Source organism: Ranitomeya imitator, chromosome 2, assembly GCF_032444005.1.
Source record: "Ranitomeya imitator isolate aRanImi1 chromosome 2, aRanImi1.pri, whole genome shotgun sequence".
NCBI classification, from domain to species: Eukaryota; Metazoa; Chordata; class Amphibia; order Anura; family Dendrobatidae; genus Ranitomeya; species Ranitomeya imitator.
In genome coordinates this window covers 515,048,045-515,192,223 of record NC_091283.1, presented here as the reverse complement: position 1 = coordinate 515,192,223, position 144,179 = coordinate 515,048,045, and the positions used below count along the sequence as shown (strand labels likewise).

The 144,179-nt window shown below is 44.4% G+C and overlaps 4 protein-coding genes across 5 annotated transcripts; 2 read left to right on the top strand and 2 right to left on the bottom strand.

Annotated features, from left to right (window-relative positions):
* Positions 1-23,185: 23,185 nt before the first annotated feature.
* Positions 23,186-41,974, bottom strand: SNX11 (sorting nexin 11). Its single transcript, XM_069751741.1, has 6 exons — positions 41,690-41,974; positions 38,350-38,409; positions 35,693-35,779; positions 27,862-27,962; positions 27,468-27,566; positions 23,186-24,599 (listed from the first exon to the last, which is right to left on the bottom strand). The coding sequence occupies exons 2-6, from the start codon at positions 38,374-38,376 to the stop codon at positions 24,416-24,418; spliced, it is 498 nt and encodes a 165-aa protein (XP_069607842.1). The 5' UTR covers positions 38,377-38,409; positions 41,690-41,974; the 3' UTR covers positions 23,186-24,415.
* Positions 41,975-42,015: 41 nt separating this feature from the next.
* On the top strand, positions 42,016-48,955 carry CBX1 (chromobox 1). Its single transcript, XM_069751740.1, has 5 exons — positions 42,016-42,220; positions 44,777-44,943; positions 45,834-45,999; positions 47,784-47,878; positions 47,986-48,955. The coding sequence occupies exons 2-5, from the start codon at positions 44,834-44,836 to the stop codon at positions 48,128-48,130; spliced, it is 516 nt and encodes a 171-aa protein (XP_069607841.1). The 5' UTR covers positions 42,016-42,220; positions 44,777-44,833; the 3' UTR covers positions 48,131-48,955.
* Positions 48,956-68,173: 19,218 nt separating this feature from the next.
* On the bottom strand, positions 68,174-84,643 carry NFE2L1 (NFE2 like bZIP transcription factor 1). Of its 2 annotated transcripts, none has more exons than XM_069751739.1 (6): positions 84,526-84,643; positions 81,814-82,381; positions 74,526-74,717; positions 73,864-73,923; positions 73,624-73,782; positions 68,174-70,383 (listed from the first exon to the last, which is right to left on the bottom strand). In XM_069751739.1, the coding sequence occupies exons 2-6, from the start codon at positions 82,309-82,311 to the stop codon at positions 69,130-69,132; spliced, it is 2,163 nt and encodes a 720-aa protein (XP_069607840.1). In that variant the 5' UTR covers positions 82,312-82,381; positions 84,526-84,643; the 3' UTR covers positions 68,174-69,129. The 2 variants fall into 2 exon arrangements, with proteins under 2 accessions (XP_069607840.1, XP_069607839.1); XM_069751738.1 differs by lacking the exon at positions 84,526-84,643 and adding an exon at positions 82,884-82,905.
* Positions 84,644-85,246: 603 nt separating this feature from the next.
* On the top strand, positions 85,247-134,406 carry COPZ2 (COPI coat complex subunit zeta 2). The gene is made up of 8 exons (XM_069751737.1): positions 85,247-85,339; positions 93,479-93,547; positions 94,804-94,885; positions 105,062-105,153; positions 122,312-122,367; positions 126,534-126,611; positions 132,252-132,303; positions 133,563-134,406. The coding sequence occupies exons 1-8, from the start codon at positions 85,301-85,303 to the stop codon at positions 133,656-133,658; spliced, it is 564 nt and encodes a 187-aa protein (XP_069607838.1). The 5' UTR covers positions 85,247-85,300; the 3' UTR covers positions 133,659-134,406.
* The last annotated feature ends 9,773 nt before the right edge of the window (positions 134,407-144,179 follow it).

Here is a 144,179-nt window from a genome sequence, read left to right as displayed (position 1 = left end):
GGCTCCAGGGCGTGCAGTGTCGGGGAGAAATTCCTTCCTCCTTTCCTGATTACAATACTACCTCCCTCCCATGCACGCCAGTTATGGCCCCAGAATCCTGTGCCTGCGCCCTGCACTTCCTCTGAAATACATACCTCATCCTTCCTTCCATGGGCACTATATTCAGGGATCTTCTGCACAGGCGCCAGGGAGTCACTGTGACCTCCGGTGTGCACGCCGATAAGGTGCTCTCCCCACTTCCTCTCTGCACAGTCATTGCTAGGAACCATGTGTACGTAGCGATGACTATGTAGGGAGGAAGTGGGGAGACCACCATATCAGCGCGCACACAGGAGGTCACTGGAAGACGTCTTCGCAGAAGATCCCTGAATACAGTGCCCATAGAAGGGAGGATGAGGTATGTATTTCTGAAGGAGTGCAAGATTCCGGGGCCATAACTGACATATATTGAGGGAGCTAGCTTTGTAATGAGAAGAGGCAGGGATGTCTTCCAGGCACCGCACGCTCCCGGAGCCTGGAAGGTAGGACTAGTTTAACATTTCTCTTACCTGAATGCCCATATTAATAGGTCATATACAGTGGGGCAAAAAAGTATTTAGTCAGTCAGCAATAGTGCAAGTTCCACCACTTAAAAAGATTAGAGGCGTCTGTAATTTACATCATAGGTAGACCTCAACTATGGGAGACAAACTGAGAAAAAAAAATCCAGAAAATCACATTGTCTGTTCTTTTAACATTTTATTTGCATATTATGGTGGAAAATAAGTATTTGGTCAGAAACAAACAATCAAGATTTCTGGCTCTCACAGACCTGTAACTTCTTCTTTAAGAGTCTCCTCTTTCCTCCACTCATTACCTGTAGTAATGGCACCTGTTTAAACTTATCAGTATAAAAAGACACCTGTGCACACCCTAAAACAGTCTGACTCCAAACTCCACTATGGTGAAGACCAAAGAGCTGTCAAAGGACACCAGAAACAAAATTGTAGCCCTGCACCAGGCTGGGAAGACTGAATCTGCAATAGCCAACCAGCTTGGAGTGAAGAAATCAACAGTGGGAGCAATAATTAGAAAATGGAAGACATACAAGACCACTGATAATCTCCCTCGATCTGGGGCTCCACGCAAAATCCCACTCCGTGGGGTCAGAATGATCACAAGAACGGTGAGCAAAAATCCCAGAACCACGCAGGGGGACCTAGTGAATGAACTGCAGAGAGCTGGGACCAATGTAACAAGGCCTACCATAAGTAACACACTACGCCACCATGGACTCAGATCCTGCAGTGCCAGACGTGTCCCACTGCTTAAGCCAGCACATGTCCGGGCCCGTCTGAAGTTTGCTAGAGAGCATTTGGATGATCCAGAGGAGTTTTGGGAGAATGTCCTATGGTCTGAGGAAACCAAACTGGAACTGTTTGGTAGAAACACAACTTGTTGTGTTTGGAGGAAAAAGAATACTGAGTTGCATCCATCAAACACCATACCTACTGTAAAGCATGGTGGTGGAAACATCATGCTTTGGGTCTGTTTCTCTGCAAAGGGGCCAGGACGACTGATCCGGGTACATGAAAGAATGAATGGGGCCATGTATCGTGAGATTTTGAGTGCAAACCTCCTTCCATCAGCAAGGGCATTGAAGATGAAACGTGGCTGGGTCTTTCAACATGACAATGATCCAAAGCACACCGCCAGGGCAACGAAGGAGTGGCTTCGTAAGAAGCATTTCAAGGTCCTGGAGTGGCCTAGCCAGTCTCCAGATCTCAACCCTATAGAAAACCTTTGGAGGGAGTTGAAAGTCCGTGTTGCCAAGCGAAAAGCCAAAAACATCTCTGCTCTAGAGGAGATCTGCATGGAGGAATGGGCCAACATACCAACAACAGTGTGTGGCAACCTTGTGAAGACTTACAGAAAACGTTTGACCTCTGTCATTGCCAACAAAGGATATATTACAAAGTATTGAGATGAAATTTTGTTTCTGACCAAATACTTATTTTCCACCATAATATGCAAATAAAATGTTAAAAAAAAAACAGACAATGTGATTTTCTAGATTTTTTTTTTTCTCAGTTTGTCTCCCATAGTTGAGGTCTACCTATGATGTAAATTACAGATGCCTCTCATCTTTTTAAGTGGTGGAACTTGCACTATTGCTGACTGACTAAATACATTTTTGCCCCACTGTACATCCCAGGGTGACAGATTCCCTTTAAAGCAATGTGGAAGGACAAAAATTAACATTTTAGTTTTTCCCACAAAAATGTTGCTAACAAACAGGCAACCCATGCAAATCTGCGAGACATGCAGCCGTGGAGACTCAAACATATTTCTCTAGCACACGAACATGCTCGGATAATGCCTTATCCGAGCACATTAGAGCATCACTAGTGAGCACCTTAAACCCACAGGTACTTCACAGAATTTTATAACGTTGAACTGTGAAATTGAAAAAATACAATTTTTTTCTTTTTCTCAATGGTAACAGGAGAAATTGCAAATCTTGGGGCTCATATTCTCCTGAGTAGTGATGAGTGAATATACTCGTTACTCGAGATTTCTTGAGCACGCTCGGGTGTCCTCCGAGTATTTTTTTTTAGTGCTCGGAGATTTAGTTTTTATTGCCGCAGCTGAATGATTTACATCTGTTAGCCAGCATAAGTACATGTGGGGATTCCCTAGCAACCAGGCAACCTCCACATGTACTTATGCTGGCTAACAGATGTAAATCATTCAGCTGCGGCAAGAAAAACTAAATCTCCGAGCACTAAAAAAATATTCTGAGGTCACGCGAGCATGCTCGGGAAATCTCGAGTAACGAGTATATTCGCTCGTCACTACTCCTGAGTACTCAGATACTTCATATGTGATGGAAAACTACTGTTTGGGCACACGACAGGGTTCGGAAGGGAAAGAGTGCCACTTGAATTATGGGATGCAATTTTAGCTGGAACAGATTGTGGATCCAGGTCACATTTGAAGAACCCAATATGTGCTAAAAAAAAAAAAAAAAAGAAACTACAAAAAGTGACCCCATTTTGGAAACTACACCTCTCAAAGAATTCATCTAGGAGTGTAGTTATAATTTTTAACATTCAAGGCGATTCAAAAATTTTTTTTTAAGATTGGGCTGAGTAATTAGAGAAGACGAAATTAGTTACCGGTAATAGGATTTTCCAGAACCCATGATAACACCACCTGAGAGAGGGGATCCTTACATCAAGAACAGGAAACCTACAGAATAAAAGGGCAGAACCTGTCCCCACTCATCAGTTAGGTTACACAGCATGAGAGGACCTTCATCAACAATTATCATCATATATACAAGTGCTTTTCCCTAAATTAGAATGTTAATTTTTTTCAGTTCTTCAATACAAAAAGTGAAACTCATAACATAAAGTAATTACAAACACAGTGACTTATTTCAAGTCTTTATTTCTGTTAATGTTGAGGATTATGGCTTACAGCCAATGAAACCTCAAGTCATTAATGGTGGAGTTAAGTCAAGCTTAAAGTGCTTATAGAATGTAGAAGGTGGCCTTACATATCTTGTTGATAGAAACGTTTGCTTTCACTATCCAGGAGGCTGCAATGGCTCCAGTAGAGTGAGCATATCCCTTGGCACTGCCATATCATTTTAGGAATTGGCTAAACTAACTTCCTCTCTGATCCACCTAGCTAAAGTACCCTCTGAAAATGTCATACCCTTCCCAGATCCCTGAATGGACATGAACAATGACTGATTCTTTCTCCATGGCCTTGTTGCCAAAACATCTGTCATCATGCACCTTCTAAAAACTAAGGTGTGAAACTTTTCTTTTTTACGATTCTTGGAGTTAGTGCAAAAAAAGGGATGAGGACATCCTGTGTTCTATGGAATCTAATGGCAAATTTAGGAATGTAAGCAGTTCCTGATTTTAAGACAATGGCAGAATTCAGGCCCAATTCTCCTTGCCTCAACTGACTGTGGCTCAAAAAGTCTGCCTAGCTATTTGGTTTTCCTCTTTTGTGTACGGCTGTTAGTGCAGAGAGCTAGCCTTCCGCTACCTGAAAGATCTGCTCCATTACTAACATCAGTAAGTCAGATCGAGCTCCTCCCTGATGGTTGATATGCCACTATCACTATGTTGTCCAATAGAACACAAACAGGTCAGCCTTATATTGATGACAGCTGTTTCTCCACCGCATTTTTTCACTGCCGTTAGTTGTTTTAGATTGGAGTACACAAACTTTCCCTCTACTGTCCAACCACCCTGGACTAAGACCATCTTCTGAATGCGCTCTCCATCCTCTTAAATTTGCATGTGGTTATAATACTCTGAACCGTGTTTTCCCATGGGACTCCCTTTGATATATTTTCTGTATTTAACCACCAATAGAGAGACTTGACTGACAGAGGAAAGGGTTACTCTTCCTTCAAGATGTCTTCTCAGCACCTTTTTGCTTATTAATATGTCCTGGTGTGCAACTGAGCCTCACCATACAGCTGGAATACAGGATGTCAGAGACCCCAGTTATGACATTGCCTTCCTGAGGGTCATGGTGGGATTCTCTATTTTTTCCTTGGAAAGTAATAGTTTTCATTTGCAGGGACTTAACAGAAGTCCTAAAAAATTTTGGACTCTTAAAGGAACCAATCTTGACTTCTTCAGGTTCAGAAGCTAACACAGATTGATTACGGTTGTTCTGACACACGAAGTGGGAATTACAGTGAATGACCTTACCTATGAAGAAATCGACCAAGTCTGAAATTACAAGGGTGTTCTGTTCCCGTAGATCAGCTGTTATTTCCGATACCACTTTTGTAAAAATTTGTGGAGCCATCGATAACCCAAACGGAAGAGCCCTGGACTGGAAATGCCTGATCCTCTCATCGATGGCTAAGGCTACTCTTGGGAACATCTGATGTTCTATGTGGATTGGGACATGATAATATGTAGCTCTAGGACAACCATATAGCGGCCTGGAAATAGCTGTATGTTTTTCTTTTATTAAGAAAAGGGGGAATAAAACTCTTCACCTTATTCTTCTATTGGAAACTCCATAAAGGACCAAATTTTTTTTTTTTACCACCTCTTGAACTTCCATTTCCAGGGCTAACTGTTGCCTGGTCTGTGGGGGAACAGCTAAGAACTCTATTCTCCATCCAGATTCTACTAATTTGAGAATCCACCGGCTTGACGAGATTCTTGCCAAGACAGGAAAGAAATGGGAAAACTTTCCCCACCTGTGGAATAGTCTCATCAGGAAGCTTTTTTAATCTCCGAGGAGGGACTTTCGACCTTTATCTCTTCAAGGTCTTCTATGACCATACCTCCTCCTTCGAAACAACTGCCTGTATAAAGATATGGACCAATTGGGGAATTTGCCTAAAATGTCATCCAGAATGAACGCAAATAAATACACTCCTTCGCATGGAACGGAACATAGTTTGGATCTTGATTGTATATCACCAGTTTATTTAACATATAAGCCACATGGCTCTTCGAGCTGCATAAAGGCCCCTTCACATTAAGCGATGCTACAGCGATACCGACAACGATCCGGATCGCTGCAGCATCGCTGTTTGGTCGCTGGAGAGCTGTCACACAGACCGCTCTCCAGCGACCAACGATGCCGGTAACCAGGGTAAACATCGGGTAACTAAGCGCAGGGCCGCGCTTAGTAACCCGATGTTTACCCTGGTTACCATCCTAAAAGTACTCCTGTACTGTCTGTGTGAGCACAGCGGCCGGAAAGCAGAGCGGTGACGTCACCGCTCTGCTTTCTGGCTGACCGACGGTCACAGCCAGTGCAGGAGGAGAGCAGAGCACAGCGCCGGGGACAGACAGCGGTAGGTATGTACTGTTTGTTTTTTTACTTTTAGGATTGTAACCAGGGTAAACATCGGTTTACTAAGCGCGGCCCTGCGCTTAGTTACCCGATGTTTACCCTGGTTACCAGTGAAGACATCGCTGGATCGGTGTCACACACGCCGATCCAGCGATGTCCGCGGGAGATCCAGCGACGAAATAAAGTTCTGGACTTTGTTCAGCGACCAACGATCTCCCAGCAGGGGCCTGATCGTTGGTCGCTGTCACACATAACGATTTCATTAACGATATCGTTGCTACGCCACAAAATGCAACGATATCGTTAACAATATCGTTATGTGTGAAGGTACCTTTAGAGAGAACTGCCAATGTTGATGCCAATCTCCCAGAATCTGCTGATGCATCTGCCAAAAATGCTGCTGCTCCCTGCATTAACGGGATGTTTGCCAAAATGTCTTCCAATGCAGCTTTGTTACTTAGCTGACTTCACAATTGATAAAAAAAATTGTAAGGTTGCATCATAATATACAAAGGTGTCCTTTGTAAATTGGGTCCCTGTCCTGATATGTCACCTCTCCTGTGCAAAAAATCCAACAATTTATGGGGCAGGAATGGACGAGCTAATCTGCTTAATATCACCTGTGGCTAATGGGAGTGCAGCTGTCCAAGTACAAAGGACAACTTGACGTGGCAATTGGGCTCACATATATTGGCCAATCTATGCGCGAAGTACCTTCCTTTTTTCATAGCAATTTTGCAGATAAATATTTCATGTGTACATTATATAGCGCTTTTTCTTATGGCAGCAATGCACTTTCAATGTTATAGAGTAATCCTTCTTTGTATATTATGGTGCAACCTTACTATTTGTTGCTTATATGCTTTTTTTGGTTGGCGCTTATTCACACTAGTTTAGATGTGCTCGTCCTTTTTTTTACAATTGATCAAGCCAGATCATCATGGACCTAGCTGTAGATGTTGCAGATATAGCCTCTGGGTACTCCAGTTTCTCCCCAAACCCAAAGACTGATAAGGAATTTAGATTGTGAGTCCCAATGAAGACAGTGCTGATAATGTCTGTAAAATGCTGCAAAATTAATGGCACTACACAGCTCTGGAAAAAATTAAGAGACCACTGCAAAATTTTCAGTTTGTCTGATTTTTCTCTTTATAGGTATATTTTTTGAGTAAAATGTAAATTGTTCTTTTATTCTGTAAACTTCTGACAACATGTCTCTGAATTTTCAAGCAATAAATTAATTTTTTCTAACAAAGAAAAATGGTGAAAATTAAAAAAAAACCCAGTGTTTGCAGACCTCAAATAATGCAAAGAAAACAAGTTCATAATCATTTAGAAACAACAATACTAATGTTTTAACTCAGGAAGAGTTCAGAAATCAATATTTTGTGGAATAACCATGATTTTTAATCACAGCTTTCATGCTTCTTGACTAGTTTTCAACCAGTCTTTCACACTGCTTCTGGCACAAAAATGTAAGCAGTTCCTCTTTGTTTGATGGCTTGTGACTATCCATCTTCCTCTTGATTACATTCCATAGGTTTTCAATGGCGTTCAGGTCTGGAGATTGGGCTGCCCATGACAGGGTTTTGATGTGGTGATCTCTTAATTTTTTTCCAAAGCTGTATAAGTAAGTAAAATAAACAAATAAATAAATATATCCGGTTTTACTGCTCATGTCGAGGATTGCCAGGCATTATTTAGACATCTGCCTTCTTACCTAATGGATAGAAAAATATTGAGAATTGAGAGTCCTCAGTGGTTGATACCTTTTAATGGCTGAAAGGTACCAACCACTGACGAGTCTCAATTCTAAATATTTTTCTATCTACTGGCTAACACGGTACCAAGGTATATATCTTTCCTGTATCAAAATGGAGGATACCAGAATGTACCACATCTTTATGGAACTAAAGACACTTCTGAAGAAACATGCACAAATGGACAGTGACATTTTTTTCCTATCTACATGCAAAGAGGAGAATCTAATTCCCAAAAGACTCTGGATTACAAACCCAATTCTTCATACCTATAATACCCATTATGCACAAAACCTGTGTCACAGGACTTCTGAGAGATTAAGGAATCATCTTCTGCATGTCTGGTACAGCATAAAAAGTAAAGTCCAAGGTCAATTTGAAACTCTGAGGAAAACACTTACAGAAGTCACAGAGCAAAAATTAGAAAAATACAACAAACTACGGACCTATCTGATTCATAACAAGGAAAAGAAACTGCACAGATTACGCCTCAATTCAGGACTCTATACAAACAGATACAAAACAAAGCCAAAACCTGACAACTTGGACAACCACTCCATTCCAGACAGAAAAGCATCTAACTGTGTCATTAATCTCTTAGATTATAAACCCAACAAAGTGGAGCTGGCCGTGCTTTCCAGAGGAATCTCATTTTGTCCTACTAAGGCCCTGGATAAAACTGAACTCTGCAGTGATATGGAACATTTTTTCAGGAGACTGCGCCTGTGGGAATATTTCAATGATACAGAAGATTCAGAAAACACTCAGACTGAAGGAAAATGGATCCTAACAACCAAGAAGAGGTCAGACTGGACACCTCCACCTGGACGCAACTCTTATTTGGATAAATATATAGACTCCTTCAGACATTTGATAAAATCCACCAACAGGAGACAAGCATCCAACATCAGTGCCCAGGAGAGAAAAGCCATACAGTCTTTGAACACCAACAAAGAAATCATCATCAAACCTGCTGACAAGGGTGGTGCAATAGTCATGATGAACACATCAGACTATACGAAGGAAGCAAACAGACAACTTATGGACACACGCTACTACATAAAATTGGGAGTCTGATCCTACACAGGACTATTACAAGGAACTAAACAAGTTGGTATCTTGTCTGCCCGACGTATGCATAAGAGCTGATGACCTGATACCAGAAAGTCCAAGAACAGGGACATTCTACATGCTTCCCAAAATCCACAAATCTGGAAACCCAGGAAGACCAATTATTTCATGTGTGGGCACCATTACTGAGCAGGTATCTGGATGGGTAAAGGGTATCACTGGTAAAGGATACACCCAGCTTCATTCAGGACACAACTGACCTTTTGAATAAACTATCAGCAATAGGTCCTCTACCAAAAGGAACCATTCTGGCCTCCATGGATGTGGAATCTTTGTACTCTAATATCCCACACTAGGATGGATTAAATGCCTGCAAATTCTTCATGGAAAACATAGGGACTGATGCTGATTCTGTGGTGAAACGTATAAAATTCATCCTCACCCGCAATTGCTTTGAATTTGACAACAAGATAGATCTACAAAAGACTGGCACAGCAATAGGAAGTAAAATGGCCCCACAGTATGCAAATCTTTTTATGGCCAATCTTGAAAGCGACTTTTTATCCTCATGTCCCATCAGGCCTCTGGCTTACTACCGCTATATTGATATTTTAATTATCTCAACAGAGTCTGAGCGCCACAGCTAAAGACCTTCCATGAACAGTTTAAAGGGAACCTGTCACCCCGTTTTTTCAGATTGAGATAAAAATACTGTTAAATAGGGCCTGCGCTGTGCGTTACAATAGTGTATGTAGTGTACCCTGATTCCCCACCTATGCTGCGAAATACATTACCAAAGTCGCCGTTTTCGCCTGTCAATCAGGCTGGTCAGGTTGGGTGGGCGTGGTGACATCGCTGTTTCTTCCCCAGCTTTCCGTTGGTGGCGTAGTGGTGTGCGCATGTCCAAGTGCCGAATCCACTGCGCACAGGTGAAGAAAAAGCGCGCGATCTGTGCTATTACCCTTGTCATCGGTGGGGGCGGCCATGTTCCCGAGGCCGCGCGTGCGCAGATGGAGTGCTCTGCTGCACGGGGCTTCAGGAAAATGGCCACGGGATGCCGCGCGTGCGCAGATGGAGATCGCGGCGGCCATTTTCCTGAAGCCGAGATGCAAATTATAAATCCATTTTTCCAGATCCCCCACTACGGTGTTTTAGGCAGCCCCCAAATCTAATAAGCATCATTGTCAGAAGCTCGCTGTCTTCTCCAACAGGTGCATGCAACCAGAAAAAATGTCAAACCTGTCCATTTAGGCTGCCGTTACACTAGCAGTATTTGGTCAGTAGTTTACATCAGTATTTGTAAGCCAAAACCAGGAGTGGGTGATAAATGCAGAAGTGGTGCATATGTTTCTATTATACTTTTCCTCTAATTGTTCCACTCCTGGTTTTGGCTTACAAATACTTATGTAAAATACTGACCAAATACTGCTAGTGTGACGGCAGCCTTATAATGACCACGGACAAGATAAAGATCCCCAATTCACATCAGGACTACAAGATCCCTGGTACTTTCAGCTGCGTCACTTCTAATGTGGTGTACTTAATTATTTGTACTAAATGTCCAACTGGGGTCTGTATGTAGGGGAGACAGGGCAGAAACTGAGAACAAGGATGAACTCTCATCGCCATACAATAAGAAAAAAAAGAATGGGTCTACCTGTGGCAATACATTTTTGTCTCCCCGATCAAAGCATTATGGACATGAAATTACTTGTATTAAAAGGTAACTTTAAATCTCAGCGAGACAGAAGAGTATGGGAATATAAGCTAATGATGACCTTTGACATTCTCAGTGCAGGAATGAATGTGTCGCATGGATTCATGTCTTTTTACATCAATTAAGGAAATAGCTCCTCAGACCATGTGGGGGAACCATAATATAGAAACAAAGAACCAGACCACAATCAGAAGAGAATAAAACATTCACACTCCTTATCTTTGAACTGTTCCAATATTTATGGACATAACTGTTTATCACTCACATAATGGTAATTCTGCTTAAGGTCACCTGTCTTATCTATGGCATTTTTCTGTGCTGTGTTGTGCATAAATATGTGATTCTTCAGAATTTCTATTAGTCTATGCCTGATGAAGAGACCTAAGTAGTCTCGAAAGCTTGCAATTTGTTACCATATTTTCAGTTAGCCATTAAAAAGGTATCAACCACTGAGGACTCTCAATTCTAAATATTTTTCTTATCTAAGGAATCTTTAAGCACCTTATATCTTCAAAGGCCAAGGAAGATTGCTTATACAACTTGGCTACTGCTACATCTCTTTTGGTGCTTTATCCCATAGGACTGTTTCTTGCTCCTCAAAGGGGTACTTCCTCTTCAAAGATGAAGGTAATGAACCCTTTCTTTCAGGTCTTTTCCATTCACACTTACTAAGGGTCTGTATTTTCTCAATTACCGGATAGGTTCTTTGCTTTTTCTGTTCCAGATCGCCAAAGTCTTGCACTGATTCAGGATCTTCACCTCTTTCATGCCCATGGCAGACCTTACTTCCTTGACTAATCAGACCGTATTTTCCACATGGAAACACGGGCAACCCCCTTCACCATCATCTGAGGAAGAGGAGGAATCCGAGGACATACATTCTCCCTCTGAGTTTTCCAACTCTTTGGAATCTAATCACTATATTGTTAACTTTTTCCCCTGCTTACGTTGGTCACTTTTTCGATGGGCTAAGGACTGAGAATTTTTCACCTCTGATCCAATAGCCTCTCTGAGCTCCATAGCAAAATTAGGGGTTTCTTTGCATACTGCCTTCTCTATACATGTCTGGCAGAGCTTTTTTTACCACAAGCTTGTCAACTCTTCTTAGCATAGTGCCCACTCTTTGTTTAGCTATGCATGTCTTAGGTCTCTCCTAACAAGTAAGCAAACACGTGAATGACATGTTACAAAGGTTAACTTTCTCGACGATCACTTACCAACCAGCAGCTGATGGTACCAGATCTGGAGGCAGAATCATAATCACCTAAGTGATCTCCTCTGAAGGCTATGCTGTGGCTCTTCTGGCTAGACTTACCGACACTTCAGATGCTTTTCCCATTGTTAGTACGAACCCCACTGCTGTGTCGTCGTTGTTGCTGCTTCGGTCTCGAGTGTTGCTGGACCTGCAATTGCGTTATCTCCTCCAACCCAAACCTGGGCGTTAGCGCCAGAGTCGCCACTCTTCCGGCGGTCTTAAAACCATGTTTAAATGCTGGACTTGCCTTTACAGCACCTACCTCCCCAATGGCCGTCTCCTTCAAACACTTCCGGGTTCTGGCGTGCTCATCATCAGGGCATGTCTTTACAGCGTGCCCCGCACATGTGCAGACCCTGGAGGACTGTGCACCTGGCAGAAACACAGATATGCTACTGCCACCAGGATGCCAGCCAACGCCCCCCCCCAATTAACTTGACACTGTGTATGGGACAGGAAACTGAATGAGGCAGGGGTAGAACTAATTTTTCTAGAATAGTTTGCAAACTCCATATACTGAGCCCCTATGTGCCAGAAGTACAGTATCCTCATTTTAGAAATTACACCCCTCTGGGAATTTATCTACAGGTGTAGTATTATGTTTTCCAGAAACAAGCAGCAGTCGATGTCGCCGAGTGAAAATTGTAAATCTGAAATTGTGGTGCCAGTACCTTGTACCGGTGAGATATCAATATGCTACATATTTGAAAAACGCACTGCAGGTGAGTTTACACAGTTTTAAAAAGAAGCACAATGGGCAGATTTCTATAAATCCCATAGACTTTGCTAGAACTATAAGAAGCTGTGTTTTTGACACACCAAAAGCTCATTGTGGGAACATAGCCTAAGAGGGATAAATAGCCGAAGCACGGCTGTCAATTAAGCTGAGCTCCCAATGGCAATCTTGCAGGCACAGCTCCTGTGCCCTGCACGATTGCCATTACGTACAAGGGGCGTTCATTAAAGTTTTCCCCTGACCCACTTCTGTTTATCACAAAACGCTGAAACTGCACATGTGTAATGATATAAGTCTTGATAGGTTACGTGCCAATTTGCAACTCAGAACTGATACCGATCTTGATTTTACAGGTGCTGAAGTGGTGTGAAGTTTGATAATGGAATACAGAGGAATACAGAGCAGTCATCAAGTTCCTTTACTTGAAAGGTCGCTCACCAAAGGAGACGTTTGATGAGATGAAAGCGGTTTATGGTGATGATTCCACATCATATGATGTACTCAAGAACTAGCATCTTCCATTCAAATGTGGTCTGACTTCGGTGCAAACAGCTCCAATTCCAGGGCGACCCCACTCTGCTATTGATGAACACACCATTCAGCAAGTGGAGGTCGCCATTTTGGAAAATCACAGCATAACCATTTGCCACCTAGCCTGTCAAGATTAGTGTGGGGTCCATGGAAAAAATCATCCAAGACCATCTTCACATGCATAAGTTATCTGCTCATGTGTTCCCCGGCTGCTCACACCTTTCCAGAAGCAGGAACAAGTCGAATGCTCTCAGGCTCTATTAAAGATGTGCCATGGAAACCAGGAGGACTTTTTCAACTGATCACACAGGATGAAAGCAGGGTCCATCACTATAATCCTGAGACTAAAGTCCAGTTGATGCAATGGAAGCATCATGTCTCACCACCTCCAAAAAAGGCACGTGCTCAACCCTTGGCAGGAAAGGTCATGCTCACTGTGTTTTGGGACCAGCACAGAGTAATATTGATGGATTTCCTAGCAAAGGGTACCATGATCACTGGGGCATACTATACTTCACTGCTGCGGAAATTGCGGGAGGCTATCAAAACCAAGAGACGTGGCATGCTCACCAAAGGTGTCCGCCTTCTGTAAGACAATGCACCAGTTCACAACTCACATGTTGCCCAAATGGAAGCATACTCATGTGGCTTTGAAATTCTACCACATCCCCCTTATTCACCCAATCTCACACTATTGGACTTCCACCAATGAAGTTATTTTTGAAGGGCAAGCATTTTCCAGATGATAAGACTGATTTTCGAAGTCACAACATGGCTTTTGGAGCAACCTGTCGACTTCTACAAGCGAGGTGTTTACAGTTGCTTAAAGAGATGGGAGAAGTGTGTGTCCCTAAGTGGCTCCTATGTAGAGAAGGACTGATAACTGTGCCAAGTTTCATTGCTCTCAGTCCACAGGAAGTGGGTGAGGGGGAATCTTTAATGAACGCCCCTTGTAACTGCACGACAGTGGTCGTGAACCCCTTCTCGACCGTGACATATATGCACAATAAAGTTCATAAAAGGATTAAAGGGACTCTGTCACCTGAATTTGGCAGGCTCTGTTAATGGTCAGATGGGCGGTGTTTTCTGTTCTTTCATGCACCCCTTCCTTTCCCGCTGGCCGCAATATTGTCTTGAATTTGATTAGGTTTCCTCCATAGTACACACGTGCGCAGTGCAATCTCGCCTTGCGCACGCGCAGTATGCTTTGCCCGACTGCGGGCAAAGCCGAAAAGCATTAGTGCACATGTGCCGGCGCACTATGTCCCGGAAGTATTTCGCTGTGTTCCGGGACATAGTGCGCCGGCACATGCGCATGTTTTGATCGTATTATCCGTTACAATTTCTTCCACGTATCCCAGTATACAAGTCAATGGGCTCCTAGGGATAGTGCAACCATACACCAACTCAATGCGGTTTATTACCACTATCCAAAAGGAGGACAGTCTAGGGCAATGCCACAACATGTGCAATATTCCCGCTTGGGATTGGGAGCACCTAGGGCACTCCGAATTAGGTCTCAAACCAGCTTTGCACAACCTATCAGTGGTTCTATAGGCCCTGTGAATTACAAATAACTGCGATAGCCTCCCAGGTTCGCTCATTGATATCTTAGGCACATATTCTAGAATCGATTCCCATCTATCATTATCAATCGGTCCAAATTCCGCTTCCCATTTCCCTCTAGCCCTGATGGGATGTTTTTCAAGAAATGAACGAAGAAGAAACCCATATATTTCCGATATCACCCCCTTCATGCAACTGCTCTTAAGGACAAAGTCTAACATGAGGTCTACTTGTACCACTATGGGTCCCCTTTTTCTTTGTGCTTGGTAAGCATGGGAAATACGGCTATATTGGTATAATTCAGTCCGTGGTAGCTGGAATTCTTCCTGCAGCTCCTCAAATGTTTTATGTCTTAACTGACTAATCAGCTGCCCCAACCGTTCAATGCCTGCCATAGACCAGGAACAAAATCCCTCCCTCTGCCTGAATTCTTGTAAATATATGTTGTCCCAGGCAATCGCCCAGTAGTTTGAGATATTTGATTGGAAAATGGCCTCTGGGTGAGAGTTTGGAAGGGGGGCAATTTTTAAAACTGGGTCCTCGGTTTCCTACTGTTCTAATTCATAGCGTATGGGAAAACGTTAAACAGATTAGGGGTGTCACAGGCCATACCAAATACTCTCCTCTATGAGATAATATAAATTTACAAGAATTTAAGCAAATGGAAGGATTTGGGCCCTGGAGAGAGGCAGGAATTAGAAGGATGGGTCAGCTAATGGGTCAAGGGGGACTTAAGTCATTCGTGGAGTTACAAACAGAATTCCAGTTATCACATTTAAATTTATATCATTATAAAAGAATTCAGCATGCGTATCAGTCGCAATGTCGGAGAAAACTTATTGAGATCCAGATTGATATCACGCTGGCTTCCATTTTGGGGAACAGCGGGACAAGGGGGGCAATTTCAGAAGTGTATAGAGATTTATTATTCACCTTTCTAGTCAAACATCCCATCAAGTCTAGAGAGAAATGGGAAGCTGAATTGGGAGAGATAAATGATGATAGATGAGAATCTATTTTAGAATATGTGCTTAAGATCTCTATGAGCGAACCTGGGAGGATGTCTCAACGATATGTGATTTATAGAGCTTACAGAACCCCCGATAGACTGTTCAAGATGGGTTTCAGGTCTGATTCCGAGTGTCCACGATGTTCGCAGGAACGGGCAGACATGTTACACATGCTGTGGCATTGCCCTAGATTGTCCGCCTTCTGGACTGTTGTATTGAATCGGATTGAATTGATATATAGGTGTGTAATTCCCAGAGACCCTTTGGTCTGTATATTAGGTTATGTGGAAGAATTAGCAGCAGTATCTATGGTCAAACTGGCGATTGCTAGATTGTTATTCATAGCAAGGAAATTGATAGCTTGGTTCTGGATCAGAGAAGAGCCTCCGACTAGACGAGACTTTCTTACGCAAGCGGATCATATAATTTTATTGGAAAAAAGTATATATACTAAGAGAAATAAACTCTACGTATTTCAAAAGATATGGCAGCCATGGATAGAATGGAATTAGATTTGTGGGGAGGATGCATAATGTTATAGATGATGTTCATACTATACAATTGTATATGGATTGGGGAAAGAATATTGGATGGGAAATGAGGAAGACACTGAGGGGGTCTCGAAGGGGGGAAAAGGGGGGGAGTTTTGTTCATAAAAATATATGATTATATGTGAACAATAGCTTGATGTCATATATGTTATAATTGTTTTCCTTAATAAAAAATTAATCTGATTAAAAATATATATATATGTTGTCCCATATAGGAGAGAATCTGTTGAATCCGTTCACCCCCCTGATAAGCTTTACATTTTCCCACACTCTATGAATTAGTGTAATAGTGCAACCCTGTGAGCCCATTTTCCTGAACTGTCCTCCCTCCAAACTGTTACTCAAAACCTCCGCCTTTAGTAAGGACTTCAAGCTATTAGGAATTTGCACCCTCCCTGGCTCCTCCCCCCACCCTTTGAAATGTTGACACTGTGCTGCTAAGAAATCTAACCATGGATTAGGGAGTGCCAAACCCCCCTCTGTTTTGGGCATGTGAAGTATCTCCTGTTTGAACCTAGGACTCTTTCCCCCCCCCCCCTATATTAGTTAACCAAACAAAGACCTAATTCTGCGTAACCTACCTTGTGTAATCCACATGGGAGAATTATGTAACACATATAGTAATTGTGGCATAACGATCATCTTTAGAAGATTCACCCTACCAACCACCGACAAATGTAATTTGTTCCACGCCGAAATTTTGGTATGTATTCTCTGCAGTAGCGGGCTTAAATTCAAATCCTCAAAGTTAGTCAAAGAGAGAGCAATCTGAATCCCCAAATATTTAAATTTTTGGACAATTTTCAGTTTTGAAGTTATCGTCCTCTCTCCATTGCCCATACCGTCCCCCTCAATCAACAACATACAAGACTTATCCCAATTTATCGTGATTCCCGAAAATCGACGGAACTCTTCAATTATATCTACCGCGTTGCACAAGGACCTCTCTGAGTCCTCCAAGAACAATAAAATGTCGTCGGCATATATGGCAATTTTATCCTTCCTCCTACCGTAAGTAAAACCTCTCACCTCCTTTGAGCTTCTTATTTTAGCAGCTAATGGCTCCACAGCCAGAGCGAAAAGCAACGGGGACAGCGGACACCCCTGTCTGGTGCCCCTAAACAGTGGAAAACTCTCTGACAGCATATTATTAACTCTGATTTTTGCTGTTGGGGCCGAGTACAACAACCTCACCCAAGAGATAAATTTTGGGCCAAACCCCAGGCGATCCAAAACCGACCACAAGTAATTCCACTTCACACAGTCAAAGGCCTTATGGGCATCTAAAGACACCACTACCCTCTTTCCGGCATTGTCAGCAGGGATTTCAATATTTAAAAATAGCCTCCTTAAGTTGATTGCCGTAGATTTATCTACTATATAAAGCTGAATGTGTGTGTGTGTGTATGTGTGTGTGTATGTCCGGGATTGGCATCTGCACCGTCGCAGCTACAGCCACAAAATTTTGCACAGTCACACGTCTGGACCCCGAGAGCGTCATAGGCTATGTTGTGAAGCGAAATTTTAACCCCGCGCGTTCCAATTCACCAAACAATTTTGCCCCTATCTACATAATGGGGAAAAAAGTGAAAGGAAAAGTGTTGGAAGCGTCGCAGCTACAGCAACAAAATTTTGCACAGTCACACGTCTGGACCCTGAGAGCATCATAGGCTATGTTGTGAGGTGAAATTTTAGCCCCGCGCTTTCCAATTCACCAAACAATTTTGCCCCTATCTACATAATGGGGAAAAAAGTGAAAGGAAAAGTGTTGGAGGCGTCGCAGCTACAGAACTCAGTCGGGGGGTTCAAGAGAGGCCTGGATGTCTTCCTGGAGCAGAACAATATTGTATCATACAATTAGGTTCTGTAGAAGGACGTAGATCTGGGGATTTATTATGATGGAATATAGGCTGAACTGGATGGACAAATGTCTTTTTTCGGCCTTACTAACTATGTTACTATGAAACAAAATTTTGCACAGTCACACGTCTGGACCCTGAGAGCATCATAGGCTATGTTGTGAGGTGAAATTTTAACTCCGCGCTTTCCAATTCACCAAACTATTTTTCCCCTATCTACATAATGGGGAAAAGTGAAAGGAAAAGTGTTGGAGGCAAATTGACAGCTGCCAGATGTGAACAAGAGGGACTTAAAGAGTGAGAGCGATGGCGCCAAAGAGTATATACCGTACAGTTGCTAAGGTGGGACCCCGACATGGGATACTCACCACACACGGGGATATGAACACACACACAAAATGCGCCACACACTACCACATGCTTGAACACATATACCACCCTCAGCACACATTTCACCACACATACACCAACCTCGCCACATAAAAGTCGAAACACAAAAGTCGCCGCTCAAAACTCACCACGCGTAAAACTCGCCACATGCAAAAAATAAGCTCACGCAAAACTCGCCACAAGTGCAAAACTCACCTCATGGAAAACTCGCCACACGCAAAACTTGCACATGCGGAAAAATTGCCACATGCACAAAAGTTGCAACACATGCAAAAGTTGCCTCACGCAAAACTTGCACATACTCAAAAGGCACCAGACATAAAACTCACCACGCGCAAAACTCACCACGCGCAAAACTCGCCATGCGCAAAACTTGCTGCACACAACTTGCTACACTAACCTGTTACATGCAACTCGACACACAAAAAGTTGCTACACGCATGTTGCCACACAAAACTCATCTCTCAAAAGTCGCTACATGCATGTCGCCACACACAACTCAACACACACAACTTGACAAACGAAACTCGCCCTAAAGCACACACAAGTCTGGTATTAGCCTTCAAAAATAAAAATCTGATTAATAAGCAGACAAACTACAAGAGCAACAAATGTACCATATAGGAAATACGGCAGCTGTCAGTCACATGACCTGTCTATTATGTGTATGTGTGAGCTAATATATACTGCCAGGGGGAGGGCTTCCTGTTGGCTGGAGATTTATCAGGCTGCCAATTTATCTTACAAATACTGAGGTAAAAATACTGAGCAAATAACGTGTTAACGAGGTCTAATACAGGAGATCACACAGGTATATACTATATACAGGGGAGATGACACACAGATATATACTATATACAGGAGAGATGACACACAGGTATATACTATATAAAGGAGGAGATGACATACAGGTACATACTATATACAGGAGGAGATGACATACAGGTATATACTATATACAGGGGAGATGACACAGCAGGTATATACTATATACAGGGGAGATGACATACAGGTGTATACTATATATAAGGGAGATGACAAACATGTATATACTGAGGTGAAAATGAGAGGTGTGAGGTGAAAATGAAAAGGTGTGAGTGCAAAATGAGAGGAGTGAGGGAAAATAGTGTAGTGATCGGAAAATGACAGATGTGAGGTCGAAATGACAAGTGTTAGGCGGGAATGAGAGGAGTGAGGGAGAAAAAGAGAGGTTTGAGGGAGAAAATGAGAGATGTGAGGGGGGAAATTAAAGATGTGATTGGGAAAATGAGAGGCGTGATGGGAAAATAAGAGAAGTGACGTGCTATAACTAACCACAGATATTTACTATGCCCAGGCAACGCCGGGCTCTTCAGCTAGTTGGTCATAAAGCCAGACTGGTCAGAATGAATCAATTTATCAATCACCTGGGACAGCCTGTTCGCCAGGGCCTTCGCCAAAATCTTTGTCAGCCGTTAGGAGTGAAATTGGTCTGTAAGTCTCCGGCTACTCAGGATCTTTGTCAGCTTTGGGGATAACCACAACAATGGCCTCTCTCATTGACTAAGGCAGCAATCCCCTCTCCAACGATTCAGTAAACACCTGGTCCAATTTGGGCATTAACTCTTCATTAAAGGGAACCTGTCACCTGAATTTGGCGGGACAGGTTTGCGGTCATATGGGCGGGGTTTTCGGGTGTTTGATTCACCCTTTCCTTACCCGCTGGCTGCATGCTGGCCGCAATTTTGGGTTGAAGTTCATGCTGTGTCCTCCGTAGTACACGCCTGCGCAAGGCAATCTTGCCTTGCGCACGCGCAGTATGCTTTGCCCAACTGTGGGCAAAGCCGAAAAGTATTAGTGCGCATGCGCCGGCGCACTATGTCCCGGAACACAGCGAAATACTTCCGGGACATAGTGCGCCGGCACATGCACACCACAGTTGGGCAAAGCATACTGCGCCCTTGCGCAGGCGTGTACTACGGAGGACACAGCATGAACTTCAACCCAATATTGCGGCCAGCATGCAGCCAGCAGGTAAGAAAAGGGTGAATCAAACACCCGAAAACCCCGCCCATATGACCGCTAACTTGTCCCGCCAAATTCAGGTGACAGGTTCCCTTTAAGAATTCTATAGACCTCTACAGGGATATCGTCCGTCCCCAGAGCCTTCCCCCCGCGATATCCGCCAGAGCCGCCTTCAACTCTTCCTCCCCAAGCGGTCTGTCCATCCACTCCCGTTCCTCTCTACCTAGTCTGGGCAAGTCAACCTCTTTCAAATATCCATCCATCTCCTCAATACTTTTTTCCCCCCTAGAGGAATATAATTTGCTGTAAAATTTCCGGAACACTTCTAAAATCTTTCCCCCCTGAGTAACCGCTGTACCGTCCTCCGCTCTTATGGAATATACATGAGAACAGTCCCGCTGCGCAGAGACCACCACCGAGAGCAAATGTCCAACCTTTTCTCCCTCCTAATAAAATGTTTCCTTTTGAAAGGCCCTCAACCTATCTGCCCTGCGCATATGCAGTTGATCGACCGCTGCCTGAGCCGCCCTCATACGAATTTGCATATCCTTAGTGTTCTGAATGCCCAAAGCCTCCTCTGCCGCCCTAAGCTCCTCCATCACCGCATTGTCCTGGATTCTAGACCTAGTTTTATGTCTCGAGATATCTCGGAACAAGATTCCTCTCAGGTACGCCTTCATAGTGTCCCACACTACAAGGGCCCCTGCACTCCCGTCATTAATCCTAAAAAACTCCACAAGTTCAGCACCTACCTGCTCCATATCTAAAAGCCGTAACCATGAGCAGTGAATTTTCCATCCCATACCCGCCAACTCGCTCCGCCCTGTCAATTGTAGCGATACCAATACTGGGCTATGGTTCGATAGTGCTCTAGGCCTATACTCCACCTCGTGTATTAAGTTATTCATTCCCTCGTTATCCAAAGCAACATCAATTCGAGACAAAGATCCGTATGTTGCTGAATAACAAGAGTAGGTATATTTATCAACGTTACGCACCCGCCACAGGTCTATCCATCCTATTTCCCTTAAATAATTCCCAAAAGGAGTAACATTCCCTTCCCCTCTTAACACCGCATGCCTTCCCTTGTCCCAATGATCGTTAGCTATGTTATTCACATCCTGGCGATAAAATCTTTATTGTAAGTAAACAACAGCACACAGCCAAATAAGTGACATCGCTGAATTCAGTATTCTATCTCTTACATCATGATATCCTCAGATTACATTGCAAAAACCTGCTGCCACATTCCCTTTAAAAAGGCAGAAAAAATAAATACATCTGTAAAGAAGACTTTAGAACTTTAGAATACTATCACGCCCGAATGGCACGGTCTTTTTTTGTGCCACCAAGTAAACACAGTAAAACCACACACATTTTACTATTCGTTTTGAATGCTTGGTGAAAGCTTTTGTTTGAACTGATTCTGTGCATCTAAAAAAAAAAAACAGAGCACAATTTGCAAAAACTAATCATCATTCAGTGCAAAGGTTATGCCAGTTGGCAAATGAATTGGCCCCAAGACCTCATTCACACTTCAGTGTTGTAAACATTTTTCATGGATAAACCACTCACACTATGGTGCCATTCACATGCCCCTGTTTTTCCGGTATCATGGATGAAAAGGGCCAATACAAGTCTATGGATCCGTGAAAAACACACACACACAGAACATGGATGACATCAGTGTGCTGTTTGTATTTAGATTGCAAAGGATAGCAGAAGCCTTGTAATTATTTCTTTCTTTATCCATCCTTGAAGAAACACGGATTGTAAAATAAGACACACGGATGACACTGGTACCATTTTTTTACGTACCTGTTTAAACACGGATGTGTGAATGAGTCCTAAAATAGATTGGAGGCCTAAAGGTACTGTCACACTAGACGATATCGCTAGCGATCCGTGACGTTGCAGCGTCCTCGCTAGCGATATCGTCCAGTGTGACAGGCAGCAGCGATCAGGCCCCTGCTGGGAGATCGCTGGTCGGGGAAGAAAGTCCAGAACTTTATTTCGTCGCTGGACTCCCCGTAGACATCGCTGAATCGGCGTGTGTGACACCGATTCAGCGATGTCTTTGCTGGTAACCAGGGTAAACATCGGGTAACTAAGCGCAGGGCCGCGCTTAGTAACCCGATGTTTACCCTGGTTACCATCCTAAAAGTAAAAAAACAAACAGTACATACTTACCTACAGCCGTCTGTCCTCCAGCGCTGTGCTCTGCTCTCCTCCTGCTCTGGCTGTGAGCGTCGGTCAGCCGGAAAGCAGAGCGGTGACGTCACCGCTCTGCTTTCTGGCTGCCCGGAGCTCACAGCCAGACCAGAGAAGCAGAGCGCCGAGGACAGACAGCGGTAGGTAAGTATGTAGCGTTTGTTTTTTTACTTTTTAGGATGGTAACCAGGGTAAACATCGGATTACTAAGCGCGGCCCTGCGCTTAGTTACCCGATGTTTACCCTGGTTACCGGGGACCTCGGGATCGTTGGTCGCTGGAGAGCTGTCTGTGTGACAGCTCTCCAGCGACCAAACAGCGACGCTGCAGCGATCCGGATCGTTGTCGGTATCGCTGCAGCGTCGCTATGTGTGACGGTACCTTAAGGTAGATATGCACACTATTCAAGGCAGGTCTGATGTAGATAAATCACTTATTGGAAATGTATAGGGAATAAGCCTTCACCTGTGCCTCTGAATACCTCGATATGAAAGCAGAGGCACACAGAGGTGTAGTGGAAGAATCTTAGGAGTTGTGAAGTTCCATTGGACTTCATCTAAGTGTCACCATGAAACAATAACTTATGGTAAAGCACTGGTCACTGCCAGAACGTGTCACATTAATTTTCAGAGATAAGTAGTAGTGCAAATATAGCAGTCTTCTGTACCAAAACACAGGGAAAAAAGAAAACTGGGCCCTTTAAAACTTTGCATTTATTGTAAACAATTTGCTGAAGTTGTAAGACACATGATAATAGCGGAGAGGATTCTAGGAAGGTGACCCCATGTTTATCTTCTAGACAGACATCGCAGTGATGGCCCCGATTCATCAATGTTGCTTCTCCACTTTGCTGGATTAATTTGTTCTTTATTAGTGACTTTAGTATTTCTGTCTTATTCTCTGTCTTTCAAGTCTTTTTTTTTTTTCGCTTATCCAGATGTCTTAAGACAGATTCGTAAAATGTCACTTTTTTGGTGCATCTGACTGCACTAGTCAGTGACTGGAGTGAAGTTTTTGGCAGATTTTCATTTTGGCGCAGTTGTGATACAAACGTGCAACATTTCTTGTTATGCGGGAAAAAAAAGTGGTTTTTGATTTTGTGTAAAATCCACGAACCACTTGTGCAATTTAAAGAAATTGGTGCAGAAACAATCAACAAATACATAAGTAAAAAAAAAAAATACTAATGAAACCTGAGTAAAAGGTAAAAACCCACAAATGGTGAGTCATCCCCATGGTGTTTTATGGTAATGTTATTTGTTGTATTACGTCAAGGTGAGTCCAGAAGTGCGGTTGGCCAAACACTCAGCTGAACGCTGCACACCCATGCTAGCCAATGGCTGCACAAGTCTAAAACAAAATTGTGTGGCCACTGGCTAGTGCGAGTGGTTAGCGTTTGGGCCACACATCTGGTTTCACATTAGCTCAACACCTACATCAGTGACACCTAACCTTTCCCTTAGGACACCTGGGTGAGTTGCACATTTAACCCGCAGGGGGCCTTCCTGGAAAAAAAAAAAGTCTGGGCCCAGACATACAGGTCTCGGAAGTTGCTGGGGGGCTTAGTAAACAATACGGTGATTATCAGTGTGGTGTGTCCACAAGGCAGGGCAGCAGAGGCTCTCCGCACAGGACTCTTCTTTCACAGAGAGTCCAGGTAAATCAGTTTTCAGACTGATGCATAGTACAAAGGATTCCAGTGTAAAATAATCCAGAAAACACAGCACACCTCAATCCACAAAATATTCTCACTTCTTACAATGTGCCAGGAACGAATCGAGTGGCACAAGATAATGCGGAGTCCATTTATTAAATAATCTGCAGTGGAATATAAAGTGCAAAGTGTTTGAGGCAGAGCCATGACTTTTCCCTTTACATCTACATTACCAAAACTAAAGAACTACCAGACTGACAGATCCTTGTCCACTACCTAGGCAGAGTTTCCTCTTGAGTCCATCCTCGGTTGGATATCGCATAATTTAGGATTGCTTCGGTAGCAGTATATGGTCGATGTCCTTTGACACAGGCTTCAATGTCTCCCACTGAGAGCTGGCTCTGCAGAAAGAGATGCAGCTGACTGTCTGACAACAGGACCATGCTCTGTACAGTTCTGCCAATAGAAGAATACAGATTAGGATAGAATTAAGATTATACTAAATGACTTACGACTGCATAGTGTAAAGACAGGCAGTGCATCCATACATATACAGCTATGGAAACCAGGGCTGTGCAGTCAGTAAGCCAAACCTCTGACTCCGACCCCACAGCACTGGTCACTAATGAGCATGGACATAAAGTGCAGCACAGATTCATCTCACCTAAAAGCCCAGATCCTTAGATCAGGATCAGAACAGACACTTATAGGACATTTCAGAACTTTCCCAAATTCTTATGGAAACATTTACAGCACATCCTGCACTGTACTACTGTACCCAATGTATTATGGAGTTGGTCCAAATATAGAAACTCAAACTTCACGAAAATGGACACTGACTCCTCTGTGCAACATACCGTATTTTTCGGACCATAAGACACACACTGTTTTTACTCCAAATTTGGGAGGAAAGTGTGGGGTGCGTCTTATGATCCGAATGTAGCATGCTGGGAGGGGGCAGCGGTGGAGTGGGATTGCACTCGCGGGAAAATGTCCCCGCTGCAGGAATCCGGTGCTAAGGAAACCACATGGTCTCGATGCTTAAAGTGAAGGAATATTCATTAGCCGCTTCCCCCGCCCACCTGTCAGCACCGAGCAGGTAGCAGCAAATGAATATTCCTTCACTTAAACAGCGGACCCACATTATTTCCCCAGCGCCGGATTCCTGCATTGGCTGGGGAGATCAGATGTCCGGTAGAGGAGGAGGTGGCAGGAGCAGGATGCCACAAGAGAGATCGCTACATACCTGACATATATATATAGATAGATAGATAGATAGATAGATAGATAGATAGATAGAGAGAGAGAGAGATAGATAGATAGATAGATAGATAGATAGATAGATAGATAGATAGATAGAGAGAGAGACTTTTGGTTTTCTAGCGTGGCTGGCTACAGGACCTGACCTACACTGAGCACAGTCTATACAAGTAAGAATTAAATGTTTAGTAATAACACATAATGATGCCACTCCTGTGGTGAACTATAACTCCCAGCATGCCATAGGATCTGCAGGACATGCTGGGAGTTATAGTTCTCCCATGGGTTCTTAAAGCAGCACTCCAATGTTATTTTTCAATGCTGGAGTGGTGCTTTAAATAGAAGCCCTGTGCCCCCATTCTTATACTCACCCTCCAGCGTCTTCATATAGTACTTTACAGACACCACACTGGTCCCGCAGCACCATCTTCTGCCCATAGCTTCCAACATAATAACATACTATTATATATGATAACACCACATATAATAGTATGTTATTTATGTTAGTAAATATTTTACCACGTTTTTTGCTTCAAATATTTTTTTTTCCCTATTTTCCACCTCTAAAACCTGGGTGTCTCGTTAAAGGGTCGACATTGATTGCTAGGATTGCCACTTCCTATAGGTGGCACTAGAGTTCTAGTCCTCTTCCGCTCTGAAGAGACCATTTGCATAATCCATATCAGAAAGCAGGTGTGAATGGGGCTCAGAACCAGTGGTTCCAGGTCTAATCATCACTCATTGTCCCTTTTTATTTACCAGTTACAATCTCACGATATTACAGCACCACAGTGAATTCCATGAAAACAACCCTGACATATTCACATGACTGATGTATGACTAGTAATTACCTTCACATATAGTTTATATAGGTTTCCTACAACGGAATGTTACGGCATATTACTTATCAATAAGGGTCCAACTACTGGGCCCCACCAATCCCAAGGAACGTTGTGCTTTTTTATGGCCAGAATCACCAATGTGGAAGTGAAAAACAATTACAAGTACAAGGTTACCACTGCCTAGTCTGGGGGCCAGCACTTTTATATACAGTAAAAGACCACCCACACTGAATTCAGGTATTACCTCCAATAGGGAACTTCCTCTCAGTACCTATAAAATATAACACTAGATCTAGGCATTTCTCTTAGAAGTTTCATGATTTACGGCGTCTACAAATTACGCTGCCTCTACATTTTCTCTGGTTACAAAATGGAAATGGCACCTGCTCCTTATCTCCTCTCTATGGCTTCTCCTCCGATCACCGACTGGACTGCTCGCCATGGCGATGGAGAGCGGAGCGACACAAAGAATATTGATAGGCAGCTGCTGCCATTTCCTCCCTAGGTAAGGGCTCCAGACAATGCAGGAAGCTGCAACATAAGGGCACAATGCAATCCACAGAGCAGCCAGCAGAAGTTCTCCGATCTTCTTACAACAGCGGGCACCTATAGCGAATAAACTTTGCCACAGAAGTAGGGTAATGTGCATTAGGAAAAAGTTGCAAGTGGGGGTGCCGTGCTTACGTTTTGTTTTTTTATCAAATCCCAGTGTCATGTATGACATGGGAGAACATGTTCAGCCATGGGGGTGGTACAAGTGGCTTTGATTTGCCACAAAATGATGCATTGGGCTCCAATTTAATGGCTGTAGAATAATTTGGGTCATTTTTTTCCTTTTTGAAGTGCTGTTTGCATAAGGTAACCGAACTTTAAATATTTTTATTGCATGGTATAGCCCCTATTTATTATGGATGGGTTGGGGTCTGCGGCCCTGAGACCTTCTCTAATCGCTAAAACTTAGAGGCAGCAAGCCTCAGCCTAGGCTCTGGCAAAGCAACGTTCAGGCTCAAAAGAAAGTCTGTAGTCTGAAGGCAAAGTCCATACACCACTCTGTTTGAGCTGGAGGATAAGAGGACTACTTCTTCCCCATAGTTACAGTTATCACCCTTACATCAACTTTTACATTGTTCCCTTTAACCATTAATAGAGCCACACAGAACCCAGAATGTAGGAAATATAATGGGGTGAGCAGCTTTCTTCTTTACAATGAATCAATACTTACTGTTCTAGGAATTGCTGGAGGCCTTGCCGCCTTGTCTCAATGAAATCATCAGTGCAACCGATGTGGAAGGGAAGTTTTCCAGGTAACGCAGGTACTGGCCTGGTGAGAAATACAACCGTCACTATCCAGAGTCACATCCTCCAATGACGTGCTATACATCAAATCAATGTGCCTCATCTACATTTTTAAAGAATAAAATGGCCTTGTTTGTGCCTCTCATTTTTCCAGGTCAGGTAAGGGAGTGGATGCAGAGCTCTGATTGGTTGCTTTGAGTACAGATAGGTCAATAAATTAGAGGCATGTGGAAATATGTACCAAAACTGGTATTGTATGATGATAGGAAGTGGAGAACAATAGGACACATCAGCGATCAGAAGGTTTACACACAACTCACACTAATCCAGCATAATTCTGAATCTGCTTCCTCAGCCAGGCAAACTCTCGGTAACGTCTCCTGACACAAGATGTCTTAGCTGTGAACGCCTTGCTATTTGTCTGAAAAAGATGATGATGAATCGTCAGTATCTATGGTCAGCAGCTGTCTCCTCCTTAGGCCGCCGTCACACATGCGAGTTTTACGGACGTAAGAGCGCAGAATCTACGTCCGTAAAACTCGCAAAAAATACGGCACAATTATTCTCTATGCCCCTGCTCCTATTTGCCGTATTTTACTGATCAGTATTATACGGCTTTCTACGGCCGTACAAAATCGCAGCATGCTGCGTTTGTCACCGTACTGCGCAAGAAATACGCCAATGAAAGTCTATGGAAGCGTGAAAAATACGGATTACACACGGACAAGCAGTGTGACTTGCGAGAAATACGCAGCGCTGTTAGAGAGAAAAGCCGGTAATTCAGTGCGGTGTACAGTAAAATCACACTGACAGCTTACAGTCCAATAGGTAGAATAAATGTGTACACATAGAATAGGTAGATATATATATATATATGTCAGTGAGACACATATATGTATATATATTAATATTTATTCCAGCGCTAGACAGCTTGAAAGCCGGTAATTCAATTACCGGCTTTTTCCTTCTCCTTCCTAAAACCCGACATGATTTGAGACATGGTTTACATACAGTAAACCATGTCTTCTCTCCATTTTTTTTGCAGATTCCACACTACTAATGTCAGTAGTGTGTATCTGCAAAATTTGGCCGTTCTAGCTCTTAAAATAAAGGGTTAAATGGCGGAAAAAATTGGCGTGGGCTCCCGCGCAATTTTCTCCGCCAGAGTAGTAAAGCCAGTGACTGAGGGCAGATATTAATAGCCTGGAGAGGGTCCACGGTTATTGGCCCCCCCCTGGCTAAAAATATCTGCCCCCAGCCACCCCAGAAAAGGCACATCTGGAAGATGCGCCTATTCTGGCACTTGGCCACTCTCTTCCCATTCCCGTGTAGCGGTGGGATATGGGGTAATGAAGGGTTAATGCCACCTTGCTATTGTAAGGTGACATTAAGCCTAATTAATAATGGAGAGGCGTCAATTATGACACCTATCCATTATTAATCCAATACTAGTAAAGGGTTAAATAAAACACAAACACATTTTTTAAAATTATTTTAATGAAATAAAAACAATGGTTGTTGCAGTATTTTATTCAACGCCCAATCCAGTCACTGAAGACCCTCGTTCTGTGAGTAAAAAAACATAATAAACCAACAATATACTTACCCTCCGCAAATCTGTAACGTCCAACGATGTAAATCCTTCTGAAGGGGTTAAAACATTTTGCAGCAAGGAGCTGTGCTAATGCAGGCTGCTCCTCGCAGCAAAACCCCAGGGAATGAGGCTAAAAATAGATCAATGATCTATATTTAGCTTCATTTGCGGTGAGGCGCCCTCTGCTGGCTGTTCATAGATCGTGGGAAATTACCTAGAAAGCCAGGGAGCTTTCTAGGTAATTTCCCACGATCTATGAACAGCCAGCAGAGGGCGCCTCACCGCAAATGAAGCTAAATATAGATCATTGATCTATTTTTAGCCTCATTCCCTGGGGTTTTGCAGCGAGGAGCAGCCTGCATTAGCACAGCTCCTTGCTGCAAAATGTTTTAACCCCTTCAGAAGGATTTACATCGTTGGACGTTACAGATCTGCGGAGGGTAAGTATATTGTTGGTTTATTATGTTTTTTTACTCACAGAACGAGGGTCTTCAGTGACTGGATTGGGCGTTGAATAAAATACTGCAACAACCATTGTTTTTATTTCATTAAAATAATTTTAAAAAATGTGTTTGTGTTTTATTTAACCCTTTACTAGTATTGGATTAATAATGGATAGGTGTCATAATTGACGCCTCTCCATTAATAATTAGGCTTAATGTCACCTTACAATAGCAAGGTGGCATTAACCCTTCATTACCCCATATCCCACCACTACACGGGAATGGGAAGAGAGTGGCCAAGTGCCAGAATAGGCGCATCTTCCAGATGTGCCTTTTCTGGGGTGGCTGGGGGCAGATATTCTTAGCCAGGGGGGGGGCCAATAACCGTGGACCCTCTCCAGGCTATTAATATCTGCCCTCAGTCACTGGCTTTACTACTCTGGCGGAGAAAATTGCGCGGGAGCCCACGCCAATTTTTTCCGCCATTTAACCCTTTATTTTAAGAGCTAGAACGGCCAAATTTTGCAGATACACACTACTGACATTAGTAGTGTGGAATCTGCAAAAAAAATGGAGAGAAGACATGGTTTACTGTATGTAAACCATGTCTCAAATCATGTCGGGTTTTAGGAAGGAGAAGGAAAAAGCCGGTAATTGAATTACCGGCTTTCAAGCTGTCTAGCGCTGGAATAAATATTAATATATATACATATATGTGTCTCACTGACATATATATATATATATACCTATTCTATGTGTACACATTTATTCTACCTATTCTACTGTAAGCTGTCAGTGTGATTTTACTGTACACCGCACTGAATTACCGGCTTTTCTCTCTAATATATGTGTCTACTGACACATATATATATATATATATATATATATATATATATATATATATATAGACAGTATATATATATTTTCTTTTCTTTTTGGGACACATGGATCACTTCTATAGCGGTATGTTGGTTTTGCTAGCCTGCGAGAAAACCACGCAGTACGGATGCCATACGGATTACATACGGAGGATGCCATGCGCAAAAAACGCTGACACACCCTGCCTACGGAGGAGCTACGGACCACTTTTTTCGGGACTTTTCAGCGTATTACGGCCGTAATATACGGACCGTATTGTTTTACGCTGTGTGTGACGCCGGCCTTAGAAGAGATTATTCAGCTCACAGTGTCAGATAGTAAAACAACTGGATACTTGTATAGCCCCAACATTTGCATCTCTATGTCACAGGGCACTTTCCTGTCCCAATCCCTGATCCACCAGTGAATGCCCACCAAACATCACAGGAAACACCACTCTTAAGAAGATTCACACAAGCACCTCCCACTTCATGAACAATCCAGCAGGAGGAGGTTCAATTTGGTGTGGTGGGTAGTAGGTAATAATACTGTGCACTGTGAGCCATGGTGTGGCACACGATGATGTCATATCTACATTTCCCATCTATCATGGTACAAGTCACAGGACAAGGTCACGTGCCGACTTAGTAACATAGTAAGGCCGAAAAAAGACATTTGTCCATCCAGTTCAGCCTATATTCCATCATAATAAATCCCCAGATCTGCGTCCTTCTACAGAACCTAATAATTGTATGATACAATATTGTTCTGCTCCAGGAAGACATCCAGGCCTCTCTTGAACCCCTCGACTGAGTTCGCCATCACCACCTCCTCAGGCAAGCAATTCCAGATTCTCACTGCCCTAACAGTAAAGAATCCTCTTCTATGTTGGTGGAAAAACCTTCTTTCCTCCAGACGCAAAGAATGCCCCCTTGTGCCCGTCACCTTCCTTGGTATAAACAGATCTTGTGGTGTTAAATGCCCACCGATTTTGAAGGCGTCTTCAATACTGAGAAATACAGGCAGATCTTTCTCCATCATGCAATACCATCAAGAAGGCGATTGATTGGCTCCAAATACATTCTGCAGCAGGACCACAACCCCAAATATACAGACAATGTCATCAGAACAAGGAGTCCTGGAACTGATGATGTAGTCCCTACAGAGCCTCAATCTCAACATGATTTGCACTTTCTGGGATTACATGAAGAGGCAGAAGGATTTGTACATGACTACATACACAGAAGATCTGTGGTTAAATCTGCAAGATGTTTGGAATCCTTTTTGCCAAGATCCTTCAAAAACTGTGTAGAAGTGGCGGTCACACCAAATATTGATTTCATTTAGATCTTTCCTTTGTTCATTTTTTTCAGTTAACCTAAAGCAAACTGTTAACACTTTGCAGCATTTTATACACCTACCTTAAACTTTTGCACAGTACTATAAATTTAATATTTGAAGAAATTGTTATATATTACAATTTCGCAAGTATAAAACGTATAGTACTATGATTTACACACACACAGCTACATATCCATACACTTCTCACAGTAAGCATGAGGTTACATGCATTTCCAAGTTAAGAGAATATAAAACCAGGATGGTCAGTAAAGCTTTAACATCGCTCAGTCAGCTAAGAGTAATGGAGGCCCCAGCACAAGTATGCAGCTTCTAGGCCTCCGGTGGGGAAGCACTACGAACACACAATACCAGCAGGGCACTGAAGCCTATAGAAAACACAGTGATTGCGTTTCTGGATCACAGCATTTGTATGATCCTGATTGTGAGACCGCTAACGGGGGATTTGTGAGACAATACAATTCAGGCGGGTGTATTATCCTGACTGTGGCATGACTGCTGGGATCTGCATTTGGTCCTCATTATTTGGAGGGTACTCTGCAGGATTTCATTATTGTTCATACTAGTGTTACTATTATACAGTAGTGAAAAATAGTATAGAAAAATGCAATAGGCAAGACCCTGGGGAAATTACTGCCTGCGGGCCCCATCTGTCCCAAGGACAGGGACAGCCAAAGGGCCGGAAATCAAGTTTAATAAGAAGCCGTGCACCTACCTGGGTAGATGCTATATTATACACACCCGTCTATCGGCAATCCTCACTATGTGCATGCCTGCACAGCACACAATAAATTCCCAAAATGCCAGTGCTGCCCAATAAGCACATAGTGACATACCGTCCGCACTATCTGAGTGGCACATGTTGGTGAAAGTCCTGAAGCGATGATAACATTTTAGGTCCATTGTAAGCAACCCCTGAAGCCTCTTTAAATAGCCCACATGTGGATCCATTCATTTCACAGGGGTGGGCAGTTAATTTCTCAACTACTTGATGAACTGCTGAAACATGTTAGCATAAAGCTTACTGCACCACGTACACCAGGAGCAGATAATCAAAACCATATCATTTACTGATTATTTTAAACTGATAAAATATTGATCAGAATTAAGTTCCATCCATTGATTCAGCACTATGACAGATTCTTATCTGGCCGCTCAGGAAAATTAATTGCCCTACCCTTCAATAGGCCCACAGAAATCCGTGATGCATGTAAAACACAACTTTTTCCAACAATTCTCCCCTTGATATTCTGTTCATCTATATCCTGGCATTCGTAACCCATGCAGGAGACCATGTGACAAGATTAATGGCCAACATTACAGTGCCTACAGAGTCGCTCTCTTAAGAAGCTGCTTGTGTCAGTCTTCTCTGGATTGGGAAGGCACAAGATGCCCAAAAGATCATGTATATGAGACATAACAGTCATAGCAGCATGGGCACCATATGATGCAATAACATGTCCCATGATATAAATCATTTCCTCAATAAGTAAAAAAAAACACCAAAGAATTATCTCAGAGTAAGGCCAAACCCGCATTGTGGAACAAGCACAATGGAGATAGAAAAACAGGGAAAACTTGCAGCACTATTTGATTTACTGCTGCTGTGCGTCCTTATTGTGCACACGTGCAACCCTAGAAGATGCCCTCAGATATATACAGGTGCTTCTCACAAAATTAGAATATCAAAAAAGTTAATTTATTTCAGTTCTTCAATACAAAAAGTGAAACTCATATTATGTAGATTCATTACAGACAGAGTGATCTATTTCAAGTGTTTTTTTCTGTTAATGTTGATGATGATGGCTTACAGCCAATGAAAACCCCAAAAGTCATTATCTCAGTAAATGAGAATACTTTATAACACCAGCTTGAAAAAGGATTTTAAAATCTGAAATGTTGGCCTACTGAAACGTATGTTCAGTAAATGCACTCAATACTTGGTCCTTTTGCATCAATTACTGCATCAATGCGGTGTGACATGGAGGCGATCAGCCTGTTGCACTGCTGAGGTGTTATGGAAGCCCAGGTTGCTTTGATAGCAGCTTTCAGCTCGTCTGCACTGTTGGGTCTGGTGTCTCATCTTCCTCTTGACAATACCCTATGGGGCTAAGGTCAGGCGAGTTTGCTGGCCAATCAAGCACAGTGATACTGTTGTTTTTAACCCCTTCGCACCAGAGCCCATTTTCGCTTTTGCATTTCTGTTTTTCACTCCCCTTTTTCCCAGAGCCATAACTTTTTTATTTTTCCGTCAATATGGCCATTGGAGGGCTTGTTTCTCGCAGGACAAGTTGTAATTTTGAACGACAGCATTGGTTTTACAATATCGTGTACTTAAACACAATAAAAAATTCCAAGTTTGGTGAAATTGCAAAAAAGATGCAATTCCACAATGTTTTTTTTTATTTTTATTTTTTACCATGTTCACCAAATGCTAAAACTGACCTGCCATTATGATTCTCCAGATTTATAGACTCCAAACATGTATAGGTTCTTTTTTATTTAAGTGGTGAAAAAAAAATCCAAAGTTTGTACAAAAAAAAAAATTGCGCCATTTTTCAAGATCCATAGCATCTCCATTTTTCATGATCTCGGGTGGGGGCTTATTTTTTGGAGGCCGAGCTGACGTTTTTATTGATACCATTTTGGTGCAGATACGATCTTTTGATCGCCTGTTATGGCAATGTTGTGGCGACCCAAAAAACGTAATTCTGTCATTTTTACTTTATTCTTGCTATGCCTTTTAGCGATCAGGTTAATCCTTTATTTTAATTGGTAGATCGGGCGATTCCGAACACGGTGATACCAAATATGTGTGTTTGATTTTTATTTTGAATGGGGCGAAAGGGGGGGGGGGTGGTTAGAACTTTTATGAGTTTTTTTATATTTTTAAAAACTTTTTTTTTTCTTTACTTTTGGCATGCTTCAATAGTCTCCATGGGAGACTAGAAGCTGCAATAACCCGATCGGCTCTGCTACATACAGGCAATGATCAGATCACCTGTATGTAGCAGAATACCTCACTTGCTATGAGCGCCGACCACCGGGTGGCGCTCACAGCAAGCCGGCAGTGACAACCATAGAGGTCTCCAGGAGACCTCTGGTTGTCATGCCAACCCATTGGTGACCCACAATCACGTGATGGGGGTCACCGATGGGCAGATTTTCCGGCCCGATGGCCGGAAGTGCGCGTTAAATGCCTCTGTCAGAGTTTGACAGCGGCATTTAACGGGTGGTGCATCTGTGTTAGGGACGGGGGGGGGGGGGGGGAAGACCTGACCCCAGGTCTAATTCGAGGTATGAGGGGGCACATTATAAAAGCGATTATTGCAGCGTTTGCAGGGACACGAACTAAAATAGCCACCTTGACAGAATGCAGCATTAGTGCAGCACAAGGGGGCTCTTTTAGTTAAAAACGCCTGGGGGGGGGGGGGGGGACAGGTTCCCTTTAACATGTCAATCTCCACAAGGAGAAACGATACTTTTTGGATCCGAAACATTAAAGAAAAAAAAAACTTTCATACAACCCCCCCCCCCCCTTCCCCCAGTAAACTCAGTTTTCCAGGGGAGACAGATGTTAAATCAGGCACCCATTTAACTAACCGCCACGTCTGTATGTCACCACGTCTCCTTCATTGCAGCCACGTAGGTGCTGCCCTGTCAGGCCTTACCTGTAGATCTCACTCTTTCAGTCAATGTGTTAATATATCCATTCACCTTTTTAGTTCTATATATTTATGAGAATCATGTGTTACCAGCAATATAACCACTATGCAACTTTACAGGAGCAGGGATATGGGACCGAAGATTTAGGAATAAATATAATTATAGTAAGATTTGTATGTGACCCTGTATATCCCCTATTATGACTCCAACATTAGAAAAATAAGGACTTACATGAAGGAATATTTTATAATCCACATAAGACGTCCATGATCCCTCATTCTGCAGTCTGGGGTCTTGTACACGTATAGTGATAAACTCCTAGATAAATAATAAGCCGATAAATGGTTTAGATTAAGCTACAAATATCACATCAGCCATTATCAAATCATTTTCAAGTTGTAAAACCACAGACCAGATGAGTGTAGTCGTGTAATACAGTCCATACGTGCCTCAATACATCAGCTCATGTAAAGGATGAGATCAAGTACTTCTAAGAATAAAGGCGTAAGATCCATGGGCTTTCTTTGCCAGTCCTGCATAACTCTGCTAGAAACAGAAATGTAATGTGTTTTTGTGGCTATCCATAATCTTTATTATTACTCTCTAGATACAGCCCTGCCAGGACCTTCCTCCTCAGTGATCTGAAAACCAAACTAAGTACCCTGCACTCCCTGATGTAGGGGTATAGCCACTCCTGTACACGGCTCTTCTCGCCTTTCCATCTCTAAATGCCTCACTGCATCTAACAGAAAACGTGCGGTGCCTGATAACAGAAGGCCAGTCACAGGGATAAAGAGAGGAGAAAACACAGGTGTGACATATGCTCACCCGTATGCTGGGAAGTGACCAAAGCTGTGGTACTGTGCACTGTGAATAAATATTCACAGTTCGTGAAATAACACAGCTGAACACTGGAGTAAAAACATAACACTATACAAGTAGATTCTACTGCGATGTGAAGATTTCATTTTTGGCTTTAGGTGAACTTTACGGTAGAATTTAAAATGCTATTTCATGTTTTCTCTTTTTTCAAACTTGAATATTGATGTATTCTCAGCTGACTAGCACTCCCACCATCCAGACTGAGGAGGCCGCAGTGATCCCCATCACTGCACGGACTTTGCTCAGTAAACACTTTGCAGAGGCTCTACCTAGTACTGCAGCTCCGTCCCATCCATGTAAATAAGGATCCTCTGTGATGAAGATTTAATTGTTTTGTTTTTAAAATAAATTTGTGGATGCTATTGTGTCTCAGAGCTCAATGGATCACTGAAATTAATCTTAAACACATGTAATAATTAGTTTTCCAGGTGATTCTAATTAAATGAAAAATACTTAAAAATGATGTTCCACATTATTAGGCAGGCTACAGGTTTCAAGCAATATGGGAAATAAAAATGATCTCTCTGCTACTGAAAAGCGTTAAATAGTGAAATGCCTTGGACAAGGTATGAAAACATTAGATATTTCACAAAAAATTAAGAGTGATCATCATACTGTGAAGAGATTTGTGACTGAAACAGAGCACAGAGTTCATGCAGACAAAGGCATAATGAGGGAGGTTTCTGCCAGACAAATTCATTGGATTAAGAGAGCAGCTGCCAAAATACCATTACAAAGCAGCAAACAGTTATTGGAAGCTGCTGGTTCCTCTGGAGTCCCCCGAACCTCAAGGTGTAGGATCATTCAAAGGCTTGCTGTGGTGCATAAACCTACTATTTGGCCACCCCTAAACAGTGTTCACAAGCAGAAATGGTTGCAGTGGACCCAAACATACATGAAGACTAATTTTCAAACAGTCTTGTTTACTGATGAGTGTAGAGCAATCCTGGATGGTCCAAATGGATGGAGTAGTGGATGGCCACCATGTCCCAACAAGGATGCAACGTCAGCAAGGAGGTGGAGGAGTCATGTTTTGGGCCGAAGTCATGGAGAAACAGCTGGTAGGGCCCTTCAAGGTTCCTGAAGGTGTGAAAATGACCTCTGCAAAGTATATAGAGTTTCTGACTGACAACTTTCTTCCATGGTATAAAAAGCAGAAACGTGCCTTCAGGAGCAAAATCATCTTCATGCATGACAATGCACCATGCCATGCTGCAAAGAATACCTCTGAGTCATTGGCTGCTATGGGCATAAAAACAGATAAACTCATGGTGTGGCCACCATCTTCCCTGACCTCAACCCTATAGAAAACCTTTGGAGTATCATCAAGCAAAAGATCTATGAGGGCGGGAGACAGTTCACATCAAAACAGTAGCTCTGGGAGGGAAGAAATACAAGCAGAAACTCTCCAAAAACTCACAAGTTCAATGGATGCAAGAATTGTGAAGGTGATATCAAAGAAGAATATAACTTGGCCTGTTAGGAGGTTTTGGAGTTAAATAGCTTTTTTGTTCAGTGAATGTGACCTCCTAATGCTGAAAATTCCACAAATGAGCATTTTCAGTTCTTTAAAACATATCAAATGTTTAGAAATTCTACTGTGCCTAATAATTTGGAGCAGTGCATTTTGAGTTTTTATTCATTTTGGAGATTATACTGTTATCATTGGGAGGTTTGTTCAATAAAATTCAATGTATACTCTATCGGGTGATGACTTTTATTACACTGACTGTCATTTGCACCGACCATTTAGAAAAATCCGAGAAAAATATCATTTGTATAATAATTTGGAACATGGTGTAAACTAAACCACAAATATTCACATGTAGAAATTAATCTTCTCGATTTTTTTTGTTTTACACATTCTAATAAGCCAGTTGTAAAGGTTTCTGGGAATGGTAGCCCCTATAAGTGCAGTGACCCACCATTCCTAAACCCCACAAGACTGTTCCTTCCACTGCCCACTCCCTAATATCCCCTCACCTACACCGTGCAGTGAGTCTCACCTCCTCATCAGGGTTATTCTGAAACATCCTCCAGCTGCTTTCTGGTCAAAGGGCTTTCATCTGTAACAAGAACAAAGGCAAAATCTCAACACATACCGTAATACAATTCAATATGTTAACAGATTAAAAGGAATCTGTCACATTTGACCTAAGCTACTTATATATGGGCATACAGGCTATAGACTGCTGAGGAGAGTGATGCCTGTGTGTCTCATAACAGATGCCTTAATTTTGACAAATCATCTTTTATCACGTTATAGAAGTGACCTCGTCCAGGCTTGGGGGAGGATGCTGCCTGGAGATAACTCTGCCCCCAGAGCCTATTATACATGTGGGTATACATGTTATTATACAGTAGGTACAGGATTGCCATACATCCCTTACACTGTGCTTGTAATGTAGAACGCAAAGTTTTGGACACAACACAAATGTGAGAGGTCCAAAATGCTGCTATTGCTGATCATGGGCACGCAGCCTCACAGCTTACTGGGAGACAGGGTTGTAATATTGTTGCAATATAACAGAGCTCAGAGAGGGGAAAATGTGTTTGCAAGAAGAAAAGTTTAATTTCTCCTGTTCTGTGTTAGTTACCTGTCTCACGCTGGTATCTCCCCTTCATGTATAATAATCTCTGGGGGCAGAGTTATCTTCCATGCAACGTCCTCCCCAGTGCCTGGACGTGGTCATTTATATAAAGTGATAAAAGACACACAGGGAGGACTTTTTCCAGCAGTCTATAACCTGTATGCCCATATTAATAGTTTAGATAGGTCAAATGTGGTGACAAGATTCCCTTTAATCACCTTGTAATAAAGCATATCCTCTGTATCACTTCTTTCTACCAGTTCACTGATATATTACCTCCTAATACCATATACCCCCTATACTACTGATTTATCACTTCCTAATAATAACAATTTTTTTTAAATTTCTTTAGCACCAACATTATCTACAGCATTTAAATTTTAACGGGGACTTGTACAGATAATAAAGACATTACAGAATAACACAATTCAATATATAATAGGGCATTCACATAACTGCATGACCTGGTCACCAGCCATTATCTGTATAAGTGCAGGTACAGGGGGCTATTAAGTGCATGTGAGGGTGAACAAACAGATGCTACGAGGGTCCTGAGTTACAAGAAAGTTTTGTAACGGCAAAACGGAAATAGTTATATTGGTGAGGTAATAGGCCAGTCTAAAAGAAGTGCGTTTTGGGGGCAAGCTTAAAACTGTGGGTATGGGGAATTAACTTTATTGTCCTTCGTAGTGTGTTCCAGATAACTGGTGCAGCTTGCGGGAAGTCTTGGAGATGGGAGTGGGAGGTTCGGATTATGAAGAATGCTATTCTTAGGTTATTAGCACAACAGAGGGCACGGGTAGGGTGGTAGACTGAGACAAGGGAGGAGACGTAGGGTGGTGCTGAACGGTGGAGTGCTGTGTGTGAGAGAGATAAGTTGATATTGGACTCAGTAGTGGATGGGCAACCAGTGCAATGGCGGGCACAGGGTAGAGGCATTGGTGTAGTGAGGAGAACCAGGAGACCGCTGTATCCTGGAGTCCAATACAGTGGAGCATAGTGAGGAAGAGCTGGTGATCCACAGTGCTGAATGCTGCAGAGAGATCCAGGAGTGTAAAAAGCAGAAACCAGATTGTAATCCGGGGCATATACCCGCCGACATATCACCTCCTAACACCATAGACCCCCCAAATCAACTCCTTAATACCATAAACCCCCCCATAGCACCTCCTATAGACCCCCTATACCATAGAACCTCCATATCACCCCCTAATACCATAGACCCCCTATATCACCCCCTAATACCATAGACCCTCCATATCACCCCCTAATACCATAGACCCTCTATATCACCCTCTAATACCATAGACCCTCCATATCACCTCCTAATACCATAGAAGACCCCCTAAATCAACTCCTTAATACCATAAACCCCCCATAGCACCTCCTAATACCATAGACCCTCCATATCACCTGCTAATACCATAGCCCCTCCATATCACCTGCTAATACCATAGCCCCTCCCTATATCACCCCCTAATACCATAGACCCCCATATCACCTCCTAATACCATAGACCCACCCTATATCACCACCTAATACCATAGACCCCCTAAATCAACTCCTTAATACCATAAACCCCCATAGCACCTCCTAATACCATAGACCCTCCATATCACCTGCTAATACCATAGCCCCACCCTATATCACCCCCTAATACCATAGACCCCCATATCACCTCCTAATACCATAGACCCACCCTATATAACCACCTAATACCATAGACCCCCATATCACCTCCTAATACCAGAGACCCCCTCTTAGCACCTCCTAATACCATAGACCCCCCTATATCACCCCCTAATACCATAGACCCTCCATATCACCTCCTAATACCAAAGACCCTCCATATCACCTCCTAATACCATAGTCCCACCCTATATCACCCGCTAATACCATAGACCCTCCATATCACCTCCTAATACCATACCCTCCACATCACCCCCTAATACCATACACCCCCTATATTACCCCATAATACCATAGACCCTCCATATCACCCCCTAATACCATAGGCCCCGCCCCCTATATCACCCGCTAATACCATAGGCCCTCCATATCACCCCATAATTATTATTATTATTATACATTTTTATAGCGCCATTTATTCCATGGCGCTTTACATGTGAATACGAGGCAAATATAGACAAATACATTAAACATGAGGATATAACAGGCACACGAGTACATAAGGAGGGAGGACCCTGCCCGCGAGGGCTCACAGTCTGCAGGGGATGGGTGATGAAACACTAGGAGAGGGTAGGGCAGGTTGCGCGGCGGTATAATACCATAGACCCCCTATATCACCCCATAATACGATAGACCCACCCTATATAACCACCTAATACCATAGACCCCCATATCACCTCCTAATACCAGAGACCCCCCCTTTGCACCTCCTAATACCATAGACCCCCCTATATCACCCCCTAATACCATAGACCCTCCACATCACCGCCTAATACCATAGACCCCCTATATCACCCCATAATACCATACACCCCCTATATCACCACCTAATACCATACACCCCCTATATCACCCCCTAATACCATAGACCCTCCATATCACCCCCTAATACCATAGGCCCCGCCCCCTATGTCACCCGCTAATACCATAGACTCTCCATATCACCCCATAATACCATAGGCCCCCCTATATCACCCCATAATACCATAGACCCTCCCCTCTCTATATCACCACGGTACAGACCACATCCTTACATAGCCATGCACAGAAACATAAAGCATCTTACACACGATAACCACCACTCCCCGTGGTCTCCTCTCAGCTGTTTTCTTCTAACGATCACTTCCGGGCTATGCGCGCAGGATTCTGGGAAGTGTAGTTTCCAGCTCTGCAGCCTTCGCCTCTATAGCTCTGTATGCTAATAATAACAGGCTCTCATAATCTACATCCCATCCCGCACATGATTATTAATCCCGTAGTGCAGTTTCCAGAGCAGTATCCCGCTGAGGAGTGAAATATTCATTAGTGAGGTACACGCTGCTGAAACGGAACTACAGCTCCCGTGATGCCCGGAGGCGCGGCGCATGCGCGGTGCTACTTCTTGGTGGCGGCAGAGCAGAGCCTTTTGTTTGGAGGCGCCACATTCTCAGAACCGAACCGGATCACGTGAACTGGGAGAGCGGTTGGAGGCCGTGCCGCGCGCCAATTACAGCTCCACCAGCGGCTGCAGAACGGTTGTGCTTCGCTGGAGGCGCCTCTCCAGGAGCAGCGACAGGCCTGCGAGCCCGGGGAGACCAGCCGTCGTCCCGCCCGACTGGTGAGATGTTGTCTCCGTACTGCTGCTCCTAGCCATGCGGTGTGAAGTGACGGTGCCCCGGCCGGCGTCATGCGCAGCCCCGGTCAGTGCAGTGTGACTGGTCACTTGTAGAGCTGATGCTCCTCTGGAGAGCAAAGTTGTGCCCGAGTAAGTGGCGCCCTCAGTGCTGGGCATGGCGGCCTGCACCAGGGGATTGGGGCCACATTACATGCCAGGAGATGGGATTGGTTCAGCTGTGGAGATGTGGTAGGCAGTGTTGGTCAGGGGTGACAAGGGCCCTCCAGTAACATTGACTCTGGGGGCCACTGTCAGCCATATGCAAGCATTACATTACCCTCCCTCACAAATTCCCCTCAGGTATGAATGATGTGGTGCCGCCTTCATCCATCCATAGTGACTGAAGTGTAATGCCATCTAGTGCTCATGTAGGGGCCCGCCGGGGGATTCGCCTACTCCCCAGTAGGCCAGTCCCAGACTGCTAGTAGGAGCAAGGTGGCAGTAGCTCTTTAGAAGGCTGTGCCATCATTAGCACAGTGCCCACTGGCAGCATGACGCCATCTGTGATTTCCTTACCTGTTACCTCTCATTGCATCGGTACAAGATGACATTACTAGAAGTATTATAATAGGTGGCTTTGTTGCCCATAAAATCCCGTCGGTGGTCCCTACGCCACTCTGGGCGCCATGCTCTATTCAGAACAGAGAGCCACTACATATATCAGCTCTTCATTGGCCACGGAGTTGTCCAAACCTTGCATCCGAGCTCCGCACTTATCCCATGGCACAGCTTCCTGCACTTGTTTCTCCACACCTCTCCCATAAAGGGAGCGTTTCCTCAATCACTTTGACTATATATATTTTTTTTAGTATTTCAGGTTTCTTCTGAAATCTTGCTGTTTTCTCTCTGACCACTGATCCTCATATGAGACTGGCACTTTTTATTTTGTACAGATCCGCTCACCTGTCCTTACGGATATGATCACAGGCAGGATGACGCTGGCCATTTACGTAAAGGCATCTATACACATTAGACCAAAGTCTGCTGAACCCACCAATAATGGCGGATTGGCTCTCAGCCTTATGCATAGAGGGGCGTCCTGATGATGTCTGGGGAGAGACTATTCTGAGCTGCTGAATTTCAGTGAACGATCCTTTTGTTCTCCCTGGAGATAAGATCCCGACCTGGAAGTCTGGCAGCGGCTCTGGTAGGGAACACAGAAGCACTTGGCTAAGCCTAACACTCCTGTGTTTGGGGGAGTCAGACTGATGGCTGAACGATCATTCATCTGAACACATTCTAATGTGGATGCGAGCCACTCCTTGACAACCCCATCTGACGCAGCATGTTTGCATTAGTAAAATAGCACTTGTACTCACCTGCGGTGTCTGCCCTTGCGGTTGTGTCTCGTGAGCCCCGCGCCCAATCAGCTCTGCTGTCACTGTCCCCAGTTTCAGACATATCTGACATCAAGCCCTATGGCTGGCCGCTCACTTTCTCTTGATGCGTCCGAAGGTGGCGACAGTGACCTAGCAACCTCTCATGAGCCCTGGGAGAGCGAGTACCGACACCGCTGGAATGGCGCCTGCATCGGAAGTGAGTATATACGGTATTTTTATTTTACTGGTGTAAACATGCTGATTGAGACTGTTGTCTGAGTAATTCACAACCCCTTTAACAATATGTTCATCCAGAGCAAAGTTGACTTTTCGATTCAACCCTTAACATGCCACTCTAAAAATTGAGGACTAGCTCTTTTTTTTCATTTTAGACTCCATGTTAGCAGATGATCCACTAATCATGTCATACACTTGTATTTTCACCTTTAAAAAAAAATCCTGAACAATTCCAAATTGACAGATAACATGTCATTAGTCACATATAATCTCCAGGCGCTGGTCAGCAAAATGAACAATTCACAGTACGATCCAACAGGCAAAGCTGCAGTGACCCCAAGTAAATGAAGCGTTTTGTTTCTTCTCCTACTTGGGATCTGACCTTGGTCCATTACGTGGCGTTGTATTGCAGTCCTCTGCATTCCCTAATATCCACTTGTTCACTTGCATTCAACTGTACAGTTGCATTTTCTTCACGTGCCATCTGTACCTAGTGGTCCCAAACCCTCGCTGGTTCCTACATGGGGCACATATTGTGGGTAGGTGAGCCCCTCCAGCACCTGGGGTGATCTCATGAGTATTAGTTGTGTATCTTTTTGTCTACTGATCACTAATTGTCATTGAGAAACCTTATAGTAAGTGTTCTGTCTTCCTACAGCACCACCACAGGGAAAATTAGTTATTACACGAAATCGAAGGGGTGTAATTCAAAATGCAGATTCCCTAGAACGTGAGATGTTTTGTAACCACTCTCTAATTTGGCCAAAAGATGAGAATTCCTTAACGGGGGTATATAAAACCTGATAACTCCTTTCAATGGATGCCACCGTTTTCACTGGCACAGCTTGATGCTAGCATATGATTTGTTTCATGCATAATTATTTTTTCAATATGTTTGTATAGTGTCTTCATCTCTGATTTCTTCTCTGCCCCATACATACAGATCCATCACACCGACAACCTGGCGACAGTTTTGGGGAAAAAGCAAAACAAGAAAAAAATGGAAGTAGAAGATGAAGAGGAGGAAGAATATGTTGTCGAAAAGGTTCTAGACAGGCGGGTGGTTAAAGGGAAGGTTGAATATCTTCTGAAATGGAAAGGGTTCTCTGAGTAAGTGAATTATGGAAAGTTAGGTGGCTTATTCTACTTTGCAGCTATATTTGTTGGGTTTCTTTAGCAGCAGACTTAGATGTCGTACTCAAAGCAGCTACCAATGTTCTGTAGGTAATAAGGAGTGTAAAATGTGCAAGTGAGAAACCCAACAAAAAAGGATTGACGGGAGACTCTCATAAGGCGCCAACATCCTGGCAGTGGAAAGCTGTAAATGGGAATTGTGATCTTCATCTTCAAAGTTCAGTTCTCTATTCACAATTATGCGCTTAAAAAAAATTTTCAGTTTCTTGGATGAAAATGTCCTCAACTGAAGTGGCTACAAATATCACTTATGCCCAGTCTGCCAACACTGTCTTACAGGTTAAGGCTGCCGTCACACGATCAGTATTTGGTCAGTATTTTACATCAGTATTTGTAAGCCAAAACCAGGAGTGGGACAATTAGAGGAAAAGTATAATAGAAACACGTCACCACTTCTGCATTTATCACCCACTCCTGGTTTTAGGATGCAATCCTTGTGCGAGTTATACAGCGGTCTGACTGCACTCTTAAACCGTCCTATAGATGACTGGTAAGCTAAAGCTTCTGCACTGATCATCCCTCCTGATTTACACTGTAGCTCTGCTTATGTACATTGACTGCTGTATATGGACTGTCGATTGGGATAATGATTTTCAAGTTCAGAACAATTTCTTGGTCTTCAGATGGGGGAAATAAGGAAGGGTTATCTTGAATTTCAACACGTCCAATCCTCTCTTGTGCGGTGCTGCTTGGCACCTCATCTGTAAGGGGAAAAAAAAAGTATGATGGTGTAATACCAATAAACACTTTGGGGGTTCATGAGTCTTTAGAATTCAGTTGAATCTGAATGTATCTGGTGTTTGCAGTGATGACAACACTTGGGAACCAGAAGAGAACTTGGACTGTCCTGATCTGATCGCGGAGTTCCTACAATCACAGAAAAGCGCACACGACTCAGATGGGAAGCGCAAGGCAGATTCTGACACCGAGCTTGTGGGTGAAGAGGTTAGGACCAAGAAAAAGAAAGATGAGGTAAGAATAGTTGAAGACCCAAACACTTCCAGGAAAAAGGCACATGCAAAACTTCTGTTGCTGAAGTCTCAACAACTCCATAGATCTAATGTTTAATTGTCTTCACTCTATACGTTATTACTATTTTTACATTTTCTTTCTGATAATTGCCTTTTTTTCAGTGGACAGTGGGGGATTGGAACTGTCTCAACCCACATTGCTCTGACCTGAAGTCTTGAAAATGAAGATATTAAAGGGAACCTGTTACCTGTTTTTTGCCACTTAATCTGAGAGCAGCATGATTTAGGGACAGCGACCCTGATTCCAGCCATGTCAATTACTGAGTTGCTTGCTGTATTGTTGATAAAACAGTGATTTTATCAGCACAAGGTTATTACTGGAGAACTAGTAAGCCTGCTGCCTTGTAGTCCTCTATATTCATAAGTTCTGTATATCCCTTTCCCCCCACTGAGTGGCAGCTTTATCCCTATGTAGAGCTACACAGTAAGTTGCCAATCAGTGGTGTAGGTGGGGTTATACAGGGCTCAGCATTCAGAGAACTGCTAGATCTACAGCAGATAAAACGGATTGTAATGAAATAAGTGAACAGCTCAGTAGGTAACACATTGCTGGAATCAGGAACCCTGCTTTTACATCATGCAGCTCTCAGTTGGGGGTAGCAAAAATCTGGTGACATATTCCCTTTTACTTGCCTCCTTGACTCAAAATGAGCCCCTGAATGTAATGGCTCTTCAACACTTTCACATACACCATAATTCTTGATGGCTCATTTTTCATGGTTTAATAATGTGAAAGGGGTACTCCAGCACTAAAAATTTTTTAGTAAAGTGCTCAGAGTGGTCTTAAAATAAACAAATTAAGCTAAATTCCCCTGATCTCCCGTGGCTCCAGTTCTCAAGCTGCCTTGGTACTCTGGTTTCTACTTATTGCTCCTGATAACACAAATTGCTAGGAAATGCTGCTCAGCCAGTCGCTTGCTAGCCGGATCTCTGCTGCGGACAGTGATCTGCTGAGCATAATTTTTGTACCATTGCTGAGTGCCGAATTAGGACCAGGAAATGGAAGCCAGCGGAGCATCCAATAAGTGATAGAGTAAAAGCGGGACAGCCCCTTTAGGTGAACGTAGTAGTTCGTAGGCCAGTCATGGCCACAGCTGTGTGCTCCTGTATGATGGGGAGAGGCCTACAAACTGCGTCATTTGGCACAATTAAAGGTATTTACTTGAAACTACCATCACTGACTTGTCTGTAAAATGGATTTGAGCATTCTTGGACATATTGCAATTAAACATGGTCCTTCCATGTCTAGAAACAGTTTTTACCTGCAGATTTTAACTGTAATATGCAGGTTAAAAAAAAAATAAATTTCAGATCATGTCAGGATGCCTTAGTGAAGCACCGGTTTAAGGGACAAAATTAAGTTATATCCCCCTGCAGCCACTCGCTCCCAGTCGCTTGGGTGGTGCAGGGAGACGTTGGGTAATGAGGCACATCCTGCTTTGCACACACATACACTGCATTGCAGGCTGTCAATCAATGTACCGGGGAGCGATTGCAGCGGTCGCTGTGTGGGAGCTGTAATAGTCACCGCTCCTTGCATAACCTGGATGTATGGAAGCTATTGGCTGCAGGGAGAAAAAAAATATTTTCACCCATTAGCCGCTGTTGTGGTAAGCCAGCCAGGTATGATTTTAATGCAATTTACCTTCAGACTAACACTATATTTGAAGGCATATCGTGTTTCTGAGCAACCATATTTAGCACGGTGTCCTTTCTATCCGACAGGTTGAGAAGCCTCGTGGATTTGCGCGAGGCTTAGATCCAGAAAGGATTATTGGAGCCACAGACTCAAGCGGAGAGTTAATGTTCCTGATGAAATGGTAGGTATGGTCTGCACCGATTGTATCACAGCATCTCTGATGATTAGTGTGCATTTATTCACCAGATGGCAGGAGGTAATGTTATCTTTCCCTTGTATAACCTACAGGAAAGGCTCAGATGAGGCCGATCTCGTCCCAGCAAAAGAAGCCAATATGAAGTGTCCCCAAGTGGTGATTTCTTTCTATGAGGAACGGCTGACGTGGCATTCCTACCCAACAGAGGACGAAGAGAAAAAAGACGACAAGAACTAAAGCCAGATAATGCGGTTATTAACAATGGATAGTGGGAACGGAGTGGGAGGACGGCGACAGGATTCAGTTTTTCCTGCAGCCAAAGAAGGTGTTTCCATTGTAAAGCCCAGGAGATACTGCACCCTAAGCCCCTGCTCCTCCTCTTTCCCACTAGTGTTACTGCATTTTTACCCAGTAGCATGTATTGTTTGGCTATTAGTGGTGTCTGTCAAAAGAAAGAGACATTGGGGTTTTAAGGGGGGGGGCACTATTTCTTTTTTTTTTTTTTTTTTTTTTTAAATCTTACTCTTTGGACAAAGAAGAGAAAACTGATCAAGACAAAGATGAATTTTGTGTTAATGTCACTCGTTCAGTGTTTGGCTGCTTTTGGGGGGCATTGTCTTTGCCACCCTTCATGCAGCTGCAAGGACCCTACAAGATGATGTGCTACCTAATAGATGGGAATATTGACACATTCCGACATCTATTTGTATGAAACTGAAGGTCCATTTTATGGGATGGGCAAATTGTGAATTTCTAAACGGTTACTGGGAGCTGGTGCTGTTCATGTGAAACTTTTTATGATTGATTTTTTTTTTTTTTTTTTTTTTTTTAATCTTCTCTTAACCTCTTGAGTAGGATGCCTTAAGTAACCAGTCTTTAAGATACGGCTACCTAAGAGCTTCTCTACGGTTTTATTGTATAAACCTGTCATTTTGTAGAGGTTTTTTTTCTTCTACAATAGCATGTGTTTTTAGGTTCTGTGAAAACTTTTCTCATATGTAAAGTAAATTTTAGGCAGAATTTTGTCAGTCACCCTAATAAAACTTTTAGATTTATAAAATATTTGTCTTTTGTTACTTGTATTATTGTAGCATCAGATTATACATTAGTGAAATTTGAGGTAGAAAAACAGGAAAGGGGTGTCTACCTCGGCTTTGCTGTAGATGCTTTGGCATCATAATAATGCAACTGCAAATTTAGACCCATAGATTTGCATGTTCATGGGTAGCAGGACTGATCTCGCCAATTTATAAGGCATTGGATGAAAAGAGTGATAAGACCATATTATGTAGTATTTGTTACAATAGAAACCTAGCCCTATATAATAGATGTAGACAAAAACTAGAGAAATGGTTCCTTACATGTCCAAACATTCACTCTGTACATTGGAAATAGTTGTATGTAACTGGCTCAGGAGCGGCACCCACTGATACCGAGTGGGTGCTGGCTATTATACACCAGACACTTGCAACTGTTGATGGCAAAGCTGAAATATCTCTCATCCCATCAACTAGAGTATATGCAAAGCTGCGACAGGAGCAGACTTTTCTGTGTCCTACAACGAAGTGACCTAAGGTGTATATGCAAAGTGGCTGCATTGGAACAGAAGCAAACCAGCCGCTAACATGGCCCTTTGTAAATTCCAGCTTTGCTCCCAACATGCTTTTGTCAGTGTGTACAGTAAATGGTGTTTCAATAGGCAAAGTATTTTATAATGTACTGACAAACCATGGCACGCCTGGATAACTTAAGAAAAATGTTATTTCATTACAGTAAAAATGTTAACGATAGTTTACAGGGGCTAGACCATATATACAAGTTGTCAGATTAGCACATGAGACTGATCGTGGCACCCTGTGTGACTGGAGTGATTGCCCTGCATGTCCCACTTATCTGTTGGCTTTCTCTAGGAGTACCATAGACAAGTACAAAGTGGTGGTGAATGTGGGCAGCACAGTGGCTAGCATGGTTGATTTGCAAGACCGGGTTTATAGCCTACCAAGTACAACATCTGCCAGGAGTCTGTATATTCTCTGCATTTTTGCATGGGTTTCTTTTACGTTCTCTAGTTTCCTACTACACTCCAAAGACATACTGGTAGTAGGGAATTTAGACTGAGAGCCCCAGTGGGGACAGTGATAGTCAGTATAGCGCTGTGGCATATAAGAGAGCTACATAAGTGACCATAATAAATACGTGTGATCATCACTCCACACAGGACACTGGAGCGCTCTCTATAAGGGAGGATCTGCAAGTTATCACCTAACTGTCATAAATGACCACTCACATTTATGGTCCAAACTCTTTAGTACAGGTTCATTAACCCCTTCACGACATGCGCCGTACATCTACTGCGCATGCCGTGAATCCCCCTTTGATGTGGGCTCCGGCGGTGAGCCCACATCAAAGTCGCGACATGTCAGCTGTTTTGTACAGCTGACATGTGCGCGCAATAGCGGCGGGTGAAATCGCTATTCACCCGCCGCTATTAACCTGTTAAATGCCGCTGTCAAACACAGACAGCGGCATTTAACTACCGCATCCGGCCGGGCGGCCGGATATGACGTCATCGCCGACCCCCGTCACATGATCGGGGGTCGGCGATGCATCAGGAAGGTAACCATAGAGGTCCCTGAGACCTCTATGGTTACTGATGCAGGTCTGCTGTGAGCGCCCTCCTGTGGTCGGCGCTCACAGCACACCTGCATTTCTGCTACATAGCAGCGATCTGATGATCGCTGCTATGTAGCAGAGCCGATCAGGCTATGCCAGCTTCTAGCCTCCCATGGAGGCTATTGAAGCATGGCACAAGTAAAAAAAAAATGTTTTTAAAAATATGAAACAAATATAAAAAATATAAAAGTTTAAATCACCCCCCTTTCGCCCCATCCTAAATAAAACAATAAAAAAAAAACCAAACCTACACGTATTTGGTATCGCCGTGTTCAGAATCGCCCGATCTATCAATTAAAAAAAAGCATTAACCTGATCGCTAAACGCCGTAGCGAGAAAAAAATCCGAAACGCCAGAATTACGTTTTTTTGGTCGCCGCGACATTGCATTAAAATGCAATAACGGGCGATCAAAAGAACGTATCTGCGCAAAAATGGTATCATTAAAAACATCAGCTCGGCACGCAAAAAATAAGCCCTCACCCGACCCCAGATCACGAAAAATGGAGACGCTACGAGTATCGGAAAATGGCCCTTTTTTTTTTTTTTTTTTTTTTTTTTTTTTAGCAAAGTTTGGAATTTTTTTTCACCACTTAGATAAAAAATAACCTAGTCATGTTAGGTGTCTATGAACTCGTAATGACCTAGAGAATCATAATGGCAGGTCAGTTTTAGCATTTAGTGAACCTAGCAAAAAAGCCAAACAAAAAACAAGTGTGGGACTGCACTTTTTTTGCAATTTCACCGCACTTGGAATTTTTTTCACGTTTTCTAGTAAAAGACATGGTAAAACCAATGGTGTCGTTCAAAAGTACAACTTGTCCCGCAAAAAATAAGCTCTCACATGACCATAATGACGGAAAAATAAAAAAGTTATGGCTCTGGGAACGAGGGAAGCGAAAAACGAACACGCAAAAATAAAAAAGGGCCGCGACTTGAAGGGGTTAAGTCTTGATGAAGGGTATGCTAGTGTTAAATGCCCCATTGACAGGTACGCCTCTAAAACTTTGTGCATCCTTCAGCTGCCATGTGCCACACAAAATGTCCTCCAAGGACTAGTACATTTCTATCACAATTGCTACATTCCACCCACTTTCCATAAAGTTGTCGGAGCTGGTCAAATGGTCGCTACATTTTTATTCCAGCAACAAATTTTGCAAAAATTCAAACTGTTTACATCTTAATTTCCCACATCATATCCTGCTTAAAAGGGGTCCTCCAGTGCGATAAGAATGTATTACAATCTACATTCTGTCAGACACTAGGAAAACTCATCACCTTGCCTATTCTTATAAGTGACTGATTTTGCTACTTCTCAAGGTACTTTCTCTGTGTTCAATTATGGTACCTAGAAATAAATGTTTTTTTTTTTTGTTTTTAAAGTTGTGCAAAAAAAAAATTCAAATTCGTAAACGAAAAAATTAGCTTTTGTCGCCATTTTCCAAACCCCCTATTGGACTTTTCTGAACATGTTGATATTTCTGTATTAACTGGTGTAAAGGAGGGGTAACTTCATATTTCTTTTTTTTTAACTTTTTTAATAACTTCACCTATTCAAGTCCTATGGTGTGACAAATAAAAATCAGATCCCATACAAATCAACAACATGGGATCTGAATTTTATGCATGCATTGAAATACTTTAACATAGGAAGTGTATTTGTGTAAATTTTAACAGCCGATATACAGTACAGAGCAAAAGTTTGGACACACCTCATTGAAAGATTTTTCTGTATTTTCATGACTATGAAAATTGTAAATTCACAATGAAGGCATCAAAACTATGAATTAACACATGTGGAATTATATACTTAATTTCAGTTGTTTCACACTCTTTTGTTAGGTCTTTTATTCTAGGTTCTTCAAAGTAGCCACCTTTTGCTTTGATGACTGCTTTGCACACTCTTGGCATTCTCTTGATGAGATTCAAGAGGTAGTCACCAGGAATGGTCTTCCAACAATCTTGAAGGACTTCGCAGAGATGCTTAGCACTTCTTGGCCCTTTTGCCTTCACTCTGCGGTCCAGCTCACCCCAAACCATCTCGATTGGGTTCAGGTCTGGTGACTGTGGAGGCCAGGTCATCTGATGTAGCACCCCACCACTCTCCTTCTTGGTCAAATAGCCCTTACACAGCCTGGAGGTGTGTTTGGGGTCATTGTCCTGTTGAAAAATAAATGATGGTCCAACTAAACGCAAACCGGATGGAATAGCATGCTGCTGCAAGATGCTGTGGTAGCCATGCTGGTTCAGTATGCCTTCAGTTTTGAATAAATCCTCAACAGTGTCACCAGCACCCCCCCCCCCCCCCCACACACACACACACACACACACACACACACACACACACACACACACCCCATCACTCCTCCATGCGTCAATGGTGGGAACCAGGCATGTAGAGTCCATCCGTTCACCTTTTCTGCATCGCACAAAGACACGGTGGTTGGAACCAAAGATCCCCCACCAACCTCCAACTGGCTGTCATTTACCGCCCCCCAGGGCCAGCCACCACCTTTGACCACTTCACCACCTGGCTACTTTATTTCCTTTCTGCGGACATCCCCACTATCATCATGGGCGACTTCAACATCCCCATTGACACTTCCCTCTCAGCTGCCACTAAACTTTTATCTCTCACTTCCTCCTTTGGCCTCACTCAATGGTCTTCTGCAGCCACTCACAAAGATGGTCACACATTGGACCTCATCTTCACCCTGCTCCCTATCTAACCTCTCTAACTCCTCTTTCTGACCACAATCTACTCATTCTCTTCCCTCTCCACTCCTTGTCTACAATCACCACCCCACAAATTTGCACAACCTCGCAGAAATCTTAAAACACCTTGATCTACATTCACTCTCTGAATCCCTCCTCCCTCTCACAGACATAAGTTCCCTACACAATGCGGATGATGCTGCCGCTCTATATAACACCACAATAGCTGCAGCTTTGGAATCTCTTGCCCCTCTCACACATGCCAAAGCTTGCAAAATCAGACAGCTGAGGCGAGCTCCCAAGGCTGCAGAGCGGAGATGGAAAAGATCCCTCTCCGACGAGCACTTTATCGCATTCAAACAGTCCCTCACTACTTTCAAGACAACACTTGCCACAGCTAAACAAACCTAGTTCTCATCTCTCATATCCTCCCTGTCTCACAATCCTTAAGTTATTCAACACCTTCAACTCTCTCCTCCGTCCCCAGCACCTCCTCCCTCCCCACTCATCTCAGCTGAAGACTTTGCATCATTTTTCAAGCAGAAGATTGATAACATCAGAGAGTTTTAGTCGACATCCCCCAGAGCCCTTCCTCCCAACTACCCAGCCCTCCACCTCCAAAAACAACTTCTCCACTATTAGAGAAGATTGACTCTCCACTCTACTCTCTAGATCGCATCTCACCACTTGTGCACTTGACCCGATCCCTTTCCACTTCATCCCAAACCTCGCCACAGTCTTCGTCCCAACTCTAAAACATCTCTTCATCCTATCACTAACAACTGGTGTTTTCCCCTCAAGCTTTAAACATGCCTCAATCACCCCTTCCTCAAAAAGCCCTCTCTTGACCCATCCTCTGTATCTAGCTATCGCCCTATATCACTTCTCCCTTATGCCTCAAAACTACTGGAACAACACGTCTATCTTGAACTGTCCTCCCATCTATCTTCCTGCTCCCTTTTCGACAGCTTACAATCAGGCTTCCGGTCACACCACTCCACTGAAACTGCCCTAAGGTAACCAATGACCTATTAACCGCCAAGAGCAAGCGACACTACTCTATCCTCCTCCTCCTGGACCTGTCCTCTGCCTTTGACACAGTGGACCATTCCCTATTACTACAGACCCTCTCATCCCTTGGTATGACATACTTGGCCCTATCCTGGATCTCGTCATACCTAACTGACTGAACATTCAGCATCTCCCATTCACACACCACCTCCTCACCTTGCCCCCTATCTGTTGGAGTCCCGCAAGGTTCAGTTCTAGGGCCCCTGCTCTTCTCCATTTACACTTTTGGCCTGGGACAGCTCATAGAATCTCACGGTTTTCAGTATCATCTCTATGCTGATGACACACAGATCTACATCTCTGGACCAGATATCACCACCGTACTAACCAGAATCACTCAATGTCTATCCGCTATTTTATCCTTCTCCGCTAGATTTCTAAAAGTTAACATGGACAAAACAGAATTCATTGTTTTTCCCCCCCATCTCACGCGACCCAACTAACCTATCCATTACAGTAAACGGCTGCCCACTCTCCCCAGTCCCACAAGCTCGCTGTCTCGGGGTAATCCTTGACACTTATCTCTCCTTCAAACCGCATATCCAAGCCCTTTCCACTTCCTGCCGTCTTCAACTCAAAAATATTTCACAGATCCGTACATTCCTAAACCAAGAATCTGCAAAAACCCTAGTCCATGCCCTCATCATCTCCCGCCTCGACTACTGTAACCTCCTGCTCTGTGGCCTCCCCTCGAACATTCTCGCACCCCTCCAATCTATTCTAAACTCAGCTGCCCGACTAATCCACCTGTCCCCCCCCCCCCCCCCCGCTATTCCTCGGCCTCTCCCCTCTGTCAATCCCTTCACTGGCTTCCCATTACCCAGAGACTCCAGTACAAAAGCCTAACCATGACATACAAAGCCATCCACAGCCTGTCTCCTCCATACATCTGTGACCTCGTCTCCCGCTACTTTCCTGCACGCAACCTCCGATCCTCACAAGATCTCCTTCTCTACTCCCCTCTTATCTCCTCTTCCCACAATCGCATACAAGATTTCTCTCGCGCATCACCCCTACTCTGGAACTCTCTACCACAACATATCAGACTCTCACCTACCATCGAAACCTTCAAAAAGAACCCGAATACCTACCTCTTCCGGCAAGCCTACAACCTGCAGTAACCACCGATCGACCAAACCACTGCACGACCAGCTCTATCCTCACCTGCTGTATCCTCACCTATCCCTTGTAGATTGTGAGCCCTCGCGGGCAGGGTCCTCTCTCCTCCTGTACCAGTTGTGACTTGTATTGTTCAAGATTATTGTAGGGGAAAAAAAAAAAACACGATGTTCCAGCTCCAAAAGGTAAAATAAACAAACTTTATTGGGAAAATATAAAAACATGAAAAATCATGAGCTCCATGAAGACAACACCATGACCTGCGTGAGTTTGGCTACGCGTTTCGACCGGAAAGGTCTTTGTCAAAGGACCTTTTTGTAGTTACCTGATTGGCAGAAGGGTTCTTTGTATTTTTACAGGAATCTTGGTAGATGTGCTTTGACAAACACCTTTCCGGTCGAAACGCGTAGCCAAACTCACGCAGGTCATGGTGTTGTCTTCATGGAGCTCATGATTTTTCATGTTTTTATATTTTCCCAATAAAGTTTGTTTATTTTACCTTTTGGAGCTGGAACATCGTGTTTTTTTTTTTTTCCATTGGTTCGCATCGTGTCAGGACTTGGTTCCGTGCTCTGCTGGATATGGTGAGCTGGCTTTTTTTCTTTTTTCTTTGCATATGTTTCAAGATTATTGTACCTGTTTTTATTATGTATACCCCTCCTCACATGTAAAGCGCCATGGAATAAATGGCGCTATAATAATAAAAATAAATAATAATCTCAAATTTGGACTCATCAGACCAAATCACAGAAGCACAGATTTTCACTGGTCTAATGTCCATTCCTTGTGTTCTTTAGCCCAAACAAGTCTCTTCTGCTTGTTGCCTGTTCTTGGCAGTGGCTTCCTAACAGCTATTTTACCATGAAGGCCTGCTGCACAAAGTCTCCTCTTAACAGTTGTTGTAGAGATGTCTGCTGCTAGAACTCTGTGTGGCATTGACCTGGTCTCTAATCTGAGCTGCTGTTAACCTGCGATTTCTGAGGCTGGTGACTCAGATAAACTTATCCTCAGAAGCAGAGGTGACTCTTGGTCTTCCTTTCTTGGGGCAGTCCTCATGTGGGCCAGTTTTTTTGTAGCGCTTGCTGGTTTTTGCCACTGCACTTGGGTACACTTTCAAAGTTTTCCCAATTTTTCATACTGACTGACCTTCATTTCATAAAGTAACGATGGCCACTTATTTTGCTTTACTTAGCTGCTTTTTTATTGCCATAATACAAATTCTAACAGACTATTCAGTAGGACCATCAGCTGTGCATCCACCAGACTTCTGCACAACACAACTGATGGTCCAAACCCCATTTATAACGCAAGAAATCCCACTTATTAAACCTGACAGGACACACCTGTGAAGTGAAAACCATTTTCGGTGACTACCTCTTGAAGCTCATCGAGAATGCCAAGAGTGTGCAAAGCAGTCATCAAAGCAAAAGGTGGCTACTTTGAAGAACCTAGAATATAAGACATATTTTCAGTTGTTTCACACTTTTTTGTTAAGTATATAATTCCACATGTGTTAATTCATAGTTTTGATGCCTTCAGTGTGAATTTACAATTTTCATAGTCATGAAAATACAGAAAAATCTTTAAATGAGGTGAGTCCAAACTTTTGCTCTGTACTGTATATAAACAAATGTCGAACAGATGGAAAATCTTCCTTTTTTTCTGGATGGAAATCAGATTTTCCAGGATGTCCCTCCTGGCAGCACCATGTAGGATGTCCTCCTCCTCCTTACAGGGACAGGAAAGCACACTAGAGGTTAAAAGGTCCCACACCGCCCCACTTCCCTCAGTGCTTTTCCTGTCCCTGCATGGAGGGACACACGAGAGAAGCAGCAGCTTACCGGGCTCAGGGGAATCATGCGGCTTGTCCAAGAACTTCCCCCTATCAAGTGGCCCAGGGCCGAAACTCCCTCTGCCACAAAGACCAGTCGAGCGGACGTGCTCCTGGGTGAGCCGTTCCTCCCGGTGGGAGGCTCTTGGCTCGGATGCCGGCTGGCGGGCTTCTGGAAGTCACGCTCCGGAAAGACGTCTCGCCTCCGGTGACGTCACCGACGGCGTCAGAGGTCGCTGTGCGTTGGAGGAGGAACACTGAATAATAGCGAGAACAGACCTGAGTTCCTGGGTCTTGCAGGGCGTACGGTGGCAGCATGGAAGAGCCGGGCAAGATGGACCAGGAAGGGGGGGTAAGTGCGCTGTGCACAGAAGTTCCCCAGAACCCAGCGGTCACTTAGACCCTGTCCTTGGCACTTAGGACATCCTCAACACGTAGCCATTTTCAACCATTGAGCCAGTGGTCGGCTTCAGCTGCTAATTAGTCCCTCTCTTGCAATATGCAGGACAAGGTAGCCCCAGCTACGCCCAAGCGTATGGCAAAGCCTCATCAAAATCCAAGCGATGTCCCATTTGCCATATGAAGCTCCCTGACACCTATGACAGGACCCTTTGTAATGTCTGTATGACCAAGATTTTAAGGGAGGAACAGCCATGCCTTTTGTCGGAAATGAGGTCCCTCATCCGGAAGTACAGGCCTTTATATCTAGCCTCTCTGGTCTGCAGCCTCCCAGTCCAGGTTCATGTTCTAAGAGGCCTAAGTGGGAGATGCAGCAAAGCTCAGAGGATGAATTCCAACCCCTGGAATCTGACTAGGAGGAAGAGGGCGCAATTTTGATGGAGAGTCAGGAACGGGGCAGAAGATACATATTTTCTGCTGAAGACACAGACGAGTTGGTACAGGCAATCAGAGACACAAGGCAAGTAGGAGAGGACCCCAAGCCACAGTCCAGACAGGACTTAATGTTTGGGGGCCTTAGAGCACAAAGACAGTGGGTAGTCCCAGTAAGTGAGCACATACGGGCCATGGTGCTGGAGGAATGGGAAAATGCTGAGAAACGGCTGGCGTCCCGAGATTTCAAAACTCATCTCTCCTTTGATCCGGAAGACATAAGGGTCTTGGAGGAAATTCACAAGATTGATGTGCCAGTGGCTAAAAAATACCTCCATCCCATTCGAGGACTCTTCAAGCCTAAGAGACCCAATGGACAGGGAGGCCGACATCCTTCTAAGACGGACTTGGGAGTCCTCCACGGCCTTAATTAGAACAAATATAGCCGCAACATCAGTGGCTAGATCAATGTTCTCATGGTTGGGACAATTAGAGGATCAGTTATCCAATAAGACCCCGAGAGATGACATCCTGGCCTCCCTCACATTAATGAAATCGGCTACTGCGTTTATGGCTGATAGATCAGACGAATCAGTTAGATTAGCAGCAAGGAATAGCTCGCTGTCCAACGCGGCCCGCAGAGCTATTTGGATGAAGTATTGGTCTGGAGACTTGGCGTCCAAGACCAAGTTATGCTCCTTACCCTTCTGGTTTTCGGCCAAGCATTGGATAATATCTTAGAGCTGGCTTCTGATAAAAAAAGGGGTTCCCAGAGGATAGGTTTAAAAGGAATCAGTCCTTTCGGACAGGAGGCCCCGCCAGGAAACAATTCGAATATAGGAGTCAGGGAAAGGCCAGTAAGGGATCATACAGCAGTTCCTATGGGAGAGGAGGAAAGAGTAAGAACTCCCTGTTCGGATCAAGTTCGCGTCATAGGAGACAATGATGCCATTCCAATAGGGGGAGGCTCAGGCATTTTGTGTTAAATTGGCGCCAGGTTACCCAAAGCCAATGGGTCTTCAGGACTATTGCAGAAGGGTACTCAATAGTTTACCTCCCCTCCCACAGAAAGATATATTGCTCCCACTACAGTGTCAGCAGGATTCGCTATGTTAGCGGACTTGGAACAGCTGGCCAGCTCAGAGGTCATAATCCCAATACCCTCAGCAGAGGTAAGCAAGGGCCATTACTCATCCCTGTTCTCCATAAAAAAGCCGTCAGAAGATGCCTGTACTATAATAAACCTAAAACTGTTAAACCACTAGGTCAAATACAAGAGGTTCAGGATGGAGTCAATAAGATCTACCATCCACCTCATAGACAAAGACACCTTGATGTGCACTCTCGACCTGGAAAGTGCCTACTACCAGGTCCCTATCCACCCAGTGTGTCAAAAGTTCTTAAGATTCGCTGTAAATCTGCCGGATCTAACCTGCCACTTCCAGTTTCAGTGCCTTCCCTTTGGACTGGCCTTGGCTCCCCGAGTGTGGCTTGTATCTTGCAGTTTATGCAAGCCAGCCCACTTACCAAAAACTACCAGTTTGTGTTACGGGTTTGATATCCTCCCTCCTCCTCACTCTTCTTCTGCACCGTCACAGATTGTATGTGACCTGTTATTTTTCTTTCCCTGTTTCTCAAGCTCACTACATTACTTGACAGGTCTTATAAAAGCTGTGAAGATGCAGCCAGAGCAGTGAGGGGCAGCAGCTCGAACACAGAGTATCTTCGGTGTGCTCAAATACTATCGGCACAGGAGCATACTTGCTCTTCACTAGTTGTGATGTCACTGTGTGTAGTAAAATTATATGATAAAGTTTTTCTTTTCAGAATCTTGATTAAAATGCATTTTTATCTCCCAAGAGTACCTCTTTAATGTTACCCAGTGAAAAGTGGATTTTCAAAATATTATTTGTGTGCATATTGCTTCATAATCTATAAATAAATTTATACAACCCCTGGCAAAAATTATGAAATCACCGGCCTTGGAGGATGTTCATTTAGTTGTTTAATTTTGTAGAAAAAAAGCAGATCACAGACATGGAACAAAACTAAAGTCATTTCAAATGGCAACTTTCTGGCTTTAACCCCTTCAAGTTGCGGCCCTTTTTCGTTTTTGCGTTTTCATTTTTCACTTCCCTCCTTCCCAGAGCCATAACTTTTTTATTTTTCCGTCAATATGGTCATGTGAGGGCTTATTTTTTGCAGGATGAGATGTACTTTTGAACGACACCATTGGTTTTACCATGTCTTTCACTAGAAAACGGGAAAAAAATTCCAAGTGCGGTGAAATTGCAAAAAAAGTGCAATCCCACACTTGTTTTTTGTTTGGCTTTTTTGCTAGGTTCATTAAATGCTAAAACTAACCTGCCATTGTGATTCTCTAGGTCATTACGAGTTCATAGACATCTAACATGTCTAGGTTATTTTTTATCCAGGTGGTGAAAAAAAATTCAAAACTTTGCTTAAAAAAAAAAAAAAAAAAAGTGCCATTTTCCGATACCCGAAGCGTCTCCATTTTTCGTGATCTAGGGTCGGGTGAGGGCTTATTTTTTGCGTGCCGAGCTGACGTTTTTAATGATACCATTTCGGTGCAGATACGTTCTTTTGATCGCCCGTTATTGCATGTTAATGCAATGTCGCGGCGACCAAAAAAACAATTCTTGCGTTTCGGATTTTTTTCTCGCTACGCTGTTTCGCGATCAGGTTAATGCTTTTTTTATTAATAGATCGGGCTATTCTGAAAGCGGCGATACCAAATAAGTGTAGGTTTGTTTTTTTAAAAAATTGTTTTATTTAGGATGGGGCGAAAGGGGGGTGATGTAAACTTTTATATTTTTTTCATATTTTTAAAAACATTTATTTTTACTTGTGCCATGCTTCAATAGCCTCCATGGGAGGCTAGAAGCTGGCATAGCCTGATCGGCTCTGCTATATAGCAGCGATCATCAGATCGCTGCTATGTAGCTGAAATGCAGGTGTTCCCCCGCTGAAATGCAGGTGACCCCCTGTGGTCGGCGCTCACAGCAGGCCGGCATCAGTAACCATAGAGGTCTCAAAGACCTCTATGGTTACCATCCTGATGCATCGCCGACCCCCGATCATGTGACGGGGGTCGGCGATGACATCATTTCCGGCCGGAAGCGCCAGTTAAATGCCGCTGTCTGCGTTTTGACAGCGGCATTTAACAGGTTAATAGCGGCGGGTGAATAGCGATTTCACCCGCCGCTATTGCGCGCACATGTCAGCTGTACAAAACAGCTGACATGACGCGACTTTGATGTGGGCTCACCACTGGACCCCACATCAAAGGGGGTGACACGGCATGCGCAGTAATAGTACGGCGCATGTCGTGAAAGGGTTAAGAAACGCTAAAAGAAATCAAGAAAAAAAAAAATGTGGTAGTAAGTACCGTATATACTCGAGTATAAGCAGAGATTTTCAGCCCAATTTTTTAGGCAGAAAGTGCCCCTCTCGGCTTATACTCGAGTCATTGTCGGAGGGGGAGCGGCGGCTGTGACATACTCACCTGCTTTTCGCAAGGTCCCTGCATCTCCGATGGTCTCCAGGCGCTGACAGCTTCTTCCAGCGTTGAGCGGTCACTGGTACCGCTCATTACAGTAATGAATATGGATGCGACTCCACTCCCATAGGGGTGGAGCTGCATTTCATTACTGTAATGTGTGGTACCAGTGACCGCTCAACGCTGGAAGAAGCTGTCAGCGCCTGGAGACCATCAGGGAAGCTGCCAGGGACCGCGCCGGGAGCAGGTGAGTATAATGGGGAGGGTGAGCAGCATTGCGCGATATTCACCTGTCCTCGTTCCACTGCCGGGCGCTGCTCTGTCTTCCGCGTCCTATGCTGTGACGTTCAGGTCAGAGGGCGCGATGACGTGGTTAGTGCACGCCCTCTGCCTGAACGTCAGTGCCTAGGACGCGGAAGACAGAGCGGCGCCTGGCAGTGGAACGAGGACCGGTGAATATTGCAAGTGCTGGGGCCTAAGCGACGAGAGGTGAGTATGTCTTTTTTTTTTTTTTTTAATTGCAGCAACAGCATATGGGACAAATATCTCTATGGAGCATCTTATGGGGCCATAATCAGCATTTGTGCAGCAGTATATGGGGCAAATATCTCTATGGAGCATCTTATGGCGCCATAATCAACATTTGTGCTGCATTATATGGGGCAAATGTCTCTATGGAGCATCTTATGGGGCCCTTATTAACCCTTATGCAGCACTGTATGGGGCAAATGTGTCTATGGAGCATCTTATGGGGCCATTAACCTTTGTGCCGCATTATATGGGGCGTATTTTCTATGGAGCATCTTATGGGGCCCATCATGAACTGTATGGAGCATGATATGGGGCTCCTGATTCAATATGGATATTCAAAAACAACCTGATATCTCAATTTTACTTTCATTGGTACCTATTTTTATAATTTACCGGTAGCTGCTGCATTTTCCACCCTAGACCTATACTCGAGTCATTAAGTTTTCCCAGTTTTTTTGTGGCAAAGTTAGGGGTCTCACCTTATACTTGGGTCGGCTTATACTCAAGCCTTTACGGTAATGGTTACTTTTTTTAACCAAACATAGGGGAAAAATTATAGAATCACTCAATTCTGAGGAAAAAAAATTATGGAATCACATTATAAATTTTCATACCCAAAAATAACACCTGCATCAAATTAGATCTGCTCATTAGTCTGCATCTAAAAAGGAGTGATAACACCTTGGAGAGCTGTTGCACCAAGTGGACTGACATGAATCATGGCTCCAACATGAGAGAAATCAATTGAAACAAAGGAGAGGATTATCAAACTCTTAAAAGAGGGTAAATCATCAAGCAATGTTGCAAAAGGTGTTGGTTGTTCGCATTCAGCTGTGTCTAAAATCTGGACCAAATACATACAACATGGGAAGGTTGTTAAAGGCAAACATACTGGTAGACCAAGGAAGACATCAAAGTGTCAAGACCGGAAACTTAAAGCAATATGTCTCCAAAACAGGAAATGCACAACAAAACAAATGAGGAAAGAATAGGTGGAAACTGCAGTCAACGTCTGTGACCGAACTGTAAGAAGCCGCCTAAAGGAAATGGGATTTACATACAGAAAAGCTAAACGAAAGCCATCATTGACACCTAAACAGAAAAAACAAGGTTACAATGGGTTAAGAAAAAGCAATCATGGACCGTGGATGACTGGATGAAAGTCATATTCAGTGATGAATCGCAAATCTGCATTGGGCAAGGTGATGATGCTGGAATTTTTGTTTGGTGCCGTTCCAATGAGATTTATAAACATGACTGCCTGAAGAGAACATGCAAATTTCCACAGTCATTGATGAAATGGGGCTGCATGTAAGGCAAAAGCACTGGAGAGATGGCTGTCATTATATCTTCAATAAATGCACAAGTTTATGTTGATATTTTGGACACTATTCTTATCCCATCAATTGAAGGATGTTTGGGGATGATGAAATAATTTTTCAAGATGATAATGCATCCTGCCATAGAGCAAAAACTGTGAAAACAATCCTTGAAAAAAGACACATAAGGTCAATGTCATGGCCTGCAAATAGTCCGGATCTCAATCCAATTGAAAATCTTTGGTGGAAGTTGAAGAAAATGGTCCATGACAAAGCTGATCTGGCAACAACAACCAGAGAAAGTTGGAGCCAGAGTGATGACGAGTATTGTTTGACACTCATTACGTCCATGGCTCAGAGACTGCAAGCTGTAATAAAAGCCAGAGGTGGTGCAACAAAATACTAGTGATGCTTTGGAGTGTTTGCTTGTTTGTTTTTTAGGATTCCATAATTTCTCCTCAGAATTGAGTGATTCCATAATTTCTCCTCAGAATTGAGTGATTCCATAATTTTTTTCCTTATGCTTGGTTTAAAAAAAGTAACCATTACTGACAACCACATTTTTTGTTCTTGATTTCTTTTAGTGTTTCTTAATTACCTTTTTCCATGTACATTGCTCAAAAAAAAAAATAAAGGGAGCACTAAAATACCACATCCTAGATATCACTGAATGAAATATTCCAGTTGCAAATCTTTATTCATTACATAATGGAATGTGTTGAGAGCAATAAAACATAAAAATGATATATGTAAATCAAAATTAATATCCCAAGGTCTGGATTTGGAACGATAGTCAAAATCAAAGTGGAAAATCAATTACACTGTGTGCAGAATTACTAGGCAAGTTGTATTTTGATCACATGATACTTTTTATACATGTTGTCCTACTCCAAGCTGTTCAGGCTTGAGAGCCAACTACTAATTAAGTAAATCAGGTGATGTGCATCTCTGTAATGAGGAGGGGTGTTGTCTAATGACATCAACACCCTATATAAGGTGTGCTTAATTATTAGGCAACTTCCTTTTCTTTGGCAAAATGGGTCAGAAGAGAGATTTGATGGGCTCTGAAAAGTCCAAAATTGTGAGATGTCTTGCAGAGGGATGCAGCAGTCTTGAAATTGCCAAACTTTTGAAGCGTGATCACCGAACAATCAAGCGTTTCATGGAAAATAGCCAACAGGGTCGCAAGAAGCGTGTTGGGCAAAAAAGGCGCAAAATAACTGTCCATGAATTGTGGGAAATCAAGTGTGAAGCTGCCAAGATGCCATTTGCCACCAGTTTTGCCATATTTCAGATTTGCAACGTTACTGGAGTAACAAAAAGCACAAGGTGTGCGATACTCAGGGACATGGCCAAGGTAAGGAAGGCTGAAAAACGACCACCTTTGAACAAGAAACATAAGATAAAATGTCAAGACTGGGCCAAGAAATATCTTAAGACTGACTTTTCAAAGGTTTTATGGACTGATGAAATGAGAGTGACACTTGATGGGCCAGAGGCTGGATCAGTAAAGGGCAATATGCTGGCTGCAATATTGGATTGAAGTTCATTCTCTGTCCTCCGTAGTACACACCTGCGCAAGGCAAGATTGCCTTGTGCAGGCATGTACTACGGAGGACAGAGAATGAACTTCAATCCAATATTGCAGCCAGCATGCAGCCAGCGGGTAAGGAAAGGGTGAATCAAACACCCGAAAACCCCTCCCCTATGGCTGAAGATTGTTCCCTCCAAATTCAGGTGACAGAGTCCCTTTAACCAAGTATAAGATTAGATAAGGGCAGTGGAGAACAGTGACACACAAGAAGTAAGAAATGTCTCTATCTCCAGCAGAACTGCTTATCACTGTTGTTCATAGTTTGATAGAACATATATATTTGAGTAACATTTATAAAATTCATATGAAAGTTCAATTATGAAATATTAATAAAAAATTTTTAAAGCTGGAGTCTGAGTCGGTACATTTCTACCGACTCCGACCAAAACTAACTCCGACTCCACAACTCCGATTCCACAGCCCTGGGGATAATCATTTAAAGTTTGAAGATTGCTAATTTTTTTTTTTTTCAATTTTTTTGTCAAATTATTTATTTAAAAAAAAAAAGAAATCAGAAAACAAGACATATCGACCTAAATTTACCATTATAATAAAGTACAATGTGCCTCGGAAAAACAGTCTCAAAAGCAGTGGGATCCGTTGAAACATTCCAGAGTTATTACCACATAAAGGGAAACTGGACAGATTTTTAAAATTTGGCCCGGTCACTAAGGGGTTAACCTCTGAATAGAGTTGGCGCTCTAGGCGATTTCCCAGTTTGACTCTCCCCCACTGCTGACCTTGCGTAGAGTGTGTGTACACTTGTGTGTGTGGGTGTACATGTGCAAAGATATTACAAAGTTTCTTTTTTGTTTTTTTTTGGGATGAAGCTCTAGGTTATGGGTACGAGCAGACAGCCATACAAGCTCTAGAGTCATCACGTGCCTTCCAGTAACAGCGGGGAAATCCTGCCACCTGTTCTCCAGGCTATAAACCAGCCTCTGGTCGTGGTATCAGTTTCTATTGGCACACTGCAGTTTAACCCAGCTTCTGCAAAACAAGTACTTGTTATCTAAATATTTTACTGAAAAAAGATGGAAAACAAAAGTAGATCTCACTCACGATAAATCGAGTCGGAAGAATTATTAAAACTATTGGAATAACAGCTAACATGGAAGTCAGGGATCACACTGGTAACAGTAGACTATGCTCAGGGAGAAGATTTTATAGTTTATAGGGATTGTCCAGACCACTGGGACTCACACAGATTGGTAGTTCAGGAAATTATTATCCCAATTACAAAATGTAGTGGTTGGTCAAGCATGCCAGAAAAACCCAAACACAGCGCTACTTTGTCCCATAGGAAATTAACCCCTTCATGACCTTGGGATTTTCCGTTTTTCCGTGTTCGTTTTTTGCTCCCCTTCTTCCCAGAGCCATAACTTTTTTATTTTTCTGTCAATATGGCCATGTGAGGGCTTATTTTTTGCGAAACGTGTTGTACTTTTGAACGACATCATTGGTTTTAGCATGTCATGTACTAGAAAACGGGAAAAAAATTCCAAGTGCGGTGAAATTGCAAAAATAGTGCAATCCCACACTTGTTTTTTGTTTGGCTTTTTTACTAGGTTCACTAAATGCTAAAACTGACCTGCCATTATGATTCTAAAGGTCATTACGAGTTCATACAGACCAAACATGGCTAGGTTCTCTTTTATCTAAGTGGTGAAAAAAAATTCCAAACTTTGCTTAAAAAATAAATAAATAAAAAATTGCGCCATTTTCCGATACCCGTAGCATCTCCATTTTTCATGATCTGGGGTCGGGTGAGGGCTTATTTTTTGCGTGCTGAGCTGTCATTTTTAATGATCGCATTTTGGTGCAGATACGTTCTTTTGATCGCCCGTTATTCCATTTTAATGCAATGTTGCGGCGACCAAAAACACGTAATTCTGGCGTTTCGAATTTTTTTCTCGCTACGCCATTTAGCGACCAGGTTAATCCTTTTTTTTTTTAATTGATAGATCGGGCGATTCTGAACGCGGCGATACCAAATATGTGTAGGTTTGATTTTTTTTTTTTTATCTATTTTGAATGGTGCGAAAGGGGGTTGATTTAAACTTTTATATATTTTAATTTTTTTCACATTTTTTTTTTTTTTTTTACTTTTGCCATGCTTCAATAGCCTACATAGGAGGCTAGAAGGTGGCACAACGCGATCGGCTCTGCTACATAGCAGCGATCATCAGATCGATGCTATGCAGCAGAAATGCAGGTGTGCTATGAGTGCCGACCACAGGGTGGCGCGCACAGCAGGCCGGCATCAGTAACCATAGAGGTCTCAAGGACCTCTATGGTTACAATGCAGAAGCATCGCTGACACCCGATCATGTGACGGGGGTCAGCGAAGCGCTCATTTCCAGAGGAAGCGCCGGTTAAATGCCGCTGTCAGCGTTTGACAGCAGCATTTAACTAGTTAATAGCAGCGGGTGAATCGCGATTTCACCCGCCGCTATTGCGGGCACATGTCAGCTGTTCAAAACAGCCGACATGTCCCGGCTTTGATGCGGGCTCACCGCCGGAGCCCTGCATCAAAGTGCGGTATCTGACCTCGGACGTACTGTCTCGTCCAAGGTCAGAAAGAGGTTAATCGAGTTGCGGTCAAGCATGCGCACTACCGCGCCGTTCTAACGTGGATCAGATCAAAATTCCATGTTCAGTTGATCGGTGCAGCACCTGGTGGTCAGACCCCAACGATCAACAAGCTGGCATATACCCTGTGGATAGGTTATGATGGGGCTGTTCAGTAAAAACAGGATAACTGTGGCTTCAGTATACACAAAGCTGAACACCGAGTATATTCACATGTACGGGATCATTACATCTGAATGGGAAGCTGATCGCCTGATCATACCAGGCACAACCTATGGACAGGTGTGGAGTTGTTTTTATTTTGAATAAAAAAAAAAAAAAAAAGCCCCATTTCCCCCCCCCCCCCCCCCCAGTATTGTACAAGCCCCCGAACCTACAGAGGATCCAACTGGTCTTCCAGTACCTTAGTGAATGCCAGGTTTCACTTTATCAGGAGCTTGATGATGCAATATTTTTTTCATGGCAAAGAGACAAGGCAACACAAGTTATTAAGTTTAGAGAGTATCACAAAACCAGTTTATTTCAAATAAAAGAAAAAAAAAAAAAAAAAAGCTTTCAATAAATTTCGTAGTTCCAGGATGATGTATTATGGAACGTGCATAGTTATTATCACTCAGCAAACTCTAAACCTAACTGATCACGTGAATTTAATAGAATGACTGAAGGATTCATTTCCAATCCCTCAATATAATTCCTGCTAATCCGCATTGGAATCTACAGTACACACTATATCCTGCCCACTTCCCAGGATTCTCTGGATGGCGCTAGAACTGGTAAGTAAAACGTGGGTAATGGCCCTGTCTGGCACTTTGGGGCAATACAATCTTTAAACTTGGGAAATTCTGTACGGATAAATCAGAATTAACACAAGAGGAACTATCTTTATCCTGTTGATGACAATCACATCTGACGAGGAACAACTGAGCCACATAAAATAACCAGCGGCACTCAATGCCGCCTGCAGGACGAGACTCAGCAAAGCCTGGTACAATATTTTAGGAGGCTTAGATTTCCTTTAGCAATTAGGCCACTTGTCCCAAATCATTTAAAAACAGAGTGTGCCTAGCAAGCACAGCGCTGACACGGCTCACCCTCATGCAAGGCTACTCTTCACTTCCCGACACACATTTGCCTACATTTTGAACGTTACAAGATCAAAAATTAAACAGAAAAATGGTATTTCACCCTGCCTGTGTCAGCTTCTTAGGATTACGATTTCAGGGCATGCTTCTGCCCTCCGGCCCGGCTGGCCTCCTCCTCATTCCTGGACAAACGGGGCCCTGACAGACAGGACACAGTCCCTGGCCCTCAGTATGTGTAGAAATCTACCTCATCACTCACTGGGGTCAGTCTTGTGTGAAAGGTTTGATACGGAGGCCTGAATGAAAACACAGCCCACACCCGCTGTCCTGTAATATTCCTGATTTTCGGTACAGTTACGTCACTTCCTCCGGTCCTTTCTTTCTGGCCGTCGATTTTGTTGACCCTCAGCGTTGCGTGGCATGAGTACTACATTCCCATTGCTCGTGTAGTGCAGGGCATACTGCTGGGGAGAGTATGGCCGACCGTCTTGGTCTCTTAGCTGGCTGAACACCTCCTCATATAGGTTCTCCACTTCCTGCTTCATTCTCTGGAGTGATCTCAAGTTTTCTCCTTTTTCCCGCAACTGAGAACCACGTTCTCTGTTGAGGCGTTTCACCTCCTGCTCCAGATTCAGAATTGTGTCCAGTTTCCTCTTGCGGCAGTTCTGAGCAGCCATCTTGTTTTTTCCTCGTCTACGGATATCACGTACCAAGCAAAGCTGGGCCTCACTAAGTTGGTATTTGGTAAGAAGTTCATTAAACTCTTCCACAGGCAGATTAATGATTTTGTCATTACTGAAAGGGATCTTCATAGCTCTGGCTCTTTGTTCATCTCGTCCTGCCTGTCGGTCTATGAATGCCGCTTGTCTTCGGCTCCCCCTCCCTGCTATAGGCAACTGTGGCTCCTCGGGTTCCTCAGGAACCATGTTGTAGGTATGATTGTGTCCTACGTGTTCAAGAAAAGGCAAGCGATTAAATCGGCCAGGGTCCTGGGAGCTCATTCTGCAAAATTTGCTGTATTCTGGTTGGTAACCACTGGCTTCATCAATTTCCTCTGGTTCCACCATTTCAGAGTCAGAGCTGTATCCCACCGCTCCTTCCTCAGAGAAGGAGGAAGATGATGAAGAACAGGAAGAAGACGAGGTCTCAGATCCACTAGGAGACGCTGGGCTTCGATGTGAATCAAGAGACAAGCCAGAATCTGAATCCAACTCTTCTTGAAGTTGAGAAGCTTGAACTTGGCTAAAACCCTCCTCAAGCGCCAGGTCCATCAGGCTAATTTCATCAAACAAAGCATCGCCAAAGATGCCACCAAGAGGGTCCTGCAGGGAGTTGCTGGAGGTGTCATTGGATGTGCTATTCAACTGTGAGGGGAAGAGAATTCCCGTTAGATTGGTAAATCCAAAAGTGGAGTTGATATCACTAGAGTTGTGAGAAGAGAGCTGAGGCAGCGGTGACTCAGAGACTGGAAAAGCTTCCATGGATGGAGTAAAGAGAGACAGGTCTTGGGCACAGCCCTGAAGAGACTGTGTATCCAGGTTCCCATTCTGCTGCAGTGATGGATCTATGCTCAGATATAAGGGATCTTCCGTTGAACTATTAGTATCCATTGGCTACAAAAAAAAAAAAAAAAAAGTAAAATATGAACCATGAAGTAGACATTCCATGCTGAAAAAAATATATACCAGTTACAACATACAGCCCTATAAAATATTCCCAGACCTTCTTTTACCCTCTTATGCACAACTATTTGACGCGCTCTCCCCACCTAAGATTTTGAAGTACAGAAAACTTTTTCTGTGCACTCTGCCTGCCAATTGTCTAAAGCAGGGGTCCCCAACCTGTAGCTCGCGAGCCACATGTGGCTCGCCGACGGTCACCGGAAATAAGACTGTGTTAAGTCCCCAGGGAGCCGCCCCGCCGATGGCAATATGCCGCCCCTCCTGTGTATGTAAGTCAATCACTGACTGCATTCACGCCTGCGCTGTGGCACGGGTCACTGTGCTCTACTGAAGCCGCGCAAAGTCTTGCGAGACTTCACAAATCTCGCAAAACTTTGGTTACTGCAGCTTCAATAGAGCACAGTGACCCGCGCCACCAGGGCATTACTGCCCTGACTGGCGTATGGGGCCTGATCAGCAGAGGAGGCCCACATCGGGCCCCGTCTCTTATGCTGATCGGACCCCAGCGGCAGGCTTCTGCTCTGTGCAGTAACTGAACCTGAGTCCGAGACGCAGGTTCATTTTCTCTATTGCAGTGTGGGCCCGGGCCCGCACGGCAATAGTTAAAGTCGCCAGCCAATCGGAGGCTGGCAGATTACGTCAGCGCGCACTTTGCAGGCATATGATGGTTATTGTCATTCACCGGTAAGGGCGCGCTTGAGACGTCTGGAGGGATCATCATCTGCCCAGGGCAGAATGGCAGACACGGGGGGCAGAATGGCAGACACGGGGGGCAGAATGGCAGACAGATGGGGCCGTAATATGGGGCAGGATGGAGACAGATGGTGCAGGATCATGGGGCAGGATGGAGACACATGGTGCAGGATCATGGGGCAGGATTGAGATAGATGGTGAAGAATCATGGGGCAGGATTGATACAATGGAGACAGATGGGGCAGGATGGAGACACATGGTGCATGATCATGGGGCAGGATGGAGACAGATGGTGCATGATCATGGGGCAGGATGGAGACACATGGTGCATGATCATGGGGCAGGATGGAGACAGATGGTGCATGATCATGGGGCAGGATGGAGACAGATGGGGCACGATGGAGACACATGGTGCAGGATCATGGGGCAGGATGGAGACAATGGAGACAGATGGGGCAGGATGGAGACACATGGTGCAGAATCATGGGGCAGGATTGATACAATGGAGACAGATGGGGCAGGATGGAGACACATGGTGCAGGAACATGGGGCAGGATGGAGACAGATGGTGCATGATCATGGGGCAGGATGGAGGCAGATGGTGCATGATCATGGGGCAGGATGGAGACAGATGGGGCACGATGGAGACACATGGTGCAGGATCATGGGGCAGGATGGAGACAATGGAGACAGATGGGGCAGGATGGAGACATGGTGCAGGAACACGGGGCAGGATGGAGACAGATGGTGCATGATTATGGGGCAGGATGCAGACAGATGGTGCATGATCATGGGGCAGGATGGAGACAGATGGGGCACGATGGAGACACATGGTGCAGGATCATGGGGCAGGATGGAGACAATGGAGACAGATGGGGCAGGATGGAGACACATGGTGCAGGAACATGGGGCAGGATGGAGACAGATGGTGCATGATCACGGGGCAGGATGGAGACACATGGTGCAGGATCATGGGGCAGATGGAGCAGGATCATGAGACAGATGGGACAGGATCATGAGACAGATGGGACAGGATCATGGGGCATCACATGGAGGCAGGATGGGAGAACATATGGCTGGAGCAAGGAATGAGACACACCGGGGCCAGGATAGGGGATATTATTACTGCAGTAAGGTATTTATTTTATTTTTTGAGGATAGTGTTTTAAATGGGAGAGGCGGTTCTGTTACTGTGCAGAGCAACACAGTCGCCTTTTTTTTTTCCTTCATCTGGTGTAGTTTAGAATTTGGGGAAAAAAAGTAATGTGTTCTGCAAGCAGAGCTCTAGATAACTTATTTCCTGCAGAGACAAGCCCTGGCTGGAAGAAGTGACGGCGGTCTGTGCTGGATGAAGATGAAAAGCAAAGATGGAGGACTTCACTGGTGACTTAGTGTGTTTCCTGTACACCAACACGATACACTATACTACAATGTGGCTCTCGACCAACTTTCATAGCAGACTGTGGCTCTCAAGGTAAGAAAGGTTGGGGACCCCTGGTCTAAAGTGTTCCTCCGATCTACGGAGACACTGGCACCAATTCATCCAGATTGGCGATATTCAAATTGTGTTTTTGTGCCAGATGGTGTAGAAGCTTTGATGAATCGGGGCTACTGTCTTATTTCAGGTACATAACGAATCTAACAAAATCATTGGGTTATGCTCAATCACATGCTATAGTTCACAGGCAATTTTCCCTTGGTGTATTGCTACCAGGGGACAATATGGCACCTAAAGGTCTGTGATATAGACCCACAGAGACACTTTGTTATGCCATACATGCTTATTGTACAGGGCTTTGCCATGAGCATGGACCCGAAGACTCACTTTTTTTGGTAAATAAAAATTAAAGCAGATCCATCAACAAAATGCACAATACAAACAGCCATCCCCTCATGAGATTGTTGTACTTTCTTTAGAATCATTATCAGCATTGACTACGCGAAGTTATGCGCAATCTCTGCCCACCTAGCCTGACAGCTCCTCAGTGTCTCTCCTCCCTGCCGAGATCTCACACTGCTCAGGGCCAGCTGCATCCATCAGTCAGGCTTTGTGGGAAGAGACTGCATACAATTGGACTCATGAGGCTTTTCACGCTTTAACTGGAAACATACAATGAGCATTTTATTATTAAGATTATAAATTATATTCGGATATGGATTTTGAAAGCAAGTACATCAGACTCATCAGGAATGAAACAACTTTTTAATAACATAAGCAGTTTGTAATGTCAAATCGGGTGACAGATCCCCTTAAAAATATATTAACACTTATAAGGTGTATTTAGTTTGATTCTCTGCAAAAATTAATTAATGGGAAGAAGCCAGCACTGCTTATGGTCAGAACGCAATAACTGAAGTGCAATTGCACATAAATTCTAACTGTATTTCAAATATGAGACATTTAGCAAACAATTGATCAATTCTTTGAGCTACCCCGCCACTTCACGGCAATCTCATAATGGGGCAGTTAATTAATACCTGCATATCCATGATTGACATCAGGTCCTGCCATTGCTCTTCCAAATCGAGAGGTGACTCCATATCAGAGAGAAAAGGAGACAGGAGACCATCTGCCTGATCCAAAGCCTCTGGGCGTGGTTCTGTGTCCAGCATAACCTGAGATCCAGGAGCTGGGAACTGTACAGAGCAAAAATCAGACTGCATTGCTCAAGTGGTTATAAGGAAGAGAGCAGAACAGGTGAGAGAATACCGAATTACCTCCGAGGAATCGGCAAACAGAAAACTCAGGCACTCTGACACAGACATCGCGGTCTGACCCTGAAGAAAAACAGAAGCCATTACTACTATAGCAAGGCAAATCTTCATCAAGACAATGGTTGTAATGGGCTAATATGGCCTCCATTTCAATTTTTTGCAACTGAACTGAGCAAAGAGGGACATTAATGTGCTGCTAGAAGATGGGGCAAGAATTGGGAAGTAGAACAAACTAGATATAAAGGGGCCTTTTTAGCAAAGCTTTTACACCAGTATTCTGGCATAACAAGATTTGAAAAGTTGGATAATATGGTGCAACCATTGTGACTCTTGGCGTTCTGTCATTTTTGCCAAGTTCCAGAAAAGTGGGCAGAGCTGTAGTGGGATGGGGTGTGAAGAGTGGCTCTGTTTGCTATGCCACAAATCCTACTCCAGCAGGGACTGGAGTAGGATTTGAGGCAAGGTGCCACAGAGGTACAAGTCAGAAGCATCTGACTCCGGCAGAAATACTCATCAAGACTGGAGTGAACAATGCCAGTATTGAGGAATCGGGGCCTTAGTTCTTCCTGTATGGCTCTATTGAGCGATCACTATAGGCACCACTAGGCTCAGCTGGTTATAAAGGAACATATTTGGCGAGCTGACATCACATGGTGCACAATCACCTCCTGTGGCACATTTTCCCCAGTCTCTCCATCCACTTGCACCAGGGGCTGCACAGTTTCACTTCCTTGGTCATCATGCAAAGATTCCCAAATATCTTCATTGTCCTTGTGATGTCCTCTACTCTCAAAATCTTCACGTCCAGCTCCAAGGTCAATATCCTGAAGCCATAAAATATCTATTGGATCAATTTCCTGGAAAGGAGGAAAAAAATACAAATAAATCTTTCCAGTATTCACGTAAAAAGCACAGGTCCGGACAGAGGCACAAGCGGTTCACGCCAAGCTGCAGAGTTGTAACTCAAGAGCTAGGACACTCTGCTGCCTTCATGTTACGGCCTGACATAGAATACACAACTATAAAGTGCTGTTATATCCACCGATGAGGGTGCTCTTAACTATTTAGCCACCATTGTAGGAAAAACACTCCATCACAGGTTACTGCAGTGTCCTTGTCACAGAGGCTCAAGGTCACTGTCACGTTTACAGCCCTGGGAGATGTCACTGCGTCCTGTTTTTGTGTCAGCTGCACATGGTTGATCCCCACCTAATACAATCTGCAGAAAGCTGGGGGAAACACAAATATATCATACACAGTAACGGCAAGCAAAGGAGCCCATACGAGTCTGGCACCGTGAGAGGGGGTGGAATGGCATCAGGAGCTGCCAATATTCAGGTCATAAGACTGCCCCATCCTGCCGGATACATGTAAACAGGCTCTAAGGCTGCCAGCGTCACACAGATGCTATATTGTGCAAGTGCGGGCCTGGCACCTCTGCTCATGCTCCCGTGTGACACCAGGAACAGCTGCTGGTCCCTTCATCACCAAACCCTCTCTAAGGCTACGTTCACATTTGCGTTGTGCGGGGCTGCGTCAGCGACGCAATGCACAACGCAAACAAAAACGCATTGTTTTGTGACGCATGCGTCCTTTTTTTGGCATGATTTTGGACGCAAAAAAATGCAACTTGCTGCGTCTTCTGCGCCCTGACGCTTGCGCCAAAAAAGACGCATGTGTCACAAAACGCAAGACAACGCATGTCCATGCACCCCCATGTTAAATATAGGGGCGCATGACGCATGCGACGCAGCCTCGCAAAACGCTAATGTGAACGTACCCTAACAGGACATGGAGAAGCTGGACTGTCTGCTGCTCACACAAAGTATCCCCTGGAGATCAGATGCCGGGCAGGAGAGTGACCGATAGCAATAGTGAACTGCAGCATTTCCAGTCATGGCAAGTAAAGTATTAAGAATCTGATCGGGACAAGATCTATGTAGGGAGGCATCACTGTACAGTGCCACGGTATAAAGGGACAAGGGGGGCACACGACGCCAAGGTAAAAAGGGACTAGGGGGGCACACGACGCCAAGGTAAAAAGGGACTAGGGGGGCAAACGACGCTAAGGTAAAAAGGGACTAGGGGGGCACACGACGCCAAGGTAAAAAGGGACTAGGAGCATCAATAGTAAAACAAGTGCAGGAGTAAAACCCGCAGCGGAAACCACAAGACAAACCGTGATAAATCTGCAGGGATAACCGCAGCGGTTTTGCCCTGCAGATTTATCAAATTCGCTGCGGGAGAACCTGCAGGGACCCTTCCTACGTGTGCACATAGCCTAATACACCAAGAAACATGGATTTCTTTTAAACAAACCCTGGTTGGTGCATAAGTTTGGCACGAGAGGCAAAGGCTGGAAAGTCTGCAACTTGGCCATTGCTGTGAAGTAATAGCAGGGCCCTCTGTGACTACTGGGAGGCTTTATAGCACTGGTGTCTACACCCCGGGTGGATCACAGCTCAGCCACATCATTTAGGCCAGTGTTTTTCAACCAGTGTGCCGCGACACATGGTCGGGTGTGCCGCGGGGAACGGGAGTCAGCTGTTCTCTGTGCCGGCTGTCAGCGGCACAGAGAAGCTGCAGCGCGCCGGCTCCCGGAGATCAATTGTACTCGCAGACATCTACCAGCTGCGAGTACAATTGAGGCTCTGACCGCTGGGTCAGAGCGACGCCAGCAGCGTGATCAAGTCATGTGATCACGCTGCTGACGTCACTATCCGGCGCGCAGGAGAAAGAAGAGACTTGGTGGTAAGTGCTCCTGTGCTGTGGAGCTGAAGACACCGAAGATTCAGCGTGGGGTGGGTTTATGGGGAGTATGTGGGGTGGGTTTATGGGGAGTATGTGGGGGGATTTATTAAGTGTGTGGGGGGGATTTATTCAGTGTGGGGGGGGGATTTATTCAGTGTGTGGGGGGGGGATTTATTCAGTGTGTGTGGGGGGGATTTATTCAGTGTGGGGGGGGGATTTATTCAGTGTGTGGGGGGATTTATTCAGTGTGTGGGGGGATTTATTCAGTGTGTGGGGGGATTTATTCAGTGTGTACGTGGGGGGGGGGCTGGAATTTATTTAGCATGTGTGGGGCAGGGTGCATTTATTCTGTGTGGAAGGGGATGGATTTATTCTATCGGAAGGGGAGTGGGTATATTCTGTGGGGGTGAGTGGAGAGATGGGGGTGGACACAGTAGCGAGGGGAAAAATGTGTGCTGACAGTACTGGGAGCAACGGTGATGGGATGTGTGAGGACAGTATGGGGAGTCGGGGGAATGTGTGAGGGGGGAATGTGTGAGGAGGAAATATGGAGAGAGCAAAGGGGTATGTTAGCAGGGGGGGGGGGATGTACAGGAGGAGGCTATTAGAAATGTGTGCAGACAGTATGGGGGGATGAAAGTGTGAGTGGACACATAATAGATACTGAGTAGTGTGAGGGTAACAGCCAGGAGGAGACAGTATGCCAAGTAGGAGGAGTGTAATGAAGGGGCACAGTAGAGAGACTGGGCTCTCTATGAGGGACACCGTATGAGAAGGCAGTGTGAAGTATGGAAAAGAGAGAGAGGGTAGTGTGGATGGCATGTACCATAAGAGGGACAGTGAGGGTCATATGTGCTGGGAATAAAGTGAGGGGCAATTATTTACTCAGGAGCTCAGCCTAGGGCAGATATTGTTATTCCGGAGCATTATAATAACACTGCTATCTTTAAGGGTGTTGTGTCGGGATGTGCTGCAGAAGACAGGAGAAGATGGAAGTCTGCAGAAGCGAGCTCTGCCGGTGGATGAGAAGAGTCATCATGGCATCTGGACAAGGTGAAGATGAAAAGAAAGAGGCGACTCCACAAACAACGTCATCTATCAGGTACCTGGATGTAAATGTGTTTTTTTTGTGATACTAATTCTCATTTTTATTTGTTAGGAACATTAAAGGGGATGTCCAAGGTTGTGATGAGTCTGCAGTCATACTATGTGACTGCAGACTTCTGAATTCTCACAGTGCACACTGCTATCATAATTCTCTGATGTTGGTGATTTACATACATGCGGTCACTTGCTGACTAGACATGTGTGGCCTCATTCAATGAAAATGAATTGACTGAGGCCGGACACGTCTAGTTAGAATGTGGCCAGAAGTATCCAAATCATATACTTGTGCTGTCATGACCGTCCACTCTGGCCACCGGCAAGGGAGAATCCTGAAGGTGTGCAGTGCTTGCGCTGTGAGAATTCAGAAGCCTGCAGTCACATAGAATGACTGCAGACTTTCATCTCAAACCTGGACGCACCATTTTGTGCCATTTTGGTTGGTGGTGTGCCTCGGGATTTTTTAAGTATAAAAAGTGTGCCGCGGCTCAAAAAAGGTTGAAAATCACTGATTTAGGCCATGTTCACACGTTCCTGATTTCCCTGCTGTTTTTTCTGCACTAAAAACCGCAGCTCTTGGCAGAAAACGCAGGTGCGTTTTTTGATGCGGTTTTTAGTGCGTTTTTTATGCAGTTTTCTCTGCAGAGTGTGTGTTTTCTAGGAAGTTTTTTTAGGGTTAAAATGGCTGAAAATACCCTAACCCTACCCTTATCCCTACCCCTAACCCTAGTTCTAACTGTAGTGAGGAGAAAAAAAAAAATCTTTATTTTATTATTGTTACTACCTATGGGGGTGATAAGGGGGGGGGGGGGGGGGGGTCATTTACTTTTTTTTTTTTTTTTTGATCACTGAGGTTATCACAGTGATCAAAATGTGCCTGGAACGAATCTGCCGGCCGGCAGATTCGGCGGGCGCACTGCGCATGTGCCCGCCATCTTGGAAGATGGCGGCGCCCAGGGAGAAGACGGACGGACGGACACCGGGAGGCCCGGTAAGTATAAGGGGGGGGAGATGAGGGGGAACAGCCACACTCCGCCCACGCACTTCCTGCTGCAGCGGTTCTGCACCACAAACCGCAGAAAACCCACAGATATTTTTTTGTCTGCGGGTTTTACTGCGGGTTTGACCCTCACAATGGAGGTCAATGGGTGCAGAACCGCTGCAGTTCCGCACAAAGAAGTGACATGGTACTTCTTTTTTACCGCAGCTATTCAGCGCGGCTTTTTTAGTGAATTTCCGCATCATCTGCACAGCGGTTCCTGTTTTCCATAGTGAACATTGTAATGTACCCTGCATGGAAAACAGCTGCGGACCCGCAGCGGCAAAATCGCGGCGGTTCCGCAGTAAAAACCGCATTGTGTGAACATGGCCTTAGAGGTTCTTAAACTATTATGTCCAGTTTCTTATCCACAGCATTTATCCTAATTATTTGATTCTTACACTAAAAAAAACTGCATGAGTGATACAGTTCTTAGAAAACATGGCATTTATGCCCCGACAGTTAGTAGCACACATGCACCCCACAGATCCGGTCCCAGCGGGTAGATGAGGGGCTTTCTGGGGTTAGGTCTACATGCGTAGAACTTCCTAATTAAACATGAGGGCTTCACATGACCCGATGTCTCTCTACCATGTAATATGATCAGTGCACACACTGCACGGGCACAGTATTAAGACTCCTAGAAACATTTGCCTAGCCCACGCTTGGAGCAGATGCTCTTGGCTGTGAAGCAATGTAAGGTGACCCTATTTCTGTCTGCATTGCAGACTTCACCAGTCTCACATGTCACAGAGCAGCAGAACAACAGCCCCCACCCTCCACATCATATCCTGCGTAAACATATCCGCACACAAGTCCAGGCATGTGACGACACTATCGGGTATAGCAGTGCCATGATCCTGTGCCAACCTCCTTAGTTAATAATAAATTATTATTATACTATATATATCTCTCTACTATATAATTGTCTAAAGGTCACTTCCGTCTTTCTGTCCTTCTGTCTGTCACGGATATTCATTGATCGCGGCCTCTGTCTGTCATCGAATCCAAGTCGCTGATTAGTCTCGCCAGCTGCCTGTCATGGCTGCCGCGACCAATCAGCGACAGCCACAGTCCGATTAGTCCCTCCCTACTCCCCTGCAGTCAGTGCCCGGCGCCCGCTATGTACTCCCCGCAGTCACCGCTCACACAGGGTTAATGCCAGCAGTAACGGACCACGTTATGCCACAGGTAACTCACTCAGTTACCGCCGCTATTAACCCTGTGTGTCCCCAACTTTTTTGCCTATGCAGCATCAATAGTAAAAAGATCTAATGTGACAAATAATAATAATTTAAAAAAAGGTTATTCTCACCCTCCGACGTGGCGCTGTCCTCAGCAGTGCAAGCGGCAGGTTCCGGTGCCAAGGATGCTATGCGAGAAGGACCTGCCATGACGTCACGGTCATGTGACCGCGACGTCATCACAGGTCCTGCGCTCATACCAACCCTGGGAACGGAAGCTGCCGCGTGCACCGCACACAGGCGCCAGGACTTCACAGGACTTCAAGGGGTCTTCGGAAGGTGAGTATATGTTTATTTTTTATTTTGTCTTTTTTAACCACGCATATGGTGCCCACATTGCTATATACTATGTGGGCTGTGTTACATACTGCGTGGGCTCTGTTATACACTACGTAGCTGTGCAATACACTACGTGACTGTTATATACTACGTGGCTCTACAATGTACTACGTGGCTGTGCTATATACTACCTACATATTCTAGAATACTCGATACGTTAGAATCGGGCCACCATCTAGAGAGAGTGAGTGAGTATATATATTTATTTTTTTTTTTTTGGGGGGGGGGGGGGAGAGAGAATTTAATTCTATTGAATAACAAGACATTACTGAAGTTAATAGAAATGACACCCCAAATAAATAATATGAATATATGACCCCGGGGAACTACAGTAATATCTGGGGATCTTTGGCTGCAGAGCCGCTTTAAAGGGAACCTGTCACCCCGTTTTTTCAGTAGGAGATAAAAATACCGTTAAATAGGGCCTGAGCTGTGCTTTACAATAGGGTATTTTTTGTCCCCTGATTCCCTACCTATGCTGCCGAAATACCTTACAAAAGTGGCCTTTTTTGCCTGTCAATCAGGCTGGTCAGGTCAGATGGGCGTGGTCACAGCGCTGTTTCTCCCCCACATCTTGCTTATGTTCCCGTTGGTGGCGTAGTGCTTCTCGCATGCGCAAGTGCCGAATGCACTGCGCAGCTGTAGAAAAAGAGCGCGCTCGCCGCTATTCAGCGGTTTCTCGGTGGGCGCGGCCATCTTCCTGAGGCCGCGCGTGCGCAGATGGAGTCTCCTGCTTCCCAGGGCTTCAGGAAAATGGCCGCGGGATGCCGCGCGTGCGCAGATGGACATCGCAGCGGCCATTTTCCTGAAGTCGAGATTCAAACTCGGCTTCAGGAAAATGGCCGCCGCGATGTCCATCTGCGCACGCGCGGCATCCCGCGGCCATTTTCCTGAAGCCCCGGGAAGCAGGAGACTCCATCTGCGCACGCGCGGCCTCAGGAAGATGGCCGCGCCCACCGAGAAACCGCTGAATATCGGCGAGCGCGCTCTTTTTCTACAGCTGCGCAGTGCATTCGGCACTTGCGCATGCGAGAAGCACTACGCCACCAACGGGAACATAAGCAAGATGTGGGGAAGAAACAGCGCTGTGACCACGCCCATCCGACCTGACCAGCCTGATTGACAGGCGAAAAAGGACACTTTTGTAAGGTATTTCAGCAGCATAGGTAGGGAATCAGGGGACAAAAAATACCCTATTGTAAAGCACAGCTCAGGCCCTATTTAACGGTATTTTTATCTCCTACTGAAAAAAAAGGGTGACAGGTTCCCTTTAACTCCTTGCAAAACTCACATGGGGGACAAGGTGGTCACTGATCAATTTGGCAAATTAGTGGCCTTACTTCCTCCAAATCACTTATCTATAGTCTCCGTGACAGCAGCCAAGAGCTCAGATTCAAGGAGCATAGCATGAGAAGTTAACATATGGGGGTCAGTGCCCCCTATCAGCCAAGTGTGGGGGCCCAGCTTGCTCCTTACCTCCTTGTTTAGTTCGGAGCTTTCAGATGGTGCGGTCGCTCCCAGCTCGTCGGTTCCACGTCCTTGCTCTGACTCCCTATTGTCTCTGAGGCTGCTGTCAGACGAGGGGAGATCCTGAGGGCCTTCCGGGGATAGGCTGGAGCCAGTCTGAGCGCTGGATACAGAGCCGTCCGCCTCCCTGTGCACTAGCCAGGTATCAAGTTCTGTGCTGGGCACTTGTAGCCTGTCAAGGGCACGCATACGGCTCAACAGTCTACGGGAGGTGAAAAACTGGTCTAAGTCCACGCTTTTGGGGTGCACGCCGTAGCCATCGGTGGTGCCACGGAGGCTGTGGAACTGAGTCTGGGTGTAGGCAGAAGTAGGCCCCAGGATAATCTCATGCAGATTGGGGAGGTGAGAGGGCAGGTAGGAGTCCAAGTCCACACGCACACCCATGAGGCTCAACAGTATGGTGAACTGGATAAGACCCTCCGTCAGATACTTCTTCAAAGACAGCATGTCTGGGAGCCCCAGGGAAGAAGGGACCCCCAACACTGGCACTTTCCTGCACACAGGGATGAGCCGGCTCCTGAAAAAGAGGGAAACAGGAGAGTGTTACAGGCTGATACTGATCATTCATGAAGCGGAAAATGCAGAATTACAGGAGCATTGCATCACAGCAGCGTTATGTAAGGCAACCTTCACCCAGGTGCTCGCTGACCCACATTCATCACACCCTCAGCTCATCTGACTGGTAATTCAGGGACGGCCAGCACAGCTTTTGTTGTAGCAGAGTCTAAAGCCAGAGATAAGGACGGAGGCGGTAACCACAACACACAACAAACAAGACCCCCAGGGACGTGTGCCCGACCCAGCTATATCTACCGGCATGTGCACATACTGCCCGCATGATGGGAGCTGTAGTCCCCCAGCCGATCTTATAGGGTGGGCACTTGTCTTATGATATTTATGTAACGAAAGAACAGATATAGCGTCAGGGCCTTCACCTCCCCCTGTAAATGCCTGCTGGTACATTGAGGGGATCAGCCCTGTCCGCACAGACGCATTATATATACACACGTATTACACACACTGCTCGGCCACAGATCAGTCCTCTGCCCTTTTCTTTCACAGCAGAAATAAGATGATGAAATCCTGTCACAGCATAGCCGTGTGGGGTGTGGAGGGGTCGGACAGGGCACAGTCTAAAGTGTGCGAGCTTATACCATGAAATCCCTCCAGCAGTGCCCCTCCCCCATCAGATAACCTGTGATCCCCTATATTACACACCCTGATCTGCCATTATGAGAAAACTATCGTTCAGTGCAAATTTGGGGGGACCCCACAGTAAATGAGGTCTCTGGACACAGATGAGGTCTGGTTATAGGGGTGGGGGCCCCCCACATTAGATGAGGTCTGGTTATAGGGGTGGGGCCCCCCACATTAGATGAGGTCTGGTTATAGGGGTGGGGGCCCTCACATTAGATGAGGTCTGGTTATAGGGGTGGGGGCCCCCACATTAGATGAGGTCTGGTTATAGGGGTGGGGGCCCCCACATTAGATGAGGTCTGGTTATAGGAGTGGGGGCCCCCACATTAGATGAGGTCTCGTTATAGGGGTGGGGCCCCCCACATTAGATGAGGTCTCGTTATAGGGGTGGGGGCCCCCACATTAGATGAGGTCTCGTTATAGGGGTGGGGGCCCCCACATTAGATGAGGTCTGGTTATAGGGGTGGGGGCCCCCACATTAGATGAGGTCTGGTTATAGGGGTGGGGGCCCCCACATTAGATGAGGTCTCGTTATAGGGGTGGGGGCCCCCACATTAGATGAGGTCTGGTTATAGGGGTGGGGGCCCCCACATTAGATGAGGTCTGGTTATAGGGGTGGGGGCCCCCACATTAGATGAGGTCTGGTTATAGTGGTGGGGGCCCCCACATTAGATGAGGTCTGGTTATAGGGGTGGGGGCCCCCACATTAGATGAGGTCTGGTTATAGGGGTGGGGGCCCCCACATTAGATGAGGTCTGGTTATAGTGGTGGGGGCCCCCACATTAGATGAGGTCTGGTTATAGGGGTGGGGGCCCCCACATTAGATGAGGTCTGGTTATAGGGGTGGGGGCCCCCACATTAGATGAGGTCTGGTTATAGGGGTGGGGGCCCCCACATTAGATGAGGTCTGGTTATAGTGGTGGGGGCCCCCACATTAGATGAGGTCTGGTTATAGGGGTGGGGGCCCCCACATTAGATGAGGTCTGGTTATAGGGGTGGGGGCCCCCACATTAGATGAGGTCTGGTTATAGTGGTGGGGGCCCCCACATTAGATGAGGTCTGGTTATAGGGGTGGGGGCCCCCACATTAGATGAGGTCTGGTTATAGGGGTGGGGGCCCCCACATTAGATGAGGTCTGGTTATAGGGGTGGGGGCCCCCACATTAGATGAGGTCTGGTTATAGTGGTGGGGGCCCCCACATTAGATGAGGTCTCTGGACACAGATGAGGACAGGTTATTGGAGTGGAGGATCCCAGGGACTTTCCAGCAGTAAAGAACTAAACAAAAAAACGGAGTTCTTGTCCACCGCCCAAATAATAAACTGGCTGATAACAGAGACCACTAGCACGGGTCTGCTCTCGCCGCACGTTATGCACTGTGCAGTGATGCAATAGACAGCCGCCCGTTCACACAGCCGCTAGTGCCCCATAGTCTGCGCCTTTTCCATCGCCGCCGCACCGGTACCTGGTTCTCACACACGCGCTGAATAGTCTCTCCGCTCTCCTCCGTCCTCGTGCATCCACCGCCCGTGTACCCGCACCCGCAGCCCAACTATCACTTCCGCATCCCCGGCAAAACAGACAACCCGCCCTCCACCAATCACAGATCTCCTACACTACAGGTACACAAGCCGAGGACAAGCCCACACTACAGGCAACCAATCAACGGAGAGCAGCACAAGAGGCGGCCAATGGGAAGAGAGAATGAGACCACACCACTTAACTGTCACTGACAGTTCGGCGGCTAATCACGCGCCCTAGCGCCAACATGCTAGGATGACGTCATTGACAGGCTCCCGACTCCACCTATCAGCTGGCAGAAGCGCTTTCACCTCTCTTTAACCCATTCTGTCTCCCTAGTTATCAGCCCGCTGCGCACAGGTCAATTATGAAAAGCTGCTGCCCGTTTGGACATGACGGCGAGTCAGAACGAAGAAAGGAACGGGCACAGGCCCCGACAGTGACTTGCAAAAATATTACGTGTTACGTCAGACGTTCTGGAAGTTTCGGTGCGTGTGACGCCACTTCGTAAACAGTATCCGATACGCCATTGCGTTAGGGGAGGAGAAAGGGCGTGGTCACTGTTACTGGGAGTTTTATCACCTCTGGGGTGTGGGGCGCTCAGGGGGCGGAGTCGTGTAGAAACAGAAGAAGGCGGCTTCCACGTGAGAGGGCGGTGTATCGTGGGCGGAGCGATAATGCAGTGGGCGGAGCTATAATTTAAAGACATTTCCTTCAAGATGTGCGAGCTGGCTGCCAGTCCGATGGAGAGTTTATCGGTACGAGGAGGACGAGTAACCGTGTGTCATACCGCTCGTCACCGTGTATCGGGATATTGTACGATACGATAGTTACAGACTGGTGTACACTGGGGACAGGAGCACAGACAGACCTGTGTACACTGCGGACAGGAGCACAGACAGACCTGTGTACACTGCGGACAGGAGCACAGACAGACCTGTGTACACTGCGGACAGGAGCACAGACAGACCTGTGTACACTGGGAAACGGAGCACAGACAGACCGGTGTACACTGGGGACAGGAGCACAGACAGACTGGTGTACACTGCGGACAGGAGCACAGACAGACCGGTGTACACTGGGGACAGGAGCACAGACAGACTGGTGTACACTGGGGACAGGAGCACAGACAGACTGGTGTACACTGGGGACAGGAGCACAGACAGACCGGTGTACACTGCGGACAGGAGCACAGACAGACCTGTGTACACTGGGGACAGGAGCACAGACAGACCTGTGTACACTGCGGACAGGAGCACAGACAGACCTGTGTACACTGGGAAACGGAGCACAGACAGACCGGTGTACACTGGGGACAGGAGCACAGACAGACTGGTGTACACTGGGGACAGGAGCACAGACAGACTGGTGTACACTGGGGACAGGAGCACAGACAGACTGGTGTACACTGGGGACAGGAGCACAGACAGACCGGTGTACACTGCGGACAGGAGCACAGACAGACCTGTGTACACTGGGAAACGGAGCACAGACAGACCGGTGTACACTGGGGACAGGAGCACAGACAGACTGGTGTACACTGCGGACAGGAGCACAGACAGACCGGTGTACACTGGGGACAGGAGCACAGACAGACTGGTGTACACTGGGGACAGGAGCACAGACAGACTGGTGTACACTGGGGACAGGAGCACAGACAGACCTGTGTACACTGGGGACAGGAGCACAGACAGACCGGTGTACACTGGGGACAGGAGCACAGACAGACCTGTGTACACTGGGGACAGGAGCACAGACAGACCTGTGTACACTGGGGACAGGAGCACAGACAGACCGGTGTACACTGGGGACAGGAGCACAGACAGACCGGTGTACACTGGGGACAGGAGCACAGACAGACTGGTGTACACTGGGGACCGGAGCACAGACAGACTGGTGTACACTGGGGACAGGAGCACAGACAGACTGGTGTACACTGGGGACAGGAGCACAGACAGACTGGTGTACACTGGGGACAGGAGCACAGACAGACTGGTGTACACTGGGGACAGGAGCACAGACAGACTGGTGTACACTGGGGACAGGAGCACAGACAGACTGGTGTACACTGGGGACAGGAGCACAGACAGACTGGTGTACACTGGGGACAGGAGCACAGACAGACTGGTGTACACTGGGGACCGGAGCACAGACAGACTGGTGTACACTGGGGACCGGAGCACAGACAGACCAGTGTACACTGGGGACAGGAGCACAGACAGACTGGTGTACACTGGGGACAGGAGCACAGACAGACTGGTGTACACTGGGGACAGGAGCACAGACAGACTGGTGTACACTGGGGACAGGAGCATAGACAGACTGGTGTACACTGGGGACAGGAGCACAGACAGACTGGTGTACACTGGGGACAGGAGCACAGACAGACTGGTGTACACTGGGGACAGGAGCACAGACAGACTGGTGTACACTGGGGACCGGAGCACAGACAGACTGGTGTACACTGGGGACCGGAGCACAGACAGACCGGTGTACACTGGGGACCGGAGCACAGACAGACCTGTGTACACTGGGGACAGGAGCACAGACAGACCAGTGTACACTGGGGACAGGAGCACAGACAGACTGGTGTACACTGGGAACCGGAGCACAGACAGACTGGTGTACACTGGGGACAGGAGCACAGACAACTAGTGTACACTGGGGACAGGAGCACAGACAGACTAGTGTACACTGGGGACAGGAGCACAGACAGACTAGTGTACACTGGGGACAGGAGCACAGACAGACGTGTACACTGGGAACCGGAGCACAGACAGACTGGTGTACACTGGGGACAGGAGCACAGACAGACTAGTGTACACTGGGGACAGGAGCACAGACAGACCAGTGTACACTGGGGACCGGAGCACAGACAGACTAGTGTACACTGGGGACCGGAGCACAGACAGACCAGTGTACACTGGGGACCGGAGCACAGACAACTAGTGTACACTGGGAACCGGAGCACAGACAACTAGTGTACACTGGGGACCGGAGCACAGACAGACCAGTGTACACTGGGGACCGGAGCACAGACAACTAGTGTACACCAGAATAGCCCATAGATATCACATGTCGTTATATAAAATGTGTGTGTGCTTACAAGTTACAAGCTTACATTCAGAATGGGCAGTTTTGGCTCAGGTATCCATTTGCCTGACATCAATCCATATCCTGTACACGTGAATGGGGTTTCTGCAACTGAAATGTTCTGTGCGGAAAAAATGTCCGAAAGTAAGAAGGAAACTGTGAGGATCAGGAAAGGATTCCCTATCAAATACAAGGGGTAACATCCAAACTGGTGGATTGTATGGTCAGTCTATCACAATTGTTACTACAGGAATTGATCACATTACACAGCAGAGCTGACATTACACAGCAGAAGTCACATCGCACAGCAGGTGTCACATCGCACAGCAGGGGTCAGATCACACAGCAGGGGTCACATCACACAGCATGGGTCACCTCACACAGCAGGGGTCACATCAAACAGCAGTGCTAACATCACACAGCAGGGGTCACATCACACAGCAGGTGTCACATCACACAGCAGGTGTCACATCACACAGCAGGGGTCACATCACACAGCAGGTGTCACATCGCACAGCAGGGGTCAGATCACACAGCATGGGTCACCTCACACAGCAGGGGTCACCTCACACAGCAGGGGTCACATCAAACAGCAGTGCTAACATCACACAGCAGGGGTCACATCACACAGCAGTAGTCACATCACACAGCAGGTGTCACATCACACAGCAGGGGTCACATCACACAGCAGGGGTCACATCACACAGCAGGGGTCACATCAAACAGCAGTGCTAACATCACACAGCAGTGGTCACATCACACAGCAGGTGTCACATCACACAGCAGGTGTCACATCACACAGCAGGTGTCACATCACACAGCAGGGGTCACATCACACAGCAGGGGTCACATCACACAGCAGGTGTCACATCACACAGCAGGGGTCACATCACACAGCAGGTGTCACATCACACAGCAGGTGTCACATCACACAGCAGGTGTCACATCACACAGCAGGGGTCACATCACACAGCAGGGGTCACATCACACAGCAGGGGTCACATCAAACAGTGCTAACATCACACAGCAGGGGTCACATCACACAGCAGTAGTCACATCACACAGCAGGTGTCACATCACACAGCAGGGGTCACATCACACAGCAGGGGTCACATCACAGCAGGGGTCACATCAAACAGCAGTGCTAACATCACACAGCAGTGGTCACATCACACAGCAGGTGTCACATCACACAGCAGGTGTCACATCACACAGCAGGTGTCACATCACACAGCAGGGGTCACATCACACAGCAGGGGTCACATCACACAGCAGGTGTCACATCACACAGCAGGTGTCACATCACACAGCAGGTGTCACATCACACAGCAGGGGTCACATCACACAGCAGGGGTCACATCACACAGCTGGGGTCACATCACACAGCAGGGGTCACATCACACAGCATGGGTCACATCACACAGCAGGGGTCACATCACACAGCAGTAGTCACATCACACAGCAGGGGTCACATCACACAGCAGGGGTCACATCACACAGCAGGTGTCACATCACACAACATGAGTCATATCACACAGCAGGGGTCACATCACACAGCATGAGTCATATCACACAGCAGGGGTCACATCACACAGCAGGGGTCACATCAAACAGCAGTGCTAACATTACACAGCAGGAGTCACATTACACAGCAGTGCTGACATCACAGCAGCGTTAACATTACACAGCAGTGCTCACATTACACAGCAGGGGTCATGTTACACAGCAGTGGTCACATCACAGCAGTGCTGACATTACACAGCAGCGCTCGCATCACACAGCAGGGGTTACATTACACAGCAGCGCTCGCATCACACAGCAGCGCTGACATTACACAGTAATGCTCACATTACACAGCAGGAGTGACATCACACAGCAGGACGAGTCACATCATACAGCAGGGGTTACATTACACACCAGGGGTGTCACATCACACTCTGGAGAATTCCATAGAATCTCATCCACTAGGCTTGGACTGCGATTGCTGGGTTAGGCTACTTTCACACATCAGGCTTTTTGTTTCAGGCACAATCCGGCAATTTAAAAAAAAAAAAAACGGATCCGTTTTTTTTTTTTACGCCGGATCCATTTTTTTCTCATAGAGTTGTATTAGCGCTGGATTGCGCCTGATGGCCAGATGTTTCATCCTTTTTTTCCCAGATCCATCCAAATAGTCGTTTCCGGCAGCTGGAGAAAACATCCAGATGGACGATTTTTTGTGCGGCGAAAAAAGCGCACAGTGACGGAACCGGCCAAAAACGCGTGAAACGGCCATGTGAAACATTGAATGCGGCGTCCGGATCCAGTTTTCAAAGCCTTTTCTATTGAAATCATGGAGATCTCTCTCTCGATGGTCAATGTAAACTCCATGTTAAAAGTGAAAACTGGATCCAGCAGAAAAACGGATCTGTTGCATCAGTTTTTTCACTATTTGCAACGGATCCGTTTTTTCTAACATTGGCCGGATTGTGTCTGAAACAAAAAGCCTAATGTGTGAAAGTAGCCTTAAGGCTACTTTCACACTAGCGTTAACTGCAATCCGTCACAATGCGTCGTTTTGCAGAAAAAACGCATCCTGAAAAAGTGTTTGCAGGATGCGTTTTTTCTCCATTGACTAACATTACGCGACGGATTGCCACACGTCGCAACCGTCGCGCGACGGTTGCGCCGTTTTTCGGCCAACCGTCGGCCGCAAAAAACGTTCCATGTAACATTTTTTGCAGCCGACGGACCGTCTTTTCCGACCGCGCATGCGCGGCCGGAACTCCTCCCCCACCTCCCCGCACCTCACAATGGGGCAGCGGATGCGCTGAAAAGCAGCATCCGCTGCACCCGTTGTGCGGCGGAGGCAACGCTAGCGTCGGTAACCTCGGCCCGACGCACTGCGACGGGCCGGGCCCGACGCTAGTGTGAAAGAAGCCTAAGGCTACTTTCACACTAGCATCGGTACGGGTCCGTCGTTATGCGTCGGGCCGATGTACCGACACACGTTGTGAAATTTGCGCACGGCGTGGGCAGCGGATGCCGTTTTTCAACACATCCGCTGCCCATTCTGAAGTCCAGGGAGGAGGGGGCGGAGTTTCGGCTGCGCATGTGCGGTAGAAAATGGCGGACGCGACAAAAAAACGTTACATTGAACTTTTTTGTGACGACGGTCCGCCAAAACACGACGGATCCGTCGCACAACGGACGCGACGTGTGGCCACACGTCGCGATCCGTCGCTAATACAAGTCTATGGGCAAAAAACGCATCCTGCAGGCACATTTGCAGGATCCGTTTTTTGCCCAAAACGACGGATTGCAAAAAACGCAAGTGTGAAAGTAGCCTGAGATCAAAGAATCGTTCACCAACTCTTTGGACTGGAGCAAGATGGAGAGGAGCAGAAGGGGTAAATGACTCCACATAGCGAGCATGGCTGTACTACTGTATCCAGTAAATCTGCGGGGAATGCACTAAACCCAGTGATTTCCTGTGGTTTTATGTGGACTGGGGACATGTACCCCGTATTACAGCTACAGCCCCCAGATTACCTGTCACAAATGGCAGGAGTTTACAGTCACCCATGAGACCAATAAAGAGAAGAGTAGTGTGGTCAGTAAGGGTGCGTCTCCACGGGCCGCATTGTCAGCGCTTTGGACGGAGCGGAAACCCCACTCTGCCCAAAGCGTCGCCCCCTTCTGTACGAGTGGTGATTCCAGATTGAACACATCTGGAATTGCCGCACCCCATACATAGGACAGTGATATTTACCTTGCGGCGACGGAGCGTCACCGCAAGGTAAACAGACATGCTGCAGTCTCCACGTCCGTATATGCAGGGCCGCCGGGTGCGTGTTCGCACGCATAGTGGAGATGACATTTCATAAAATCCCCTCTACTAGGCTGTAACATCTGGACGCTGCGGGTTGAACGCTGCGGCTGTACGCAGCGTTCAATCCACAGCTAATCCGGATGTAATCCGGCCCGTGGACACATACCCTAACAGCCAGCTGGGCTTGTTTTTTGCTGGACAAGTTGTAGTTTTGAATGACACGATCCGTTTAATCAAATAATGCAACTGGGAAACAAGGAAAAATAATCCAAGTGGTGTGAAATAGGGTAAGGGCACGCTCACACAAGCATATAAATCAGACGAGTGCAAGCAATGTTAGTAAATGAGTCAGTGCTCGGATTGGACTGAGAAAATAATCACAGAATGCGGCGACTGCGAGAATCGGATCGCACTCACAAATGCAAGTCAATGGGTGCGATAAAAAAAAAAATCACACAGCACAAGGGCCATGCATGCACTGTCCGATTTTTACCACCCATCTCCAAGGAAACCCTACATTTCATCAGCCGAGTACAGTAAATTCACAGACCGTACAGTCCAAATAGACAGCGGGGACCCTAAAAAAAGGATGTGGGGTCCCCCTTATTTTTAATAACCAGCAAAGGCTAAACAGACAGATTTAACCAAAAAGTTAATTCCCATTATTTAATTGTTCTCGTGGAATAAATAATTCCTTATTGTTAATCCCTGGTAGAAACTCTTGGTTTTTAATGCTTTACACTTTTTTTCAAAACAAACAAATAAAGATGAACACAGCACACACAGTTAAAAGTATTAAAGCAAAAAATAAGGTTTTATTTCATTCAAGTTTATGATAAGAGCTGCATCACAAGAACAATTAAATAATGGGAAGTAACTTTATGGTCCTTTCCCTTCTGGTGAGATAGCTCACTGATGAGGGGCACTGTTTAGTCATCCAGTCGTCCTCAGGGCTTGCCACACATGGGCTCCTTTCAAATTCTTTCTTCTTGGTAAATTCACGGCATCAATTTTCATCTCTTCTTTTCAGGGTCCGATTGCAAGTCCTATTAGTAAAACAGTTTTTATTGTTCAGTTTTAAATGACGTTATTCTATTATACAGAAATTATACAGGAAGTAACTCTGTACTTCGAAACACATTGAAATAAACCACCAACTTATTTTACTATACTGGGACGTGTGTCTCAATCCCGTCGGCAGCGCGGAAATTGTCCACTAGCTCCTTTTACCCCCTGATGTCTGATGGTCACTTGCTGACCCATGGATCCGCTGCGGCTGACGTTGTACATAATATGCTGTTATAACAGGTTGAACAGGTGAGTTTAATCTGGGGGTAAAGCTACCTGTATTTCTCGGATAAGACCCTATTTGGGCTGATCTCTCCTACAGCTTCTTGCTTTACGCACTGCATATTGGGATAGGATCTTGGAGATGGGAATACGCCTTTTAAGGCTCGTGCAGACTTCCCTAATTGTGGCCCAAGTGTGATCCGGCAAAACATCGGTTTACACTCAGACTAATGTTAGTCAATGAGGCAGTGTATATGTCCAGTTTTTTTCTCGGACAGAGACTGTCCAAGGAAGAAGTTCGTTGCATGCCCAAGTTTCATCCAATATTTGGATCACACTCGGCCATGCAAGTCAATAAGTGCGTGGGAAACATCTTTCTGCTTTGTCTTAGGATGGAGACATTTTTCTCCATCTTCTCATCTGGGGGAATCAGAGCACACTATGATCTCATCCTGACAGAGTCCGATCAGAGTGTTGATTGCATAATTGACCCAATTCTCTCGGACGAATCTATGGCCATTGGCGCCTGCCCTTAGGGTATGGATATGGAGCTAGTATGTATGATGTATATGTGTGCATCACATTTTGGGAAGGGTCTAGAATCTAGTATCTGGTGGATTACTTTGGGTTACATCACATTGCTTCTTTTCAACCATGTGTATAAATAACCGTCCAAGACATGTTTTGTTGGTGTCTTCTGCAGGATCCCACGTTATACACAGTGCGCGCTGTCATCATTTTGGATCAGGACGGGCATCGACTTGTAGCCAAAGTAATACTGATGTGTGCACTGCATGCGTTTGGAAATGACACATTCTTATTTGACTAATACTATCTCATAGTTTCTGCTTTGATATGAAGAACATGAATAAACTAAATCACTTTAATGGAAAGATGCATGTCTTAAGCACTTTTTTATTGCATTTTTATTAAGAGTTGTTCAGGACTTATCATTATGATAGGTCATTAGTATCACATCGGTGGGGCCTGGAATGGTAGGTGCGGGACAGATGTTAGCTCCTTTCAGCAATGAAACTGCACGGCTTCATACACTGTGTAGTGTTCGTTTTTGGCTTTTGCAGCTGAGACGCTCTATTGATGTTAATAGGAGCTAAGCTACAGTAACCAAGAACGGACACTACGCAGTGTATGGAGCTGTGCCATTTTGGTTCTGTGACTGTTTACATCCTGGAGGCAGTGGGAGATGCAGCTGATTGGTGGAAGTGTTGAATCCCCACGACTAGTCCTAGGACACCCCCTTAAAGGGAACCTGTCACCCCCCTCAGGCGTTTGTAACTAAAAGAGCCACCTGCATTCTGACAAGGTGGCTCTTTTAGTTATGATGCCTGCACACGCGGGTCTTTCCCTCCTAATCAGTTGCAGCACAGCCGTCACTCCGGGCCTGTGCGCGCCGGGCGCCGCCTCTTGCTGCATTATCGTCCCTGACGCCTGCGCTGTAAGTACGAAGGGCAGCGCAACTGCGCACGCCCGGAAAAAAAAAACAATGCGCAGGCGCCGGGGACGATAATGCAGCATGTGGAGGCGGTGCCCGGCGCGCACAGGCCCAGAGTGACAGCTGTGCTGCGTCTAATTAGGAGGGAAAGACCCGCCTCTGGGAACATTTCACGGTATGAGGGGGCACATTTTATAAACGTTTATTTCAGCGTGTGCAGGCATCATAACTAAAAGAGCCACCTTGTCAGAATGCAGCATTAGTGCTGCACAAGATGGCTTTTTTAGTTACAAACGCCTGAGGGGGGTGACAGGTTCCCTTTAAAGAGTGAGCCACACAGACAATTCTTTGAGCCCCAAAAAAATGAATTGTATCCAAATGTGTACAAGGCTGGTTTAAGTGTATCTCCTCTTTTGTGTCCATACATATATTTATGCTCCAAAAACCACTCGTCTCCTGCACCTCTAGCAGCACCCCGACAATATCACATTGGCATGCACTGTATCAGATGTAATAATCAACACTAGTCTATTTCTCTTCCCTCCAATATGGCAATTTCTCTTCTCCTATTACAGTATTATGATTGCACATTCCCATCATTGTCGGAGCAGCAAGAATTTGAAAAAAAAATATTCCACAAGACCCAGAGATCAGAAAGTAAGAAAAAGAATGGAGAGAAGCCTAATGATAATCTAACGAGATATTACTGCAGATTTCATTGGTAACATCGTAGATGAAAAATTGAAAAGGTAGCATTTACCCTTCGCCATGACAGCACCCACTGGAGAGATAGGGATCCGCCCCAAGGAACAGGAAACCTACAGAGAGATAAAAGGGGGTGGTCCCCCTCTCCTCAGTTTAGGTTTCCTGTTCCCAGGGGACAGGATCGCTGGATTCTCCAGGAAAATCTACAGGATCATACCTGGGCCACAAGCATCCGCCTGTGCGGTCTCTGCGGGAACGGCAGGGGATGCGGTCCTGAAGCAGCGTCGGGGGAGACTCCGTTAGACGGCTCCCCCCTCGTCTGTCCGGCATGTGGGATGGCTGGGTCCATAGGGGCCGCCCGAATCCCGGTGCGACGCTGCAGGAGTGCGGCCGAAAGAGGTGCCGGACGCGGACCGGCTTATTAGAGGTCCGCGATTCGTTGTTTCTGCAGCAGCGGCAGCCGGCACACCGCTCCCAGACGCAGGCCGGAATAATGGCGGCCGCGCATGCGGGGAGCGGTGGAAGATTCCCCTTACTGACCCGGAGGTGTTGGAGTACTTCCGGGTCACTCACACAGCGGTGAGGGAAAGCGCGGTTTCGTGCAGGCGCAGTACACCGCTGTGTGAAGAGGAAAAAAAAAAAAAAAAAGACCGGATCTTGGCATATAAAAGGGGGATGGTTGCAAACGCACAGGCGATGCAACATGTCCCCAGGCAAGTCAGTGGACCCAGCAGGTGAGCCATCCAGCAGGAGGTCCTCGGATGCCAGCCGCAGAAGCGAAGCCACAGATTCCAGATCCAGGAAGACGCTTCAACAACCTGATCCGGTACCATACAGCTTCACTGGGTGAGTGTTAAAACCCCTCTGCCTATAAAGCTGACACTCTTTTCCACAATATCTTCTTCACCCAGGCCAAAAGGAGACAAAAGTCTAAGCACAAACAGTGTGCATTATGTGACGAGCCTCTCCCAGATGCCCATCCCAAAAAACTCTGCAACCAGTGTATCACCGAAACAATGCAGGGTCCATCTATGTCGGTTACAGATATACGGGCCATAATTAGGGAAGAGTTACAGGCCATTACACAAGCCAGTGCACCCCCTAAAAAATCCAGTAAAGAGAAGGCAGTATCCAGCTCTGAGTCCGATGAGGAAGGCGTCATCCACTCAGACTCCTCACATTCATCATCCTCTTCCTCAGCACAATCTGACATTGGTGGTCGGGCCTGTTTCCCCCTTGATGGGGTTGACAACCTAGTAAAGTCCATTAGGAATACAATAGGTTGTGAGGATACAAAAGACGACCAAACTGCACAAGACATCATGTTTGCAGGGTTGGCAGAGAGGAAGAGAAGAGCCTTTCCAGTAATTCCGGCTGTCAAGGCACTAATAAGGAGGGAGTGGGAAAAGCAGGACCAGAGGGGTTTTCTCCCATGAGCCTCCAAAAGGAAGTACCCCTTTAGTGACGAGGAATTAAATATATGGACCAAAATTCCTAAAGTGGACGCAGCTGTGGCCTCCACTTCCAAACAGTCAGCCTTACCAGTCGAGGATGCAGGCCTACTTTCTGATCCTCTAGATCGGAAACCGGAGTCGTCACTGAAAAGGTCATGGGAAGCTTCCACGGGCATATTTAAGCCAACGATTGCCAGCACTTGCACAGCTAGATCCATGCTTGTTTGGATCGATCAGTTAGATCAACAGATCGAACAGGGGATCTCCAGACAAAAATTACGGGATGCGATACCACTAATTAGAGGAGCAGCAGCATTCATGGCCGATGCGTCAGCTGACTCTCTACGCCTTGCAGCGAGGTCAGCAGGCCTAGTAAATAATGCCAGACGTGCGTTGTGGATGAAGAGTTGGAAGGGGGATACACATTCGAAAGCTAAGATCTGTGGTATCCCGTGTGAGGGTGAGTTTCTGTTTGGGAAAGCTTTAGATGAGATCCTCAGTAAAGCAAAAGAGAGGAAAAAAGCCTTCCCTGACCCCTCAATTCCTTTCTATAGGAAGACCTTTAGGAGGAGACCGTTCGGGAAAAGAACACAAAATGAAAGATCGTCGCGGTGGGCCACAAGAGAGGGAAAACAGAGCAGCACTATGTTTAAAGGCCCCCCCTTCCGTAGAGACAACAAATATTAAAGTACCAGTTACCCCAGTAGGGGGCAGGTTACAATTTTTCTTTCCCCAATGGCAAAAGATTACGTCAAATTCCTGGGTTCTGAATATTATTAAAGAAGGAATGAAAATAGAATTCCTCCAAATTCCCCATGATTCTTTTGTTTTAACAGCCCTTTCCTCACCAATTCAACAAAGGGCCCTTGAACTGGAAATCCAAAGTCTCATAGTTAAAAATGTCTTAGTTAGGGTGCCGAAGGGACAAGAGGGTAGAGGGTTCTACTCTCCGTTATTTTTAATCCCTAAACCCGATGGTTCCTTTAGAACAATTATAAATCTTAAAAAACTCAATACGTTTATTAAAAATTATACGTTTAAAATGGAATCTATTAGATCTGCCATTAAACTCCTTTATCCAAATTGTAAAATGGGCGGCATTGATTTAAAAGATGCCTACTACCATCTCCCTATTCATAGCAGATATCAAAAATACTTAAGAGTGGCGGTAACTCTTGAGGGGGAGATTCATCATTTCCAGTACACGGCCTTGCCCTTTGGTCTCTCCACAGCTCCAAGGATTTTCACCAAAGTTATGTTAGAAGTGATGGCCTACCTCCGCCAAAAAGACACCTTAATCATCCCCTATTTGGATGATTTTTTAGTTGTTGGAAATTCGTCCCTTCAGTGTGCTGAGCGGTTAGCTGACACTGTCTCATCCCTAAAAGACCTGGGCTGGATCATCAACTCCGAAAAGTCCAGACTCATCCCACTTTCTCTCCAGACATTCCTAGGTTTCAATCTAGACTCCACAAAACAAAAATGTCTACTCCCACAAGTAAAGATATCACTAATAGAGGAGAAGGTAGCGGCGGCCATTCACAAACCCCAAATGTCCTTGAGGGCAGGAATGTCCTTACTAGGATCCCTTTCCTCCTGTACTCCAGCCGTTCAGTGGGCACAACTTCATACCCGAACATTGCAACACCAGATACTTCGGGAACAGAGGAAATTTTTAGGGCACCTCGAATCAAAAATAACATTATCAGAAAAAGAATTATCTTCCTTGTTGTGGTGGTTAGATAGCAAAAACTTAACGGAAGGTGTCCCTTGGGTGATAACACCATCCCATACGGTAACCACTGATGCTAGTCCCCACGGGTGGCGCGCACACATAGGGGATAAATTCTGCCAGGGAATATGGAATCAGAAGGAGATTTTATATTCATCAAATTTGAAAGAATTGAATGCAGTAAACTATGCACTGCGTCAATTTCTCCCACAGCTACGAGGAAACCACGTCAGAGTCTGTTCAGACAACACTACGACGGTGGCGTATTTAAACAAACAAGTCGGCACACGATCAGACGCTCTAATGTCTTCCGCAAAGAATACCTTAACCCTGGCCGAAAATCATCTATTGTCCCTCTCTGCAGTCCACATCAAAGGAGAGAACAATCAACAAGCAGACTTTCTAAGTCGACACACTCTACATCAAGGAGAATGGTGTCTAAATCCTCACATATTCCACAAAGTAAGATTATTATGGGGCAGACCCCAGATAGACCTGTTTGCTATGAAAGAGAACAGACAGGTCCAGAAATTTGCATCTCGGTTCCGTGCAGACCACCCGGACATTCTAGATGCTCTTCAAACACCCTGGCAATTCAAGCTGGCATATGCCTTCCCTCCGATAATTCTGCTTCCAAAAGTAATACGGAAGATCAGGGAAGAACAGGCCAGGATAATATTGATAGCACCATTCTGGCCCAAAAGACCATGGTTCTCATGCCTGCAGTCAATGTCGGTGACAGATCCATGGGTCCTTCCCTCAATCCCAGACCTTCTCTCTCAGGGACCTTTCTTCCACCCCCAAGTGGACAGCCTCCACTTGACGGCCTGGAATTTGAAAGGCATTTATTAAATTCCAGGGAGTTTTCAAAAGGCCTCATTGATACTCTCCTGCTTAGCAGGAAACCATCTACAACAAATACCAAAATATGGAAAAAGTTTCTTCAGTTCCATACAGGTTCAAACCCCTCTGAAGTTCCAATAAAATCTATCCCAGAGTTTCTACAGAAAGGGAAAAAGCTAGGTCTGTCAGTTAACACACTATAAGTTCAGGTGTCCGCTCTGGGAGCCCTCTATGGCCATAATATTGCTGGTAATAAATGGGTATCCCGATTCATCACGGCTTGTGAATAGGTTACTCCTGTCCACATACCTAGAATAGCTCCTTGGGACTTAAACCTAGTTCTAGACTCTCTAACGGAACCTCCATTTGAGCCTATAGACACAATATCCCTGAAACACTTATCACTAAAGACAGCCTTCTTAGTAGCCTTAACATCGGCTAGAAGAGTCAGCGACATTCAGGCCTTGTCGATAGATCAACCTTACCTTCTCACATTTCATGACAGACTAGTTTTAAAACCAGACCCCTTATACCTTCCTAAGGTAGCAGGGAAATTCCACAGGTCACAAGAAATTCACCTTCCTACTTTCTTTAAAGACCCCTCTACTCCTGAAGAACAAAAATTTCACACTCTAGATGTCAGGAGAGTAGTTTTGCAATATATTGAGAAAACTAGTAGTTGGAGGCTGAGTAGGGCTCTGTTCATATCCTTCCAGGGCAAAAAGAAAGGGTATGGAGTCACAAGAGCAACATTATCCAGGTGGATAAGGGACGCTATCCGGTTGGCCTACTCCATGAAAAATGAAGAACCTCCGGAGGGCATCAAAGCACATTCCACTAGAGCCATGGCTTCCTCCTGGGCCGAAAAAGGGAACGTTCCAATTGAGGACATATGTAAGGCCGCTACATGGTTGGCTCCTTCCACTTTCTATAATCACTACAGGCTTAATCTTTCATCAGACTCTGACCTACACTTTGGCAGGACTATCCTCAGCACGGTGGTCCCCCCCTAGGTGTTGGTCTCTGGAAATCTCTCCAGTGGGTGCTGTCATGGCGAAGGGTAAATAACCGGATTACTTACAGTAATGCTCTTTTAATGAGTCCATGACAGCACCCAGTCACATCCCTCCCTAATAAATAAAAGCCAATGTAATTACTTCTATGAAGTTTTTAACTGGATAATATGCTGCAAATATTTGACTAACACTGGCGGTCCTCCGGGTACTCTGAAATTAAACTGAGGAGGAGAGGGGGACCGCCCCCTTTTATCTCTCTGTAGGTTTCCTGTTCCTTGGGGCGGATCCCTAGCTCTCCAGTGGGTGCTGTCATGGACTCATTAAAAGAGCATTACCGTAAGTAATCCGGTTATTTGCATCATGGAGTCCACCTCAAATAGACTTACACTGGCGAAAATGATGTCTGACAGCACACAGTGACTCCACATTGTTACAGCCCATGGCCCCGCTGGTGCATGTGCCAGAATCCCGTTTTCTAAGGCTTCAGACATAAGGCTTGATGGAGCCGCTGACCGTGGACTTAAATATTACGTGCACATAGCCTGAGAAATGGTCTAATGTACTCGCTAAGGCCGGGGTCACACGTGTGAGTGTGCTGAGAGAAACTCACACGAGTTTCTCGCATCAATGCCCGGCACTCGGGATCGCTGTGTGCGGCTGCTTAGAAATACATGCAGCCGCATGCTCCCGTCCTGAGTGCCAGCGGCAGTGCCAGGACTTGACGCGAGAGACACGCGCAAGTTACTCGCATTCCACTTGCAAGTGTGACCCCGGCCTAAGGGTTAGGTTAGCACCATTCTGCGTCTGTAGGACACATCACAGCAGTAGGGGCCATCACTGAAGAGCCCCCTATTATTATGGAAGGTGTTCATCTCATCTCATGGACACTTCACTGGGTAACCTAAATATAGGGGTATAATCATCTATGATGTTCTTAGGGCTCCATCAGAGGAGCACATTTTTGGTTTGCGTCAAACGGCACATGGACCAATTGTAACCAATGTGCTAGCACATGAGCGACTTTCCACACAGCGATAATTCACATGGGAAAAAAAAATGACAGCATGTACTATTCGCGCCTGTCTTACAATAGTATGGTCTGGTGCAAACTATAATAGAAGCCAGCTCGAGCTCACAAAACCATTCATGGCCGCAATTTTTAGTGCAATATTTCAAGGGAATCTGTCGTCAGGCTTTTGCTACCTAATCTGAGAGCAGTATAATGTAAAGCCAGAGACCCTGATTCCAGTGATTTGTCACTTTCTGGGCTGCTTGCTGTGGTTTTGATTAAATCACTGATTTATCAGCAGGAGATTACACTGGGTACGGAAAGTATTCATACCCCTTTAAATTTTTCACTCTTTGTGTCATTGCAACCATTTGGCAAATTCAAAAAAGTTTTTTTTTCTCATTAATGTACACTCTGCACCCCATCTTGACTGAAAAAATCCCAGAGATGTAGAATTTTTTGCATATTTATTACAAAAGGAAAACCGAAATATCACATGATCATAAGTATTCAAACCCTTTTCTCAGACACTCATATTTAAGTCACATGCTGTCCATTTCCTTGTGATCCTCCTTGAGATGGTTCTACTCCTTCATTTAAGTCCAACTGTGTTTAAACTGATAGGACTTGGAAAGGCACACAACTGTCTATATAAGACCTCACGGCTCACAGTGCATGTCAGACCAAATGAGAATCATGAGGTCAAAGGAACTGGCCACGGAGCTCAGAGAATTGTGGCAAGGCACAGATCTGGCCAAGGATGCAACAGAATTTCTGCCGTACTCAAGGTTCCTAAGAGCACAGTGGCCTCCATAATTCTTAAATGGAAGAAGTTTGGGACCACCAGAAGTCTTCCTAGATCTGTCCGTCTAGCCAAACTGAGCAATCGTGGGAGAAGAGCCTTGGTGAAAGATATAAAGAAGAAACCCAAGATCACTGTGGCTGAGCTCCAGAAATGCAGTAGGGAGATGGGAGAAAGTTCCACAAAGTCAACTATCACTGCAGCCCTACACCAGTTGGGCCTTTATGGCAGAGTGGCCCGACGGAAGCCTCTCCTCAGTGCAAGACATATGAAAGCCCACATAGAGTTTCTCTAGTCTGATAAGATGAAGATAGACCTTTTTGGTGATAATTCTAAGCGGTATATGTGGAGAAAACCAGGCACTGCTCATAACCTGCTCAATACAATCCCAACAGTGAAACATGGTGGCAGCATCATGCTATGGGGGTGTTTTTCAGCTGCAGGGACAGGACTACTGGTTGTCATTGAAGGAAACATGAATGCGGCCAAGTACAGAGATGTCCTGAATGAAAACCTCTTCCAGAGTGCTCTGGAGCTCAGACTTGGCCGTAGGTTCACCTTCTAACAAGACAATGACCCTAAGCTCAGAGCTAAAATAAAGGACCATTCCTGACTGGCCCAGCCAGAGCCCTGACCTGAACCCAATTGAGCATCTCTGGAGAGACCTGAAAATGGCTGTCCATCAACATTCACCATCCAACCTGATGGAATTGGAGAGGATCTGTAAGGAAGAATGGCAGAGGATTCCCAAATTAAGGTGTGAAAAACTTGTTGCATCATTCTCATGAAGACTCATGGCTGTACTAGCTCAAAAGGGTGCTTCTACTCAATTCTGAGCAAAGGGTCTGAATACTTATAATCATGTGATATTTTAGTTTTTCTTTTTTAATAAATTTGCAAAAATTTCTATATATTTTTTTTTTCAGTCAATATGGGGTGCAGAGTGTACATTAATGAGAAAAAAAATAACTTTTTTGAATTTACCAAATGTCTGCAATGAAACAAATAGTTAAACATGTAAATGGGTCTGAATACTTTTCATACCCACTGTATCACTACACAACTAGTAAACCTTCTGCAGTGTAGTCCTTTATATTTAGGAGCTCTGTATAAGCCTGATCCCACTATTGATTGGCAGTTTTCAGCCTATGCACAGTGTACACAGAAAGCTGTACTGGTGTGCCGGGATATACAGAGCTCAGCATTTAGAGAGCTGCTACTTCTGTGGTGGAGAAAACAGCTACAGATGCTTCTCACAAAATTAGAATATCATCAAACAGTTAATTTATTTCAGTTTTTCAATACAAAAAAATGAAGATCATGTGTTCTATAGAGTGATTACAAAAAGAGAGATCTATTTCAAGTGTTTATTTCTGTTAATGATGGCTTACAGCCAATGAAAACACAAAAGTCATCTCAGAAAATTAGAATAATTAACAAAAACCACCTGCAAAGGCTTCCTAAGCATTTAAAAAGGTCCTTTAGTCTGTTTCAGTAGGCTCCACAATCATGGGGAAGACTACTGCCTTGACAGATGTCCAGAAGGCAGTCACTGACACACTCCACAAGGAGGGTAAGCCTCAAAAGGTCATTGCTAAAGAAGCTGGCTGTTCACAAAGTGCTGTATCCAAGCATATTAATGGAAAGGTTAGTGGAAAGAAAAAGTGTGGTAGAAAATGGTGCACAAGCAACCGGGATAACCGCAGCCTTGAAAGGATTGTTAAGAAAAGGCCATTCAAAAATTTGGGGGAGATTCACAAGGAGTGGACTGCTGCTGGAGTCATTTCTTCAAGAGCCACCACACACAGATGTATCCAGGACATGGGCTACAAGTGTCACATTCCTTGTGTCAAGCCACTCACGACCAATAGACAACATATATTACCTGGGCCAAGGAAAAAAGAACTGGACTGTTGCTCAATTCGTTGTTTACAGATGAAAGTAAATTGTCATTTCAGTTGGAAATCAAGGTCCCAGAGTCTGGAGGAAGAGTGGAGAGGCACGCAATCCACGCTGCTTGAGGTCTAGTGTGAAGTTTCCACAATCAGTGATGGTTTGAGGAGCCATGTCATCTGCTGATGTAGGTCCACTGTGTTTTATCAAGACCAAAGTCAGCGCAGCCATCTACTAGGAAATTTTAGAGCACTTCATGCTTCCCTCTGCCGACAAGCTTTACGGAGATGGAAATTTCATTCTCCAGCAGGACTTGGCACCTGTCCACACTGCCAAAAGTACCAATACCTGGTTTACAAACAACAGTATCACTGTGCTTGATTGGCCAGCAAACTCGCCTGACCTTAATCCCATAGAGAATTTATGGGATATTGTCAAGAGGAAGATGAGAGACACCAGACCTAACAATGCAGATGAGCTGAAGGCTGCCATCAAAGCAACCTGGGCTTCCATAACACCTCAGCAGTACCACAGGCTGATTGCCTCCATGCCACGCCGCATTGATGCAGTAATTTCTGCAAAAGGAGCCCTGACCAAGTATTGAGCTCATTTACTGAACATACATTTCAGTAGGCCAACATTTGGGATTTAAAAATCATTTTTCAAGCTGGTGTTATAAAGTATTCCAATTTACTGAGATAATGACTTTTGAGTTTTCATTGGCTGTAAGACATAATCATCAACATTAACAGAAATAAACATTTGAAATAGATCACACTGTTAGTAATAACTCTATATAATATATGAGTTTCACATTTTGTATTGAAGAACTGAAATAAATTAACTTTTTGATAATATTCTAATTTTGCGAGAAGCACCTGTATTTTATAAAAACTGCAACAAGTAGCCCAATAACTTATATATCTGTGGAATCAGGATCTCTGCAGCGACATCATGCAGCTCTCAGATGGGGACAAAACATGGTAACATAGCTGTCAGAACTTGGCCTTGCATGCACCATTTTCCTGCATTATTTACCTGTTATTTCTGTTGAGTCAGAATATTCAGTTACATAGTCATAATATATTCATTAATATCAGTGCTTACTTACTCACAATTTATCATAGCCATTAGTATGCAAACATGCATTGCTGTACACGTTATTAAAATCCAAGAAATCTATTAGTATGGACTATAAGAGAAAACTCATACAATGGCCAGAGAATTCCCAAATGTTAGGCAGATACCGTATTTCCTTGGTACAGATGCTACAGAGCACTCTTAACCACTGATCCAGTTTGATAAATTCTAGGTGGAGGTTTGATTCCCTGAGCATCTTTCCTTACAAGACTTTGTCATTTCAATGCTGTGTTTCCAAGGTGAAGTGGTCCTTGTCGATGGCGTCACCGCACTCTGCCAGCGATCCTCTGATGTTATGTGTTACATGATTGGTGGACCTGATGAAAACGAAGTAAGTTGCACATATGACTTCATATCTATTACGGTATTTTAAAAGAACACAACAGAACATCATTCATCTTGTCAAAACTTTAGATTATACTTGTAGTACTAAAAAAAGGACATTTTTTACTTTGTAAATGACATGGACTTCCTGTGCACCTCTTCCCTCATATGAGCAAGACTACTCTCTCCCCAGCCCAATACTTCCTCAACCCTCCGGTGCCACTTCACTCTTCCCCTTTCCTTTAATGTGCCAGATCTCTCCTTCGCCAGTGCCACTGTGTGCCAGAAAGCAGTGTCACTATAATGGATGTGGGGCATGTAGTTGGTGCTGGCCCTGGATACTTGTGGGAACCAAAAGAATCCTTTGGCCTATTTAAAAAATGTTGCATTAAAGGGATATTCCCATCTCCAAGAGCCTATCCCAATATGTAGTAGGTGTAATAATAATAATAATATTAGCAATTACCTCCAATTAGGCATGTAGTATATTTTTTATGATTCTCTATGTCTCTTTCCTCATGTGCAGGCATTGCAGGACCTTAGGTATCCATGGTTACAACCACTAGCAACTAGCTAACCATGGATACCAAAGGTCCTGCAATGCCTACACATGAGGAAAAAGACACAAAAAGTCAGAAAAACGATACTATATTTCTAATTGGAAGTATTTACTAATATTATTATTATTACACCTACTACATATTGCAATAGGATCTTCAAGATGGGAATACCCTTTTAAGACCCAAGGGCATCAAGTTATGCCACTGTTGCCAGATCAACCCAAGCATACCATTCAACAATCATACCATGTGGCAGATAAATCCTTCCCTAGTCCTACCGTGTGTTAGGGCAGTCCCACACGTCCAGATAATTCCGGTACCGGAAAAAATCCGTACCGGAATTACCGGTATCCGTGTCCGTGTGCCCCTGCGTTTCTGTGGCACACATGCGGCACACATGTGCCGCCCGTGTGCCCACTGGGTACCACACGGAGCGTGCAGGAGACAGCGCTAAAGTTTAGCGCTGTCCCCTGCATCGTGCTGAAACCGCGATTCATATCTTCTGTGCAGCAGCGTTTGCTATAAAGAAGATATGAATAATCCATTTTTTTTGTGGTTTTTCATGTTTAAAATAAAGCTCCATGTCCCCACCCCCTGTGTGCCCCTCCCACTGTTCTGAAAATACTCACCCAGCTCCCTCGATGGCTGTCGCTGTTTTCTGTACTGGCCGCACCTTCTACTGTATGTGGTCACGTGGGGCTGCCCATTACAGTCATGAATATCCAGAGCAATACAAAAGAAAAAAAAAAACACCGCACCGCTGCTATCTAGTTAGATTCTAAAAATGCAACAACCCAAACTGATCAGAGAGCCAAATACCTTACGGGGTGCAGCTTCCAAAGTGCAACGGGACCCGTTGAAGTGCTGAGGCACGAAACGATCGTTGTCCGCTTTTTTCACATCCCTCCCTGCACTTTTTGTACCATGTCCGAATAAAGTATTGTGACCAGCATATACGGGTAAGTGCACTTCATTTTTTTCTTTTGTTGGACAGTCATGAATATGCGGCTCCACCTCCCATAGAAACAGATACTTCCCTGGTATTTAAACCCTCCGACAAGGGGGGGAACGTCACAGTGATGGATGTAGAAAAATACAGGGACATGTGCTTGTCAATATTGAATGATCGTACTACGTACACACGGGTAGCCTCAAACTCTACCAGCAATTGTTTGAAAACTCTAGGGGTAATCCTTGGAAAATCAAAGACCGACAGACTTATTAGTGAGGAGGAGTATTCTTTTTGTTACCTCGTTATCCAGTTATGGCCACATTTTATGCCCTACCTAAGGTCCATAAAGGCCTGGACCCTTTAAGAGGTAGGCCTATAGTGTCGGGCATAGGGAGTATCGGACAAAACATCGGCATCTATTTGGATGATGTGTTAAGACCTTTTGTAGTATCACTCCCGTCCTACATCAGGGACACAATGGATCTGTTACGGAAATTGGAGGGCATTTCCCTTGAACCAGGCACCTTACTTGCCAGCATTGACGTTGAGGCCCTGTACTCCTCAATCCCGCATGATTGTGGGATTCGAGGAGTACGTCACTTTATCACTGCGAGGGGCCGTCAATTCAATAATAATAATAATCATTTTTATTTATATAGCGCCAACTTATTCCGCAGCGCTTTACAAATTATAGAGGGGACTTGTACAGACAATAGACATTACAGCATAAAAGAAATACAGTTCAAAACAGATACCAGGAGGAATGAGGGCCCTGCTCGCAAGCTTACAAACTATGAGGAAAAGGGGAGACACGAGAGGTGGATGTTAACAATGCTCACAATTAACTAATCGCGACTCTCCTTGAATTTGTACTCACTAACAACTATTTCACATTTGATGGCAAGATCCTCCACCAGCTCAGGGGCACCGCTATGGGGAATCCCTGCGCACCTACCTACGCAAACTTGTTCCTGGGCTGGTGGGAGGATAGTATTGCCTTCTCAGAACAGAATACTAATTACCTGGCCCATATTGATTTATGGGTCAGGTATATTGATGATATTTTTGAGATATGGAGAGGGACGAAAGAGGAGTTTGGCCAATTTATGATGTCCTTGAACAATAATCATGTCGGTCTTAAATTCACCTTTGACATCCAAGAATTCCAGTTACCTTTTCTTGATGTGTTAATTACTAAATCAAGGGATGGGGATCGTTTGGAGAGTACTATATATAGGAAACCCACTGCAACTAACTCCTTGTTAAGATGGGATAGTAGCCACCTCTACTCTCTAAAGAGAGGCATCCCAAAAGGCCAGTATCTGAGGTTAAGGCGTAACTGCTCTAACCAAAGGGATTTTAAAGTCATGGCCGATGACCTTAGGTTAAGGTTCCTGGCTAGAGGTTACCCGGATCGGATTTTGCGAGAAGCATTCCGACATGCTAATAAACAAAAGAGGGAAAACCTCCTCATAGCACGCAGAAAGGAGGGTGAATCCTCTACAGTCACGAGACTAATTTGTACGTATGACAATGGAGCATCGTCTGTTAAAAACATCATATGAAAACACTGGGAAGCTCCTGGCCCTGACGGACTCCCCAAAATTTATTATAAGACTTTCGCTGATGTCTTAGGCCCACACCTATTGAAAGTTTGCAATGCAGTTCTGGGGGGGGGGTCCTTTCCCTCTCAATCACTAGAAGCCCACATCTCCCTTCTTCATAAAGAAGGTAAGGATCCGGAGTGTTGTGGGAGCTATAGGCCTATCTCCCTGCTTAACGTTGATTTAAAAATTTATGCAAGTCTTATTGCAGGGAGGTTGACAGAGCTCATGCCGCAACTCATTTCTCTTAACCAATCAGGTTTCGTGATGGGACGAGAGGGGAGGGATAACACATCAAGAATTCTTCATCTGATTCAACATGCAAAAACCCGAAAAATTCCACTCGTTCTGTTGGGTACAGATGCCGAGAAGGCTTTTGACAGGGTGGACTGGATATTCCTGCGCGAAACTCTCCTTGCATTTCATTTCCCTACTCAATTGGTCGATGCAATCTTCCAAATGTACACTACCCCCTCTGCCCGACTAAAAATTAATAACCTACTGTCTGACCCTTTTCATATCCAAAACGGCACAAGGCAGGGATGTCCTCTCTCCCCGATTCTATATGTGTTGGCCATGGAGCCTCTCATTCAGAGCATTCAACAAGATCCAGAAATTAAGGGAGTCCAAGTGGGTGGATTCCACCACAAATCTGCAGCATTCGCTGATGATCTCTTGGTGTTCCTATCTGAGCCTGAGGAGGGCATCCCTGCCTTCGTTCGCATATTAGATGTATACGGGGAATTATCTAATTTTAAAATCAACACCATAAAATCGGAAGCACTTAGCATAAATATCTCCAAACCCGCTGTAGATAAACTAAAAAAACTATATCCCTTCAAGTGGCCCTCCAGGTTTATCACCAACTTGGGTATTAAGATCGGGAGGTCGACTGGGGAGCTTCTGGAACTTAATATCATCCCTTTGCTGAAGCAAGCTATCTCTGCCGTACACTCCTGGAGAGCCCCCTTCCTATCCTGGATGGGTAGAAAAAATCTCCTGAAAAGCATTATCCTACCCAAATTTCTATATTTATTTCAGATGCTCCCCATCTACATTCCAAAGCACTATTTATCAAGAATCAATTCTTTCTTTATCAATTATATCTGGAATGGTAAACGTCCCCGAATCAACGCCAACACACTTGCACTACCGAAATCGAAGGGAGGAATGGGAGTTCCAGATATTTTCAAATATTACAGAGCAGCTATGCTCACCAGAGTCGTAGATTGGATCAGAAAACCCCCGGAAAAATTATGGATACCTATCGAGGAGCAGCTAGCCCCCATCCCTTTAAGGACTATGTCCCTTTTGTATAACCACTCCAATCAAAACCAATTACTTTGTAATGATATCACAACCGCCATCCTCAAAGTTTGGAGATCAGAGTTCCCTAAACTAACCCCACCTATTTCCCCAATTTTGACGATACAAGATATCGCGGGACCCATCCCCCTTAAATTGCCCAATGACCCCTCCAGCCCCATTAGTGACCTGTCTAACCCACCACTACCAATTGACAACTTTTTCATTGACGGCTCCCTGATGAGCCTCACTGAATTCCAGGCCTCAAGACCACAACTAAATATTTCTTTTCTTCACTATAAAAGAGTGAAAGACTACTGCCACAAATACAAAGGCCAATTAGACTTACTTCGTCCACTTACCCCCTTTGAACAACTTTGTGCCCACAAAAATCCCCCTAAAAAAGTATTATCAAAAATTTACAACTTTCTGATTATGGACGGAGCCAATGTCAGGAGAGCTTTTATAGGTCTATGGGAAAGAGACCTCAATATTTCTTTCACAGACGACCAGACTGCTTCCATCTATACTAAATCACATGGACCCTCTCAGTGTGTAAAAATACAGGAAAATTCCTACAAGGTGCTATCTAGATGGTATCGCACCCCAACCCAATTACATCAATGGCACTCCTCCACTTCTGAACTGTGTTGGAGGTGCGGCACTGATTTAGGTTCTTACCTACACATCTGGTGGTCATGCTCAAAAATCATTCCCTTTTGGCAGATGATTTCGGACATAATCTCCGCGGTGTTAGGCCAAACATCTCTCTTGCAACCTCAATTTACCCTGCTCAACCAGCCTTTGTGGCCTGAAAATCCCTCGGCCTCAAAGCTGGCCTGCAACATAATTGCAGCCGGGAAGTACCTGGTCCCCACTTTCTGGAAATCTACCCTTATCCCTACTAAAAAACAAGTATTAGATAAAATTGATCTACTATATCACACTGCTGACTTAGTAGCTACTACACAAGAATCTCTCACTTCTTTCCGGACTATCTGGGAACCGTGGATCCAATTCCGCTCCAGTCCTGATTTCCTATCAATAATATCAGACGTTACATGAGACCACAAAAATTCATACATCCGGTTGCTTCCCTCTCCTTGTTATCTTCTTCCGAGGTTCTCTCCTCCATCGGATCTTCTCTCCTCTTCACATCCTCCTCTTCTTCTCCCTTCTTTCCTTCTCTGCCCCCTTTCCGCTCAACTCTACAGTTCTTGTATTCCTATGTTATCAACTTAATTGAGTTTGCATTGATTCCTCTAGATTTACTACATCTAGGTATGTTACTACTCCTTTACTGTGGATTGTTCCTGAAATCCTACTCAGATTGTCTTACTCAACATAACTCCAAATACTGTTAGAGCTCACATTGTTATTCTCATATCTGTTTCAATGTCTTTGAAATTTCTAATGTTTTTCATTTCCTGTTCAAGTGTTATTCTTTTTCATTAATAAAAAGAAAGTTGAAAAGAAAAAGAAAACACTGGGAAGTGTTAAAAATGGACGAGGATTTGAGAGACACCCTGGGGAGGGATCCGGTCATCACCGCAGAGCTAAGACATTAGGTGATAGACTTGTACACAGTCACTTTTCTACACCCAAGGCAATAACATGGCTCCCACAAAGACAAGCAGGGTGCTTTAGATGTGGTGGGTGCATAGAATGTGAGTCAATATGCACTGGAAAAGAATTCTTTAACGATAACACACAAGAGACTGTTAAGGCCCCATCACACATAGCGAGATCGCTGCTGAGTCACAAGTTTTGTGACGCAACAGCGATCTCAGTAGCGATCTCGCTATGTGTGACACGTAGCAGCGATCAGGCCCCTGCTGTGAGATCGCTGGTCGTGTCGGAATGGCCTGGGCCATTTTTTGATCGTTGAGGTCCCGCTGACATCGCTGAATCGGCGTGTGTGACGCCGATTCAGCGATGTCTTCGCTGGTAACCAGGGTAAACATCGGGTTACTAAGCGCAGGGCCGCGCTTAGTAACCCGATGTTTACCCTGGTTACCATCGTTAAAGTAAAAAAAACAAACGCTACATCCTTACCTACCGCTGTCTGTCCTCGGCGCTCGGCGATGGATTTCGGCATCGTTGAAGACAGTTTCAACAATGCCGAAGTCTTTCCCCTGATCGTTGGTCGCTGGAGAGAGCTGTCTGTGTGACAGCTCTCCAGCGACCAAACAGCGACGCTGCAGCGATCCGGATCGTTGTCGGTATCGCTGCAGCGTCGCTAAGTGTGACGGGGGCTTTAAGTTAAAGAAATTCGTAAACTGTAGAAGTACAGGTGTTATCTACAGAGCCATTTGCCAATGTGGTATCACCTATGTTGGGAAGACAATAAGGGAGTTTAGAAGAAGGGTAGGGGAACACCTCGGCGATATAAGACACCAAAGAGACACCCCAATCGCCAAACATGTCAACAGTATACATGGGGGAGACGCCAAGGTCATACGATTCATGGGGATTGATAAAATTGACATGCCCAACAGAGGTGGTGACTTGGATAAACTGTTGCTGCAGAGAGAGGCCAGCTGGATTTTCACGCTGGATACCTGCCACCCTCGAGGCTTGAACGATCAGATTAACTTTGGGTGCTTTTTGTGAGAGCAACTCCCCTCTTTAGCTTTTCGGTGTTCCCTCCCCCCCCTCTCTCTTTCCCCTCCTTCCTCCCTTTCCCCCCCCCCCCCCTTCCCTTCCCTCCTCCTTCCCACCCTCCCAGGGTGATTTCTCGTACCATTTACAGATTGATTATGTGGGCATTCTTATTTTCTGTAATATCATGTCTTCATCCAGTAACCTAGACTCTGTCTAAGGGTGTCCTTAGCTACAAAGTTGGCCAAGGAAAACAAAACAAGTCCTATAGTTCTCTATCATGTAGTATAGGAGCCATTGTTTCCTACTATATTTTCCTTCAGTGGCATATCTAATGGGGACCCTGCTATGGGGCGTGAGACCCATTTTTTGCCCTGATGGGAATTTATTTTCCTTCCTTCGGACCTAATTTTTATGTCACTTAGTTTGTCGTCCATGCTGATTCCCTCCTGACTAAGCTGAAGCTCTCTAGGACATGATATAAATTTGGTTTGAATATGCATATATGGATGGTAATCCCCTTTGGTTATCCCCTTTCCCATTCATGGATGCCTAGGGCATGGGGTATCACTGTACCACATATTTTTGCTGCCAGTACCGGTATGCCTTAGGGCATTATTTTCCATCTCCCCCTCTTGCCTTCCTTTCTGTCCCCCGTCACTCTAGTTGAACCTTATATGTTTACGCACTTTTTCGTTGTTCCGATATGTGCATAGCATCCTTTTTAGAATGGGTAATCTATACACCGGCAATGTGGTGTTTGGGAATGCACTACCTATATTCCCGTAATAGGGCGTTCGTTAAGGACCATATGTACATCAGATAGGATGTGGAGATCTCCTCACTGGGATCCCCTTAATAGGGCGTCCCTATTGGACACGGCACACATAATATGGTGCGGTGACGCTGTTACATTTTAAATACGCCGCCCATGGCTATTGGTAAACATGGCACACACATATTGGTGTTTGGATTTCATTCAAAACACCCGGAGTCCGCTAACATGGCGTCTGCCACCTATGACATAAAAGAACATACACAAAATGGCGTGAATGCTTGATACTATTTTCGGTACCCGCCAATTGCCATATACATGGGGTATACCATTTGATATGAGACTTTTATCATGGGTATCTCCCTAATATGGCATTTATTATTGGTGAGGGACATGACACATACATGATAGTGTGGACACCCTGTGATATCCTGACTTTGGTGCCCACAATGAATGGTATATACGGCATACACACAATGGTGCCTGGACCTAACATAAACCATCTGGACTCCTCCAATATGGCGCCCGCTACCTAGGATGGTAATAACACACATAACATGACAGGATTGCCCTATGCATATTCATATGGGTGTGGTATTGGGCGGCTGTCCGTGATATATTCAGGGTGTCATGGGGGGGCCGGCGCCTGTACTTTCTTGGAGTGGCCGGGGTGGCCATTTGGTATGAAACCTTTATCATTGATATTTCCCAAATATGGCATCTATTACTAGTGACGGACAGGGCACATGTTTGATAGTATAGACACCTTGTGATATCTTGACTTTGGTGCCCACAGTGAATGGTATATACGGCATATTATACATCATGGCGCCTGGACCTAACATAAACCATCTGGACTCCTTCAAAATGGCGCCCGCTACCTAGGACAGTAATAGCATACATAATATGGCAGGATTGCCCTATACATATTCATAGGGGTGTGGTACTGGGCGAGTGTCCGTTATGTATTCATGGTGCCGTGGGGGGGCCGGCGCCTGTACCTTCGTATGAGTGGTTGGGGTGGCTGGGGCGCTGTGCGCAGTGTTTACATTGACTTGTAGTGAAACTAGGCTCCGGGAAAATGGTGGGCGGAAGTGACGCGTCGAAGATGGCGGCGGCACTTCCGGTAATGCACATTCGCTGGTTGTGATGACACTGGGCTCCATGAGTATGGTGGGCGGAAGGGATGCATCCAAGATGGCGGCGGTACTTCCGGTTATGCGCGCTCGCTATTCAGGAACGCTATGGCGGGCGATGCGGCCGGAATCCGACATGGAGCTGCACTTGCCTACCAATTAGAGGGGGATTTTCTTCAGCTGCACAGTAAGTACCTATATAAGGGGGGCGTTTTGGTCAGCGGGTCAGGACTTACTCAAGCTTCAGACACAGCTAGACACAGCTAGAATCCTTGAGCTCCCTGGGATTTCCCAGCCACTGCGGGACCCATTTGATACGGACTTATACGCATACGGACGTGTATGGACCTTTTTGGATTGTCCTCCTAGGACTATGGAGGGGACCCACTGGTACCTTCTTCTGACCATTTAACTCCCCTGATGATGCTCCCCCATCGGAGTTGAAACGCGTAGGGAGAAGAGAGACATTTAGGGCTACACTTTGGTTGGTGGATTCCCATAGTAGGGCTCACTCGGGGCCTGTCCTTGTTAGGACAGGAGTCATTTTAAGGGTTGACAGGGAAGATAGTTGCGGTGTACCCTTCCCTACCTTTGGCCCTTATTAATCTGGAACCACCACCCTCATGGATTTTGAGGGACTGTTTCCATATGTCCGTCTGAATTGGTAAGACCTATCCAATTTTTTATTTCGAGCACTGGTTCACCTGAGCACTTTTATGTTATGTCTTTGTATGTGTCTTATTAGGATCCGAGCTTTTAGCTACATTTATTAAAGGTTATGTTTTAACTTAGTGGACATTCTCCATAGCTATTCCTGCATTTTTCCTGAGGGTACAGACGGGGCTAGTTTTTGTACAGGCCTTAGCTATTCCTAAAGGTACCTTCACACATAACGATATTGTTAACGATATCGTTGCTATTTGTAACGACAACGATATCGTTAATGAAATCGTTATGTGTGACAGCGACCAATGATCAGGCCCCTGCTGGGAGATCGTTGGTCGCTGAATAAAGTCCAGAACTTTATTTCGTCGCTGGACTCCCTGGAGACATCGCTGGATCGGCGTGTGTGACACCGATCCAGCGATGTCTTCACTGGTAACCAGGGTAAACATCGGGTAACTAAGCGCAGGGCCGCGCTTAGTAACCCGATGTTTACCCTGGTTACCATGCTAAAAGTAAAAAAAAAACAAACACTAGATACTTACCTACAGCTGTCTGTCCTCCAGCGCTGCGCTCTGCTCTCCTCCTGCACTGGCTGTGAGCCGGAAAGCAGAGCGGTGACGTCACCGCTCTGCTTTCCGGCTCCCAGACAGTACAGGAGGAGAGCAGAGAAGCAGAGCGCAGCGCTGGAGGACAGACGGCTGTAGGTAAGTATCTAGTGTTTGTTTTTTTTTACTTTTAGCATGGTAACCAGGGTAAACATCGGGTTACTAAGCGCGGCCCTGCGCTTAGTTACCCGATGTTTACCCTGGTTACCGGCATCGTTGGTCGCTGGAGAGCGGTCTGTGTGACAGCTCTCCAGCGACCAAACAGCGACGCTGCAGCGATTCGGATCGTTGTCGGTATCGCTGCAGCGTCGCTAAATGTGAAGGGGCCTTAATACGTGCGCTCCCACAAACACTGACATGTCTCCGTGTTTGGCACACGGAGACACGGTCCGCAAAAAATCAATGACGTCTGCACAGATGCATTGATTTTAATGTGTCAATGTGTGTCAGTGGCTCCGGTACGTGAGGAAACTGTCACCTCACGTACCGGAGCCACTGACGTGTGAAACCGGCCTTAGATAATGTTTTCCCCAGTCCTCCTGTGTGCCAGAGGTGTCCTCCCTAGTCTTAGGGCTCATGCAAATGGCCATGTGTTCTCTCATCTGAGAGAATCAGGTCAATTTTGCAAATGACATTGATCAAACTCTGATCAGAGTGTCAGCATAGTGTGCTCCAATTCTCTCCGTAAGGACACAATGGAGAACAAAACTTTTCCATCTTCTCCATTTTGTCAGTGCTCGGAAATCAGACTGCACTCAGATGTCATCAGTGTGCAGTCCGAGGGTTTCCATGGACTAATTGACTTGCATGGCCGTGTGCGATCTTAATATTGGATAAAACTTAGAAATGCAGTGATTTTTCCCTTTGATAGACTCAGTCCGAGAAAAGAATCGGATATGTTCACTGCCCCATAGACTAACATTGGTCTGGGTGCGATGGTTTGCCAGATCACACTCAGACTAATAATACAGCTGTCAGCTCGAGCACTTTCTGTGTGCAATATACCTCCTTCCCTAGTCAAGCTGAGCCAGATAATTTCTTCCCCAATCATACTGTGTGCCAGATTACTCTTTCCCTTATTATACCACATAGCGGTGAAATCCAGTCGCTAGTTCTGTATCACAATATTCCTTATTTATAATCCCATGATGATGTCTTAATACTATATGTATAATGTCATGATGACATCATAAATCTACATTTCTAATGTGATGGTATTATAAAGCTATATTTATTATGTCATGTTGATATCATCATGATGCTATATTTACACTGTTAAGGTGATGTCTTAGTAATGTCATAATCACATAATTCTTATGTCATGATGAAGCCCAGCTGATGTTTATTTTACTTACATAGCGCCATTAGTTCCACAGCACTTAAGAGACATCATGTTGATTCTATACTAGCTGAAGAGCCTGGGCATAATAAATATCTGTGGTTAGTTATAGCACCTCACTTCTCTTATTTTCCCATCACGCCTCTCATTTTCCCAATCACATCTTTCATTTTCCCCCTCACATCTCTCATTTTCTCCCTCACACCTCTCATTTTCTCCCTCACTCCTCTCATTCCCCCCTAACACTTGTCATTTCAACCTCACATCTGTAATTTTCTGATCACTCCACTATTTTTCCTCACTCCTCTCATTTTGCACTCACACATTTTCATTTTCACCTCACACCTCTCATTTTCACCTCATCACCTCAGTATATACATGTTTGTCATCTCCCTTATATATAGTATACATCTGTATGTCATCTCCTGTATATACCTGAATGTCATCTCCTTCTATATATAGTATATACCTGTATGTCATCTCCTCCTGTATATAGTATATACCTATGTGTCATCTCCCCTGTATATAGTATATATCTGTGTGTCATCTCCTCCTGTATATAGTATATACCTGCATGTCATCTTCTATATATAGCATATACCTGTATGTCATCTGCTCCTGTATATAGTATATACCTGTATGTCATCTCCTCCTGTATATATATATGTACCTGTATGTCATCTCCTCCTCTATATAGTATATACCTGTGTGTCATTTCTCCTGTATATAGTATATATCTGTGTGTCATCTCCCCTGTATATAGCATATACCTGTGTGTCATCTCCTCCTGTATTAGACCTTGTTCACACGTTATTTGCTCAGTATTTTTACCTCAGTATTTGTAAGCTAAATTGGCAGCCTGATAAATCCCCAGCCAACAGGAAGCCCTCCCCCTGGCAGTATATATTAGCTCACACATACACATAATAGACAGGTCATGTGACTGACAGCTGCCGTATTTCCTATATGGTACATTTGTTGTAGTTTGTCTGCTTATTAATCAGATTTTTCATTTTTGAAAGATAATACCAGACTTGTGTGTGTTTTAGGGCGAGTTTCGTTTGTCAAGTTGTGTGTGTTGAGTTGCGTGTGGCGACATGCATGTAGCGACTTTTGTGAGATGAGTTTTGTGTGGCAACATGCGTGTAGCAACTTTTTGTGTGTCGAGTTGCATGTGACAGGTTAGTGTAGCAAGTTGTGTGCAGCAAGTTTTGCGCATGGCGAGTTTTGCGCGTGGCGAGTTTTATGTGTGGTGCCTTTTGAGTATGTGCAAGTTTTGTGTGAGGCAACTTTTGCATGTGTTGCAACTTTTGTGCATGTGGCAATTTTTCCGCGTGTGCAAGTTTTGCGTGTGGCGAGTTTTCCACGAGGTGAGTTTTGCACTTGTGGCGAGTTTTGCAAGAGCCTAGTTTTTGCATGTGGCGAGTTCTGCGCGTGGCGAGTTTTGAGCTGCGACTTTTGTGTTTCGACTTTTATGTGGCGAGGTTGGTGTATTTGTGGTGAAATGTGTGCTGAGGGTAATATGTGTTCAAGCACGTGGTAGTGTGTGGCGTAATTTGTGTGTGTGCTCATATCCCCGTGTGTGGTGAGTATCCCATGTCGGGGCCCCACCTTAGCAACTGTACGGTATATACTCTTTGGCGCCATCACTCTCATTCTTTAAGTCCCCCTTGTTCACATCTGGCAGCTGTCAATTTGCCTCCTACACTTTTCCTTTCATTTTTTCCCATTATGTAGATAGGGGCAAAATTGTTTGGTGAATTGGAAAGCGCGGGGTTAAAATTTCACCTCACAACATAGCCTATGACGCTCTCAGTGTCCAGACGTGTGACTGTGCAAAATTTTGTGGCTGTAGCTGCGACGCCTCCAACACTTTTCCTTTCACTTTTTTCCCCATTATGTAGATAGGGGCAAAATTGTTTGGTGAATTGGAACACGCGGGGTTAAAATTTCGCCTCACAACATAGCCTATGACGCTCTCGGGGTCCAGACGTGTGACTGTGCAAAATTTTGTGGCTGTAGCTGCGACGGTGCAGATGCCAATCCCGGACATACACACACACACACACACATACACACACACACATACACACACACACACACACACACACACATACACACACACATTCAGCTTTATATATTAGATTTATGATGCCTTGATGATGTCATATTCATAATAATACTACATTTATAATGTCATTATGTTGCCACAACTGTATTTATGATGGTGTTATAATGCCATATTTACTATATCATGCTGATAAATTTATGATGTCATAATGTTATGTTGTTTTAGTGGTAGTCGTTATGATGTCCTAATGCTATAATTGTGTTGTGACGATGGAGTCCTGCTATATTTATGATGCCATCACCGTGTCATAATGTTTTACTTCTGATGTCATAATGCCATATTTATGATATAATGCTATATTTGTAATGTCGTAAATATGTAATTTTGCTATATTTATGTTGTGATGATGTCATAATGTTATTTTGTTTGCCAGATCACTCCATCTCCAATCATACGGTGTGCGATCATTGCTTCAAAAGCCCTTCACATGCCAGATGACCATTATAACATTACGTGTTGTTGTAGGAAAACATAATGAAAGTGTCAATGGAAGCATGCTGTGCTATTCATCCATTGGATATAGTTCCTGGTGTAAAATTAATTTTACTAACCCGGCATAAGATATTTTTAGTTATGGATATCAATTCCTTATGGAAAACATGTGCAGCTATACAAACTCCTCCACTGTGTCGCTATTTCATTCTCCTTCAGCGTGATTTTCTTGTGCCAGAAGAGGCATATGAAGCTGCCAAATGGCATTTTGTGCCATGGTCGGCAGTATTGTACTATAAGAAGACAGCAGTGAGGACCGCTGATTGTGGCTAAACAATCCATTCACCAGGGTTCAGAATTCTCAGCTGCCTGATTTGCTGAGACAGTCAAATGTTAGAAAGATTCGTCCATCAGAAAAAAAAGGCAAACATTCAATTTTTCAAAGGACATCTGTCACATTTCCTTCCCCTGGAAGGTTTATCTCTCTACCTCTTGTGTAACCGTTATCTACAAATCTAAGAAAAAAAGCATTTCCACGAGGCGCAAAAGAAAATAGTGATTTATTCCATGACCACACAAAATATAAAAGGCTCCCTGTTAGAGCCGAAACATTGCGTAATTTGGGCATGGAACAAATCACTGTTCTTTTTCTTTTTACATTTAAACAGCAAGGAAATTCTGCTTTTCCTTTGAATTTTGTATATTGCGGTCAGTAGTCCTGGAAGCTTGCAACCACACTTTTCATTAGATAGATATGAGATAGATAGATAGATAGATAGATAGATAGATAGATAGATAACATAAAGCAGGCCTATCTATCTATCTATCTCTTATCTATCGCCCTATCCCATATAAATCATATCATATCTATAGGTGCTTCTCACAAAATTGTTGGGTCTGGTGTCTCTCTTTTTCCTCCGGACAACACCCCTTAGATTCTCTATGGGGTTAAGGTCAGGTGAGTTTGCTGGCCAATCAAGCACAATAATACTGTTGTTTTTAAACCAGGTATTGGTAATTTTGGCAGTGTGGACAGATGCCAAGTCCTGCATGAGAATTAAATTTCCATTTCCAAACATTTCCTAGTAGACGGCTGCGCTGACTTTGATCTTGATAAAACACAGTGGACCTACACTAGCAGATGACATGGCTCTCCAAACCATCACTGATTGTGGAAACTTCACACTAGACCTCAAGCAGCTTGGATTGTGGCCTCTCCACTCTTCCTCCAGACTCTGGGACCTTGATTTCCAAATGAAATGCAAAATTTACTTTCATCTGAAAACAACACCTTGGACCACTGAGCAACAGTCCAGTTCTTTTTCTCCCTGGCCCAGGTAAGACGCTACTGGTACTGTCTATTGGTCATGAATGGCTTGACACAAGGAATGCGACGCTGGTAGCCCATGTCCTGGATACGTCTGTGTGTGGGTCTTGAAGCAATGACTCCAGCAGCAGTCCACTCCTTGTGCATCACCCCCAAATTTTTGAATGGCTTTTTCTTAACAATCCTTTCAAGGCTGCGGTTATCCCGGTTGCTTGTGCACCTTTTTCTACCACACTTTTTCCTTCCACTCAACTTTCCATTAATATGATTTGATACAGCACTTTATGAACAGCCAGCTTTTTTAGCAATGACCTTATGTGGCTTACCCTCCTCGTGGAGCGTGTCAATGACTGCCTTCTGTACATCTGTCAAGTCAGCAGTCTTCCCCATGATTGTGGATCCTACTGAAACAGACAAAGGGACCCTTTTAAAGACGTAGGAATCCTTTGCAGGTGGTTTTTGTTAATTATTCTAATTTTCTGAGATAATGGCTTTTTGTGATTTCATTGGCTGTAAGCCATAATCATCAACATTAACAGAAATAAACACTTGAAATAGTTCACCCTGTTTGTAATGACTCAATATAATATATGAGTTTCACTTTTTGTATTGGTGTATTGGAGAATTGAAATAAATTAACTTTTTGATGATATTCTAATTTTGTGAGAAGCACCTCTATCTATTATCTATCTATCTATCTAATATCTACTGTATCTATTATCTATCTTACAATGTACTATATAATATACCCTCCCTCACTAAACCTATGAAACTGACCATAATTATATAATTATAATCTATAGACAATCTTGTGTTCTCAGTGCACAAATGATATTGCTGAACCAGTGCAAATTATAGTACCTGCAGCAGGTTTTCCCCCATACTAGAGACATAAAAACCTCATACACATTTTCCTACCAGAAGAAAGCACCTGCAAATGTGCTAGCCACAGTGCCAATATATCACATCATACTTAGCACCATTTTTGTTATTTGTTTGTGTGCCAAAAGCACTAAGAAGAGAACACAGCCTAACTGTTTTCTGCACCCTTGCTGGCATGTGTTTGGGAAGTAAGATGCAACATTAAAAAGACTAGCAAGCCACATGGGGCCAACATTGTTGCCAAACGTCCTCAGTCTCCTGTACAGTCTGTAAAAATATGGATCTATTTTTCAAATGTCCATAAAAAATGGATGTGTTTGATTTTTTTTGAAGTAGCAATAAGGTTTTCGCGTGCTGAGCCAATTCTCTGGAGTGCACTATCTCGCACAATTTGATGAATTCCCAACACCCACAGTTTTAAGCATGGCCCAAACATGCACTTCTTTAAACTGGTTCATCACAAACAGCTTTTACCATTTAACTACCGTAATGTGTCCTCCCCCATTTTCTCAGATTCTATTCTTGTGAGCACGGCCCTCATTCCTTTTGGTATCTGTTGAATTGTGTGTTACTCTCTAATGGCTTTGTCTGTACAAGTCCCCTCTGTAATGTAAAGTGCTGCAGAATATGTTGGTGCTATAGAAATAAAATTATTATTATTATTATTATTATTATTATTAAGGTTATCAACCCTGGTGACCATCTTTGTTACATATGATCTTACAGTATCACGGGTTTGTTACAAACAAATAAGTTGTCATGAAGTCTGTAGTGACTATGTAGTGTTTTAACATCACGAATGATAATGCTTTACATGGTTCAGCACAATAATTGTGATATCTGTCTTCAGCTGATGCTTCTCGCTGCACTGACATGTCTGTGTGAAAGCCTGTGCCATGTACTGCGGTGAGTAGCGCACGTCTATGTGCATGACTTATCTGTCACAAGACACAATAAATGCATAGAAATCTTCACATATCTCAAGTAAGAAGGAAATTATTTGTTAGAAAAATGATTTCTTAAAAGGAACCTGTCACCTGGTTCATGCTGCCCAAACTACAAGCCGCGTGAATCAGAGCCTGGATGCTGGACTGGAACTAAGTACGTTTTTTTCTGAAACAATCCGGCCTGGGACTCAGACTAGTCCAGCACCACTCCTGTCTGGCGTGTCTCAGCACCGCTGCAGGTGATTGACAGGTCTCTCCCATAGCGAGAATTTTGTCAGTCACCTAGAGTGGTGCTGGGAAGAGCCGGCCAAGGGCGGCGTTGGACTAGTCTGGTCTCCGGCTATGGTCCACAGTCAACTATTTAAAGTAAGTTTTCTCTGAAATACCAGAGCATGTGAGAGAAAAAAATGATGTAAATGCACTCTTTCCGATTCAGCGTAAATGGGGTGACATGTTCCTGAACTTTATGCCATACATGGAGTCTAGAATCATTAGTTTGTTGTTTGTCATTTTCATCCAATCTAATCCGTCTATGTCAGTTGGGATTAGTAGTGATGACCCTTGTAAGGCCCCATTCAGACATCCATTTTCACATACGTGTTCTATCCATGGTCTCCACAGATAGAATACTTACTGTCTATAGGGCTGTTCGCAAGTCTATGACTTAGTGTTCACAACCCTCCCCCCCCCCCCACACACACACACGCACACACACACACCCACCCCCCAAAAAAAAGAGACGTCCATTTTTGCTTCTGCTTGCGATTATATCTCACCAATGCAAGCCAACTGGTCAGTGAAAAAAAAACAGTTTACTCTCAGAGGCTTCATTATGTAAAAAAAAGTGCCACACTGATGATAAAAATGTCCACATGGACAAAAAATGGATCCAGCCCAATGATGAAGTATATGGTCTGTTCTTTCTCATATGCGCACCCCCCATAAATCCTCTCCTAAAAAGCAATGTTTGAATTAGACTGTTCCTACACATTTGTCCACCAATACAAGTGTCTGCGTGGTTTCACATATAAATACTGTATAAAAAGTTATTAAATTTTTAAGATAGTTCAAGGCTGTGTGCACACGTTCAGGATTTCTTGCAGAAAATTTCTGAAAAAAACCTGAAATTTTCTGCAAAAAATCTGCATGCGTTTTTTTTTTTGCACGTTTTTGGAGCGCCCCCAGATGCAGGGCCGTGGGTTACTCGGTTCCGGTCCTCTCTGTCTCAGTGCTGGGGTTGTCACGGTGGCTGGACCTGGCCCGTGACCCTGCTAAGGGGCGTCCAATAAAAGGGGTGATGATAGTTTGTCAAAGGTTCATGACGCCACCTGTGGTTTTCGGTCAGGGTGACCAACGCTGCTTAGGGGTCCGCTGGGGTGATGGAATGGCAGCTAGATGGTATACCTTCCCACAGATGAAGTGTATCCCCAGGGCTTCCCAGTAGTGTAGGTGGCGGTGGTGTGAGGCGCAGTTAATAGCGAGGACACAGGGTTGCAGTCTCTTTACCTTTTACTGAAGACTTCGGGATCCTCAATCCAGAGCACTGCTAACAGGGCTGTCTGAGACCGGTCGGTCCGAAGGCACATCCAGAGTTCCCTTTGCAGGTGGAAATCAGTGCCTACCACTAGCGCCTGTGTGTTGTTGTCCTTCCCTGCTGAGCATTCGGGATAGTCCTCACAACTCTCATGTTCGTTCTTTCTCTCTCTCTCTCTCCGTCCCCCAGTTTATCTGGATAGGACGCACCCGTTTGACGGGAAGGCTCGGAGCTATTCTGGGACCCTAGAGACGCCCCTCTCCACGCTTGCCCCCTATGTCTTCTTAGGTGATGTAAGGTAGACAGCCAACCTATAATCAACTGTCCTGCGGTATATGAAGTAATGCTTGAAGTCAGTTACTCCCTCGGTGTTCCGGTCACCGGCTACGCGCCTCAGTAGGATGTTGCTGTTCTCGGGGCACGACTCCTACTGGCTCTCCTTTGTGCTTTGATCTCGTTTCTCACTTTTCCACAATATCCTTCTCTTCATGTCCTTCCTTGGGATACCGCCGCAAGGTAGTGCAGGCGCGGTTCCGTCACCCTCTATCCTTTCTGCTAGGCCCCTGTCAGGAACCCACCCCTGACAGGTCCTCCCTGGAGCTCTCCCAGGCTGCGTTCTGTTCTAACTTCCTATCCGACCCCCAGTTTTACCAGTGTGAGGAATGGCCTAATACATAGTGCCTTTTGCTCCCCCTGGTGGCCGGAGTGTGAAGTGTAATGTGTGCTTGTGATACCTGGTCAGATGAACTCCTTTAGTGCAATCAGACATAACATCACTCCCCTTAGTGGCAGAGCGACATTACTGCAACGACCAGGACTCTGGGGCGCTGCATTTTTGCCGCGTTTTTGGTGCGTTTTTGATGCGTTTTTTTCCGGACATTTCCCAATGCATTTTATAGTGCGAAATCCACACAAAAAAACGCAAAATTAATGAACATGCTGCATTTTTTACCGCAATGCTTTTTTTTGCGGAGAAAAAAACGCATCATGTGCACAAAACATGTGGAATTCATTCTAAATGATGGGATGCTTATTGTATGCTGTTATTTTGCGGTTTTATAGTGTTTTTATCGCAAAAAATCAGCAACGTGTGCACACAGCCTAAAGGGGCAGATTTGTTAAAACTGCCTAAAAGCAAGACTGTCTTTGTTGCCCATAGCAACCAATCACAGCACAGCTTTCAATTTTCAAAAGTACTTTAGGAAATGAAAGCTATGCTGTGACTGGCTGCTATTTGCAACAAGGACATCTGCTTTCAGACAGGTTTTGTAAATCTCCTTTTTGTGCTTTAAATCATTGCAGTTTTCAGGATCTCTGCCCGTTTCCAGTACATTAAAAAAAATATCTTGTTCACTTTTAAAGTTTAAAGAGACTGGACAAAAGTGAGGAAAAAGCAGGAGAGGTGATTTTTAAGCATGTAAATATTCCCATGCAAATTATCTGGACATAATAATAATGATAGTAATATCAATGATAAGATTGCTGTGTCTCAATATAGTTTCTTAATGGTATATACTAGAAAAATAAAAGTCTTTTACAGCCACTGAATATTTTACACCTGCAATTAAAAAGTTAAATTAAAAATAAAAAAAATATTTTACTGCTAGCGACTAGTTTTTAGCATTGTTGCTTTGTGCATTCACACCTCTGCTTTGTGACATTGAAGGTTGGACTTGTTAGATCTGTCTTATTTACTGACCCAACCCTTTAATTGTTCAAGCTTTAGGGTATGTACACACGTCCGGATTTTTAGCGTTTTTTTTGCGGAATTTTCTGATAGAAACGCTATAAAATCGCTTAAAAAACGCAAACATTATGCATCCTATCATTTAGAATGCATTCCGCATTTTTTGTGCATATGTTTGCGTTTTTTTCCGCAAAAAAAAACGCATTCCGCAAAAAAACCGAGCATGTTCATTATTTTTGCGGATTTTTTGCGGATTTCCCATCAAATTGGAGTGTCCGGAAAAAAACGCAAAAAATCCGCAAAAGATCCGCGCAAAAAACGCATCAAAAACGCGCAAATTCCGTGCAAAATCCGCTCAAAAAAAGCACGCGGATTTCTGGCAGAAATCTCCGGATTTTGTCAGGAAAAAATCCTGACGTGTGCACATACCCTAAAGGGAATCTGTCAGTCCAGATAAAGTTACTAATCAGAAGATATAGGGTTAATCTGCAGGTTAATAGTTTTATGAAGGTGCCTGACCCCAGTACTGAAAGTGCAGCACCCAGGAGAAAATGAACTTTATTTCTCATGGGAGCCGCTAGCTTTAGCTCATAAAGTCATGTCTTTGACTGACAGCTCACTCGGCAGCGCAGCAGTGTAGAGCCAACTGTCAGTCAATGCTGGGGCACTTACAGCTGTCACTCACAGTATACTGAGTGGTGACTGAAAGCCGGCGGCTCCCGGGAGAAATAAAATTATTCCTCCTGGGTGTTGCACTTTCAGTACAGCAGCCACGCACCTTTATTACTCTACTAACCTTCAGATTAACCCTGTATCTGCAGGTTAATTGCATTATTCAAACCGACAAATTCCTTTTAAGCTGTTGGTAAAATCACTAATCTGACCATATTTTTCTCATCCACAGGAAGCACATAGACAGGAATTTGCTGTTGGAAAATATGGACACAGTTTTTCTGATACTTGATGAAATTATTGATCAGGGGTAGGATCTTACTTGTATGCTTTTCACAAGATTTGAGAAATGTAATAAACGACAAAATATAGTGCCAGCAAAATGCTTCCTGATACACAGTATAAACAAAAGTACATCTAAACAGAAAAATCCACCCATGTAAACAGTGGCAGCGTAATGCTTCCCTCAACTGAGATGTACAATTAAAGGGAATCTGTCAGTAGAATCTACCCTCCTAAGCTGTCTACATGGGGATGTAGGCCCTAGAAAGCTGAACAGCATGATACCTTGATATCTGTGATCCAATGTCTTATTCCAGAGAAATTCATGTTTTTCTTAATATGTAAATGAGCTGTAAGGATCTGTGGGCCAGACACAGATTTCCCTGAGAATTTGACTCCAGAGATTGTTAGATGAAAGGGCTGTTACCAGTCTTCTCCTCTCCTAATCACATACAGCTCTGTATTGAGATCAGATCTAACACAGTACAGCAGAGTTGAACCTTGTCTCATTACAAACATATCAAGCACATTTACAGTTGCCTTCCCACAGTGCTGTCAGCTTTGCTGTACTGCCCTTCCCCCCACACCAGATGCCTGTGATATGTCAGAGGATAGCAGCTGGAAATGTTTTTGTAATAAGACAAAGTTCACTTCTGCAGTGCTTTTTTTTAGCTCTGATCTCACTGCCAAGCTGTGTGTGATTATGAGAGAAGAGAGCAGCCATTAAATACCACACTGGTAACGCCTACTTACATTTAACCCCTTCCCGAAATGCGCCGTACTAGTACTGTGCATGTCGTGTCTCCCCCTTTGATGTGGGCTCTGGCGGGGAGCCCACATCAAAGTCACGACATGTCAGCTGTTTTGTACAGCTGACATGTGCGCGCAATAGCGGCGGGTGAAATCGCAATTCACCCGCCGCTATTAACCTGTTAAATGCCGCAAACGGTGACAGCGGAATTTAACTACCGCTTCCAGCCACACGACCGGAAATGAGCGCATCGCCGACCCCGTCACATGATCGGGGGTCGGCGATGCATCAGGATGGTAACCATAGAGGTCCTTGAGACCTCTATGGTTACTGATGCAGGCCTGCTGTGAGCGCCCCCCTGTGGTCGGCGCTCATAGCAAGCCTGCATTTCAGCTACATAGCAGCGATCTGATGATCGCTGCTATGTAGCAGAGCCGATCAGGCTATGCCAGCTTCTAGCCTCCCATGGAGGCTATTGAACCATGGCAAAAGTAAAAAAAAATGTTTTTAAAAATATGAAAAAAAAAATATATAAAAGCTTAAATCACCCCCCTTTCGCCCCATCCAAAATAAAACAATAAAAATATCAAACCTACACAAATTTGGTATCGCCGCGTTCAGAATCGCCCGATCTATCAATAAAAAAAAGCGTTAACCTGATCACTAAACAGCGTAGTGAGAAAAAAATTTGAAACGCCAGAATTACGTTTTTTTGGTCGCCGCAACTTTGCATTAAAATGCAATAACGGGCAATCAAAAAACCGTATCTGCACAAAAGTGGTATCATTAAAAATGGCAGCTCGGCACACAAAAAATAAGCCCTCACCCGACCCCAGATCATGAAAAATGGAAACGCGACGAGTATCGGAAAATGGGGCTTTTTTTTTTTTTTTTTTTTTTTTTAGCAAAGTTTTGAAATTTTTTCACCACTTAGATAAAAAATAACCTAGACATGCTAGGTGTCTATTAACTCGTAATGACCTGGAGAATCACAATGGCAGGTTAGTTTTAGCATTTAGTGAACCTAGCAAAAAAAGCCAAACAAAAAACAAGTGTGGGATTGCACTTTTTTTTGCAATTTCACCACACTTGGAATTTTTTTCTCGTTTCTAGTACAAGACATGGTAAAACCAATGGTGTCGTTCAAAAGTACAACTCGTCCCGCAAAAAATAAGCCTTCACATGACCATATTGACGGAAAAATGAAAAAGTTATGGCTCTGGGAAGGAGGGGAGCGAAAAACAAAAAACGCAAATATGAAAAAGGGCCGCGGCGTGAAGGGGATAAAATAATCTCTGGAGGCATTTTCTCTGAGAGATCTGTGTCCGGCCCATAGATCTTAGCTTATTTGCTAACATAAAAATGTGGATTTTTTTTTTTAACAAGACATCGTATCACAATGCGTATCAAGTAATCACTTTGTCCAATTTTCTATAGCCTGCATGCCAATATGGATGGCTTTGGAGGCTGATCCTACTGACAGATTTCCTTTAAATAATACAGTTCTGTGTGTCTGTCTGTCTGCAGCCACCACAAAGTGAAGCCCTGTGCATATGGAGTGCCCACCAGGGTTGTGGGGATACTCGGTACCGATTCTGGTGGTCCTTAAAGGGGTTGGTCACGGCAGCAGTGACCCGGTCCGTGGCCCTGGGCTTCCAAATTAAAGGGGAAGTTTTTAAAGGGAATGTTTGTGATGCCATCTGTGGTTCTCGGCCATGGAGATGTTAGCTGACGCTGCTGTGCAGTCCTCTGGGGAAGTTGATAAAGCAGCCGAGTTGTTAAATCTCTCCACAGGTAGAGCTTGGTCCCCAGGGCAGTTAGTGGTGTAGGTGGCAATGCTTCTAGTTGCAGGCAGTGGTACAGCGTACGTGATGCTGGAAAGAAATGGAAGGACACAGCATGTTGCAGTTTTCCCAGTTTTACTTACAGTTCGGGCCCCCAGCCAGGGTGCTGTGTCCTCTGGTTAAGAAGTCCAGGAAACTCTCCGGCAAGTCGGGCACCTGTCCAGAACTCCTCCTATATATGTGCATCTCCTGGCCATCTTTCTGTGCTGGCTATCGCCTCTCCTGCCCTGCACTTGCCACCCAGTGTTCCAAGCCAGTGAACACGGGTCTTGTCGGGCGACGTACTCTCTGTCCCCTGGACCCTCTGTGTTCACCTTTTTGGCGAGTAGGTGCAAATGTGGCTGCTGCACCTGCAATCACAGCAGCCTCCTGATTCTTAGCTGGAGATTGAAGTTTTCCCACTAATTCAGGGGCCGGTCCGCTACTGCGGCCTGGTTCCTCCACTTCTGGATACGGGTCGCATGGGAGGCCTCCGCACTTCCCGTGTCCCTAGAACCCCTTCTAGCTTCCTGTGAGCTTCTTGCCTTCTCCCTTCAGCCTGTCAGGAGCTGCAGACTCTCACGTCTGCTCAGCTCCTCTCCCTTTCTCCAACTCTCTTCTTTATCTCAAAGTGTGTCCTAGCTCCCCCTCTTTCCTAACTTCCTCCACCCACACCCTCTACCTAGTAACCCTCTCCAGCCTGGGATGAGGCCATCCTCCCTAAGGGTACACCCAGGTGCCCTGACTGGAGAATTGTGGTGTTGGATGCAGGTGTTAGAGTTCTGTACAATGTTCCCTTCTTACCAGAGAGTTGGGATACTACATCTCTCGCTGAGATGCAGTACCTCTGTGGCGTCTGGACCTTCAGGGGCACCACACATACATATTTATACATCAACCCAAAAAGAGATGGGTGCAGGAGTGTATCAAAAATATCAACAATCTTTATTACAATAATTCATAAAAACATAACAAGTAAAATGCAAAACTTTGTTTATTTACAATGGGGGAAAAAACGACACCAAATTGCCAGTCCATACAGGGGGCACAAAGTCCATGGGGTGAAAAAGAACATGTGATGGAGAGAAACAGGGAATGACAAATAAGGCTGTAAGAACTAAACAACAATATTCCACATTGATAACTGGTAATATAAAACAACTGATAAGATATATATATATCTTATCAGTTGATATATATATATATATATATATATATATATGCATAAAGTGCCAAGTGTACACAGAGCCTAATCCAGGAAATATACACAAACCCAATAATCAATAATTATTTGTAACTACAGCAGGCAACATGTATAGGGTAAAGTACCAAGTATTTCTGATCCTACGTTTCTGATATAATAGAAGAATATGAACCGCAGTAACCAACCTGATGGATGACGTGGATGGATGGCCCCCATATTTATACAGCAGTCAGTGGTAACATACATATGTAATATCCTCCCCCTAGTGGCAGCTGATAGCAGCTTTTGCAGTAGACATATTTGCTGCCAGGAGTAACATCCTCTATGTTGGGAAACGAGTAAATAATATGGAAAACTAGGCAAATATATGCAAATTGTAACAGCATAACCAGGCCAGTAATGAAGTATAAGTGAAAGTATTATGATGCCCACTGGTAAATAAAACCAGAAGAGGAGAAATTATTGGCATTCCACCAGCCACAGCTCATATAGCCAATCGGTACACCATGTTCTAAGATATGTTCCTGCTGATGGAGGGCACAAGCTGCAGACCACTAACAAATGATTATTCATCTGTAGGAAAAATATAAAGGTAAAATGCCCCTTTAAACTAAACCATATTCATGTGGCACGCTGTATTACTCGTTGGGGTTTTGGTTGCAGACAAGTCTCTGTCTTAACCCAAACAATTAGATGCTAAGTACAATGGACTTATTAGCCAAGCACTTATGGAAACTTTTAATTTAGTGAAATATTTCTAGTAAGTGCCTTCATGAATTAGTAAAGAATTGTGATCTAGAAGTGGCCTGGCTTTGGACTCCCTCCAGAATTGCTTCTTCCACATTCTGAGCTTGCATCTAAGAAATCCTAGTGATGACTAGAAATTTCCTGATCTTGATTAGTAAAGTTTTGGAAAGTCCTTTAGTTGCAAAACAGAATTAGATCAGTCTATCTTTTTGTCTGCCTAATATTTTTTTTTTCTGGTCACTTAGGCATACGAATATTTTTTAATGATACAATTTTTTGAGAATATATAATGTATTTAATAACTTTCCTTGATGTTTTAATTATCAGGAGGGGGATCAAAGGGGGGGGGGGGTTGTTAAAGAGGATATCTTGTACTAACAAATTGATGATTTATTCATCAGATCACTATCAGATAGATGAGGGGCGCTCCGAGGCCAAGAACTTCCACCGGTTAGCTGATCTGCTTCAGCAGACAATGTTTGGAACAACGCTTTTCTATACATTGTTTGGGGACTTGTCTGTGGTGCTGCACCTTATCTCCTATTCGAGTGTATGGCACTCACAGTGAACGAGAGCAGATAACAGCTGACACATGGAGGTGCCCGGTATTGGAACCCCATCCTTCCATCCAACACATAAGTCATCAATATGTTAGTTCTGGACAACGCCTTTAAATTTATTTTGCAGGCCATTACTTTAACAATTATACCAGTTTGGTATAGTTTTACTGCTTTTGCATGGTAAAAGGGGAGTTTTTTAACTTTTAATTTTATTTTACTAAAAGCTCTATTCAACTATTTTTAAACTTTATTTTAGTCCCTCTTGGGAACTTAGAAACAAAATTCCGTGGTCACTTCTTTGGTACCTTTCAATACTTCTGTATTGCAGTGTATTTTGACTATTGATGTTCTAGTGACAGCGCAGGTTCAGCTCCTGTGCCTGCACCGCTTTACTGTAATGGTACAGAGGTTCACAGGAACAGACCTCTGATCGCAATTTACTATTACAGAGCAGTGCAAGAACGGGTTAAGCAATGCACCCATTTCTTAAAGTAGAGTCCACAGCAGCCTTAGTTTGTAAGGTTTTCCTGCCCTTGGATTAACCAGATATAATGTACAATCTGTGTTTAATGTTGTCTTTTAGTGTCATTTTGGAATGTGAATCCCAGCAAGTCGTTCAAAGGCTCAACTTCAAGGTGATAATCACTAAACTCTCAATTTTATACTTAGTAGCGTCCCTTGTGTCTTGCCATGTCCTCCGCCACAGTCTGTGTTGCTTTCACTTTTTTATGTTTTATATTGTCTATTCTCATATGTGTATAACAAAATACAGACATATTTAAAAAATTCTGCATGTGTTTCTTTCATCCATTTTTCAGAATTAAAACTAACATTCAGATCAATCCCTAGAGCATAACCTTTCAGGATTATGTCTTATTTATTGCACTTTGGTTTGTAATATGGGGGACATAATGGATTCGTATTGCATGTCATACTGTGGCCATTTAGTTCTGTGTTTGGTTCCAAATTTTCGTCCAAAAGGTTTAAATACAGTAATTCTAGGGATAATGTTTTCCTTATACTCAACAACCCCTTAAGGACTGCTACCTAGCAGTAATGCATGGATTGGTGCTAAATCAGATAAGTCACCTCTTGTGGTTCTGCATGATGGGATGGAAGGAGTGCAACTCTTCACTACCTTACATTGTATTTTATAGAGGACACTTGATAAAAAATGTTGTGAAATACCTTGTAAAAATCCCTGAGTTCCCCTGATTATGCAGCTCTTTTACGTTTTGTGGTGCTTCGCTCCATTGAACAGATATTTACATTTGTTGTTTTTGGAGTGTAGTATGTGAAATTTCTGCTATCAGTTCAACAAGACTTCTCTTCAGAATTTTCTCTGAGGGTGTGCAAAGTCACCCCTCCTTCCACAGTGCTGCCAATAACAGCAAAGATGGTCACTCACAGCACTTGCAGTCTAGCATGATTGGCAGCATTTAGGAGAGGGGGGTGAAATTGCATGTCTCCGAGAAGAAATGAAAAAAAAAAAGCCCACTTGATCTGCAAGCAGAGATTTCACATACTGCTCTCCAAAGCAACAAATGTCTCTGCGATGGAGTGAAGCAGCACAAAACTGAAAAAAAGCTGCAGAAATCAGGGGAATTTAGTGATTTTTACAAGTTATTTAACTCATTTTTTTGGAGCAAATGATAGTTCCTCTTTAAAAAATGCAAAACTAAAACTGCTGATAATTACTAAAACCAGAAGAATTGCACTACTTTGGTCCGGCTGCCACAGAGTACCGAAGTGGACTCCGAACCAGGGTAGTGCAAATCTTTTTTCTCATTAGAGATGAACAGATACTTGGCACCTGTAAGACCCTGGATTCACGTTATAACAGTATAACACAACTATTCCACCTGTCACATTATTATTGATCGCTTTATTGCAGACGGTGTCGGAACAAGCGTTTGGCTTTGTGCTCTTTGATTACATCACTGGCAGCAATGAGCAGAGAGAATGCCAGAAGAGAGAAGCGCTGGAGTGATTGATCGAAGTCATAGACCCAAGAACGTTGGTGGGGGAAAAGTCATGTGACCTTCCACATCTGCAACCTGTAAAATTAGGTGTCTCATTTGTAGAAACTCATGGAAGACAAGTGTTGGAGTATCACCCATAGCAATAAGATCTGACTGGCTGCTGTAAGCAACACCTACGGGCTTTAGTCTTTTGTAGGCTATGGAGGCACAGTGTGTGGTTTGGAGTTTGTACATCTGCATATTCAGTTTTCTTTCTTGCATTATATTCAGTTACAATGTGCAATTGTATCCAATTAGTTTTATGGTACATAAATTGTGGAGCAATATATTTTATCTATGTACATACTTCAAAAATGAGGGCAGCATTCTTATGATGATGAAAAAATGGATTTTAATAGGCCTATGTGATGTTTCAGCTCCGAATAGCAGAATGTTCTCCTGCCATTTTGAGGCGAAATGTCACATGGACTGATTAATATCATCTCACTTTAGAATGTTGCCCCCATTGTTTGAGATTTATATATAGTATAATCAAGAAAATCATCCAGTTGAAAAGATGATAATAATTCAGCTAGTATTTAAACGGTGTTCCTACTGTTATTAACTGAATGCTTTTCTTGAGTATATCTAATCTTTGATAGCTATCCAAAAGAAAACGCCCATCGGGGTAAGGTCTAGTGACCATTTTGGCCATTCAACCAGGCTTCATCTACCTATCCACTTATGGTAATAAGAAATAAAAAAATATTATATGAGTAGATGCTGTACGTCTTTCACCCATACATATCTATCTCACTGCAGTTCTGGGGTCCTGTGTTCAAATCCCACCAAGGACAATATCTGTATGTTCTCCATGTGTTTGCTTAGGTTTCCTCCATGTTCTCGGGTTTCCTCCTACACTCCAAAGACATACTGATAGGGGACAGTGATGAGAAGATCTGTGAAGTACTGCGATGCTCTGTAAGCAAAGCATGTTAATATACACTGCTCAAAAAATAAAGAGAACACTTAAACAACAGAATATAACTCCAAGTAAATCAAACTTCTGTGAAATCAAACTGTCCACTTAGGAAGCAACACTGTTTGACAATCAATTTCACATGTTGTTGTGCAAATGGAATAGACAACAGATGGAAATTATTGGCAATTATCAAGACACACTCAATAAAGGAGTGGTTCTGCAGGTGGGGTCTTTAGTCACTTTTGAATGTTGGCTGTGCTTTCACACTTGTGGTAGCATGAGACGGACTCTACAACCCACACAAGTGGCTCATCTAGGATGGCACATCAATGCGAGCTGTGGCAAGAAGGTTTGCTGTGTCTGTCAGCGAGTGCCCAGAGGCTGGAGGCGCTACCAGGAGACAGGCCAGTACACCAGGAGACGTGGAGGGGGCCGTAGGAGGGCAACAACCCGGCAGCAGGACCGCTACCTCAGCCTTTGGGCAAAGAGGAACAGGAGGAGCACTGCCAGAGCCCTGCAAAATGACCTCCAGCAGGCCACAAATGTGCATGTGTTTGCACAAATGGTTAGAAACCGACTCCATGAGGATGGTCTGAGTGCTTGACGTCCACAGATGGGGGTTGTGCTCACAGCCCAACACCGTACAGGATGCTAGGCATTTGCCACAGAACACCAGGATTGGCAAATTCGCCACTGGCGCCTTGTGCTCTTCACAGTTGAAAGCAGGTTCACACTGAGCACATGTGACAGACGTGACAGATTCTGGAGATGCCGTATAGAGCGATCTGCTGCCTGCAACATCCTTCAGCATGACCGGTTTGGCAGTGGGTCAGTAATGGTGTGGGGGTGGCATTTCTTTGGAGAGCCGCACAGCCCTCAATGTGCTCGCCAGAGGTAGTCTGACTGCCATTAGGTACCGAGATGAGATCCTCAGACCTCTTGTGAGACCATATGCTGGTGCGGTTGGCCCTGGGTTCCTCCTAATGCAGGACAATGCCAGACCTCATGTGGCTGGAGTGTGTCAGCAGTTCCTGCAAGATGAAGGCATTGAAGCTATGGACTGGCCCGCCCGTTCCCCAGACCTGAATGCGATTGAACACATCTGAGACATCATGTCTCGCACCATCCACCAACGTCACGTTGCACCACAGACTGTTCAGGAGTTGGCGGATGCTTTAGTCCAGGTCTGGGAGGAGATCCCTCAGGAGACCATCCGCCGCCTCATCAGGAGCATGCCCAGGCATTGTAGGGAGGTCATACAGGCACATGGAGGCCACACACACTACTAAGCATCATTTCCTTGTTTTGAGGCATTTCCGCTGAAGTTGGCTCAGCCTGTAATTTGATTGTCCACCTTGATTTTGAGTATCATTCCAAATCCAGGCCTCCATTGAGGCATTTGATTTCCATTAATGATTTTTGTGCGATTTTGTTGTCAGCACATTCAACTTTGTACAGAACAAAGTATTCAGTGAGAATATTTTATTCATTCAGATCTAGGATATGTTATTTGAGAGTTCCCTTTATTTTTTTGAGCAGTGTATATAATATTTTTACTTTGTATTCGGATTTAAACTGTCATATATCATTTTTTTTAAACTTTGCCCCTGATTTTTACACCTATCCATTCAATATATTTCCTTGCAATAACTGTTCTTGCACTGCAGACAGTGTCAGACTGGGGTGCCAAGGGCCCACCAGTAACATTGAGTTTGGGGGCCCACTTTTCACCTCCACACAAATATTATATGACCCTGGTTCACAAATTTACCAATATCTCTATGTAATAAAAAACTGGGCAGTTTGGTTATTTAGATGCTGTTTTTTTCTGTACAGAGTGAATCAAGAGAATTATGCCAAGTACTGCCCATACAATAAGGTTTGGGGCCCAGATCTGCACAGGGGCCCACCAAGGGATTCCCTTGTTCCCCTATGGGCCAGTCCGAGCCTGACTGCAGATCTATTCACATACTTACAGATACAATGCAATATACCAATACTATCACCTGATTCAGGATTTGTGACCTGCTGGGGACTCTACTCATTAATAGTCCTCTACTGACATCTAGTGGTTGGCACAGGAGTTCTGAAAAATTAACCCTATAAAAGCCATAGAAGCAAACAACACATCATACTGGAAAAAGTAAAAAAAAAGAATAAAAAAAAAAAAAAGGATTAACCCTATAAAAGCAAATCATTACAATGACAATCATACCGTAGACTGCAATCTGAGGTCTATCAGGTCATGATAAACTGTAACTGTCAGTCTGTGGTGTGCTGCTCCAGACCCTAAGCCTAAATCCATTGAATCAGGCGGTTTCTTAGCCTAATAAAACTCAAAGGATCAGAACTAATGGGAAAACTAATGCAAAAATGCATCCGTTGCTATGCGGATTTTCTACCATTTACCCCAGACATTTATTCAGTGCAAAACTTGACAAACCGGACAGGTAGAAATGATCCCATTGCAAACAATGAGATCTGTTCCTCCATCAATCTCAATCCGGTGTTTTTGTTAATCCCAGATGGAAATGACAACACATGTGTGGACACAGCCTAATGGAGCATAGCTTGTAATGTAAGTATAGCCTGAAATCGATATAACTGTTGTACATAGTCCCATAGAGGAGACCCTCATTGTGGGATCAAGGGAGCCTGTGCTTTCAAGCCACCATCAGAATAGTAAAAAAAAGGTATTTTGTGTAACTGTTATTATTACTTATTAATTTCATGCAGTGTGAACATGGCCGCGACATGAAATACAGTAACCCCATAGATTTCAAGCCATCCACTCCAATAATGTTTGCAAGATCGTAAATCTGAAGGTGTAAATGCAGCGTTAGGCTCGTAATCACTCATGTGTCACATATCCATGCAGAAGCTGTATAGGGTCAGACCTCCTTCTGTGCGACCAGGAAAGATTCTTGTCCTGTATGGCGTATTATGGACACGGACTTACTTCATGTGTCACATATGGGGTCTTCATGAGAAATAATGCAGCATGACACAAACTTTCTATCAGATTTCATATGAATCCATGAGAATGAGACACAAAAAAATCCTTTATATGCCTTTGATTTGATATGGAAAGATTCATATATGAGCACTATATAGTATGGTTCTGCATTAGACCCGACTGACCATCGGATGTATATGGGGCCTTCCACCGCTCCTCCAACAGATGATTAAAGAGAAGATAAAAATCCGGCCTGTTGGCTTAGAACCCCGGATCCTTTTATTTCCATGAGAGATAAGCCTTTAACAAGTGCTTGGCAGTGATTTACATTGAAAACACATGCATGCTCAGCCAAGGTGAACATGCATGTACATGGGGGAGCAAAGAAAGATGGTGGTGAGCCACAGGGACCATTCTCTGAGGTGTATGGCAACTTTAGTTTTAGACCAGGGATCAGGTTGGTAAATATGAATTCTGGGCACAAAGTATCTAATAAAACATCTATAGAAGTCAGATGCTGTCTATGTATAAATGAGAAGCAACCGTGTAATATCCATCCACCATAGAGATTAATGATCTTTGTAATAACATTTTTAGCTGTAGCCTGTACTGTACTGTGGTAAGATGATGGGTCCCAAGAAGATCTGTGCGTGAAAACCAGTAACTATATAACTTTATAGCTAGAGAGTCATGTACAATAAAATTCATAAATGCTGGCATCTGAAATTCAAGGGAGTGATGTGACATACTTTACTTAGCAAGTTAGTAAGTAAAGTCCGCATTACGCTTTAAAACAGATCAGTCAGCAGATTTCACATTATAAATTCCAAGCATTATTAAATAGACCTCTCAGACCTGATGAGATTGGTTTGCTTACTTTGAAAATCCATATAGTAAGCAGAATGACTGTAGAATGTTGTTGTTAGAATGAGCATTTTATGAGTCCAGATATCTAGTGAGAGAGATCATGAGTCCAAGTCCATCCAGCCTGACTGACAGCTGCAGCTTGTACTGAGCAGAGTGATTTCTCAGCATAAGCAGGGAGGAGGAACACTGAGGTGCTGTAAGCCTGGCAAGAAATATACAGTTAGGCCAGGGTCAGACCTAATGTATCAAAATACGGTCCATTTTTTACGGCCAAAATACTCCATTATTATCCTGGCTTAATGTCACCTTACATTAGCAAGGTGACATTAACCCCTTATACCCCATAGCCCACCACTACTCGGGAGTGGGAAGAGAGAGGCTAAGTGCCAGAATAGGCGCATCTTACAGATGTACCTTTTCTGGGGTGGCTGGGGGCAGATGATTTTAGCTGTGAAGGGGGGGGGGCAATAACCATGGTCCCTCTCTAGGCTACTAATATCTGCCCTCACTCACTGGCTTTCCCACTCTGGCAGAGAAAATTGCACGGGAGCCCACGCCAGTTTTTTCTGTGATTTAACCCTTTAATTTAATACCTAGAACTCCCAAATTTTGCACACACACTACTAACATTGTTAGTGAGGAATATGTAAAAATATAATAGATATGAAATGGTTTACTGTATGTAAACCATGTCTCATATCCTGTCGGGTTTGATAAGGAGATAGCAAAAGCCGGCAATTTTATCCAAGCTCCAACACCGCACCCTCCTGCTTACCTGATGTTGTAACGGATTTTTATCTGTTTATGTTTTCCATTAAAATTCACGCCTTCCACTGCTGAATTGGGGTGAGTGCCGCATATTTTCTTCTTTTTTAGGTGTATATACGAACTATTGGATTTCACTTAGTATGCTGGGCACCAATACTCCCTAGCATGCGTGACGCCTAGCGCTCTGGATCCTACATTTTTTGTCCTGGTTTCTGAAAGCGGTATCGCTCTAGTGCCGTCCTGCTCTACAGTTCTATGCGGTATATATATATATATATATATATATATATATGTCATTGACATATATATATATATATATATATATATATATATATATACAGTACAGTCCAAAAGTTTGGACACACCTCATTTAAAGATTTTTCTGTATTTTCATGGCTATGAAGACATCAAAACTATGAATTAACATATATTATTTGACAAAAATATGTCTTATATTCTAGGTTCTTCAAAGTAGCTACCTTTTGCTTTGATGACAGCTTTGCACACTCTTGGCATTCTCTTGATGAGCTTCAAGAGGTAGTCACAGGGAATAGTTTTCACTTCACAGGTGTGCCCTGTCAGGTTTAAAAAGTGGGATTTCTTGCCTTATAAATGGTGTTGGGGCCATCAGTTGTGTTGTGCAGAAGTCTGGTAGATACACAGCTGATAGTCCTACTGAATAGACTGTTAGAATTTGTATTATGGCAAGAAAAAAGCAGCTAAGGCTGGTTTCACATTTGCGTTTTTTTGGGTGCGTTTTTGCGGTAAAAAACGCAAAAAACGCATGGTGAAAAAACGCATGTAAACGCATGCAAACGCTGCGTTTTTTTGACGCATGCGGTTTTGCATATGGTGAAAAAACGCGGCGTTTTGATGCGTTTACATGCGTTTTTTCATGCGTTTGCGTTTTTTAAACGCATGCTGAGAAATGTGTGACAGCTGCCAATCATCAAAATAAAGTAAAAAACCCACGATAAACAGAAATAGTTAGGGTTAGGGTTAGGGGTAGGGTTAGGGGTAGGGATCATAAACCTAACCCTAACCCTAAAGGGATCCTAACCCTAACCCTACCGCTAACCCTAACCCTAAGGGATCCTAACCCTAACCCTACCCCTAACCCTAACCCTAACCCTACCTCTAACCCTAAGGGATCCTAACCCTAACCCTACCCCTAACCCTACCCCTAACCCTAACCCTAAAGGGATCCTAACCCTAACCCTACCGCTAACCCTAAGGTATCCTAACCCTAACCCTACCCCTAACCCTAACCCTACCTCTAACCCTAAGGGATCCTAACCCTAACCCTACCCCTACCCCTAACCCTAAAGGGATTAGGGTTAGGGGTAGGGGTAGGGTTAGGGTTAGGATCCATTAGGGTTAGGGATAGGGGTAGGGTTAGGGGTAGGGTTAGGATCCCTTAGGGTTTAGGGTTAGGGATAAGGTTAGGGTTAGGGTTAGGGGTAGGGTTAGGGGTAGGGTTAGGGTTAGGGTTAGGATCCCTTTATCACCTTTATGTTGGGGGGTGGCATATCAGTGTGTTTTCTGTTTTTTTAATAGAAAAACGCATGCGTTTTTAACGCAAAAAAACGCATGCACAAAAAAACGCATGCGTCCCCATTGACTCCAATGTATTTTTTGACCCCAAAAAAACGCATGAAAACGCATGCGTTTTTTTTTGGTCCAAAAAACGCCTCTCAAAAATACTACAAGTTGCATTTCTGAAAATTAACGCATGCAGTAAAAAAACGCATGCGTTCAAAAACGCATGCAAACGCGTACACCAAAAAACGCATGCGTTTTCAATGTTAAATATAGGGAAAAAAAACACAAGCGTTTTTTTTGCAAAAAACGCTGCAGACAAAAACGCAAGTGTGAAACCAATTTGGTACTTAATGACCGAGCCAATCTTTACAATTATGACCACTGTCACTTTATGAGGATATAACTCTGGAACGCTTCAACGGATCCCACTGATTCTGAGATTGTTTTTTCATGACATATTGTACTTCATGTTAGTGGTAACATTTCTTCGATATTACTTGCGATTATTTATGAAAAAAACGGAAATATGGCGAAAATTTTTAAAATTTTGCAATTTTCAAACTTTGTATTTTTATGCCCTTAAATCAGAGAGATATGTCACGAAAAATAGTTAATAAATAACATTTCCCACATGTCTACTTTACATCAGCACAATTTTGGAAACAAATTTTTTTTTTGTTAGGGAGTTATAAGGGTTAAAAGTTGACCAGCAATTTCTCATTTTTACAACACCATTTTTTTTTAGGGACCACATCACATTTGAAGTCATTTTGAGGGGTCTATATGATAGAAAACAACGAAGTGTGACACCATTCTAAAAACTACACCCCTCAAGGTTCTCAAAACCACATTCAAGAAGTTTATTAACCCTTTACGTGCTTCACAGGAACTGAAACAATGTGGAAGGAAAAAATGAACATTTAACTTTTTTTTGCAAACATCTTAATTCAGAACCATTTTTTTTATTTTCACATGTGTAAAAACAGAAATGTAACCATAAATTTTGTTATGCAATTTATCCTGAATACGCCAATACCCCATATGTGGGGGTAAACCACTTTTTGGGCGCACCGCAGAACTTGGAAGTGAAGGAGCGCCGTTTGACTTTTTCAGTGCAGAATTGGCTGGAATTGAGATCAGACGCCATGTCACGTTTAGAGAGCCCCTGATGTGCCTAAACAGTGGAAACCCCCACAAGTGACACCATTTTGGAAACTAGACCCCTTAAGGAACTTATCTAGATGTGTGGTGAGCACTTTGAACCCCCAAGTGCTTCACGGAAGTTTATAACGTAGAGCCGTGAAAATAAAAAATCGCTTTTGTTTACACAAAAATGATCTTTTCGCCCACAAATTTTTATTTTCACAAGGGTAACAGGAGAAATTAGACCACAAAAGTTGTTGTGCGATTTCTCCTGAATACGTCGATACCCCATATGTGAGGGTAAACCACTGTTTGGGCGCACCGCAGAGCTTGGAAGGGAAGGAGTGCCGTTTTACTTTTTCAATGTAGAATTGTCTGGAATTGAGATCGGACGCCATGTTGCGTTTGCAGAGCCCCTGGTGTGCCTAAACAGTGAAAACCCCCCACAAGTGACACCATTTTGGAAACTAGACCCCTTAAGGAACTTATCTAGATGTGTGGTGAGCACTTTGAACCCCCATGTGCTTCACGGAGGTTTATAACGTAGAGCCGTGAAAATAAAAAATCGTATTTTTTCTACAAAAATGATCTTTTTGCCCCCAAATTTTTATTTTCACAAGGGTAACAGGAGAAATTAGACCACAAAAGTTGTTGTGCAATTTCTCCTAAGTACGTCGATACCCAATATGTGGGGGTAAACCACTGTTTGGGCGCACCGCAGAGCTTGGAAGAGAAGGAGTGCAGTTTTACTTTTTCAATGTAAAATTGGCTGGAATTGAGATTGGACGCCATGTCGCGTTTGGAGAGCTCCTGATGTGCATAAACATTGGAAACCCCCCACAAGTGACACCATTTTGGAAACTAGACCCCTTAAGGAACTTATCTAGATGTGTGGTGAGCACTTTGAACCCCCATGTGCTTCACAGACGTTTATAACGTAGAGCCATGAAAAAAAAAAAATCTAATTTTTTTCTACAAAAATGATATTTTTGCCCCAAAATTTTTATTTTCACAAGGGTAACAGGAGAAATTAGACCACAAAAGTTGTTGTGCGATTTCTCCTGAGTATGTCGATACCCAATATGTGGGGGTAAACCACTGTTTGGGCGCACCGCAGAGCTTGGAAGAGAAGGAGTGCCGTTTTACTTTTTCAATGTAGAATTGTCTGGAATTGAGATCGGACGCCATGTCGCGTTTGGAGAGCCCCTGATGTGCCTAAACAGTAGAAATCCCCCACAAGTGACCCCATTTTGGAAACTAGACCCCCCATGGAACTTATCTAGATGTGTGGTGAGAACTTTGAATGCCCAAGTGCTTCACAGAAGTTTAGAATGCAATCATGCAGTCATGAAAATAAAAAATATTTTTTTTTCCACAAAAAAGATATTGTAGCCCCCAAGTTTTTATTTTTACAAGGGTAACAGGAGAAATTGGACTGCAATAGTTATTGTCCAATTTATCCCGAGTACGCTGATGTGCCATATGTTTGGGTAAACCACTGTTTGGGCTCACGGCAGAGCTCGGAAGGGAAGGAGCGCCGTTTTGGAATGCAGACTTTGGTAGAATGGTCTATGGGCATTATGTTGCGATTGCAGAGCCACTGATGTACCTAAACAGTAGTAACCCCCCACAAGTGACCCCATTTTGGAAACTAGACCCCCCAAGGAACTTATCTAGATGTGTGGTGAGAACTTTGAATGCCCAAGTGCTTCACAGAAGTTTAGAATGCAAAGTCGTGAAAATTAAAAATATTTTTTTTTTCCACAAAAAAGATATTGTAGCCCCCAAGTTTTTATTTTCACAAGGGTAACAGGAGAAATTGGACCACTAAAGTTGTTGTTCAATTTATCCTGAGTACGCTGATGCCCCATATGTGGGGGTAAACCACTGTTTGGGCGCACGGCAGAGCTCGGAAGGGAAGGAGCGCCGTTTTGGAATGCAGACTTAGATAGAATGGCCTGTGGGCGTTATGTTGCGTTTGCAGAGCCCCTGATGTAGCTAAACAGTAGTAACCCCCCACAAGTGACCCCGTTTTGGAAACTAAACCCCCCAAGGAACTTATATAGATGTGTGGTGAGAACTTTGAATGCCAAAGTGCTTCACAGAAGTTTATAATGCAGAGTCATAAAAATAAAAAATATTTTTTTTTCCACAAAAAAGATTTTGTAGCCCCCAAGTTTTTATTTTCACAAGGGTAACATGAGAAATTGGACCCCAAAAGTTGTTGTCCAATTTATCCTGAGTACGCTGATGCCCCATATGTGGGGGTAACCCACTGTTTGGGCACACGGC

Coding starts and splice junctions, on each gene's coding strand:
- CBX1 (XM_069751740.1), top strand. CDS start 44,834: ATGGAAGTAGAAGATGAAGAGGAGGAAGAATATGTTGTCGAAAAGGTT. Junction 46,000..47,783: donor CCAAGAAAAAGAAAGATGAG/GTAAGAATAGTT, acceptor TCTATCCGACAG/GTTGAGAAGCCTCGTGGATT. Junction 47,879..47,985: donor TTAATGTTCCTGATGAAATG/GTAGGTATGGTC, acceptor TATAACCTACAG/GAAAGGCTCAGATGAGGCCG.
- COPZ2 (XM_069751737.1), top strand. CDS start 85,301: ATGTGCGAGCTGGCTGCCAGTCCGATGGAGAGTTTATCG. Junction 122,368..126,533: donor AGCCTGTGCCATGTACTGCG/GTGAGTAGCGCA, acceptor TCTCATCCACAG/GAAGCACATAGACAGGAATT. Junction 126,612..132,251: donor GATGAAATTATTGATCAGGG/GTAGGATCTTAC, acceptor GTTGTCTTTTAG/TGTCATTTTGGAATGTGAAT.
- SNX11 (XM_069751741.1), bottom strand. CDS start 38,376: ATGTTTCAGAATAACCCTGATGAGGAG. Junction 35,780..38,349: donor AGAATAACCCTGATGAGGAG/GTGAGACTCACT, acceptor TTATTTATCTAG/GAGTTTATCACTATACGTGT. Junction 24,600..27,467: donor CTCCAGCAATTCCTAGAACA/GTAAGTATTGAT, acceptor TTCTATTGGCAG/AACTGTACAGAGCATGGTCC.
- NFE2L1 (XM_069751739.1), bottom strand. CDS start 82,311: ATGCTGTCTTTGAAGAAGTATCTGACGGAGGGTCTTATCCAGTTCACC. Junction 73,924..74,525: donor GGGAAAATGTGCCACAGGAG/GTGATTGTGCAC, acceptor GTTTTTCTTCAG/GGTCAGACCGCGATGTCTGT. Junction 73,783..73,863: donor TGTTTGCCGATTCCTCGGAG/GTAATTCGGTAT, acceptor TGCTCTGTACAG/TTCCCAGCTCCTGGATCTCA.